General features: G+C 44.1%; 3 protein-coding genes across 9 annotated transcripts; 2 read left to right on the forward strand and 1 right to left on the reverse strand.

Moving 5' to 3' along the window:
• Window positions 1-11,434: 11,434 nt before the first annotated feature.
• Window positions 11,435-23,947, reverse strand: PDCD10 (programmed cell death 10). Of its 4 annotated transcripts, none has more exons than XM_068200224.1 (8): window positions 23,831-23,947; window positions 17,162-17,376; window positions 16,504-16,557; window positions 15,057-15,174; window positions 14,273-14,399; window positions 13,852-13,930; window positions 13,457-13,539; window positions 11,435-11,919 (listed from the first exon to the last, which is right to left on the reverse strand). In XM_068200224.1, the coding sequence occupies exons 2-8, from the start codon at window positions 17,255-17,257 to the stop codon at window positions 11,838-11,840; spliced, it is 639 nt and encodes a 212-aa protein (XP_068056325.1). In that variant the 5' UTR covers window positions 17,258-17,376; window positions 23,831-23,947; the 3' UTR covers window positions 11,435-11,837. The 4 variants fall into 4 exon arrangements, with proteins under 4 accessions (XP_068056325.1, XP_068056324.1, XP_068056327.1 ...); XM_068200223.1 differs by having other exon boundaries at window positions 23,693-23,903; XM_068200226.1 differs by having other exon boundaries at window positions 17,162-17,368; window positions 23,831-23,848.
• SERPINI1 (serpin family I member 1) lies at window positions 23,948-69,271 on the forward strand. Its single transcript, XM_068200221.1, has 9 exons — window positions 23,948-24,078; window positions 48,211-48,478; window positions 49,761-49,991; window positions 52,431-52,625; window positions 53,394-53,598; window positions 60,975-61,072; window positions 65,983-66,069; window positions 67,254-67,343; window positions 68,504-69,271. Exons 2-9 carry the CDS (start codon window positions 48,229-48,231, stop codon window positions 68,578-68,580), a joined length of 1,233 nt encoding a protein of 410 aa, XP_068056322.1. The 5' UTR covers window positions 23,948-24,078; window positions 48,211-48,228; the 3' UTR covers window positions 68,581-69,271.
• A 15,894-nt stretch (window positions 69,272-85,165) lies between these two features.
• Window positions 85,166-102,577, forward strand: LOC137479724 (protein tilB homolog). 4 transcript variants are annotated; one of them, XM_068200228.1, is made up of 8 exons: window positions 85,166-85,360; window positions 90,045-90,195; window positions 90,647-90,740; window positions 91,740-91,858; window positions 92,412-92,554; window positions 93,180-93,377; window positions 94,755-94,830; window positions 102,515-102,577. In XM_068200228.1, the coding sequence occupies exons 1-8, from the start codon at window positions 85,335-85,337 to the stop codon at window positions 102,560-102,562; spliced, it is 855 nt and encodes a 284-aa protein (XP_068056329.1). In that variant the 5' UTR covers window positions 85,166-85,334; the 3' UTR covers window positions 102,563-102,577. The 4 variants fall into 4 exon arrangements, with proteins under 4 accessions (XP_068056329.1, XP_068056328.1, XP_068056331.1 ...); XM_068200227.1 differs by lacking the exon at window positions 102,515-102,577 and adding an exon at window positions 99,666-99,826; XM_068200230.1 differs by lacking the exon at window positions 102,515-102,577 and adding an exon at window positions 99,666-99,741 and having other exon boundaries at window positions 91,740-91,801.
• Window positions 102,578-112,135: the final 9,558 nt, after the last annotated feature.

Genomic DNA, 112,135 nt, shown 5'->3' on the forward strand with positions numbered 1-112,135 from the left:
GGTGAAAGAGGTCAACCCCACCTGACTACAACCACCCTTCAGGAAGTTGTAGAGAGCGATAAGGTCACCTCCAAGTCTCCTTTTCTCCAGGCTAAACAATGTCAGCTCCCTCAGTGGCTCCTCACAGGGCTTGTGTTCCAAGCCCTTCACCAGCCTCGTTGCCCTCCTCTGGATGTGCTCAAGCACCTCAACATCCTTCTTAAACTGAGGGGCCCAGAACTGGACACAGCACTCAAGGTGCGGCCTCACCAGCGCAAAGCACAGCGGAAGAATGACCTCCCTTCTCCTGCTGGCCACACTGTTCTTGGTACAGGCCAGGATGCCGTTGGCCTTCTTGGCCACCAGGACACACTGCTGGCTCATGTTCAGCCGACTATCTCCCAGTACCCCCAGGTCCCTTTCCGCCTGGGCACTGTCCACTGTTCTATTGGTTTAAGGTAGAGACTCACAGTCTAACATAGATGATCGGTATTGGCAAAGAAATTGTAAACATGGCACACGTAGCTTTGAGTATAAAATGTGGGAGCCGCCTGAGGCTTGCAGCAGAATGCCATGGCCTCCTTGCTAGCCAGAGCTCGGCAGGTCAGAGACAGAATGTTATAGATAAGAAGAAATAAACAACCTTGAAAACGCAATCGGACACATTCCAGACTCCTTCTTTGGCTGCAACGGGCTCAGGGAAACAAAGACTCTTTAGGATCTCGAGGTCACCCCAACCTTCTGAACCCCGAGACATCGACATGTACCCAGCCAGGTGTGGAAAAAAATCAGCCACTTTCCCAGCATGGGACTCTCAAAGTCTCATCTTGAGGTGCACCGTGGTCAGGCTGCTTAGTAGTAAAGAGAAAAATCCAGGAATTGTTAATGATTACATATTAGGGCAATGATTTGCCAAGATAGGCAGCACAGTTTCATTTTTTATGTTCAATAAACATATGTTCATTTTTTATGTTCAGCAAACACAGCGTTTCAGCCTTGCTTTGGCCAACCCAGACAACCTGGCACATTGCAAGCACAGGGTGCCCAGAGAGGCTGTGGATTCCCATCCCTGGCAGTGCCCAGGGCCAGGCTGGACAGGGCTTGGAGCACCTGGGACAGTGGAAGGTGTCCCTGCCATGGCAGGGGTGGCACTGGGTGATCTTCAAGGTCCCTCCCAACCCAAACCATCCTGGGATTTTCTGATTCTCTATTTAACCCCAAATACAGGACAAGCGCAAATTTCTTAAGTCTCAACTTCAGCAGTGCTTAACATTAACAACATTTTATTTAATTCCTTCTGTCACCAGCTCTTCCTCTCACTTCCCCCTTTAGCCATTCCACACTTCTTTGGTCAACTCATCTCAATTACAAAATGTAATTTTCAAATTAATTTGTCCAGCAGAATTGCTGCCACCTCCTTCAAACAGCCTGGGAAGCAAAAGCTGTGTTGTTCCAACAGAGCCAATTTGTCCTGCTCTCAGGCAGGGATTAGGAAGAGCTGGAATATTTGGCCAGACCACAGCTGGAAGTCAGAGGTCAGTGTGTTCTTCCTCACCACCACACACCAAGGGACTAAAAAAAATATTAATTTTATGAAATGTGATTTTTTACATTTTCTATTACTTTTGCATGATTTTTCTGTGACATTCTGTCCCAACAGTCACTGAAATCAAACAAAAGGACTTTTCCCCCTTACAGAGGCAGCTCGCTCTATAAGGACAAAATTCAAGCTTAGACGAAAGAAACCTGGTTTCTACTTACATTATACCAGTGATTTGGAGCAAAACTCCAAAACTCTTTGTTTTGAACTCCAAGCTCTTTCACCCCTAATCTGTCTCATATCTCTGCACAAAATTAAGCATGACATGACCCCACTCTGAAATGAAGACTTTCAGTATTACAGTACAATAAATAATCCTGTGTTTCTGGAAGAAATTGGAAATTATTCCTCCTATGAATTATTTTTCATAAAGGTCACAGCTTTAAAATAAAAAAAAAAAAAAAAAGATAGTAAAGAATGTTGTTGAAATGCCTGATCTTCAGAAGAAACCCACAAAGCTCAGAAATTCTATCTATGAGGCAAAGAAAACTAATTTAATCATATAAAGAGGGTGGGTAAGACCCCTTTTTGGGTTTCCATTCCTCTCTCTGGCAAAAAGGAGCTAAAACACCACAGAGCTTCACCCAGAATAAAGCAGCACCCGAACCAGCATTGCCTGGGAGGAGGATTTGTGTCCAGGGACAATGCCACTGCTCTGGCCCTGGAGAGGAAGCAGCAGTTTAAGGTACCTGAGCATTTTCCTGCTCCGGGAAGAAAACATTCAGCAGACATGAGTGAAGCAGTTAATATTTTCACCTTGCACACAACCATTTTCTGCAAATTATGATTATTTTCCTCCAGTATTTGCTTCTCCCATTTTCTCCTGGCAATATAATCCATGCAGAAAATTATCTGAGCTCTTTAGCTAAAAAGATACTGACTTATTTATTTCATCTCCATTCTGAAATATTTAGAGGATACCATCTAATTTTGGAGTGTTCCCACACTGTAAGTGATTTGCCTTTGCTCACATTAAATGGTGCTCATTCCAAACACTGCAGTACTGTAAAATGTGACATTCCCTGCCTGCAAAGCTTTCCTTTGTGCTTGGGAAATGTCATTATTATTATTATTATTATTATTATTATTATTATTATTATTATTATTATTTACTATTATTATAATTGTTGTCGTTGATATTATTATTGATATTATTATTGATGTTATTGATATTATTATTACTATTATTATTATTAATTATTACAGCAATGGAGCTGAAATCAGGGCCCTGCTGAGTGCAGTCCTCACAGGAGGAACAGGGAGGTTGAGGCACAGAAAATCCAGCAGGTGATTGATGGAGGTCAGGGGAAGTTTGGGCTGGCTGGAACGATTTTCCTGTTTGGGACAAGGCCACCTTTGTCGTCTGCCAGTGCTGTGAAAGGGGCTGGGTATTTATTTCTCAAGTGCCACACAGATGAACAGTGGAGCACAGGAGATGGATTTTTCACAATAAGCTGATCCATGAGAAAAGGAAAATGAATCCTCTCTGAAACGGCATATTACAAAATTATTTGATTTTTTTTTTCTTTTTCAGCATAGGGTTGCCCTTTGAGGGATGTTCTACATGTTGGGAAGGGGTGGAGGCAGTGCTGGCAAAGCAAAGATCCAGCTTTTTCAGCTCCTTGCTAGGAAGGGATTGCTGTGGGCAAGCAAGAGCAGCAGTCCCAGCCCCACCAAACCAGAGCAGATTTCCCCACACACCAACACTCTCCTCCTCTCCTCTAACCCTGAAAACCCCTAAATCTTTTCATACCAACAGCAGCAGCTCTCGGGAATGATGTTCCACTGCCACACTTGGTCTGAGGAAATTTTCAAACCTCATTTTAGTACTTAATTACATAATTTCCAACACTGTCCTCCTAGTTTTCATGCTCCACTGCCCATAGTGTGAGTTCTTGTGCCCAGTTTGAAGTTATTTCACCGAGATAAATCAGCCTAAAAGCAGCTTTTTACCATGGAGACTGAAAGAGAATTGTAGGTGTATTATGTGTGAGAGATGTAGATTGAGGGTTGGCTTTTCCAGCTCTAATAGCTCAGGGATGAAATTCATACAGAATGATCTCTCTGCTTTCTGCTGCTAATTCAGCTACAAAAATCTGAGGGATGCAATAACTTTTACAACTCCTTTGCTCCATGGAAGGGGAGATTTCAGCAAAGCAGTGGCAGTCTGGCAGTGAGAAGGGCAGCAATATCATCCCAGCAACAGGAACCATATGTAATACATATTAAACCAAAATTCTTACCCAGCTCCCACTGTGGTGAGTGACCCCACGTTTATGAATTAATGTGGAAACACCTTGAGACATTATTTAAAGGTTTAATTAATTTGTAATCATAATCCCCTGGCCCCCCACAAAAAAAAAAAAAACCAAAAAAACCTACAAGAATAATGCTCACCACTTGGGCTAGTTTTCAGAGGTCAAGAAAATAAATGTTAAGTCCATGTTTTTAATTAATTTCTACCACATAATTCTCCTCCAAATGGATTTTGGAAAGAGAGAAGTAACAAGTCTTGCCTGCAAGGCAGACAAGCAGCAGGAGGCGCAGGTTTTGAATTGGCTTTTAAGAAGTCAGAAAACCCACAAAGCTGCCAGCTGGTAAAATTTAGTTCTGGGTCCTCAATTCAGAGAGACAGACAATCCAGAGATGAACAGGAGCAACAGCAGTTTGCAGCTGAGCCGTCCCTAGCAAAATCCATTTACTTTAGGCATCTTTGATGATGAACTTTTGCACTTGCTGCCGAAGTTGGGCTGGAAGGACAGTGACTGATGGCTTGGGGAAGAGCTGGAATGGGAGCTGGCAGTGTGAGCACAGAACACAGCCCAGTGGCTGCGGCAGTGGAAATAAATGTGTGTGGAGGTGTCCCTGTGCAAAGCAGCCCCATCCATCCTCAGCAGCCTCAAAGGGTTTGGAAATAAACACAAAGCCTGGGCTGGAAGTTCTGCCCTGAGCTGAGGCTGGGGGCAGAGCAGGGACACAGGGCACTCTCCAGCCCCAAACCCAGCGACCCCACAGCTTTACTTTGCAGCCTGTGGAAATAAAGGGTGATTTTGTACCAAATTCATTAAACAAACTGTCAGCAGGGGGTTTTGCACCTGATCCTTCTCTACCACTTAGAATTGCAGCCCACATAACTGGAGGAGGATGTGGATGCTGCTTGTTTTGGTCCAAGAGCGGGGTAAACAAAGCAACACCAGCTCACACTGGGAGCTTTTGCTTTCCCCCCTCACTGGGACACCAGGAATGTCCCCCTGGGCTCCACGTCCTTGTGGAGCAAGCCCTGGGACAAGGTTACACATCACACCTGACACCTCAGGAAATGAGAATGGGCCAAGGGCAGCTTTGATCCTTAATTCCTGCAGGTGCCAGCCTTGCTGTTTAACTCCTGTCTGCCAGACAGAGTACAACAGGAGCTTTCACACCTCAGCTCTGTTTCCCTCATGCATTACTCTGCTAATGCAACTTGCTGCCTTCTGTTGGCAGGGAATTACAGAACCATTATTGCATGTTCATGAGAAAAAGCTCCAGATAGCAGGAGGTCAACAGGTTGGACTTCACTTACTTTGGCACTGTCAGCAGTTGGCATTGCTCGTGTTTCATGACAAAAAAGTCTCTCCTTATGCTGGAAGGAAAAAAAAAACATACTTTGCTTTTATGTCTTGGTAATGCAGACATTTGGTTTTGAAAAGAACAGCTCAGGTGTCATTCAAATAAAAAATACTGACTTGCACAAGGCCTTATTGTTAAACATTTGCTTTGGGTTTATATTTAAAATCATGTAAAAAAGGCAGGTAAAATTCAGCTGAACTACATTTTCTTTGCCCCTTATGCTTTGTAATACTTACTGAATAGAAATAAGGTGGGATTTTTTTTTTCTCCCATTACCTGCAGCAACCACGGCTCTTTGTGGAGCTTCAGAGTGCATTAAATTTGTGTGTGACAAGACTCTACCAGGCTCCCTAAATACTGGGGCTGGGCTAAAGGATCACAGGAGGATTTCACTGAGATATGGCTATTGCAGAGATTGTCCAGATCCAGAGGATTGAGGGAGTCCCCATCCCTGGAGGTGTCCAAGGAAGGCCTGGAGGTGGCACTCATTGCCCCGGCCTGGGGGGATCAGTCAAAGATTGAGTCCAACCTTGGAGCTCTTTTCCAACCTCATCACCTCTGTGATTCTGAGAGGTTTTCTTCTTAACCTTCACAGGCAATATTTATTATCCTTACTGCATTACAGCCTTGAAAGGAATTTCTGCTCTCCCATTCCAAACCACTGAAGAAAATTCTGTTTGCCACTCATTATGCAGCTGTAGAGAACCACACAAAATTATTAATACCACACGGCTGTGCAAACAGCAGGGAAAAATTGGTTACATTTCCCCAACAAGCAAGGTAAAATCCTTCTAATTAACATTTTAGTTAAGAAATTCACTCACCATGCCTTTTCTTAAAGGTTGTAGCTCAGTCTTTTAATTTTTTTCACAGCATTTTTCACCGTGGCTCTACTGGAGATTAGATACCCAGCAGCAAGAGGGGAGACTACATGAATTATACTTTTAGCTCATACTTTATTCTCTTTACTTTAAAACTTCAGGAACTCAGGCATCTATTTCACCCATCATTTATCCTTGGAGACTAAGGCAGCTTCAGGGAAAAAAGCAATTACCTACTATGGAAAATCTAGGAGTTACAATTATGAAATAATAAAACGTCAAAGACACGTCTAATTTAGACATAGGGTTTTATACTCATCTTAGTGAACTAGTAGAAAATATTCTCTGAGATTTTTCTAACCATCAGGTGGAATCACTCCTTTTACTGTGATACCAAATGCAAGTTCACAAGTGTTTATACAGCAGATCTGAGCATGCATTAGAAATCAGCAATTGAAAATCTATTTTGCTTACCTTGTCACCATTAATAGAATTACAGCACTAAAAACCACTTTTCCTTCTTGGATACACTAAGTAGAACACTTCTGTCTCCAGAGTGAGTAGAACTCAATTTTCCTTTATCTTGGTTCTTGGAGGAATTTAATGTCTCTTCCTCTCAGTGCTTGAAGTGTCACTGACAATCCCCACAAAAACAACTCCATGGCCACCTCTTGTTACTGCTCAAAGGAATCCTCATGATTTATAAACCTTTAACAGCAAGGAACAAATTCCAAAAAACAGCAAGAGCAGAGTGTAACCAAACTTTTCACTGAAGCTGTCTGAGCAGAGCGATCTTTACCCAAAACCACAAGGTTCTCTGGGATGCTCAATCCTGAACTGCAAATTGTGGCTCTGTGCTGCCAGGGAAAGCCTTTGTGATCTTCACATGGTGATAAGCAGCACTGCAAGGTGGCAGAGAGAGGGAAGAGATAAAACCCTTTATCAATTAATCACACACTCTGATAGTCTGTGATTCATCAAATGAACATGAAAGCCATGAACTTGCCCAAATCTGGCAAAAATAATTGTGAGGATGCCATGCTAGACTGGGGCAGAGATGCCAGGTGACCACCAAGGAGTCAGTCCTGGTGCTGTCCCCTGCAGTGCAGGAGCCCTTGGTGTGACAATGTGCTGCCTCAGCCCCTGCTGAGCTGTCACAGCAGCCAGGCCTGGATGGGGCAAGGGGACAAGGTGCTATGTCAGAAGTCAGGGAGGAAATCCTGTTCAGGAAATCCAGCAAGCAAATTGAGTGGGAAGCATCCTGCATTGTTTGAGACATCAAGGTCGGTGTCACAGCCAGGCTGTGGGGCACGAGAGGCACAGAGAAGCCAAGGAACATTCCCTCCACAGGCATCTCCAGGTGAGCCAAGCCTGATCCTCTGCCTTGGAGACAACAGCACCAAGGAGTTTTGTCGCAAAATTCAAGCTGGTGTTACAGCACAAGGAAAAAATTGTTTTGTCTCAGCCTCAAAGGAGCAAATTTAGCATTGCCCAACACCTTGTTCAGTTTAGAAGTCCAAACCCTTGGGATTGTGCATCTGTAAGAAGTGAAGCCCATGGTGGTACAAAATTCACTCCAGGACTAAGTGAAGAAGAGGGAAAAAGAACAGTTGGTTGTGGCCAAGGTTAGTGAATTCTTCATCATAAATTAAATTTATGCAGCATATTAAACTTCAATATTTGAAGGTCTTTTTTATCCTTTCAGACTGTTCTAAAATGACATCTAACAAAAGGAATGAGAACAAAGAAGCTGGCTTTAAAATAGAGCTGGGCAGATTTAGGACCAACATTCTCCAGTACCTTTTAACTTCTGTAAAAGAAGCCAAATGACCCAGGAGCATCTTTTCAGTCCTGTTTTTAGCACCAAGGCTGCTGCTAGGGAACCACGTTCCCTAGTGTTCTCTTTCAAAAGCAACATCAGCCCAGATGTGTATGAGGAAAAGCAAAGGAGTGGAGGGAACAATGGCAATGCCCAGGATGATGAGGCACAGCCCAGGGAGCTCCCACAGCTCCCAGCACACTCTGCCTGGAGTGCTTCCCCAGAAGGGCAGTCCTGGGGGAAGATGAGCCAGGCTGAGCAGGGCAAAGCAAGATTCTCAGGCAGAACTGCCAGGGCCTCCTCCAAGGGCAAGAGATAATCACTGCTGTGCCTGTGGCAGGCACATTCTTCTCTCTCTCAGGATTTTTTCATAGAGGAGCACAGAGGAAAGAAAGAGAAAACAATTTATATTTCTGGTCCTTGTTTTTCCCATGTGGAATGTGCCTGGAGAATTGTTTACCTGGGGTGATTGCTTGGTTGGGTTCTGGTGAGGATTGTCTGAGCTGATGGCCAATCCAACCCACCTGTGGCTGGACTCTCAGAGAGGGTCAGGAGTTGTGAGGAGTTAGATATGGGAGTTAGAACAAGTAGGTTTGTAGTGTCAGTATCTCCTTTAAATAGTATATTCATGTATTATAGCATAGTTATAATAAAGAAAGCATTCATCCTCCTGAGCTGGAGTCACACATCAGCATTTCTCCCCAGCGGGTTCCCCTGCATTTACAGTACTGTGCCCAATCCAGTTATTACCATTGCACACATTACTCCAGTCTGAAGGGGAAATCAAATAAATGTAGCAATCTAAAGCTTAGATTTGTGGCAAGGTTGTCTCAACAACCTGCCTTTCCTTCCCCACCAGAGAGAGAGAGAGGTAAAATGAGGAGATAACACCTGCACAACAAACAAGGCTGCCCTGGACACGCAGAGAGATCTGAACACACTTGAAGAAGGAGCTCTTTGGTGGTGATCTAGGTAAGATCATAGGAAAAGATAATGTTTAATCCAGACTGACATGATCTGCTCGTGCTGGCTGGAGCCAAGGGAGGCCTGACACCAGGACACTGTGAGATTTCATACTCACCACTTCCCCTCAGCTCAAGATAAACCTTGCTCTGAGCTGGGCACCTGGCACATCTCACAGACTTGGACACAAATCTGTGGATCACTATTAAAGCTTCCAGCCACAAACAAGCCAGCCTAAGCTTTTCTTCACTTCTTTATAGGCTGAGGAAAATCAAAACAAGTGATTAAGACGGTTCTTTGCTTCATTAACAAATATACAAAGTTTTATTTTATTAGATTGGTTTTCTGTATGTTAACATTATCATAGCAGTTATAACCCACATTCACAGCAGAAATTTTCTAAGAGCATTTTGCAACACTAACTGCTGTATCAGAAATCCTTAAGAGAAACTTATCTTTTAGCTACTCAGGTAACTTGAATAATAAAGTGCAAAACCACAATAAAATTTGACAGACATATGTCCCAGCTCATATTCAGTGGAAAAGAAAGGTTTTTAAGACCACTAGATATGGATTCACTGCACACAACAGAAGAGTGTGACCTGAAGACACCAGTTTTCAAGTTTTCCCATTACCAGACATCGATTACAATGAATAATTTTCCATTACTTTTAAGGGTAACATATAGAAATCACAATGAGGTTTTAAATAAAACAGAACACATTGGCCAGACAACCTGAAGCTTAGCCCTGTATTTGGTACCTTTTATCCAATAAAGGTTTTGGGAAGAACTGATGAACAGGAACAGTTCATCTCTTGATGAAATAGCCTCTGATTTGACAAGGAACCAACTGGCAGGACATAACACAGCAGCTTGTTTGGGACACCAGTCATAAGTGGGTTTTTCTATGTATTTTTTACCACCCATAGACAAAGACATGGTCTCATTCAATTTATGATTGCCAGTACTAATTCCTGTCCTGCTCAATCCAAGAAAAGAGAAATCTCAGAATATTATGGGAATCAGGTCCAATTCATAAAACACAACCCAATCTTTTGTGTTTCTCTCTCTCTACAGCCACTGCTGCAGCCTCTCCAGTACCAAACACTCTTTCTAAGACAGATAAAGTATCACAAACTCCAGAGGCCTTTCCCTTCCTTCTCCCAGACTCATGGATCTTCATGAAGCCCTCTGGAGCTATGACTTAATTGAGAATCATCCACAAGGAGACTACTCAACCCTTTCACTTACAGAATGCAAAGATGCAAATTAAATATCACTCTAATTTCGTCAGCTCGAACATTGCTGCTCTTCTACCACTTGCCAAAAAATGACAGTTCAGCAGGCCAAGCTTTAAGAAATACCAGAAAGTTTGAACTAGAAAATGATTCTGCGTCCCTTTACTAAGCTCATTTTGCTAAGGACACAAGACACCGCTGTCAGAACAGAGAACAGGCTGACCAGCAAGCTTCAAGGACCACGTCCTGCTTACAGCTCTATGTGTAACCAAAAATTGCACAACATACATTCCCTAAGAACTCATTTTTGCACAATACTCTCCTTCACATTGTTCTATTTGACTACAGTCAGTGCTCTCATTGAGGAAACAATTCCATGCACAAATAGACAGCAGAACATCCAGTGCTATCTGGGAGGCTGCAGTTTGCATTTCCCCCCTTTTTGATCCTTTCAGATCAGCAAATGCAAGGACCCAGCTGTTGTACCTGGGATAAGGCACTTGCCCCAGATGAGCAGTACAGCACCAGGCCAGTGTGCCAGACAATCTGGAGGGACCTTTTCTTCACCATTTGGAGCCAAACAAGGAATAGTTCTGGAGCAATTGTGCTCTTTCAGCCTGGAGTGCTCCTCCTGCAAGAGCTTGTGCAGCTTTCAGAAGCTGCTTCACATTCTTCCCTATACTTCCTAGTACTGGCCACAGATTTTGCAAACTTCCAGAGGTTTATTCTATTTCCAAATCAGCTCGAGGTGCACTTCCAAGGGATTCGTCAGAACTTGTGAAACATCACCAGGAAATCACAAAGAGAACATTTCCACCTGTCCAGCAGCAGCTCTTAACCATCTACCCAGCCAAGGTTTGTCAGTCGAGGTCTCACATGATTTCAATTCCCTGAAAAAACAAAGTTGCCTTATGGCATGCATAGTATAGATATCACTAGTGCTACCTGGAAGAGTTCTAGCTCCAATCCTCCTCCCTCCCAAAGGGGACAAATTCAAACCCACTTATCTGAATAGTTTAAATTCAATCTTTGCTGCATATATTTCAAATAAACCTGTGCTCCAAACCTTGGAATAGCCTAGGAGTAAAAAAAACCTGTTAACTCACCACTAACAGAAGACTAAGAAAGAAGTGAGATCTAGTTTCTATCAAAAACAAAAGCACATCTCACTTCTGGGTTTATTTATTACTTTCTCAAAGACATTTTGATATAATTATTCTGATATTCTGGTCTAGAGAACAGCCAAAATCTCAGTTTTAAGGAACACCCCTCATTTTACACTGATTTGAACTCCCGGTAGCTTTAAGCACCCAAAAAATTTTAATTTCTTTTTCTATTGAATGAATGTTCTGCAGTTCTAGAAAGATGAGTTATGCACTTTTGTTCACATACAAAAAGACAGTCTAACAGATGTAAACTATTTATTGAATATTTGCCACCAATATTGTTAAATACATAATCTTGCAGTTTTCCGCTTTCAAGTTAAAATGTCAGAAACAGAACACCAAATATTTACAATTCTTGTAAGGAATGTTACATAATGACACATTAAGGCGTAAATTCTTTTGGCTTATAATTCTGAAAAGAATGATAATAGCAAAAAGTGATGCAAAATCTTTCTTGTGAGATTATGATTAAGCTACAATGTTTTACAAAAATATGGTGTAAGATGGCAATAATCCCATTCAAAATCCTGCATTAGGCCCCTCGAGAGGGGCTGATAATTTATACAGTCAAAACTTTAAAATTTACATATAAAGGTACCCTATCCACCATTGAAAAGTACAACTCTCAACATATACAGTTTTCAGGCCACAGTTTTGAAGGTCTGGAGTATCAAGTTGGTTTGATGAATTAGTCGGTTGGCACTTATGAAGACATTTATTGCCCTGTGGAAAGAGAAGAATATTGCTTCAGACACTTCTAGAAACACAGCAGTGGAGAAACCCAGCATTATTGGCACCTAGGCTTTGAGAATTGGGAGCACAGGGATGTTCAACCCTGTGCTGACCTACCTGAAGCTCCCTGCTGGCTGCCAGCCAGCCTCATTTGCATAGCTAATCCCAGAAAAGCTGTGTTGATTTGGCAGGAATTTAAAAAGAATTTGGCTCTCTATCATCACTGACATCTCAATCCTTTCCTTCTGGGATTCAGATAACCAAGGGAAAACCATGGAGCAGATGACTGGGTTTGGAACCAGATGATCTTTAAGGTCACAGCCATTTTCTGACTCAGTGATTGTTAAACACCTTTCCAAAGCTGAGCTCTTCACCCCCCAGGAATTCCAGAACCGGCAACTCTTCCCTCAAGGAATACTAAACGTGGACACATGTGACAGCAACACACTATTTTAGTTACCTTTCTGCACAGAAAGGTGTGGGGTCACAGAATTTTTCAGCTCAGGAATGATGTGTGAGCATGGCTTGTGTTTAGTGCTGGGGGGAGCAGGGATCTCAGCCAATGTGCAGCTCAGACACACTGAAATTCCTTCCCAAGGATAGGAAATATGTGATGGAATTTCTTACACGACTGCAAATAATTAACACTCTTTAAGCATAAGCCCAGAACACACAGTACTTCTGTCCAGGAATCAAAGCTACCAAACCCTAAACTTCTCATTTTGGAATCAAATTTAGCCCCAGTTTCAGGAGAAGGAGAGAAAAACAAGAATGCTTTGATGGGAGCAGGATTGTACTCCCAGACTCTCAAGACTTTTCTCTCCTTTAGCAATGCCCCATCTCCTGGGTGCTCTCAGCCTTGGCCAAGCTCAACAAGAGCTGACGTCAAAGTTGGTTCCATCTTTAAAACAGAAGACTTTGGCACTGCCAGAATCTGAGGGGGATCCACTCACCCTCCAAAAGAATCACTACAGTGAATTATACAGGAATAGTGACTGCAAAACCCAAGGTGAAGACCTGGAAAAAGCCTCAGTTTGAAAAAGATTCTCAGCTAGAAAAAGATTCAGCTGAATTATTCCACATACTTCAGAGCACTATGAGGGTCTATAAAGAAAGGCCAAAAAAAATGTAAATCAAAGAGAACCCTGCACAGATGTTTTGTATTTGCAAATGATACTTAAAATAGGTAAATTACTTTTCTCAATTAAAAAAAAATCCCTAATTTCTTTGTCCTTGTATATGCACTGAGAAAACCCACACAGGGTCAGGAAATTTAACTTCTCATATTCAAACTCAAAACTAACACTGCACATGGGTGTTAGATGGTGGTGAATTTAACAATTTTCCCTTTCCTCAAAGGCATTACAAAAGAAACAGCCATGGTAATGAGAGGACATAGGTAAGGAAATAATTAGGCAACTCCTAAAAAAGGCAGCTTACATCCCAAAGCCTGTCCTATTTTCCTGTTAGTCATTATGTAAAACGTTGAAGCAACAGGACAAAACCAACGGGACAAAAGCATACTTACTTTCCATCTTTAAAATAGGTTTTCAGAGTATCACTGAAACTTTTGGAGTATTTTACAAACTCTTTCTTTTGGTGCTCAAGTGCCTGCAAAAACAAAACCAACAGGAGCAGAGTCTTAGTTCACGTATTTCTGGGTACAGTGAGAACCTTGAGGTTAAGCTGATCAGAAAATTAATTAATGTTACATCGGGAATAAAAATTTTTTGTTTTCTTTCTTTAGAAGAAACAAAGAGGAATCATTTTTTTCCTCTAAACCTCCTGAAACCTATCATACAACCATTCTGTTGTTAAAGCATGGTGTCATTGACCAGCTAAGCTCTGCTGTTCATCCTTGGATGCAAAGGATGCCTCCTCTGTTGCTATTAGAAATACTGGCTGAAGAGCTGGTGCACGTACCCGCCGGTTCTGGTACTGGTATTTCTTGAAGACATTATTTACTGTGTCAAGGAGCTCCTTTATTGCACTTGCAATGTCCCTGTTGGGCAAGAAAAGAGAATTTCAATATCCTCGGGAGATCCCATGAAATGCTGGAGTTGAATCCCTTTCTAGCAGTCAGGTATTTCTCAGGGCAGTCTCTACAGAGGAAGTGTCAGACATGATGGAGGAGATCAAATGCAGAGAGCCACAGCAGCATCCCAGGAATTCAGCCTTGGAGCCAGCAAGTTTGGTCAAGTAACATCCTCATCATTTCTAAGTGGGATCAGGCTCTCTGGCAATGGGAACAATGCTACTACATCTACAGAATTTCAACATTCAGGCCTAAATAAAAGAAGTTTGTCCTCTCTACCTGCAGCAAAATCCATCATATTGTACTTACTTGATTGTCTGAAGAAACCTCACTCTGTCATTGATCTCATCTGGAATCTTACTAAGAATCTGTTTAAGTGCTCGTGCCTTTTCATTAAGATCTTGGAATTCAGGTTCAGGTCTTTCAATCATATACTCTGGCAAAAAAAAAAAACATATTCAAAACCACCATTAGTTTGTTCTCAAGTCTGTAGTGACAGCTAAAAACACGACACAAAATGCAGCAGGATCTCCAGGGTGAATTTGAAGGTGAACAGCACAGAAACAGCCACGAGCAGAGAACTGCAGTGAATAACCCCTGTGTGAATCAAGACAGTGCAACAATCACCTTCATTACTGCATGGTGGAAAAAGAGCCCATCTTACTTTATTTGAGGTATTAAAGTCATCAAATTCAGCATTAAAATAACTTAAAGCCTACAGTATATTCTCCTTCTGTGACAGTGTAACTGCTGCTTTTAATTTGAAGTAGGAAAAAAAAAAGAGGATGTTATACTCCGTATTTGCCTTTTCCTGGTTGTTAGCATTGCAAAAGGTGAACTGTGCACCCATAAAAACATAATTCTAAACATTCATTTTCTTTCTTTCCTTCTCTTACTAGTCAAGTGTGGTTTTCAGGGAGATTTACTTTCTCCAATAGCAGCATGCACAAATACAAATTTTCTTCCACCATGCTGAGAAAATTGTACTAAGAAACAAATAATCTCTTCTGAAAAAAAAGAAGAAATACAGAATTGCATATTCCTAGTTAACAGTGCAATTAAAAATACAGTTATCCAACAAAGGCTTTATTACCTTCTACATCATCAGCTGCCATACGCAAAAGAGACTCTGTGAAATTCACATCCACACTTTTCTTCTCCAGAATTTTCATGATGATGTCCTGTGTAAGACCTGGATTTTCTTTTTCAGCCTGTATAGCAGAGAAATTTTATATTCTTAAATATGCAAGACCTGGACATTGCAAGCACCAAGATTTTAATATAAATTGCTTCAAATACAGCAGGAACTTTGCTAGGAACTTTGAATGTCTAATGGCTTTAGACCACTAGATTACATTAAAAACATTTTTCCACTACAAAATTAATTTTGCTTGGATTACATCACTGATTTTGTATAAGCAACTTTTCCAATAAGCCCTTGCATTCATTTTAATTGGAGTAAGAAGGGTTTTAATAAACGTCTCTCTCCTGTTGCATTTTCATAAACACCAAGCTTTGAGACAAAGATATTGTATCCCCTGGAATTTAATTCACTCCAACACAGGTGCTACTCCCCCACCTTCCCCATGACATTTATAAATGTGCCTCTCATGAATCACATCATATGCTCAGACATCATCTGGGAATTGCTCTTTCAAAAAAAACCCAGCTTTTGATTGATGACATATCTAAGTACAGAGCTGGATTAACACTGGAGCTGTTCACATCACCTGTGCTGCTTCCAAAAAACTGCTCTGTGGGGAAGAAAAATGAGCCTCCATGGGTTTTTTTAGCTGGCACTACCATTTTTACCAACATCTCAGTTTAACATTATTTGCATCCAGCTTAGCTCCTTCCCACCAATTGTGAGAACACACAAAACCAACCCACACTCGTAGGAGCTCAGTTTGAGACTCCAGCCCATCAAGGTACATTTAGATTTAAGTGCAGGAACAGGGAAGTATCCCAGAGTTACACAGCTCAGATATGTCATGCCTGCCATTATTTTGTTTCAATATTTGAAAAGATCACCACTTCAATAAAGCAATGTAAAGGAATATCTGTATTTTCACTCCTTAGGAATACAATGGAAAAGTCAGAAGAATCTTTTTTTCCATTTACTGACAGATTTCTACACAAACACTGAAGTTCATCCACAAAAATATCCCATTACCACTCACTTTGTAAACCAATTTCAAAGTCTGCTACGTGCCTATTGCTCATGAGAGCCCATTCTACAAATCTTGTGGGTTTTAGACTAAGTTTATTATTTATTCACTGCCTGCTCCCTCATTTCAGCTTTTGCTCTGTATGGACAGGAGAAGAGTCTGTTTAAAATTGCTCATTCAGATTTCTACTCATGACATCTGCAGACATCTCAAACTTCCAGTTCATGCAATTGTCCACTTTATTTTTAGACTACTGGATCAAGGATGAAGTCTTAGATAAAAAGACAAGGAAACAAGAGAGCTGACCTTTCAGCTTCATCATACACAGCTTACTTTTGAAACAACCATTTTTCAATGCAAGTTACTTCTCACCTTAATAAAAGCTGCTCTCAGTGTCTGAGCTGCAGACAGATTTACTCTTTCTAGCTGCAATAAAAGTTTAGAATTAATTATTAGCATTCTGTTGTTATCAGAACAAAGCAAGTCAAGTAATCACACCTTGCCCATAAAGCAGAATGGAAAGGGAGATTAACAGAAGCTTTCAAATTACTGGTCTCACTTCAGAGATACTATAAAAGTAAAGTTAATCCCAAAGGAAAGAGTTCCCCCCACAAATGAAAACAAAAATCACTGGATGTATTTTGCAGCAAAAGTCTGACAGAAGATTTTGAGAATATCTTGGTAATCTCTGATGCTCAGAAAAAAACCAAATATGTGATTAAATAACAACCATTAGCAGTAAAATGAAAATGCATCAAACTGTTCACAGATTCGACTGCGCGCTGTTTCCTGCCAGAGAATACCAGAGCTGGCGTTTTTGTGAAAATCCTGTTAAAGGTAAGAGGAAAGCTCAGGACCAAGACAACCAGCAAGCTTTGATGAGCATGAAACTATTCATGGCAAGAAGGGTGAATCAATGCAGAGAGAAGAGGTGCTAGACAAAGCTTTCCCAAGATGAACAACATGTTACTGTGGCCTCACTTCCCAAAATAAAGGGGATTATTGCATTCCAAGGTCAACTGGAGCTCACCTCATTAAAGACAGGGTACATAACAGCATAGAGAGGCATGGAAACCATAGAAGTGGTCTCTGCTTCATTCTTCATCTCTTCCATTGTCATCCTCATTCAAAGAGCCACTTCTCAAGGAAAACACTATAGAAGCAAAAAACTCCTCATTCACTGAAATGTCTCTTCTTTTTCCTCGTTGTGCAAGAATACTTGAAGAACTTGGAAAATCTATTGTCCTTAGGGTGTGTGAGAAAAGAGAAAACAAACACACAATTACAAAGGCTCGTGAGGGACAGGTTCCAAAAATCACAAGGCACAGATCAATGTGAGTTCTACTGTGTGGAAACCAGGGATTTCTTATTACATGAGTCAAGTAAACATGGAATCACCACTTGGTGTAACTTCAAAACCCTAACTGAAATCTATTAAATGAATATTTTAAAGAAAAGGTGCTACCCCAAGTGTTTTTCCCTTCAAGTTCTTATGGAATCAATTCTCCTGAAAGCAGGGATTTTATGTGCTATTTACAAAAATCTTGCCACCACTCATAGGCAGCAGCAGAAGGTTCCTGACAACTCCCATCCAGGAAAACTTGGAAAGCACGACATGCTGCAGCCCCAACCTCACCCAGATGCATTGTGACTATTAAAACTACCTATAAATACTCCATATTTTTGCACATGCATCAAGCTGTGATTCTGCTGGAGCTCAGTGCCTACTTTCCACCCATCTGAATGTGAACACTACATCTTTGGTTATATATAAGCTGAAGTCATGTTTCCACTCAGGGTGTGTCACCAGCTATGTTAACTCAATGGAAAATTATTGTTCCAGTAAATGAAACTCTGTTTTGGAAGTTCTCCACCCAGCCCAGCTCATCATATCCAACATGGAAGGATCGCTGCTCAGACCCAGAATTTATGTGGAAAAGAAAAAAGGTCACTTTACAGTTGATAAAAAAAAACCCTTGTTCCACCCTGCTGTATTTTCTATTAATCAGATTCTTTAAAAAAATGTTTTATATGACATAACTGAATTTAAAGACCTGAAGTCCAAGTCAGAAATAAAGATAAAAAGAAAGATACTAAGCTTTTTAATTTTTAGATTTGCTTGGAGGATTTAATGCACTAGAGGAGGGATTTTTCTTCCTAGCAAGCTCCAGACACCTGGCATTTGCATGTCTGTGCAATTTACTGACATTTTAGTAAGAAGTGAAAAGAGTGAAATGATAAGTAACAGCAGAAACTACTCCAGCATTCAATATTACTTCCTGAGAGTATGAACAGGTTAAGAACATGCCAAGACATTTCTTCAAGCCATATTCCTCATTATGCTCTGCACTGGCTAAAGATCTCCAGGCTGTTTAAACAGAAGAACAGGTATTTTTTTTGTCCAGAGCAGATATATAATTGTTCAGCCATAATTATACAAGTGAAATTTGTTACTGATTACAGTCAGCACAGAGAAGAAACTGGATGACTAAAAATATTGTGAATATCTCCTCTGATCTTGTGAACAGTAAAAGTTGAAGAAAAATTAAACATGACTACAGTAAAAACTTTATGCAAGTCTTCTAACATGGACTGCTTACTGCAAAATCTCACTTTGTTTCTCTTGCTGCTCCAACCTCAAAGTGCCACAGATGAGCTGATTCCTCCAGCCCCAGAAAAGGATTCCTGAGACTTTAGAATGGGGTCTGGATGGATGAAATGCATCCACGGGGATAGAACTGCAATAATCAGGGGTCTCACAACTTTATCACCCACCCCTGGTATTTTACAGCTGCCAAGAACATGGAAGAATACAAGTGAATATTCATCATTCCTCGAAAAGTTGAGTGCTTTCCCAAGAACGTGTTTCAGTTACATAAATTCATGCAAGGTCTGCTCACATGGGGGGAGGGAACTTGTCTGAACAAGTTTTCGCTCCCTACTGCAGGTACAAGCTGTCCCATTTATTATCCCTGTGTATTCCCTGCTGGATGGAGATCTGTTTGTTTTGCTCTTTAATTCCTCCTTTCTGGAAGTCCAGTGAGTGTCCACTCACACAGCTGACAAGCACCACCTGCATTCACAGATTAATTTATAGCATGTTTTTATCTGTATTCTCAGAGTAAGTTTTTTAAATGGTTAAATCAGGTCACTGAACATTGTTCTACCCAAAAGATTTTTATCACAGGAAGAAGGGCAAAAAAGGACAAAATTGCCATTAGATATAATTACTTTGTTTTTATGGGTTAGCAGTATCCACATACACACAAAAGGAAATACTAAGTGAAATGATGGATTTTTATGATGATGAAAACCTATTACACTGTGAGCTACCATGAAGAACTCATTTTCTCCTGAAGAACCATAAGCTATTGTTACTAATCCATGGTACAGTTAAAACCCTCACATAAAAACAATTATAAATTATCTATTACCCCTCTTCCAGACACTGACACTCCTAAAAAAAAATACAACACAAAGGATACCAATTTTGCAACTGAAGAGCTGGGTTTATATATATATGCACACAAGAAATATTTAAGAACACCAAATGCTTTTGTTGCCAAGGTATGAAAAGAAATATATTCAATTTATCACACTGCTTGTTCATTATTTCAGAAATCTTCCTGTTGTCCAGAAGATAAACTAGGAAACATCACAGTTGTCACGAAGGACCTGACTGCTAAAATTCTCAAACTATTTACCTTTAGAGTTAGGAATCAACTTCACATCTTTTGGATGTAACTTATTCAATTCAGTCTTTGCTAGTGGTAAATAGAAAGAATAATTGTCTTCACAAAAACTGTGTTCATTGTGCTACTGAAAGTCAGTTTGTCATAGCTGCACTAAACCACATCCAAATATCCTTGAAGGAGGTCTCAATCCTGATTAAGGACTAAATCCTCATGAAAACTGAAGTTTCTGTTCTATTTAGATCAATTATCAGCAAGTCCACTAACCTTCAAAATGGCCTGACTCAAGCCAAAGTTTAATGCACATTATCAGCAGCAAGGAGGAGCTTTCAGCATTTCTTTTAGGATGTGATCAAAAGCAGCTCTGCACAGCTGCCAGACTGCCTGACAGTGTCTTGCAACAGCTTAACTTCAGTTCCTCCAATCTCAAAAGAGCCTTTTCTTTGAGAGGAGTTTACCCTAGTTTCATCTGTCATCTGGTTTATTTTACATTCTCAGAAAAGGTGGAGTAAGATTCCAAGAGGAGGTGATTTATTAGGGCAGCACAGTGGAGTGGTGGAGTTGAGAAAATCCTGGACAAACTGTAGGATGCAGAAAAGGTGTTACTCTGCTGGCAAACTTGTTAATTGGTCTGAGGGGGCAGATGAGGAGAAGACAGCAGGATACTGCCAGATACTGAACTCAGTGTCAGCCTGATCCCCCTTTTTGTTACAGGGACCCCACAGACCCAAACCTCTGGGTGTGCAGTGAGAGTCCTGGGAGAGAACGTACAGAATGATACAGGGAATTGAAACAGAATCTGGATTTGTCAACTGTGCTAAAATACCAGTTAATACAACCCTGACTGCTCAGTCCTGACCCATCAAACACACCAGGCTGGATTCCAAGAGATGCACTAACATGGAATACGTGCTTTCACTGTCAGGATAAATCTTACGTTCTAACCTTTAAGTCTCAGCACTAAAATATGATTCCAGCCAGTCAGCAAACATGGAGAGAGCTGGTATATTTTAGATGAGGAATAGATTTGGAAAGGTTCTCTGACAGACCTATTCCCCCATAGCCACCAAATGACATTTTAAATCATTCAACTGAACTTTAGCAGAAAAAAAACCCCAAAAACCCAATTCCTGCCAAGAAGGGTGAAGAGCACAAACCACCACATTTCCTAGATGTACAACCACCATTGTCAGTGTCTAAGGTGACAATCTGCTTTCTCTAATGTGTATCATTTACTGACAGACTTTTGGTCATGCGCTTAAATCAAGCAGAGCTGCTTAATAAAAACACAACCATCACCATATAACTACAGCAGGCAGGATCTTCCCCAAATGCACACCTGCTCCTAGGCCAGGCTGGAGAGGAGCGAGGTTTCCATCAAAGGAAGGTGTTTGTGTAACACAAGCTTCTGAAGCAGTGCTTAAAGCAAAGAGAGCAGACTCTCATGATTTCAACTTTCCAAGTTTTAAACCAACAGAAACATTTGGTATCAATTGGCAGGGTTTCAGCTCTGTCATCAGCACATCTACCTCTGCACTGATGTTGTGACTATTCCCTTCTCCAGGCTCCATCTACCCTAGATCTGGTAAATGCTTAGACATTAATATTCTTTTTTAGAAAAGTACTACAGAGGAACAAGGCCCAAGGCAGGGATTACAAATATTATTATTTCAGTGGTTGGCTTCTAGCAAAAATCACAGCTCCTTTCCTGCTAGAAAAGACTACTTTACTGCCAAGAGGTTTGCTCCACTTTTTGCAGGGAGGATTCAAGAACAGGTTTCACCTTTAACCTGATCTGAGATCCCTGAGAAAAATTCATTCAAGTCCAGGAAGAAAGAGTGAGGGAAGGGAAATAACAGCATAAATTCCATCTGAATTCAGAGGCAGAGCTTGAATCAAAATGTAAGACCAATGTACACAGGAGGAGGGAGTGTAGGTAATTCACTACTGCTGATGTAAAGTTTATGGAAGTAAAAAAAATTGCAGAATATGCTCTTTTAACTATATACACACCACACACCTGTCTTGGCAACTGTTTCTGTCATTAATTGTCATTTGAATTAAAAAAAAAAAAAGCCCTAACCCACACATTGGGTTTTTTTATTATTTTTGGGCTCAGATGCTAACCTTACCTGCCACTGTATTTTAATTATCAATTGCAATTATTTCCTATTGTATAAGTCAGATTATTTGATACAAAGCTTCAAAGCTTTGTGTTTCAGATACAGAATTACTTTCCTTCTTTTTAAAACTGAGCAGGAGTGGATTCACTGGGATTAGCATACAGATCAAGTATTAGGATAACAATCTGTATTTTAAAATCAGCAACAATAACAAGAGACTTAAAAGGCATCCTACTGAACTGATTCCACATCCCCCTGATTCTTACACCAAATAGTTTCACTGCAGAGTTAATAAAAGGAATGTCACCAGCAAATAGCACTGAAGTTTCAAAGTGTCTTCAAATGCCTCTCACTTAGAACAGAAATGCAGTTTTCAAACATCTCCACATACGTGTAACAGTCACCTGCAGTGAAATTCACTCTGGCAAAGCAGAACTGCTTATGCATTTGATTACTGTAAGAGCAGTCCTATGACTAATTCAGAAATGACACAGACCTGTGATAAATACAAGATGTCTATTTTTAGAACCATATCAACTTAAAAAACAAAAACCAAGCCTAGCCTGAAGTCAGGCTTATAATTAGTCTATGTTCTTTTGCTGGACTTCAAAATGGAAGTGATTTAATCTGTCCTAATACAGCCAGTCTGTGTCTCACATGAGACCCTACAGCCTGTGCTCCAGTTCCAGCAGGCAGCAACACCAGAACTGTTATACAGCATAACTGAAACAGGTCAAGAATGTTGGAATATATAACCACAACAAGATATCCCCGTTTCTCTTTCTTTTTCACCTCTTTGGGAATGTGAAAGTGAAGCCATTACTTTACCAAACACAAATAGGTGTGACACAGCTCCAAAAGGACAAAAATACATTCCAACGTGTGAACAAACACCAGAGGAGAATTAGTTCCTCTGATAACAGGAACAGCGCAAGGTTTCAGCCACCCAGTATGTGTGAGCTACAGGAAAAACACCAACCCAACTCACCAGTTCAGTGAGCAACTTAATGGGACACCCCAGCCCTGCACACCTGCCCTGACTGCTCAGTCCCCAAGGGCGGCACAGCCGGGGGACCCTGCGGAGAAGGAATCACAGAATCAATTAGGCTGGGAAAGACATCCAAGATCATCGAGTCCGACCTTTGAACAAGCACCACCTTGTCAAGCAGACCATAGCACCGAATGCCACGTCCAGCCTCTCCCTAAACACCTCCAGGAACGGTGACTCCACCACCTCCCAGGGCAGCCCATTCCGATGTCTAACCACCCCTTCTGAGAATAATTTCTCCCTAATGTCCAACCTACACCTCCCCTGGCGCAGGAAGGGGGAAGGAGCCGAGGCGCCCTTTCTCCCTGCCCGCCGCAGCCACCTGACAGCGCTCCGCTCCGAGAGGACGAGCTAAAAATAATACACACAAAAATAAAACACATCCGGGCCTGCGCCTGCCGGGCCCGGGCCGAGCGAACCAGCACCAGGCCGGGAACACCGGAGCGGGGCCAGGCCCCAACCCCGCGGCCGCGGGAAGGGCGGGGAGAAGGACAAGCCCTCGGCGCTGCCTCAGGGCCGGAGGAAGGAGGTCACCGCCCGGCCGGGAGGGGAAGGGACACCCCGCGCACCTTCCCCGCACGGCGAGGCCGCCCTCCGCCGCTTCCTCAGCCCGGCCGCCCGTCTCGCAGCCCCGCAGGGCGCGGCGGGCCCCGCGTCCAGCCCGCGAGAGCCGGGCAGGGCAGGGCTCGGCACCTCACCTGCCCCGGCCCGCCGAGCCCCCGCTGCTCCCGAGGGGCTTCGCCGCCGCGCCGGAAGCGCCCGCGAGGAGCAGCAGGAGGAGGAGGAGGAGGAGGAGGAGGAGGAGGAGGAGGAAGATCCGCGGTGTTACCACACACCAGGCGTTGTCCGGAACCGCGCGCGGGGCCCTGGGGCTCGTAGTCCGCACTCCGCGACCACAAGCCCCACAATGCCGAGCGGAGCGGGGGCGGGAGCGCTCGGCGGGGCGGGCCGGGCCGGGGCGGGGACAGTGCCCGGGCGGAGCGGGGCTCGGAGGAGCCGAGCGCAGCCCTGCACGGCAGAGCCGCGGCGGAGCGCGGAGAGGCGGCAGCACCGCCGGGCAGCGGGCGGGGCGGCGGTGGCGGGAGTGCCGGTGAGTGCGCCCGTCCCTTCGCGGGGCTGTGTGACCGAATAAACCGGGCGGCTGTGCCTTGTTTCTTACACCGAGCGAAGCTCCGTGCCGGAGTAGCGGCGGTGCGGAGGAGCCGCTGCCCGTGCGGGGGTCGCCGGCGTTCCTTCGGCGCCTGAGGGAGGGAGGGACGGACGGGCTGCGCCCGCTGCGGCGGGAGAGGAGGCGTTCGGGATCAGAGCCGCTCCTCCGGCGTGGGATAACCGGCGGGGAGCGGCAGGCAAGCCCAGGAGCCCCTCCGGTGCTCGCTCGGCTCCTGCGGGCGGCCAGGGGAGGGACGCGCTCTCTCCCCGGCCCCGCGCAGCCCAGGCGCCCTCAGCCCGCGCCCCGGCGGGAGCGCTTCGGCGGAGTTGTGCTCAGGTGAAGGAGGTGTGGCGGTGCCGTGCCCCAGAGCCCGCCCGCGGTGTCCCGCGGGTCCCTGCGGCCGTCCAGCCCCTTCCCAGCCCGCAGCTGGGCTGCCAGAGCCCGCCGGTGAGGGGCTTCTCCCGCCTGTGGCAGCCCCGTCCTGGCGGCTCGCTCAGCGCGCCGCAGCCCGTCTGTGCGCCCCGAGTGTTGGCCATTAAAAGAACTAAACTTGTGCGTTATTTGTCGGGGTGATTCTGCTCCTAGTAAGCTTTGAAGTTTCGAATTACATTGTAGGGGGAGCTCAGCGATTAAAATTTAATATTAATATTAAAGCATCAGCTCAGTTCTAGGTTCGAATTCGCATTTCTGATGTGTGGCTGTTAACGCTCACTTTTTAAAAACGCTGATCGCTTCTACCTAACGCTAAGGCACACGAATACCCAGGTGTGAACATGGGAATGAGCAGCCCAAGCATTAAACTCGTCAGGCGTTGGCTGTAACTTCGTGCAGAGCTGGTGGGAAGAGTTGGGTGCCTGTGGCAGCTCAGGGACGATGTGCAGGTGTCCGTGTGTGTCAGCCATCCCCATCTCCTCCTTCGGGGTGAGCAAGGGCACCGGGTGGGGAAAAGTAGGAAAACAGGATTGGACTGAACCTGGATTGTTACACATACGTGGATTTTCTCCTTCCCGCACCACCGTTTTTTGTTTTAATCGGATCGAGGGGTGATCTCTCATATATCAAATACTCTACGCATGCTGGTATTAAAGGGCTGCTTAAACCTGCATAATGTGTATGAGTTCTGTACTGTTAATCACCTTTGAGCTCAGATTCTTCAATTTTCTTCTCATTTTTTATGTGATCTGGTGATTTAGTCTAACGGAAAATTACGCCCTTCTGTGTAGGGGAGAGGTGTTTAGTAAAATGTTGTAGCATAGATTGAGCCAAATGTCTGTTTAACGGTATTTTATCCTTTCAATGAAATTAGTATGTTTTAAATAAAGCTACAAAGCTGCGGTAGTCGAGCTGCTAAAACTTAAATAGTTACCTCTTCCATCAGTTTTGTGATACTTTTCCAGATTCTGTCAGGTCTTGGTTGGAGTTCTTGGGGTTGGACCATGAGGCTTGGACCAGCTTCACACTTGGTTATTTTACATCCATTGTAGTTTTTGGAATTACTCTGGCTTGGTTGAGTACGATGAGGAATAATTGCCAAGGGAAGGGAGGGAGAAGTGGTTGATGGTTTGTTGTTTTGGTTTTTTGGGGTTTTTTTAGGTGTGGGTTGTCTTAGGGCAGCCTAAGATGTAATACAGTGTGAATGAAGGCTTGTGGCAGTGTAAAGTTTCCTGTTAAAGGCAGTCATGAGTTCCAAAATTTGACCTCATGAGACTGTCTGTCCTGTATTTTCACATCCTCTTGTCCAGTTTGAGTTGGGATTTTTAAATTTGCTTTGTCTCCTCATCTGCCATTGTCAGCGATTTGCTCACATGTAGATGAAAGTTATTCATGAATGTGTCAGTCCTCTCCTCTCACATTCAGGGGTGAACAGTTCTAAGAACGCTATTGTTGTAATAACTCTCTTGAAATTTATTCTGTTGATGTAAATGTTGTATTTATGTGTCGCTTGGTTCAGTTTATAACCTTGTGTATCACAGCATGTAGTGATGGAAATGGGTTAGTGGTGGTAGAATTCTTCACAGCAAGGTCTGACTACTCCTCGCTCTTTAAAGGCTTTTGCAGCTAATGTTTTACTTCTCAAAATTTCAAATTTGTTTTTTGGGCTGCTCATCATCACTGAAGACACGTTGTTGGCATGCCTGAATACCTTTTAAAATTATTTCTAGCAATTTGTTTTCTGTGTGGGCAATACATTTTTCTGTCGGTGTAAAACACAGGCTGAATTAATATAGGGTACATCTGTCCTATACTGAGTCTTCAGGCTGTCCTTATCTGAGTTGAGCTGTGTGTTCAAAATAACGCTAAAAACTGGTGTGTAAGCATGGTTTTCAAAGTTAATGTTTGGTTTTCTCTGTTTTATATGGCTTGCATGTCTCTGATACAATATAATGGGCAGATGGTAGGGAAAGATGTCTGTATAGTCAGCTGTAATTAGTGATAAATGTGTCTTTATGAATATATACATACTTTGTATGTATGAAAAAACAGAGTAGTTTAATTTAGGAATCCCTTTAAAAAAATTGGGTTTAATTTGTGTCTTCCCAGCACGGTCTTGTGAACTGGATGACTAAACATTAGCAGAACTTAGAGGTGGGGGAAATAACATGCTGTGTATTCCTGCAGGAGGGAGGGAAGGAAATACTTTCTGCGTCTTGAATTACTGACTTGACAGGAGGACACATTTTCTGTAAACTTTTTTGTGAAATAGTCCAGGACATAAAGCTGTAGCCACTTCAAGACACAAAAATTAATCCCATAGTTCAGTAATAGCAGTGAAGTTTTGGTGCTTATTTTCCCTCTGTACTTGGCTTTTGAAGCAGTACAAAACGACAGGGTTGTACAGATGTATTGATCCCATTAAGAATGTGTTTATTTCAGGTGTAAATACCTCAGTGCAGTGACCAGAAAGGTTGTGTTGGAGAAGGTCTATATAACCATAAAGTAATGTGAGAATAGTTCCTTGCCTGCTTGTGGCTTGGGTAGTTTTCAATAGCATCTTGTTTGGTGGCCTTAATGAAGTATCTGTGATAAAGAATTGTTCTTCTGTGGTGTGATTAAAACATCAGCTCTAAGGTCGTGTTCTGGTTTGTTTAATACACTTCAAAGCTAGTGATTATGAGAACTGCAGACCGTGGCTAATGGGATAAAAGCTGTGTGAGTTATCCATGTCCTTTTTAGGCTTTTGGAGTCATTGCAGAGCAGCTGTAGCTGTGAGATGGGGGGAAAAAGGAAATTTCTTATTCATACAAGCTAATGAGTTAAATGTGTGTATGGCTTTTGGGTTAATGAGATTTGACCTCATGTGTTGTAAAGGATTTTTGCTTTAGTTCAGTGCTTAAATATTATGATAATTCTTGAGAAATATTTTTGCAGACCTTGAGACTCTTCTTTCAGGAAGAATCAATAATGACAAGTAATTTACTGTCTAGAAGAAGAAAGTTAAAGCAATGTGGTTGTATTTAGTTTTAACCAACTAGCTTCCAATTTATAGGCTGGCTGTCTTTGCACTAATTTATGAACTTTGTATACTCCAGCCCTGAAGTCTTTAGTCATTACAGCTAAAGAAATAATTGCTTAATAATGCTCTCTGTTCCTGCTCTGCGTGTGAGTCTGACAGTTCCAACCCCATGGTGGCTTGATGGGCCTAATGGGCAATCTGCTGCTTCTAGAAAGATCTATTCTATCCAGATCAAAACTGAAGCTGTGCCTTATGTGCCGGGGGGTGTCAGATGTACAAACCAAGCACTTGCTAGCCAGCAGTGATCTCCCCAGACTGGGGAAGAGCTGCAGTTCCTGTGCTTTTCCTTTCCTCGATTTTTGTTATGCATGTTTCTGTGTGTGTGCAGTAGGTTTGGGGGGATTTCCCCATCTCAGAAAAGAGAACTCTCATTTCCTTTTTAGCCTTTCTGCACAACACACTAAAGGCTTTGTTTTGCTTTTGCAGTTCTGAGAATTCTGCTCAGATACCACAGAAAGCAAAGGCTTTAATTCCCTTTGCAGTAAGACAAAATGCCCAAACGCTGCTCACCAGTTGCATTTTGCATCTGGTACTGTTTGAGCAGCAATTCCATTCCAGCCTTGATTCTCCTGTGGAAGTTTGGAGTGAGCTGGAGGACTTGGACATCTACTTTTCACTGTGATTTTTTTAAGTACCCTTGGCATGTCAAGGTAGTGTTAAGAGCGTGGGTACTTTGCCAAAGACAGCCTGTCGGAACTCCTCAGCATCACTCAGCCACTGGAGATTGCCTCCTTCCCTGGCACAGCAGCAAAGTGCCAGGGTTTGGGGGCTGTCTCCGTGTCTGAGGTGATGTTTGCTGCCCTAGTTTTCCCCATACATCTCAGTTATGTAAGCTGGAAAGAAAGGTCTGAAGATTTAAGGCATCATTTTTTAATTGGTACACCAAAACTGCCGTTTTCCAATGCTTTTTTTCCCACGTTTAAATTAAAGCAGCTCCTGGAGCATTTAATGATTGTGTACTTCACACAGCAATTGGAGTTCACTGAAGCAACTCATGTTTTCTCTCTCAGATATCTTTTTCTCAAAAGAAGCATTTGCTCCAGTTTCTAAACTATTTAAAGCAATTAATCAAAACCTAAGAGACAGGAACAGCTTCTGTAATATCAGGTCCTCAACTTGAGATGAGGTTGATGCAAAGGGAAAGTGCCCAAGTCCCCACCAGTGTGTGTAAAGCCTGTAGGTGAATGATGACCTTTTCATCTGCTAAGAGATATGAGAAGTGGGAGGAAGAAGACAGGAGAGCCGAGTTATTTTTACTGTAAATATGTCAGTTTATTGACTTGTTAATTTCAGATTTATTCAAAAAAGCAGGAGGAGGAAACACTAATGTCTGCCAAAAACAAAGTAATTAGTGGGAGTTGAAAGATGTCTAATGACTCTAACAAGTACTAAAGAGGAATAAGCTAGTCTCTTATTAAACTGGATATGGACTTTTAAAACACTGTAGTAATTCTATTTTATCTTTAAAACATGTGCAATTGCATATGGTAAATAAAAACCTAAAGTAACATTGTTTATTCACAGTAGCATTACAGGCAGGGGGTGGGATTTTGATTTAAAAAAAAAAATTAAAAACCAAAGCTGACTCCACACTTCTAAAATAAATGTTCAGATAACACTTGACAAAGCTTGAGTTTGAGTTGAAGATGACAGAAGAGTTTTAGATTAATGCTTAATGTGCCTGCTACACCTCCTTGGTCTAGAGTGACAAACAAGGTCTTGTTTCATGACTGCATGTGCTATGGAGAAGCTTCTTTTTTCTGTGCCAAGGGACTCTGGTTGTGATTAGTCCAGTCACAGGATTCATCAGCACATCTGCTCTCCTGTTGTGTCTGTCCAAGGGAGCTGTTGGTGGGATCTGCAGGGTGGGGAGCTGGGAAGAAGGGGACAGCAGGGTCTGAGAATCTGGAGAGAAGCAAGCCAAGGGTGATGAAGGGCAGCCATCCAGCAGTTGGGAATGAAACCTGGGACACTGAGAGCTGAACCCTTTAATTCAGCACTGCTCTGGTCTATGGTTGCTGTGATCTCATTTCCATCCTGCAGTAATGCTGATTTAAGTGTGACGGATTGGGATTATGTGTTGTCCCCAGCTGGTGATAGTGAAAGCCTGGGAGGGCTCCTCTGCCTTTGCCTCAGGTCATTCTCTGCTCTGAGCTGGGCCTTCCCTCTTGATCTGCTGGCCTGCTTTCTCCTCCTCCCTCCATGCCCAGGCCTGTCCTCAGGGATCTGCCCTCCCATGCTCTGCTGTGCCCACAGTGCTCTGTGCTCCTGCAGGGTGTGCTCACAAATCCCTGCTGCTTTTATCCCCCAAGGCTCCTGACTTCTGCCACCCCACAAGGACTCAGAACTGTGTTTGAGGTGCGTTGTAGCTGTAATTGTTCATGGTTGTTCTTCCTGGAGTCCTGTGCTGTGCATGCCTGGCTGCAGCTCCCCAGTTCACTGTCACCTGTGTGGTCACTGCAGGCACCAGCTCTGCTTGCTCTGAGTTGGCTGCAGGACAGTGCATGGCATTTGTCCTCCCCACATCTCTGAGGCACAGGGAATGTCCTGGTGTCACCAAACCCCCCAGGGATTTTGGAGCTGTTGGAGTCTCCACTTGCTCAGAAGCTACTTGGCATCATCTGTAGCTGACAGCTCCCATCTGTTTTTCCTACCATGCCTCCATTAAAATACTGAAGAAAGCAGGAAATTAGATATAGGGGAAGATACCAAGGAAAACAAATATCAGGAAAAAAGCAAGTAGAAATATTTAATTACAGGGGATATGGAGCAGCAGGGCATATAAGATACCCATGACAGTGAGTAAGAATCAAATTGACTGTAAGTAGATCTATCTTGAGGGGATGATATGCATGAAGCAAAAAATGCCATTAGTAGTTTATCATATAGAAAAAATGTGAGGGAGGAAAATGTGCATGCAATATTAAAACACAGTGCATTTGTGGATTTGACATAACAGATAGCAGGTCCCCATATATGAAATGACAGCAAAATAGCATTTAGCTGCAAGGGGACGAGCTTTCACTCAGCCACAATGCAAACAAGTTCTTGAAGTGATGGGAGCGTGTTTCCCAAGAAGAGCACGAGGATGTCTCATATTTGGAAGGGGAGAAAAGCAGCAGAAATTCAAATCTGCATCTAAGAATTGTTACGAGGTCTCATAAGGATCTTTGTTACCTTTAGTAAAAGCCCTATGGAGACAGAGGTACAGAAATGTGTTCCCACTATTTGTCATCTCAGCATTGGCAGAGACCAATTAAATTGATTTGCACCGTGCTTTCCTAATCCTTATCCATGTAACTATCCTGTCCTGGGGTTATTACTTAATTCCTTAGGAAGTGTAGGGCTTTGGAAGATTCCCTGGAAATGTTGCTGAAGCACTGAGAGAGCAAGGACAAATTTCATTTTTTGCTTTCAAAGGCTCTAGGATTATCCCAGGAGCTCAGAGAAGGTAACACCAATGGAGAGGATAGCTTTAAGGGAAGAAGGTAAAACAATTCCTTGTTTTTAAATCTTTTGGTAGTCGACAAGTCACTTAGTCTTTACTTAACCCATGTTTCTACAGTATAAAATGAAAACAGCCTCTTCCTACTCATAATGGCTGTGAAGCATCTGGGGTTAATTTGTTAGAGGTGTATTTGACTGTGATTAATACTTTTAACAACCTCAGTCTATAGAAGCCATGTAAGCAACTAGCTGGGCATCTCATTCATCAGGCTTGGTGATCTTTGCTGGCTCAGAGCAGCCTGCTATAGATTTTTAGAGACACTGGATCGTTCCTATTACTTACTTGAAGGATAAATTGCAACATTTATCATGGCATTCCCATTTTTATTTTGTAAATCTTTCAATACCATGATTGAAGAACACTTTGAAAGCCAATAAGTGCAAATCCCAGATATTGTTGGAGCTGTAAGGGTATTTTGCACCATCCTGATCAAAGTAACAAATAGCATCAATGGACTTGCACAACACATAAATGTTATGTATTTTCAAGGAGGCCATTAGAACACAGCATTCATTTGGAAAATATTTGGAATAATAACCTATCGTTCACTCATAGAAAATTTCAGTGTTGAGTTGCGCTTCAGTCAAGAAAATACTTGATATCCTTTAGAAACAAGAAATTGTGCCATCACTGAAGCCTTGCAAGGTTGTGCTGAGGCAGGAAGCAGCATATTAATGTGAAATTTCCATCTTTTTCACGCTTAAATGGAGCAGATCTAAAGTCAGTTCATTCAACAAAATGGCAATTTGGATCTATTTTACAGAGCTCACTTGAGGCAATGTGCTCTTGCTAGTTCACTTTAAATGTGGATTCTGAGACTGTGAAAGATTTTTGCATATTTTGATTACCATTGGTTCTGTTTGCTCACATTTTACCTGCTTGACTAGAGAAATAAAGTTTTCCTGGGTATCTTTTGGCATATACAAAATCTAGTTAATTAAGACATGCTATACTTTCTCCCCAGAGTCAAAGTATAATGTTCAGCTGGCCGACTTGCATGAATAATCCATCACTGTGAATCATTAATTTAGAAGACAAGCCATGGTAATTGATGTCTTTATGCAAGCTATGGAAATGCTTAGGGAAATTGCTTATTTTTTCTTGTTAGTTCCTTTTTTTTTTTTTTTTTCATTTGCTCTGGAATATTTCTAGGCCTGAGTAGTGTGGATTTGGAAATGGAGTCACCTGAAATTAAGGTTCCTGTGGGAATGGGATCTCTTCCTTGAGTTTAATAAAAATCTGAATATTTTTTATCTGAAAAACTATTAAAATTATAAAACTTAACCGTGAGCTAATCTTGTGTGCATACATTGGATGAGCCACTTACTTTTTTGGAAGTTTCTAGGAAAAGGAGTTTGCATGTTAGTCTTAGCAGTGGCTTTAATGTGGTAAAAATGCTTTAAAAATTCCTGTCATAATTTGTAATGCAAGCACTACCTACTGGGTAAGTTGGTATTTAGACCTTTCTGTATTACCCAGCATGTTTTTGTATCAAACTAAGCATGTAAAAGGCTGAAGATGTGTATTTTTTTTGGAATATATATATATATTTGGAATATGTACATTTGAAGATAATTTATGACATAATTCATAAAGCTCACCTATATGCTACATTATACTGTAACCATTGTCTCTGTGGCATGAAAAGTTACTCATTTTGTTTCCTTTCTTCACTTTCTTCATTATTGAAATATGAGGGCTTGCTACCAATTTACAATTACTTTGTCTGCCTTCAGAACAAAGGAGAGTATTGAATGGGAGCCACCAGCTTGGTGACATTTCAAAAGTGGGATATCAATAACCCATATACGACTTAAAGCATATATATATATATATTATGCAATAATGTCATGTATGCAAAATATTTTAAAGTCTTTCCAGTGATGCTAATGGGATTTGGACTATAACTACATAGTACTAGGATGATTTTTATTCCATTGAGGAAACTTCCTAAATATTTCTTGTGTGTTCTGTAGCTGAAACTCAACGTGGATCATTTCTACAGATAGATTTAAAATGTAACAATTCTGAAAATGAGCAGGCAGGCTTATTTTGTGTTCTTTTTTTTTCTTATCCTTGAATATTTATTTCCCATTTAGGCATCAAACTAGAGGCTTATTTATCTCATGTGCTTGGCTGCTCCTGTTTGTTCCCAGCTGAGTCCTGATGTGCTGCACTTTAAGAAATCCAGCCCTGAATTTTGACATTTTACACAGGAGCAAAAAGAGAACATGTTCCCAGTAAATTCGCGTTTGAGCTGAATTCAAATAGATTTTGCTGTTTGGGTTCAGTTTCATAAGGTAGGAGAGGTGAAATGCTGCTGATAGCTGCAGTTATTGAAAAATGGTAATCACAACTTTCATAAAGTGAGATAAGCCATGTTTATTAATGCTTTCTGTGGCCACAGAGTGACTTGGCCCTGGGACATTAAATGCCTAAATGGGTTGTTTAATTAGCTTTTTTCCGCTTACGGATCAAGCAGCTAAACACACAACATTTTCTGAGCAGCTCAAATTATTTTTGTCATGTTATTTTAAGCCAAAGAAAAATAATTCTCATTTTTCAGGTTTTTTGAATAACATCAGAGCTGCACAGTGAACAGAACTGGGGTCCCGAGGAGGTCTCTATGCCAGCCACAAAACTCCTAAACCTGGCCTGATTTCTGTGTTCCCACCCCTGACACAAAACAGAGGTTTGAACCATACTGGCCTGCTTTGGCCAAGAATTCCAAAATCATTGACCCAAAAGCATGGCATGTAGTGGCTATGGGTAGAGACCTCCCCAGGCAACCTTTTCCAGAGCTTTCTTGTGTTTGCCAGCAAAATTCTATTGTTAGCTGATAGATTGTTACTACAGTTTGAAACTCAGTTTGTCCCATCCACTCTGCATACACAATCAGAATAACATTTTAGTGCCTTTTTTTCTTTTCCCTCTATGATTGATATCATAGAGAGGGACTGAAATAAAACATCCCCAAACTGGCCAAGTTTGAGCTTTTAAATCCATATTAATTTCATACTTGGCTACCTCTGCTGGCATCATTGTTAGTCCAATTAAAAAATAAACACCTGCCCTAAAGAATTTGCAGCCAGGCTGTGTCACACTCAGTCCTGGGGGAAAATTCCTTAGGCATAGGGAATACTCCTGGTTTTTGAAAGGCACTGCTTGAATGCCTGCCAAATGTAAGCTTTTTTCCCCACAGTAAGCACCTTGACCTCTTTGACAGTATCATAAACGAAATAAATACACTGCAAAATCCCCAGTTTGATCAGGACATTACAGAGGAAAATTTCTAGTCTGGATTTCTGGATAAAGTAATCTCAACAGTTCCTGGAGGGAGTGAGTGGGGAGTTGCCAGTGTCAAATAGGAGGCAAATATTTCTCTCCCTGAAACAATTCGGCAAAAAGACCTCTGAAAACCTGAACAACCTGAGGACTTTGAGGTAGTTAAGCTCTAATTTTGTAATGTCATGGTTTGACTCTTTCTGTATAAGACAGGTTAAATGAGTAGGACCTTTAAAATGAGAACAAGGAAATATTTGTTTAATAAGGCCCCAGTAAAGATTTTTTTCCCTCGCTCGCTGAATGGGAGTGCAAAAGTGTTTGAGGTTAGGGATCAGCTGTGGCCATTCAGGCTTGTAATTACAGCTGTGATAAGTGTGTTTTCAAGTCTTGCTGTACTAAGAGTTTTCTTAATCCATTCTCTTACTTGGCCTTTCATTGCTCCTCCTAGTACATTGTAACAATTCCTGAAAACTTCTGAATCATGGGAAAACAAGTGTTAGGCTATTAATTTCTGGCTCTGTAGAGACATAAACTTGGTCTTGCCTGGGCAAGTGCATGGCCGTGTCTGACATCACCAATGTTGTATTTGGGAGCCACAGTAAGCACACAAATATTACAGCTCTGTGTGGTGAAGACTGGACTGTTTAAAGTCAAGCTTTTTAATGAAGCACTGGGGAGAAAAGTGTAGTGAACTTCTGGTCCATTATTAGCAGCCTTGGTTACTGTGGGCTTTGGGAGCTGGGAAAGAGGTGGTTCCTGGTGAAGGCTGGATGTGTTCTGCTGTTGGCTTCCCTATATTTTTATGGAAACAAGCACTGATGTCTCAGCTGGTTGCTCTTTAAGTGCAGAAATTCATGGCACAATGTCCCACAGCTTTGGACACTTGATCCAGTGGAACTGCTGTCACCTCTACACAGGCAATTCATCGCTTCAAACAACAAAACTCAGTGTTGTTCTTCACTTCAAGGTAGTAAAATTATGTATGTTCTGCCATGGATGAATTTGAACAAAGAAGAAATCAACCTATAAGTAACTTTAGGTGGATGATTTCTTGCTCTGAAGGGGGCCAGCTGTAATTTTAGTGACTCGTGTCCCAGTGATAGACTTTGAGACAGAGGTGGCTGTGCTGCACAGTCCACAAGGTGCCCAGCTGATCTCTGTGTGCTGCCTCAAGGATTAGCAGAGTTCGTGCAGTGAGAGAGGAGCTGTTGCCCATTTATACCTGGGGGTGTTTTTGGGTCCAGTGGAATAACTGTCCTGTGGTGACTAACTAAAGAAATGTGTGTAATTTGGGCACTGCTTCTCATCCAGCTGCACTAGCTCTAGGAGGTCTGTGTGAGGCAAGGCATTCTGCCTGCTTGTTGCCTAATGAGTTTGGTGCTGAGGCAGATTGCCTGAAAATTAAAATATTTTTTCTTCTGTGGCCATATTGATGGAACTGCTTGGCACAAACTGGGTCTGAATTCCTTGCTTTGAGGTGCAGCTGTCCACCTTGCCTATTTGACAACTTAATTTAGACATAAAAATCAGATAATCCACGTAAAGCTTGAAAATTGGGATCTTATATGTAGGCACAAGAATTCAGGTTAACCTACTTACTTTTGAAAGCCACGCTAATTAAAAAGATTAACCTCATTTTAAATAAGTGTGTATGTTACCCACCAATGGAAAATACTGGACGCACATGAATCATAGCTCGTCATACAAAAGCTGGGAGTAGTGTCAGAGTCTTTCTAGCACAAGGTAGAATTAATATGAACAAGAAAACATCTGAGACTTGCTGGACAACAGGCAGTTTGGTTTGGGGAGGGAAGACGATGAGGTTTCAACCTTCACTTTTCATTCTGAGTGTTGGAAATGATACAATTCCTTTTGTTAAGGTATTGGAGTTTTCAAATTATAAAAATCTGAATAGAAAACAAAACTAAAACAAAACCAGCCAACCGAAAAAACCCCAGACATCCTCAGAACATCGCAGCATGAGCGTGTTCCTGGAGCCTCAGGGAGGGTGTGTTGCTGTGAGCCAGCAGAGCACAGCACAAGTGGTCTGTCCCTCCAGTGCTTTGCGATTGCTCTTGTTCATGGGAATTGCTGCAGCATTTACAGTCAGGTCTAACGTGATGCAAACTCCTCTGTGTGGGAGAATAAGCAGGATTAAGACAAATTCAGCTCCCTGCATGTGGTGTTTCAATGGCTCATCATGGAGTGGGTACTTGGAACAGCGTCAGTTCCCATAAACACAAACCAATGAGGCTTGAACAGTGAGCACAGAAGTGAGCTCCAAGGCCAGATTCCACCTTCCAGGCACAGCTTGAGTGCTGGACTCTGAACTGAGCTGTTTTGTCCATGGTGGGCCAAGAGTGATGTTTCAATAGCCACAAGCCTTCAAGGCCAGGATAAATGAAACTATCAGAACAAAAATGTGAATATTTTATTCCCCCCCAGTAAAATGAGGCTTGTTTTTTCCCTCTGACTGAAAAAAACTATTTGGTGGTTGTGTATCTTCTGTTGTGGATAACAACTGCCTGAACAGCAGGAAGTAGTTTTTCCTCCCTGCCTTTGTTTCTAACTTTCCAGTTTATCCCTTAAAGCTGCTGTTGTTCCAGATATTCTCTCTGAACAATTCAGAAACACATGCAGGGCACCAAGCTTACTCCTTGTTTTCATGCCCTGCCAGCTCTCCCACTTGGAGCAGCATGAGGCTGCTACTGTCCCATTTGTTGGCTTTTGGGGTTTTTTCCTTGAGTTGGTAAGTTCATGGATGCTTGTGAAGAAACAAGAGGGAGGAAGGACGTGAATGATGATGTGGAGGTAAAAGCATGAGGATTTTAGTGGCAGTTCTGGCCACTGTGCCATACTGGGTGGTTCATTCCTCCTGCCTAGATCTGACTTGTCTGTATTGGTGTCTGGAGTCTTGTCTGTAATGGGGCAGGTGTCCTGGTTGCTTGCTTTTTTTAGATATCTGCAGAGCTGCTCTCAAGTGCAAGCAATATAAAACCAGAGTTGTGGAGTTGTAGAAACCATGGAGATAAGAGAGACAACTGAGAATATTTGAGAATATATGAAAAATACCAGCAAAGCAAATAGCAGTGATGCTGAGGCCTGAAAGGCAAGAATTGGAGTTGGCCTTAGGGTGGGAGGAAAGAAGAGTTTAATTTTCTTCTCCATGTGGAATTCCCATGCTTCTCACTCCTTTGGGAAGACCAGTGATCAACATCCTTCAGATCAAAAAGAAATTCTTATGGAATGCCTTGTTGAGGTTTTCCACTGTGAAAAATACAGAGTGAATGAATCCTGCTACTGGCTGAATTTGGCATCGAGATTATTCTGTAGTTTTTAGAAAAAAAAAGTCTGTACTTTGTAACAGATGTTATTCTGCTATGTTAGAGAAATATTTGGAGAGGCTTAATGCTGAATTTTCTCCTCAGTTACTGATTTTGCTGAAATGTCCTTATTCAGTGACTCCATTTTGCTGGTTCAGAACTGAACCCCCCCCGAGTGTCTCTTCTTTCTCAACCTTTTGTCTCTGAAGACTTTGTGCTAGACAAGCTTTAGAGCCTTTTTTCATTCTCATTTTGTGCCTCAGCCATGTCTCTGCTGGTCAGGCTGGACGCACTTGGCACGACAGCTCTATCAGCTGGTTTTAAACCTGGGTTTTCCAGGGCCCTGCCTGGACCCCAGCCATGCCAGGACAGCTCTATCAGCTGGTTTTAAACCTGGGTTTTCCTAGGCCCTGCCTGGCCCCCAGCCATGCCACGACAGCTCTTTCAGCTGGTTTTAAACCTGGGCTTTCCTAGGCCCTGCCTGGCCCCCAGCCATGCCAGGACAGCTCTAGCAGCTGGTTTTAAACCTGGGCTTTCCTAGGCCCTGCCTGGCCCCCAGCCATGCCACAACAGCTCTAGCAGCTGGTTTTAAACCTGGGTTTTCCTAGGCCCTGCCTGGCCCCCAGCCATGCCAGGACAGCTCTTTTAGCTGGTTTTAAACCTGGGCTTTCCTAGGCCCTGCCTGGCCCCCAGCCATGCCAGGACAGCTCTAGCAGCTGGTTTTAAAACTGGGCTTTCCAGGGCCCTGGCTGGCCCCCAGCCATGCCAGGACAGCTCTTTCAGCTGGTTTTAAACCTGGGCTTTCCAGGGCCCTGCCTGGCCCCCAGCCATGCCAGGACAGTTCTTTCAGCTGGTTTTAAACCTGGGCTTTCCAGGGCCCTGCCTGGCCCCCAGCCATGCCACGACAGCTCTAGCAGCTGGTGGCCATGTGCTGGGCACTGGTTCCAGGGCTCCTGGGGGGGCTGAGCTCTGAGCTGGTGCTGCTCTCAGCACTGGGGCTGTCAGGACTGGCTCTCTGAGGTGTGCAGCTGCTCCCAGGAGTGCTTGGGGCTGGCTGGAAGCTCAGCAGTGCCTGCTGCAATCCCGAGTTTGCCATGGAGAAGGGGAGCATGCAGCAGAGAGGCACTGGAGGAACAGTGTCTGTGCATTGTAAACAGCAGTAATGATGAATTGCTGCTGGTAATTAATCAGGGTATAACATCTACTTTGAATGCTGGGGTTAATTGTTTTGGTTTTTTTTTTTTTTTTTTTTTTTCTAAAGCAATCTCTGCCTTATTACTGTACTGTAAGAAAGTAATTCTGATCTCAGAAGCGTTAACAGAAGTGAATAATAACTCTCCTGGTGAGAGGGACGTTACCTAAATGTAAATGGAGCCCAGTGTTGATTGCAAGGCTGAAGCCAATATTATTTTGTAGGAAAACAAGCTGGTTTGTATGTCACACTTGCTTTCAGTTCGTGCACTGACAGACTCCTCTTCTGAAATCCTGATGCATTTTAATTAACTTTCTTCATCATCTTGACATAGCTATACCATAGCCTGATCTTTTTCTTCTGAAGTCCTTGTGAAGGGAGCTGGACAAGGTAAGGAAGAATTAACTTCTACTTTGTTCCTTTGAAATGGTGTTTCACACCATGTACTTTTTCTATTTAGTTATTCTGGGATGACTTAAAGATTGTCATTGTTCATTGTGTTTTGTTAAGGATATTTGAAAACTTTCCTGAGTTGGTTGATGGGCTTTTAAAAGACATTCAGCAAAATCTCCTCCAGAGATGCACAATTTCTAGGTACTTCTCCTGCAACATTCTCTATTCCTACAATCCTAAGTAGTGAAGGCTTCCTGCTCTGTTTTTGTTTCTCCTTAATTAGTTGTGTCTTTTAGTCCTCCTACTTTGGAAGGTTTAAAATTGGCTGTGAGAGCTTGTATAATGCTAGGCAAAGTACACAGACTAATGTAATGTATCTGAAGTGACTTTATGTATAAATAGGGAGTTGCAAGAAAAATGCTTGAAACAGTGCATTCCAAACTCACTTGCTGTAAATGCTTCCACAGGATGTATTATTAATATATTTTGGTGCTGCTGAAGCTGTAATATCATCATGCATTACAGCAATATCTGTGACATAAGTGACAGCTTTCATCACTTATAAAACTACGCTCCAGTACATGCAGGGATCTCGCCTTTAGACTCCAACTGCAGTGATTGCATCTGGCAGTTGCATATGGTGAAACTTAGCTACTGCCCTTTTAATTAAATTATGGTGGGAGCTTGATGATCAGCTGAGTTTCACAGGAAAATAACAGAAATGGGACTTAACTGTAAGTAAGGAAATTTGTGGTACGTGCAAGAGCAGGCAAGTTGTTCTTGTGTCTAAAATAACTGATTGCAGTGTTCTATCTCTGCTGCTTCTGATGGAAAGAGACTATTACAGAATTAGAGCTCACCCTTTCTTTCCCAGATAGCCCTAAGGAAATCTGAGGAAGGAAAAGGAATGCTGCTGTCTCATTTGGGGTATCTTCCCTGGATCGTTGCACCCTGAGTGGAGTACTGCATTGGCCTTTTCACTGAAAAGTCATTGCAGAGGTAGAATGTGTCAGAATTGGTTCTGGAGAGCCTCTGAGAGCCACCTTCCCCTCCTGTGTGTGGGCATTGTCTCTCCTTCCAGCAGTCAGGAAGGAGACCATCTTCACCACCAGACCAATGCACCTGAGAGAGACCTCATTCAGAGAGCTGTGCAGGGCTGACAGCCCTCACTGGGACAGAAATGGATGGTAAAATCACCAAAACCAATCAGGCTGTGCCTAACTAAGATGCTTCTGTGGAACTTGCCAGGTAAACCCCCTTTTGGTCTGCTGGAAGCAGATCCTGTGTAGTATTTCAATCTCAAGCTTGAGGCTCTCCCCAGTCAGACTGTGTTGACTTTATCAGATGAGCCACAGGCACACCCCCAGTTCTGAACCTTTTAGAATCCCCAAGTTCCATAATGCTTCAAATTTTCTCCTTCACAGAGCTTGTGGGTTTTGTGTTTTCTTATTTATAGCTCTTACTTTGTGGGGCACACTGGAGCTGTCAAAAATAAGGCACTCTGCCAAAGTATTTCTAAAAATTTGTTTCTCCTAGACAGAAGAAACAAACAGAGAAATTGCATATGAGTCTTCCCAATTGCAGGCCTTACAGCAGTAGATTTGGAAACAAGACCACCTTTTTTAATTGTCTAGACATGTATTTAGATGTTCGCTTTAGGCTATTCAAATTTAAGTATTTTGGACATGGCTTCTCAGCATCTCTTTTTATTTTTTAATTAGAGCTGAGGGAATATGCTTGAGGAAGCGCAATTAAGACAACTTTGGCTTGCATAATTGCCTCAGCAGGTTAGTGAGTCAGTGCCAAGCTCCATGAAAGTTTAAAAACACTTGGGATTCAATTGAAAAAAAAATTGTCAATATGAAATTTTTCAGTGTAGCATTTGCCTTTCAGGTTTTCTCAATGCTCCTGGTGCCATGGGGTCATTTAAAAAAACAGAAATAAAGAATTCTGAAGGGCATGACTTGGCTGTGTGTTGGAGAGCAAGGTTTTAGTGTGGTCCAAACACTTCTATGGAATGTATTCACTGCTCTTTGTCTTAGTCACTCTATACTGGAGGTTTAAATGCCCCACTATTTCCTATATCATTATTGTGCTGCTCTCTAAGGAAATTAACCTCAAGGTTTCCTGCTCCAGAAGGCAATGACACCATAATTGACAGATGGTGACAAAATCCCTTAACTTATTAATAAATGTTTGTGCAGATTGAGATAGAGATGTCATTGCACTGAGACAAACTGATTCCAACAACCTCCATGGTTCCACATGTGTCTGTAGAATCCCTGCTTGACAAGGTCAGATGTTCACATAGGCTAAGGGTAAACATTTTTTAGGGATAAACATTTTTTGCAGCACAGAAAATGTAAGTAAATCCCCTAACATAAAGGAGCTGCCTTGCTGGCTAAATGGAACACATGTCACAGCGAGCAGTGATGTGCCTGCCTGCTGTCCAAGGAACGTAGAATTTCCCAGGCTTGTCACCACTTCCAGGGACTGCACTGCTGCTAGTCAGAGCACTTTGTAGATCCCTTCATGTGCTGCCTGCACTGTCCTCAATAACCAGTTGGTTATCTATTCTGCTGTAGCTTGAAGCATTTAATGGTAATTAGTTATTTTCCAATTTCCTTGGCTGTATTGTACTGGTTCTAAGCAGTAACACCTCCTGAATCCTGATCTGTTGCTGTGAGGATTGGTATTTGGTTTGCTGCTCTCAGCTCCAGGCAGGCTCTGTGTGGCACATCCCAGTGAGTTGGGTGAGCACTGCTGGCTGTGGGCTCCCCAGCAGGATGTTTGATCCCTTGCACTGCTGTCCCCTGGACACCTGCCTGTTGTCCTGGCTGTGGAAAAGAAATTATTGCTCAGGTGGAGCCTGCTCAGGGTCGAGCTTTATTTCACAGTTCCTGTGCTGGAGGGAGAGAGGGGCTGAATGCTGGGGAGGAAAAGGGAGATGAACACGCGAGCATCTGATGGGAGCAAGTGCCACATTACTTCTGTGGGGGTTGCCTGTGGTAAAAGCACAACGTTCTGGAGGTGAGAATGCTTTTGCTCCAGTAGTACAGGCTGGAGGTGCAATTTTTGCCCAATCTTCAAATAAAAATCTGAGAGGTTGTACTGCTGGACAAAGCAGGAAGGACTGGAAAGGCCATTCTTGTGTAGTTCTGCAGTGGATCAGGTGGGTTTGTGAGCATCTTGAGGTTTGTGGCATTGTTGTAGGGCCTGAGGCAAGCCTGAACTAGCTGGGAGCAGATCGTGGACATCTCTGGGAGCCTGCTCTGCACATCCTTCAGGGTAGCCATGACAACCATTCCTGGTCTGGAGAGCAGCTGAGGATCTCACCGGCTGCTCCTGCAGCCCCTGGGCTGGGGCTCTTTGTGGAGGGGAAGTTGGGTTCATTGTCTAAGCTCTGTTCATTCTCTAAGCTGTTATTATTAGTTAGGTGGTGCCTCTCTCTGGTATTTATTGGTAGATATGATTGCCAACAAGAAATCATTCAGAGCAAAGGTGCCTGCAGCAACTGGCATATGGCAAAGCAGTAGTGGCTGAATTTCACCAAACTCGCATCCTTCCATGATTCACCTGCCACAAGCATGACACTGTTCTGGTTGGGTGTGGGGGAAGGAGACTCCCCCAGTTCCTGCCTGGATCCACAGTGGGTTTTTCCCCTGACCCTGCAGGTCTTGTTCTCTAAGCAAATCCATCTGTTGCTTTATCAAATTGTTCTGCCAGACTTCTGTCTGCTCCTGCAGCTGCTCTTTACAGGAGACAATGTAATCAGTGCTGTTACCACACTTGTTTTCCTCCCAGGGTTTTTTTTAACACACTGATCAGGAATCAGCAGTTTTTCTCATTTGTACTTCCCACACCTTTGGTGTTTAGCTTGCAGGTAGCCAAGAGTAATCTTGAAGGCAACTAATCTTAGTTTAGTCTCTGTGTGCTGAGGAACCAAGGCAATGTATCACAGCTTTATTTTGTAGGTTTTTAAAGCCATAAATTAGTTTCTTTATAAAACCCTCTGTAAAGGTGTAAAAGAAAAGGAAATTATAACCCATTTTTTCAACCTGTCTGACAAGTACAAGGTACTAGAATTCAACCCTTAATTGAATTTTTGGCACCTTCCTACGCCGAGTCCAGGTCTCGCTGTTTCAAAATCCGTGGTACCTCATGTCTGTGAACTCAGCTGGAGTTTGTTGATAGGATATCTCAAAATATCTCTGCTTACAGAGAGCGCCTGCCCCTTTTGCATTTTACTGGAACCAAATAGTTCAGAGTTTGTGGGTGTGAGGGGGCGAATTTGTTCTGCTTCCTCTTAGTCATCCCAGCCTTATGCTGGGGAAAGGCAAGAGCTGGAGGAGCAGTCCTGTATTTATCAGATGAATGTTTTTCTTCAGACATCACAAGGATGGGTGTCCCTTGTGCCCATGCACAGGAACACATCTGGGCTGGCCCCAGGGCAGGTGAGCAGCAGCCCTGAGATGGTTGTGACCACTTGGGGAAATGTTCTGGGCTGAGTTTTGGGGCTGGTGATATCTTTCCAGGTGTTTTCTGAAATGCTGACTGAAAAAGTTTCCTGGGAATTGAACCAGGTGTGACCTCAGTGCCAGTACCTGCTGAAGGATGGATACCTGGAATCTTGTTGGTTTTAGTGTTCCATCGCTGCTTTATTCCCCTGAGAACAGTTGCAAGCCAGAACGAAACTGATACTCTGACAAACCTCTGTAGCAAGTGAGGATTTGTGATACACTACTGTTTTTCAAGAACAGGCTGTGGCAAGGAGAATTTGTTTGCGCTGATTCCTTGATTGCCTGGTAGGAGAGAGGTGTTCATGCATCAATTGACGAAATCAAACAAAAAAATCTGTCTGACACACCCTCAAATGAGAAGTTCATACCTGTGGCATTAACTGTATGGCTAAGGAGTGAAAGCATTTTTAACAGCTTTTTTTAAAATTCTTGTATTTAGCCAGTGAAAGCAAAATGTACACAGTAGCATTTGAAACTGATGATTGTTGATTTTTAAACATTGTTCAGTGGGCACATTGACTCCTTTCCCAGTGCTGCAGGATTATTTAACCAGATTGCATTGATGCAGATCAGCAGTGACAGACTGTACTGGGAATGTCTGAAGAAGACAGAAAAGACTGAGTAAAATTTTGATGATACTCACAGGGACTGTTTAAGTTCCTGGATGTGCATTACATAATGTTCAGCTTCATTTCCTTCACTTGAAGTGTGTTTGTGAGTAGGGTCCAGGCAATTTAAAGATGCTCTCAGTGCTGCTGCAGTGACAATCCAGGGTGCCCTGGGCTCTGACTGGAGGGAGATGCTGAGAAGATGCTGCACCAGAATCAGCCCCAACTCTTGGTGGGACCCAGCCCTCCTGCCTGAGGAAGCACAGACCCCAAAGTAATCCAGCCTGCAGTGAGGCAAGATTAGAGGAGCAGCAACTGCTCTGGCTGGAATGATAATTAAGAGCTGGATTCCCAGTTGTCAGCAGAGTAGTGTGAGCATGAGCCAGAAGTGTGAGAGGAATTGAACAGAGGAATTTACCACGGACATTTCCCATTAGAGGGATGAATGAGACCATTTTCACACTGGCCGGCAAGGATTGATCTGTGGTGTTTTACAGCCTCCTCCCCACTGACCAGCACCCCCAGATCTTTAGTTTGCCTTACAGAACCTCCCCTTGCATTGGACTCATTCATTTATGTTTGTATATTCACTTTGGAGAGCATTGCCAGCAAAGGAACCGATAAATTCTCTGCCTGTATCCATGTGTTCATTCCTGCTTCCCTATCTTCCTTTCCCCTTGGTGTCTGTATGGGGAACTTCACCGTGAACTTCATTAAGAAACCTCTCTAGACTAAAATGATGTGGAAGGGCAGGGGAGGAAATCGAAATTGTTTGGTTTTAATTCATTCCTACTGGGAACTTCTATTCTGCACAGCTCAACCTCTTGTGTTGCAGTCAGTGGGATTTGGCTTGTAGTTAAAAACATACGTTTGGTACTTTGTCTTGTTAAGAGCATTTCAGTATAAATTTTATTTGTCTCCATCTATGTACTTACTCTATTTTGTGTCCAACTAAATAATGAAAAGTAATATAGCATAATTATTTTACATGAGGAGCTTTTGGTGAGCGGTCACAAAGAAATACGATTTTGATTTGTATATAATGTTGGGGTTCCAGCATTGTCTAGTAACAAATATTTTATTAGCTTTCAGACAGTCTGACCTGCATGTTAAACTCTTAATTAAGATGTATAAATTTCTCCCCTCCTTCCCCTGTGCAATTATTTAAGCCTGTCTGGCAGTAGTACATAGGACAGAGATCAGTGATGGAGTGCTGAGCAGCTGCCTCTGCAACTGCAAGGATGGGGAACTTCCCTTTCTGAAAATTGCAGATTATTTCACATCTGTTCTGACCACGTCAGGTCTCCAAGTGAGCTCAAGCTGCTCTTGATCCAGGAGAGGAAAGCTTCACTCTCTGTGTAATTGCATCCACACTGAGCTGCACAACTTGTTTGTATAGATTAATGTGGGACAGCTCCCAAATTTGGGCTCATCCTCAACAAAGGCAAGATGAGCTCCTGCTTATCTATTTCCTGAGTACCGTTTTTGTGCCACTATAGACCTGTGTGATGGAGCTTTGTTGAGCTTTTCTTGCCTTGTGCAGCTTTTAGGATAAGAGAATAATACCTGGGCGCAGTCTGTCATGGTGATGTGCTGGCTCAAGTGTTATGTAACTCTGGCAGAGGCATGCTCCAGGACTTTTAAATAAAGAAATCTACAATGCCCATGATCACAGAGAAATCCAGTTATTTTCTATAGCAGAAACCTTAATATCCTTAAGTCAATAATTTATAAATGGGTAGGTTAAAAAAATGTACTGCTATTAAGCAGTTGTTGGGGAAGTTTGTGGTGTGTTGATAATGTTTGGGATTATAAGTAGTGTCTCAGTGTTTCTGGAATAAATAATGATGGTCAGACTGGTGTTTTGCACTGGGCAGCAGTGGAGTGCTGGGTAGTTCTGTCAGTGCACTGGAACTTGCAGGCAGAAGGATTAGAGCTGGTGCTTTAGGGTTCTATGACTTTCTGTGCTGTTCCTAAATAGAGTAAGAGCCTTCAGTGGACATTTTTGCTTACTGAGAATCAGAGGAAGATTGATCAAGCAATCCACAGAAGTGAAGTGATGCCACCATAGATAATTTATTGGAAATTTAGGAAGGGGAATATTTCTTACATGTGTGGAAAGAACCATGGGAAAGATGAGAGGCAGGGGAGAGGCGAGGCTCTCCTTTTCCCCTGAACCATGTGGGATTGCTGCACTGGTTCATCTCTTCAATTTTCTCACTTCAGGACTGAACAAAAGGCTGATGGAGGCTGGGGGACAGGAGGAATCTTAACTAGTGCTGGCACCAGTGGCTGCCAAGGCACGTGTGTGTACCCTGTTGTTCTTTGTATTTTCTCAGCTATAAAATGCGAGTAATAACACTTAAATTATGGATCATTCAGCACTGTGTGAGTGAATTAGATAATGCTACATAGGCCTTTGAAGATGAAATGCAGAATATAAATGCTGTATAAAGCTCACTTTGTGCCATGTCTATAAAACCTGGTAATGCAGCCCTAGGATTGCTGGGAAGCATAAGGCTGCCTGCATGCAAATTGATTCTGTGGAGCCAGCAGCATTCACACAAATCTGGGCTGTGCTGACGAGCCCTGCAGCCTGGCACAACAACTTGTAAACACTTGTGGATAAAGCTCTGAGCCTTGTCCTGTCCAACCCCCTGCTTCAGGAGGATTTGCTCTGCTGTGCCTTGGAGACAGAGTGGCAGAGGGAAGGAGCTGAAACAGGAGCTCTGGTGGTTGCTGTTTCTCACCCAAGGCTTGCAGCAGTAGTGGGTCGCATGCCAAGGTAGCGCGGAGTTTAAAGGAAAATAAAAATGGAAGGATGAAGTTACACATTCCCTGCTCCAAGAGCTGGAATTCTACTATCAGTAGTTGTGTGGTGAGCTAAACTGGAGTAGAGTGGGAACTGTTGCTTACCCCAGAGCATTTCAGCAAAGCTTGGGGGATGGATTAGTCAGAAGCATCAGAGCTAACCCTTTTTTAAATTTAGTTTCCTTCCTAGTTCCCACTGTTGGATCTTTCTCACTGTACAGTACCTTTCTCCCCTGAGCGGGGGTTGACTCCAGCTAGCAGAGCTACCCAACTTCTCGCTGTTATTTACTAACAAAAGGGGTTTCTTTGGTAACTAAGGCATGATTGATTATTTTTTTTTTCTTTCAAAGACTTTTTGGCTTCTTGCCATGTGTTTTGCAATCGAGCAACATCACGGAACAGTAACCTTGTCAGGTGTCAGGGAGCTCTTTCACAGTGTTTGAAACAGTTTTACCTGTTGGGGGCTTCAAGGGACTTAGATAAATAAGGTCCATCTTACTAGAAGGTCAAATGAAAGAAATAGCATCTTTCTGGGTCTTCTTGGTGGAAAAGTGCAGAAACACAAACCAGTTCCAGGTCAGCACTGCTAAACAGCCACAATTCCAAAGGGAAGTAGGGAAGGTGTTGCTGTCTTTGGGGTCTTTTTCTTTAGAAGCTGTGAGTGTTTTGTTGGTCAGGGGCTGGAAGACTTCACAAACATATCATTACATAAGGGAGGAGGTTATTTTTGTGTGAAAATACAACATTACTTCTGTTTTAATAGTGTCTCCTCCAAGTAACTGCATTGTGCATTGAACTCTAGGGATTTTCTTTCCCACAGATTTAAGATTAAAAAGTTAACTACTCTTCTTTCTCTCGAGTTGAATTTTATATTATCCAACAATCTTATTTTGTCTCAAATTTATCTTGCAGACCTTAAAATCTCAAGTCATGTATTTCCTTGGACTGCTGTCTCTGCTTGCTTTGCAAAGCGAAGCCTTCAAGACCAATTTTCCTGATGAAACCATCGCCGAGCTCTCAGTGAACGTTTACAACCAACTGCGAGCCACCAGGGAGGATGAGAACATCCTGTTCTCCCCTCTGAGCATTGCCATAGCCATGGGGATGGTGGAGCTGGGAGCCCATGGAACCACCCTGAAGGAAATCCGGCATTCCATGGGGTTTGACAGCTTGAAAAATGGTGAGGCCTTTTCATCACATCTTACTTTTTGTCTTAGAGAAACGGGAGCAAGGGTGGGAGTGGCCTACTCATGTCCATGGGTTGTTCATCACTGGATTTCTTGGTGGCCTTGATGGCCTGGGCAGGCTCAAACATGTGAGTTCTGCATGAGCTGAGACGTAAAACCCTGGCTGGGGTACCTGAACCTTCAACAGCTGCAGCTCATCTTGGTTTCTGCTGCAAAATAAACTTGCCTTGGTCTCTAGAAAGAGAAGATTTTTTTTAGGAACATGTTTTTGAGGGATTATGGTGAAAGCTGGTAAGGAAAGCAGGAGTTTCAGCAAAATTGCTTCTATTGATAACCAAGTAACTGCTTTGAAACCTGAATGAAATTTCTTACTCGTGCCATGTGCTGGACTTCGGAGTCTTCAGTGAAAGGAGCTTGGGGAGGAATTTCTGAACAGAGGCTTCAAACTGTGTTTGTCAGAGCCACTGCAGAGCTGATGCCTCTCTGTGGAGGCTGCAGCACCAGTTGAGTTCCACATTTTGTCTCTAAAACAATAATCAATTATCCCTGAGCTGTAATGGAGGAGGTTGTGCAGTTGATTTTTTCTGAGCTGCTCACTATTCTGGGATATGAGGGTGGTATTCAGTGAAAGTGTTCCCATGATTTCTGCTTGAAATACATCATTGCCATCAGTTTTAAGGTTTATTTTGTTGGGTTTTAAATTAAAAATTTCACCTTCATGCAGCAGTACAAGCTTCCTATTTTAAAGCAGACTGCTTTAATCCTGTTCAGGATCCCTCATTACCCATCAAGGACTCTGTACATCCCCACTAAGGATCCTGGGAAATTCTAGACCTGCTTTTGGCACAGAAGAGGCTGTGCAGGTCCTTAGTTTCAAGATTTGAAGTTCATTTTTCCTTAAACAACTGGCATTTAAGATGGAACAAAAGTTCTGTTAAGAATTTGTGGTGGCAAGACTTAGAAATGGGACCTGTAAGAAGAATTGTTTAAATTGCTCTTTTGGTGTAGAAAGGATTTCCATTGATAGCTTTGCTTCTGGTGGGACTCAAATGTCTCAATAATTAGACTAATTAGGGCTAGTAGAAAAAACAGGCTCTAAGTAATACGATCTTGGAGGTTTTTCCCTCAGATCTCCAGGTGTGTGTAGGTTTACAAACAAGTTTGTTTAGAAAAGATGACTTTCCTTCACATAAAACATCTTGGTGAGTTTTCAGCAGAAAAGCCATGGAAAAATTTTCCTTTCTGAACCACTGAAGGTGTTTTTTCCTTCCCCAGGTGAAGAGTTTGCCTTCCTGAAGGAGCTGTCTGACATGGCAACTGCTGAAGAAAGTCACTACGTGCTGGACATCGCCAACTCCCTCTACGTGCAGAACGGGTTCCATGTCAGTGACAAATTCCTGCAGCTGGTGAAAAAATACTTTAAAGCTGAAGTAGAGAATGTAGATTTCAGCCAAAGTGCAGCTGTTGCTACTCAGATCAATAAATGGGTGGAGAATCACACAAATAGTAAGTGCGTGTGATCCTTTTGTGCGCTTCCTGCGGGAAGTGTTTCTGCTTCCCAACTTGTGCCGTGATGCTGGGTTGGTGCTTTGGCTTTTATCTGTTCTGTCTGAGACTGAAGTGTCTCCTCCCAGGAGACAAATTCTAGTATTACTATTTTTTCCTGTGTAGGAATGATCTGTCAGAAGTAATATTAGTCATTGTTAATCATGTGGCATCCATTTGAATATTTGTTCTCTGGTCTTAACCATCTGTAACATTTATTGAATAAGACTGTTTTAATGGTAGGCATTTTAATAGTATTTTAAATTATTTTTTTAAAAAAAAGTATTATTTCTAATGGCAGAAAAGTTGTCTGCAGAGAGGTTATTGGCTCGTGCTTTGGATGTGTGGAGTATCACTCCTCCTCTGAGGAGCTCATACTCACAAGGTACTGAGAAATAGAATAGTAGGGAATGAAAAGATAATTTTGAACCACAAAATCAGAGTGTGTAATGTAATATTTTGCAGTGTGAGGAAACGAGATAGCGTGTTGAGAGGGTAGTTGATTTTAGGAACGCTGTCAACAGTTTCACAACACAAATTTGCAGCAGGGGAGTTAAGCACAAAATTGCTGTTGTAAATATGCACATTGAGAGCTGCAGGATGCTGCTTGGCTTGGCAGCTCCCAGAGAGGTGGCATTTCCTGGATCCATGCAGAGTCCCCATATCTGGGAGTCTCCTGGTGCAGGGATCAAAGCATGACCTCATTCTGGTTCCCCTGGCCCACTCTGAAGATTGAGATTTTGGGAGTAATTCAGAGAGGTCTGGCTCTGACACAGTTGTGCCACTGGGAATTTGGAGGCATTGGAATCACCTGGAAGGAATTAACACATCCCCATGTAGTCTGAGCACTTAAGAATCCATAATGCTTTATGGAAAAGCATGGCTCCAAAGTGGAAAAGCACCTTCTGTAATGCTTTTATTCCCTTTTGAAAACGGTCTGGTTTGTTCCAGGGGAGCACAGCAGCCATTCTGTTCCTAACAAACTGCCCTTTCTCTCAGGCTGCAGAAATAGCTGGGTGGAAGTGATGCAGCAGATTGCAGAGGGTTTCCACGGATGTGGTGTCTGTCTGAGGGAAAAGGAAAAGCAGGGCCCATCAGGGCAGTTGGAGGGCTCTTGGTGTCAGGTTGGGATGGTTCCAGTCCCTCAGCTGGTCCCTTTCTCTCTGATTTCCCCCTTAGGAAAGGGGCACAGCACAGGCAGGTTTCAGTTCCAGCCTGCTCAGCGTGATGGGCGGCTCAGAGCAGAAAACAGAACCATCAAAGGTTTCTCTGGGCAGAAAATTTCTTAACATTAATGTATTAACAAGATGTGGCTGAAAAAACAAAGAAATACGAGTACCAAATAGAAATCTGGAATTTTATTTTCTTTTAACAACTCCAAGGGAGTATTGGTCACACCTCCCTCCTTAGAACATTCGAGATAAAATGAAGTACAAACAGCAACCCGGAAGAAATCCAGCCCTGTGATACACAAATTTCACACCAGTTAGTCAGGATCATGTGCTCCAGAAAGCAGAATTAATTTGTTTTTTAAACCATGGATTAAGGAGTAATAATCAGATGGAGGAATGTGTTTATTTTAACACTTTGCATTGCAATGTCAGCTAAAAATAGAAGTGAGCAAGAAAGCAATCTGAAGGAGGCTGTAATTCCTGGAGAACAGTGGCAGACCTGGTCAGTGCACCCAGTTTACCAAACTGGGAGTGATTTTGGTGAAATGCAAGGCGTTTGAGATGAGCTGCAGCAGGTACCAGACTGCATTCTGATGTAAATGACTTATTCAGGAGCAGGAGCAAAGCAGCTGCATGCTCAGCTGCTGTACTTCCCATGAATAGAGCAGATGCTAGATGGTTTTCCTCTTTTGCTTTTCAAGAGCTATTGCCACTAGAACAAATGCTGGGAATTTATGTGGATTTTTGGTGCTTAGTCCTGGCTTTGAATTCAGCAGAAGATCACTGAAGCTCCTTCAGATCTGGCCCAGGTGAAGCTGCAACGGGGGCACTTAGCCCCTTTAAATCAAGAACCCATTTAAGTGCTTCTTTGGTTTGGAACCAAAGTTTGTACAAGTTCTGCTGTTAAGATGGAAGTGCTGAATTGTTTCCTAGCAGCAGGGTAAACATTCCAAATGTGACCCTTTCTTCACGTGGCTTCCTTGTAGGGTATATTTAGTAGTGATCAAGAAACAGTTGCCTAACACATACTTGATGGAAGGGTTTACACACCTCCACTGTGATTTAGGTTTACAAAACACTGGCACTTTAATTGGAGATTTAATGAAACATCTGAATTGGAAATTACATGTTAACACTGCTTTTTATTTTCTTGCATTTTTCAAGCTGCCTTAAGTTTGGATTTAATGCTCACTTTGACGTGCAGACTGACAGCTGGGTTTCTTTTTAGGCATGATCAAAGATTTTGTGTCTTCAAGAGACTTTGGTGCTCTAACTCATTTGGCTCTCATCAATGCAATCTACTTTAAAGGCAACTGGAAGTCACAGTTCAGGCCTGAAAATACCAGAACTTTTTCTTTCACTAAAGATGATGAAAGTGAAGTGCAAATTCCAATGATGTACCAACAGGGAGAGTTCTACTACGGTGAGTTAGACCTTTAGCAATTTAGAGCTACTAAATCTTCACTTAATGGGTTTGTTGCAGTAATATCCATTTGTATTGTTGTCTCTTCTTCCACCTAGAATTTTTAATGTGCTGTTTGCCCAAAGGAGGGACTCAGAGTGTGTTTTTTTCCCTAATGTTTATAATATAACTGGTAGCAACATTTGTAATGACTTGCTTGGTGCCACAGGATGGATTTCAGAATGTTTATCCATTGGATTTAAGTTCTTTGCAATTCTTGAGCTAGTCCTGCTTATCACAAAATTACTTTTCTTGTGCTGTGCTAAACATTCAAATGAATGTTTGCTTTTTACTGTTGGACTCGTTTAATAGAGGTTCTTTGAACAGCAGAACTAATGATCATTTTTAGTTGGAGCTTGAGCTCCAAGTGGATTCTAAAATGTCTGGCAGCATTTTGCTCAATCTCATCACTGAAAAATCCTCTCTCCTGAATAAAAAACTCTGCTCATTTCCCTGAAAGTCTCAGCAGCCTTAAATTTTAGGCTCTTCTCTGCCTAACCACTGAAAATTGTGTCCCAGAACTGTGATTATCTACAAACAGTGTGATAGCTTGAGCTTGTATTCTTTAAGAAATCAAATGTAAGCCTCAAATTCTGTGATGAAGAAACCAGTTTTATATAAATTTTTATGTAGAATAAAGAGCGTCATTTTTAGTTCCAGTAACTAGTAAATACACTAAAGACATGTGAACATTGTTCTAACAGGGTTTTTGTTGTTTGCCTCCTCTAGGAGAGTTCAGTGATGGCTCCAACGAAGCAGGAGGGATCTACCAGGTCCTGGAAATCCCCTATGAGGGGGATGAGATTAGCATGATGATTGTCCTTTCCAGGCAGGAGGTTCCCCTGGCCACACTGGAGCCACTGGTCAAGGCCTCCTTGATTAATGAATGGGCTAACTCTGTGAAGAAGCAAAAGGTGGAAGTGTATTTGCCAAGGTGAGAGCGTGCTCCTAGTCACTGGAAGGGGGAATTGCATCCCCATTGATGGAGGAGCAGAGTAGGGAGCACTTGGACTGACCTGCTCAAGCCTGGAGTGGTGCAGCAGCCACAGGAGGGTGGCTTTGACAGCAAGGCCTGGGGGATGCAGTGCAGAGTGAGTGTTATGTCAGCAGTTGCATCTCTTTCAGAAGTACATCCACCCAGAATGATGCTCAGAGTAGTGCAGAACTCATTATGGACAAATTCCATTTAGACAGGAGCCACAGAAATATTGGAAGTCTCAACTACCAAATGTTTCATTTAGGTGCTAATTAGGTTTCTGTGTGCTGCTGTTTTCAGGAGTTCTGGTGGTGTGTGTGTGTGTCTGTGCAGATACAAATGGTTGAGTGTTGAGGGGTAATTCCAGTCAATTTTGGGTTGTTTTTTTTCCCAGCTGTAAGAAGTGCTGCTTTTTCTCCTTAGAGCAGCAGAGAATAACAAGACATCAGTACCAGAAGTGCTGAAATTTCTGTCAGTCCATTTGCAGACACAGGCTGTGTGCTCAGGGCAGATCTGCCCACATACACCATCAGGCTCTTTCCTGGAATCCTGCTTCATCCATTTTCAGATATTTCTCATGCCTGTGCCCTGCCTGGCTTGGTAGCAGAGTTGTTTACTACTAAATGTCACTAATAATGTACAGCTGGACCACACTGTCCTTCAAGTGATTCATGATGGTTTCATGGCAGTGTCTATGTGAGAACAGAGCACATCTCTGAAAGGAATCACTTCCACTCCTTCTATTGTTGTGGCACTGTGCAGTGGGTACGTGGCTGCAGAAAAAATAAACTCAACTGAATCCTTAAATCATTAAAACAGTTCTTTGATTTCAGGTGACCTGGAGATCTGAGCTTGTTCCATTCCACAGGCTCAGGCTCCCTGCAGTCCATCAGCTCCCTTTCCAGAGCAGAGCCCACTGTCCAGGAGCTGAGCACAATAAGCAGGGCCAGCCAGGATAAATTAGGTTGAGATGGACTGGTGCTGTCAGCATGCTCTGATCCCAAATTGAGATGGAGTCCACTTCTCTGTAGAGCTAAAGCAGAGTACTGAGGGTCCAGCAGCATTCTGGGGCTGTTTTTCCCTCCCCATAGCAGGAGTTCCTCTCTTATTTTAAGTCCCAGTTCCTTTGAAGAGAAGGAAGAGAAGCAAAGAGCTGCATTGCAGGTGTTGTACACACTGAACCTGCTGCACTCTGGTCCTGGGATTTGTTTCTTGTTCGTTTTCTCTTGGAGCTTCAGGTCCCAGAGGCCTCAAAGTCCACTAAAACACATGGGAGGGGATTTTTCTCTTAGGCTGCTTTTCCTGCGGGCCTGGGCAAACCTAGGTGTGAATGAGAAGAGAAATCTGAGGATTCTTCCATCCATGGGCTTTCCTTCTATACCTGGGACAGCAGCCTGTGCACCAGTTGCTGAAGCTGGGCATCTTCTCTCCAAGAATTCCTAGAGTGGGAGATCCACAGCAGATTATGGAGATCCTCCACTGATTAGGGAAAAAATCTGTAAAAACCAGTTTCCATATTGAAGTACCTTGGGTGTCTAAGCACATGAATGGCATTGAAAACATATTAATTAAGTTTTATTTATTATTTAATTATGGCTTGGATTAAGTTTTTATTGGGGACTTGGGGTTTTGTTTGCAGAGACTCCAGGGTTCTCTGGAGCCAGGTTCTCACGTGGGAATTTGAGGCCTGGGGTTTGTGTGATCATAAAATGTCCTTACTTATTCTGCCCTCAGGCTGCTTGGATCTTATCCAAGCACCTCAAAGAATGGGATAAACACTTGCAAATTCAGGCAAACCAGGTAGAAACAGATGCTAATCACCTTCAGTGTTTTCAGATTACAAAAGATAACTGTCCTGAGCTTGGAATTGTGTGGGAATTATGCAGTCTCCTTACAAAAAATCCAGGAATTAATTGCATGCTCCCAAGGTGTTGGGTTTCCATTAGGGATTCAGAGGTGATCTACAGGATTTTGTCAATGCTCTAAATAAACACTTCATAAATATTTGATGCTGTGACTCAGAAAGGCATGTTATGAAATGTGGCCTCCAGGCTCTGTCCACTGAGAAATTGAAAACAGCACTGGAATAAAATTAAATTTTTATATCTTGAGAGATGCTATCCAATTATAAAGTGAACATTTTTTAAACTTATACATTTGTAATGGGACTGAATGACTTGCCAAAGCAGAGTTAATCACAACTTTGCAATTTCTGTCTGCATTATCTGTGTGCAAATGAAATTGTGTATTATTCCTCTTAATGGCAAAGGAGAGATTTGTACAGAATGGTTAAATTATACTTCCTCATTTTCATTTCCAAATCATTGTTTCCAGCTTAACCCAGGCTAAAATGATCAACATTTTAATCCACTTTTTGCATGGGAGTGAAACAGACCATGAATCTAATTCACAAAGCTTTCTCTCCAACATAAATTACTTGAAGAGCATGGGAGGAATTGGTACCTAATAGTGGTGCTACAGTTTGCAGATCCCCTCTTCAGGATTGCTCCAGTGTGCCCAAATCTCTGTAACAACCTTCTCGCTTTTTTTCTGTATTTAAAATATCTTTAAAATCTTTAGATGGTGCCAAAATGATATGTGGTGTTAGCTGAAGGTTGTTTTCTTTAAAACAAAAAACAGCAAGCATGAAAACCACCCAACAAAACCTAACAGAAATCCAAACCAAAATGAAAAAAAAAATCCTTGAGACTTCTGGTTTTACTTTTTAACCTGCTGTCTCAAGTCCCCTTTTGATGAGGAATGGGCCAGTGCTGGTTGTCCTTGAGGCACAACCACAGAAGAGGCACAAAACTCCACTGGAACACATTCCCACCCAACTCCTGCACATTCAGCCCTGGAAGGAAGGATCTTCCCAGAGAAAAACCCACAACCTGCTTTGCTTCCCCTGCCCAGAGCAGCTGAATGGGGTTTTTTTGCCTGTTTTTGATGTTAGTGGCATTTTTCTGCTCTCTTCCTTGTTTGTTTTCAGAGTATTAAATCCTGGAGGCTGCTCCTGGCACCTGGGGACAAGCTGGCTGAAATTCCAGCCAGGATGCTGGAACTGATAGGAGCTGGCAGCTGGCACGGGAGCCTGGGTGCCAACAGTGCCTCAGTCCCCAGGGCCTGTTCTCCAAGTGATGCCTCAGGTTTTAGCTTTTCTATTTCTCACATTCTGTGCTGCTTTAGTGTGCAGTTCTGAGCTTCATATCAGGGGATGGTGAGCTCTCCTCTCAGAGCAGGGAGACAAAACAATTCCTTCTCCAGCTGGGCACCAAGGACAAATGATCCAAACCTCAGGCCCAGGAGCACAAACAACGTGGGCTGGAGAGAGAAAAACAAGCAGGATGGGACTGCATGGGCTAAAGCTGGAATGGGACAATGAACTCCAGTGTGCCAATGGAGCAGAGCTGATCACAGCGAGAGCCCCCGGGAGCGCTCGTGCATTTTGGGACCATTTGGGTTCATCTTGGGTGCAGCCCTGGCTGGGCTCTGGTGCTGCCCAAGGTGGATCCATGGAGGAGATCCTTTTAATGAATCCCTGCTTTATTCTGTGACTCTGCCCAGCCTCTGTTCTAGGGCAGCCTGCACAAGGCATCACAAGCAGGAACGTTGATGTCAGGCACTGCAGCCCTTCCTCTCTTTGCCTGTCCTTCTGCAGGATTTCATCCCTCAGAACCAATCTGAAAACCTGGAATTGTCTTGCTTTGGCTCACTCAGAACCCTCAGGAATTTTTGAAATGATGGCATTTGGGATGAATCACTGCAGGCTGCAGTTCCCTGCTCCTGGATGAGTAAACCCTGTACCTTCATCCTCCTTGGCTCTTGAGCACCTAAAACTCACAGAAAATTCTGTGTTTTAAGGGTTGCCCGACACCATGGGTTATGAAAACAACTTTTTTTCTTTCTTCAAAGTCTGTAAAATAGAAGAAGGATGGCCTGACGTGGAATGTTAGTGCTTAACTACAGAATATCAGTGATATAAATGCATCATTTTATTCTAATGCTTGTGCGAGTTTTAAATTTCATTAAAATGTCCGGATTCTCTGCTAAAATCTCCAGAGACTTGCTGGTTTCTCTACCTAATCTTCTCTTCAGTGTTTGTTTCTCAGATATCCCTCTGTGGTTTTTAAAGCTCTCACTTGTTACTATTCCATGATTTTTGATACTGAAGTACTTAAATCAGTTGTTCAGAGTATTTTTAGCATCAGAAGCACCTAAAAGGTGGTGGGAGAAATCAAAAATGACCATCTGGTTCATGATATGCAGCAAAGAGTGCAAATAACCAAGTGTCAGGGGTAGTATGGTAGAGCTTAACATTCCCAGAGTCTGGGAAATGAGCTGGAATGTCAGTTCTGTGCTCTGGGTTGTCAGCTTTTATTTTGAATATCATCCTCACTGTCTGTAAGAAGTGCAAAGAAATTCGAATCTGACTGAGGGGTAACTCCTGCTGAATGTTTATGTCAAACTGCAGAGCCTGAAATTAAATTTCAAACCGTGGAAGCTGCCCTGTTACTTTTGAGAAGAGGCTGGTCCTGTTGTCAGCTAAAATATTGGAAATCTCATTAATAATTGATCTGTAACTTTCCCTGCTTTTCAGAGCATGTGAGGAAAGAGGGGAGATCTTTGGGGTGGGGTTTTGCCATGAGACAAAACTCCAAGAAGGGAAGTAATTAGGTTTATTTTCGTAAAGGGATCATTTGATATTTGTACAGCTGATGTGGTGGTTTTGGTCTGTTTTGTTGGTCACATAAAGCAGGAACTCACCTCTGTAGATGCTGGGCAGCCCCGTAGTCATCCAGCTGCTCAGGAATTGCCTTTCCAGAGCTTCCAGGCAGGGATGGAGCCTCCATCTCCAGTGGCTCTGCTGTCCTTCCCCCAGGCATTCCTTGGCTTTGTAAGCCATCTGTTCTCTTTCCCTTTCCTCAGATGCATGCTCAGTGAGCTTTCCCAGGTTTATCTTTGCCTGAACCTCTCCCAGGCCTCCCCCTTGCTCAGTGTGCAGGAGCATCCTGTGCCACAGCTGCTTGCAGGGTCAGTTGCATCTCTGAGCAGATGTGTGTTTGCTGTCTAATGGGCCAGAGACTTAAACCCATCTGATTTCCATTTCTGTCTTACTCTGTTTCTCTGCACTTGTAAAAAGAGGCTTTTTCTGCAGTTATTTTTCTTATTTTTTACCTCAAAGTTTGCCTTCCATGCAGACTTTACTTGCTGCTTTCTTATTAATTTGACACTGCTGGCTTCTACCTAAATCGTGTTGAAAGCTTGATGCATTTAATATTGGGGTGAAATCAAAAAACACAAAAGGAAACAGACAGCTCTGAAACTTTTATGAAATGCATTTTAACATTCATTTGCAGGTATAGTTGGAAGTGGTTTTCAAAACGTTTTAATGTAAATAGAATGTAGAAGGAAATATTTCTGAGTTTATTTTCTGTGGAATTCTTTAATGTGCACGGGCAGGACCTCTGGACTGGACTGTACTTACTCTAGCATTGGGAATAAAGTCTCAGTTCATCTTTTTTAGGGTTTTTACCAGTCTCTAAAGTAGATGTGAACATGTTTTACAGGTGTGTTGTGAGAGTAAAAGTGGTTTTAGTTTTGGAGCCTAAAGGTCAGGGGAATTTGATTGAATGTAGACTTGTTACCACAGTAACTGGTGCAGAATCTGCCAGAACACCACGAGAAGCTTCTTCAGTACTTGAAGTTTTGTTGGTCTCTTCTGATTCTTTTGAGAACTTGCAAGGCAATAAAACCACAAGAATCAGTTCCTGTGTTTTTATTCCATGCATGCCCTGAAATTGGTCTGGACAGAGTGCATGAACACTGCTGATGCCACCAGTGATTTATCAGTGCTGAGCTATCTCCAGATCCCATTTTAAGTCCTAAAATTATTCTCTGGATAATGATAATTCTGGATGATATCCATTCCACCCCAGATTTTTGGCTTCTAGTGGCATTTCTAAGTTCATTATGAAAGTAGATTATGTACTGGATTTTTTTCAGGTTTGTGTAAGTGAGGAAGATCCACTTGACTCTTATCCAGTTCTGTTTGATGTCCAGATGATTCTTTTTCAAGCTGCCAAGGCTGGTGCATGCCAAGGTGTTGGACATCTCAGCTCTTCATCAGCTGTGCCCTGCCCACCGCTCTGGGCCAGACTTTCACTAGAAAAGAACATGTTGTTCTTCCATGGAGCTGGGGACTTCAATCCCAGAAAAGGAGATTGCCCAGAAGCCCATTTGTTTGGATCTAGCACTTCTGTGCCCCATCACCAAGGACTGAGCTGTGGCTGTGTCTGACTCAGTGGCTGCAGAAACCAGAACAAACCAGAGCAGCCTCCTACAGACCATGCTTTGTGTTGGACAGCTCCAGCCAGCACATTGTAAATCACTAATAATTCATTGCTCATTCTCCAGAGCACCCAGAACTCACCCCTAACAAGGATTATAGTCACTCTCCTGTGGCAGCCTGTAGACATCTGATATTTTCTGCTTGGGGCTGCCATTACTCATATTTTTCTGCCATATTCCTGTGTTTCTCCAGCTGTCCAGTCTCAGTCTGGCCATGCATAAAGGTCTTTTTTTTCCCTTGTTCTACTGACACCAGGCATAGCTTTGACAATGTTTGAAAATCAGTCTGTAAATGGAACAAGCTTTTGCTTGTTTTCCACTGTCCCAGGTTGCCCAAAATGTTGCCCTCAGGCCAGATCTCAGTTTGTCCTTGCAACACACTAAGCCAGCCTAGAACAGGGCTTTTGCCAGGTTACACTCAGTGCATTTACACTAACAGCTATTTGTTTTCCCTGCTCTTTACTCACAATCAAAGCCCAATTACAATTGTGCCACCACACTAATTAGAAGCTGAATCAGCAATGCTTCATATTCATATTCATAGCTGGTCTTTCTTCTATTATCAAAGTGAAAATGGAGTGTCTTTCTTACTCCTCCTTTGCCAGCAGCTCTCAGGGAAGTTCTGCTGTCCTTTGCCTCATTTGATATTCTGTTCTGGTATCTGCACAATTAAATTCAGGTTTTAGAGCAAACCTCTTGTGTAAAAAGTAAGCATTTCCATTAGCTGCTGCATAATTTTGCTCTGCAGTTTTATGGGCAGGGGGCTGCACATGCCATTAGCATATTTTTGATTGCTTCTGTATTAGGAAAAATCCAGCTGTGAGTAAACTCATTTGTTTATAAGCATTTTTGGAAGGTGTCACTAGCACCAGATCTCCTGCTTTCTATTATTTGTCTTGGTGTTTTCACCTAGAAAATTTAATCTTCTAATAACAGTAAGTAGTGCTTACATCTGGCTTTTTGTAATGTTCTCTTCCTTTCTCCAGGTTCACAGTAGAACAGGAAATTGATCTGAAGGATGTCTGGAGAGGTCTGGGAATTACAGAGCTGTTCAGCAGCAGTGCTGACCTCACTGCCATGTCTGGTAAGAGCTTCTTGTCTTGTCTCTCAAGGTAGATGAGGAAATACATTTTTCACCTGGGAAAGTTCACTCTGAGTGCTTCAGAACTGGGTCTCATTAGAAATGGAGACAAAAGTGTGATCCTTTGCAAGAGGCAGATGCACATTGGAGCAGTGCATGGCTGCAGTGCCTGGGGGTGGCAGGTGGGATTCACACCCCAGGGGAGTCACTTTGTGTCTCCAGTGCTGTTTGTTCCCAGCATGAGGAGCATTGAGCTGCTGCACAATTAATTTCTCTCCCCAGATACCTGGAAGCAGCATGGGAAGGAAGAGTTTGGAGATAAAAGCAATTTAGTCACAAATGCCACCTGCATTCAACAGAAGTTGAAATATCCAATACCTTTAAAAACCCATGTGGAAGTGAGATATTTATGCTTTTAATACCTCCTACAGCTGTTCATGGAGTCACAGCACGGTTTGGGTTGGAAGAGACCTTAAAGAACATCTCATTCCACCTCCTGTAGGGCAGGGACACCTTCCACTGTCCCAGGCTGCTCCAAGCCCTGTCCAGCCTGGCCTTGGACACTTCCAGGGATGGGGCAGCCCCAGCTGCTCTGTTTTGAAGTGGCACCTGTATGATTTTGGGGTTTTTTAGCTGTGTTTTTTAGATGTGTTACTCCCCAGGCATCCAGGCAGGTGCTTGGCTGGTGGGAAGTCCCCGTTCTCCACTTTCTGACCCTGGGACAGTCACACCTGGGTGCCCTAGTCAAAGCACTGGCAATAAAGCCAAGCTTCCTCACAAACATTCACAGAGGAATGTTTGTGATCTTCATAGCCTTTCATTTTTGCTACGTTTGAAATATTCTTTATAGTCTATCATGTAGCTTATTCCACTGGTTTGCCACCTTCACTTTTCCTGTGAAACTGAGGAAAAACTGGCTTTAGTGAATATGAAAAGAGTTGAAATAAATGAAAAGCCCCTTTTCCAAAGAAATAGCATTTTTCTGAAGAAAAACACCTTCAATTTCTGCCAGCTCAAAGAAAAGTCAGCTTCCCTCTAAATTCTGGTCTATTTATAGGGAATTATTTACTTGAGAAAAAGCTCCAAGGAGAATGAAAAGTGCACAGGGAACCACAAAGGCAGCACCTGGCTTTTATTCAGTTCCATGTAAAATTCATTTATATATCAAGGACATCTACTTATCAAGAGGTTGGCAGAAAGAATCACATGCTTGTGTCTTAATCCACGTGACTAATGATGTCTTTAAAGTTTTGTATTTCTGACAATTGTACCGTACAAAATCAAAACACCACGTTCTGCATGACTGAATTAACTCCTCTGCCATTTAAAGATTTACTTGTTATTTAAGTATAGAGCAGTGTATAGAGAAAATTCATGAGGTTTACTGTAGCTTTCCTGCTTTTCACTGAAAATAGGTTGTTCCACCTGGGCATGAAAAGGTTATTTGTAAATTAAGAATGAAAAAAATGGTTTTGAAGTAATGTCTTTAATGAAAACCCCACAGTTGATGATATCTAAATGAAGTTTTAAGTAGTTAAAATACAGAATACTTTCCTTCTTTCTAATTTTCATCATTTAAAATATGGATGGAGGAAGGGAAGATAAGTCATGAAGACAAATTGTTGAAAGCTGACATTTACAGACACCTGAATAGAATGTCAGAAAATGGAAGTTGGAAGTTTGTGTGCATCTCAGGGACACCCCTCTGGAAAATCTGGCACTTCATGAGCTCTTAAATGCAGATATTTCAACAAAATCTTTAACTGGACACTTAATATAGGAAGATATAAATCAAATTAAATCTAAAGAGATTGTTAAGAATTTTGGTTCCATTTAAAAATCCTCTCCTCCTCTGTCCTGTTGCTCTGGCATTGCTGCCAGGGAAAGTCTCCTGCAATTTCAGCAGCAGCCCAAATCCTGTCATCAGCTGCAGGCAGATTGGTGAGCTCAGCAAAATTCTCTGTGGCTTTAGTGGATATAAGCTAAATTGCAGGATTATTTTTCAATATTCAGATTTTTTTGCTGCTTCCCCTCAATCTGTAAAATGGACCCAGAAGGACCAGCTTTACCTTCTGGAATGTCTGGGTTCTGAGCAACCAAAGGGAAAGTGTTAATGCACTCTGCAAATGTTACTCCCTGGCAGAAATTAGCTTCTCTGACAATTGCCACAGGTGAGTAGGAGGACAGTGCTGTTGGGCTGTCAGCTCTGCTGCATTCTGACTCTCACTTTCAGAAAAGACTTTGACATTATTTACTTGCATCTGATTCCATCGGGTGTCCAAAATAATCTAGAAACAACCTCTGCTATTTGAGATGTTATCGTTGTGACTTTATCACATCACATAAATTTGCTGCTTGAGTGTTTTAACACCACTGAAGACTTAGCATTGAACTAATTTCAATACTAAAACTCCCCTTCTCCTTCAAATGGTTATAATATTTCTGGCTGTTTTATAGAGCCTTAAAAGCAGCTGCTTTTAATGCAAGGTGACCTGGGTGACAGTGAGCAATGAAGGGATCTCAGTGACTTCCTTCCACAATATGAAGTAGTTAGAAGAGCATCAGTCCAGTAAATAACTCTTGGAAGTCTTGACTGACATCCATATAATTTTTCTGGGACAACCTAAGCAAGAAGAGCCAATAAACCCACATGGTATTTTTTAAAAAATGAGATTTGCAGAGCAGCCAGTTGGCAGCTGAGTGGGAGTCTGCAGACATATGGAGATAGTGACAAATGAAGTGTGGTGCCAGCAGAGTCGTGTTCATTAGGGGGCAGCTCCAGCTCCCTCCCACTCCCCATGGGTCAGCCTTCCTGCACAAAGCTGAAACTTTGGCACCAAATCCCCAGGGGACTTCCCTGAGATGTTCACAACCAAGTCAGGTTGGTTCTTACAGAAATCCACATTCAAGAGAAGCTCCTGGAGAGAAGTGAAGAGATGGGAGATGCTCAGGAGAGCCCCACCTTGTCCCCTGTGAAAGCCATAAGGGAAGGGGGATAATCCTGAGGAGATAGATGGGTGTGAGGTGGGAGCATTGCAGCCAGGGATGGGGCAGTCACATCCTGGAGCAAAGGAAAGGCTGCCTGAACTCTCAGGGCCAATGTTATGCTTTCATAGGAAAATAGATTCATTCACTGCAGGGAGAGATGAATGAGAAGGATGTGATAGTAGCAATATCAAGAGAGGAATCTAGAGAAGGTAATTTGGGATGTGGAATTGCTCTTTTCATCATCCAAGGACAAAGATATCCAATGAAGTGAAAGGCAACAAATGGAAAACAAATAGAAAGTGCTTCTCATGGAAAACTTAACCACAGGGATCTTTGCTGGATGTTCCTTGAGATTGGCAGGACTGAAATGAAATTGCTCCAGAGCAATCAGAACTCTCTATACTGCACTGAATAAAGGCACTCTGTGTATAGAAACTTGGGTTAGGGTGTAAGGCACATGCTGGCTGAGAGGATATTTTTCTCTTACAAATGTGCTGCAGTTTTCATTTACAGGGCTTTTTGTACCTTCTTGTGAAGCAGCAATTCCATAGCTGGTGCTGGGCTAACTGGGTGTACTGGTCTCATCTGCAGTGGCACTTCTTGTGTTCCTGTCAACTGAAAATGTTGGTTTTAATACTCAGATCCTGAAAGCATTCACAAGTAGGCAACCTTTTATACCTGATGGCAAATGTCAGCAGTGTTTGTGCTCTCAGAATTAGGGGCTCTGAGCCCACCAGGTGGAGACCAATCTTCTGAGTTGCTATTTCTCATCAGGAATGCACCTTGGGAGTTTCATAAGTACCACCAAACTATGCAAAGTAAAGCACTGGGAGCAAAAAACGCGGAAATTTCTGTGAATGTTACGGGGCACAGGATCAGGCTTCAGTGCTGCAGTAATAAAGAAGTGATTGAAATACATGGTTAGGCTAAGTGGGTGTTTCCCCACTTATTACGTTTTATTGAACATAAAAATGTATTTGGATTTAAGATTTTTGCTTAAAGACAAGTGGGTGCTGCAGTTCCCATGTTTTAAAGGAGCAGGGTGGAAGCTCAATCCCAGCTCTCAGGGCAGCATTGCTGAAGGCTTGGGACTCAAGTCTAGACCTGGTACCAGTTTTAGCAGCCTCTCTCTGTTTTATTGCACACAGTCCCTGAGGGGATGATTTGGGGCTTTTGCTGGTGTGATTGAAGTGCAGCAGCTCAACTGGGAGCTTTAATTCAGTGCTGAGTGTACAGAGCAGCAAATGAGCTCTGCTGGAGAAAGACTTTTCCAGCTGCTGCTCCTCCTGCCTTTGGCTTGCTTTGGTATTACAGCTACTGAGTATTCCAATAAGCTGATCCTTCAGCATCCCACAAAAACTAGTGAGACATTCACTGACTTCAGCAGGAGCAGGCTGGGACTGAAATTAAAATAGTGACAGAGAAGGATGGAAAAGAAACAAGATTGAAAAAAAACTAGCTCTGTGGTGGTTCTTGCAATAAATATTTCTCTTCAGCTTCTTGTAAATATAATAGAAGAAGAAAGAAAATACCTCATTTTCCTGGAGGAAGCCTGTGTTGTACCTAGTGCAGAAATGGATTTTTTTACGTCTAGTATTTCCCTATAATCTTTTATCCCACTAACTGTATTTAAAATCTTGTGTCCAAAGGCTGTTTTTACCCTCTCTGCTCTACTGGGCTCTGGGCAGTTCTGAGCTATTTTAATATCCACGGTGTAGGAGAGCACTGAAATCTGAGTGAGGTAAATGGTGCTGTTAAAAGGTCTTGGCAGAAGGTGTTTTAATGCAAGAAAGCTCTTCTCCTTCCCTGCCCAGTGTAGAAGGTGGATAATGGTGTTGGGTTTTTGGCAGTGTTTGGGGTGGGTTCTTTAAATGCTTCAATCTTATTGTTGAGCCACTTGCAATATGTTCCCCTTTCCTCTGCAGATAACAAGGAACTTTACCTTGCAAAGGCATTTCACAAGGCATTTCTAGAAGTTAATGAGGAAGGATCAGAAGCTGCTGCTGCCTCAGGTACCTGACTGAAAAGCAGAATTAAATCAAATGTCTGGGTATTCTGTGCTAATTAATTTTTTACAACTGATTTGCTGTACAGCCAGGAAAGCTAAATAGCAGCATGGAGACACAGCATAGCAAGTGTACAGCTTGCAGAAGAAAATTCTGCAAATCAGAAGTGTTGACATCTTTGTAACATGTTCTACCAAGAGTTTTGAGCATCCTGTGAAAAACCTCTTCTTTATTTTCTGATTGTCAGGAGAGTACAGACTGCAATTTATGTTTTCTTCATGGAGCTTGAGCATTCATCATTTTTCACCTGCTAATTGAGATAGTCAGAGGCATTTGATCCAGGAGAGTTAGAAGGAGATGAGGATGGTTTTGGCAGCTGCATTTTAATAAGCTCATGTCCAGAAACACAAGATGGGAAGTGCTGAATGCACAACCAGAGCTGTCCCCTCTTAATGCTGGGGGCTGGTGCTTGGTTTCCAGATTGTCTCATGAAAATAAGTTACATTTGTTGCCCATCATTAGGTGATTTCTGATTGCCTCCATTTACCAGTCTTTGAGGAAAGGAAGAATTGCTTGCCAGGTCTGGGTTGAATTGTGCCCAACTGTCTCTATGGACATGCTCCAGTCTTTATGAACAGTGGAGTGAAAATGTAGAAGTAAATGAAACACTAGGAATTAGTAATAATATCCTGGAGAAATCCATGCACCTCCAAATAAAAATAACAAAGGGCCAAATTCTGCCTGATTCACAGTTAATTTTACCTTCAGCTCTGCAATATTTAAAAACACCAGCCAAAAGCTGCAGGATCAGCCCATTTAATTTTTGCATATTCCCTGGTTTTTAAGGGTTCCCTTTCCCTCTCCACTGTGTAAAACAGGTCAGCAGTGCTGGTTGATGCAGTGCACTTCCCTCTGTGGCTGAGCAGGACTCACAACTCCTCGGAAGGTTCTGGATCTTAAAATTTATATGCTGCTCCCTCAGCCTGGGAAATTGCAGCACTCTGCATTGTTAATCATTCTTAAAGCCAGAATAGGCAATTACTCTGCAGTCTCTTTCCTTTTCAGTGAGTATTTTCCTGCTATTTTTGGTGTTGAGTGTGGGACTTCAGGGGCTGCACAAAGGTCTCTGCTGAAGAGCAGGAGAAGGGACAGAGCTGTTTGACAAGTTGCCTGTGTTCTGTTTCCTCTAGGAATGATTGCCATCAGCAGAATGGCAGTGCTCTATCCCCAGGTCATAGTGGACCATCCCTTCTTCTTTTTGGTCAGAAATAGAAGAACAGGTGAGAATATTGCAGACTTCTCTTGAGTTTTTCACAGCATATCCTCAAGCAGTCAAAGGAAAGTGGCACGTTTTGACCAATGGACTGGGCTTGTATTATGCATTTCCTTAGTTTGTTTTAAAATACCCAATACTGAAAGACTCGCCTTTTCCATGGCCCTGAATCCTTCTCCAGATAAAACACCAGCATCTGATACAACCCTGAAAAACACTCACAGAAAAGAAAAATCCACCATTTCTGTTGTGAGAACAGAGTGTTACTGCCCTGAGTATCCAAAATCTTTGCACTCCCTGAGAGCTTGGCTGCAGTCAGCCCAGTGAAATATGTTCCCAGTACCAAATGATTTGCATAATGGAGGGACATTACAGCTGGGAATAATTCTGTTGTGCTCTCCAAGTGCTCTGTGGCAGGTGAGGGATGAGAGCAGCACTCACCAGCAAAAGGGGCCAGGATTTAAGTAATTCCTGGGTCTGGTATTTGTAATTTGCTGTAATGATGTGGATGTGACTGGGTGATAAAACATTGCTGTGCACCCACAGGGTTTTTATGGGTCTGGTTAGGGAGAGTCGCCTGTGGGACTTCATTCCCACAAACTCCATCCCAGCTGAAAGCAGGCCAGCAAGGCAGGATACCAACTCCTAGGGGGTTTTTTAACCATAATAAAATTAAATATTATTACTGTTGTAGACACATTAGATAGAAAATCTATCTGGAGAAGGGTATCTGGCCTTTACTGCTACTCCACATCCAAAAATATCCCCAAAAAGAGAAGTTCAAATCAGGACAGAGTGGAACTTGGTCACTTTGGGACAGTTCTTAAAATTGCAGAACCTGTGTTGCATGTAGAAAGAAGAGCTGTCAGCAACTGTAGCTAAAGCCTCAAAGCTTGTTAATAATCCAGAAATCTGGCTGGAAACCTTTTGAAAAAATCCTGTTGGTTGCCCTCCCTCTCCAGACAAGCCCAAGTGCTCAGGTTTGGTCGCTGTCTTCAAACAGAGCTCCTGAGCCCTTTCCTTTTCCATGTTCTGAGACATTTGTTCCTGTAACAGTCACACAGCACTGCTCTAGAGGTTATTGTTGGTATTCATCATCTTAAATCCTCAGCTTCTCCTGCTTCTGACACCTTTCCCTCCCTCCCTCCTTTCCCACTTTCTCCACAGGTACCGTGTTATTCATGGGAAGGGTAATGCACCCCGAGGCAATGAATTCCAGTGGCCATGACTTTGAAAAGCTTTAACTGCCACCAGCTACCAAAAGGAGGAGATAAGCACATAAAGTTTGAAGTTAATATATTTAAGGTTTGCTGTGTTTTCCCCCAAGATACTGTTTCAAAACGCTTTCGGATCTAACTGTGTGCAAGTCAGTTCCCAGAGGAAAGCTTACAGTATTAAAGTAATGGTTCTGTTTCTGTCATTGTGATTGCTGTGTCCTTAAAATAAAGTTGTGTACATGTCAACAATTGTTTCTTGTTCTAGTGGGTTGTAAAGCAGAAAACTGCAAATCCATTATTTGTAATTTTTTTACAGTCCAAAGACTGACTTGATCAATGAGACAGGAGCAGAATGTGTGCAGCTCTGAGTAATGCAGATGGCAAAGCTTGGTGGGCATTTCTAGAGCTGAAGAAGCACATGTGGACACTGTGATCTCATCCTGTCCCTGGCAGAGCAGGGACATCACAGCCTGTGATGCCCTGCTTGAGCAGAGAAAATGGAACAAACTGAGCCCAGTGGATTTGATTCTTGCCTGTGGTAGACTTTGTGTGAACTCTCCCACGTGATTCTCAAGTGCTGCTTTTCTGGATGCTCCTGCATGTGACTGCCACTGACCCCCTAAGTGTTGATGCCAATAAAACCCGATCGCATGAATATTTGAGACCTGTCAGTGTAGAAAGCTCTGTGTGTGACTGAAGTAAAGGAGTTCACTAGTAATGCCATTTGTGTGGACATATTTTTTCTCCCCCACAGCAGTTCTACTCTTCAATATCTCATTTCAGGGCTCTAGAATGTTGTTTCTCAAAAAAACAAAAAAAAAAACAAAAAAAAAAACCAAAAAAAAACAAAAAAACAACCCTGACTTAAAATTGTCTAAAAATGTTCAGTTCATAAATAAATATCTAAAGGAACAACATCATCCTTTTCATTTCCTAACGTTTTCTTGAGAACAGACTGACAGAGAGGAGAATGACACCTGGCACAAGGAAATATTAAATATTAGCAGGGCAATTAGTTGCTGTTTCCATTTGGAAGAGGGGGAGCAGTACCCACTGTCAGCAGAGAGACATAAAATTATTTCCTTCCTCATTGTGCAAAACACAGAACAGAGGTTATTAAAAAGGTGAGAGAGAATAGGAGAAAAGGAGGGAGGAGCTCTTTTGAAACAGATCATAAATACAAACCTTTGGATAATAAATGGGTTTTTCTCAGTTGATAGGAGTTTTCTCTTTGGAATTCTATGGGAACAAATGCATTTTGGCTGAAGTGCAGTTATAGGCTTCCCTGGCAATCACTCACTTCAGAGCAGCAGAGATACTGCTCCCAAAGTTATTCCTGCAAGGAGAACTTCCAAAATCTGACCCATTGTTCACTCTTCCTCTACTGCTGGTGCAGCTCCTGCAGGTCAGACCAGGACGTGAGGGATGTTCTCTGTGCAGGCTGGGAATGCTCCCTTGGAAAAAAGCTTTTGAACACATTTCCAGCCCTGCCTCCTTGAATGGTTTCACAAATGGGGTTCCTAAGCGTGTTGCTGGTGCTTGTTACCTTGCTGTATTATAGTCTGGACTTGGTAAGACAGCTTTTGTATTCAAATTTAGATGAAAATGGTAATTTTTGCTTTGTGTAGCTGAAAGTGTTATGCTGGGGAGGGAAGGGGAGTGCTGCTCAGAGGGAACAGGGGCTAATTTTACCAAGACAAGAACTGCCTCACTGCAGGTAAAATGAGCTTTGGTGTGGGTTACACAAGGGCTGCTTCTTCACATTTAAATAACTCTGTGGACATCCCCTCATGTCTGCAAACATCACCATGTGCTGAGGATCTCCTGTGGGTTATCTTAGGGGAAACTGTTCTTTAAGCTTTTGAACATTTTTAACATTTTTTTCAGGCTATTTTTGTGGCGTTCACTCAGACTGAGATGGACATGAGAAACCTTCAGTCGTGTTTATTTTCAGTCATTCAAAAGTTCTTCCTGATCAATTTTGCCTTTTCTTTGTATCAGTTCCTTGCAACATGTATTCCTTACTAAGGGAAGGGTTGAAAACAGATTTGAGCTGAAGCTTTGAATTTTGGAAGGACAGCTGCCAGGCAGAAGTGTTTATAGAGGATATCAGGCAAATGCACTGAATGCCCCTGCAGCTGGATTGAGCAAAAGTACAATGGAGTGATGCAGAATGACAAATCCCAAATCAAATTCCCTGGATTGCCTGAATGGGCACAAAGGAGAACCAGCAGGAATAGAAATGCAAACACTTGTGATTTCACTTGCTGCTCTCCCAGGAACTACAGATGCAAAATAACCTTTTTTTCTGTTTCTTGAAAATTGAGAATTTCCTTGTTTGCAACAACATGAACTGATTTATTTCCATAGTTCTTAGTAGTAATTATATCTTAAATATTGTTGCCAGTTCATAGGTATATGGATGCTGTTCCATGATGGTTTTTACTCCAGATTTTGTATAATGTTACCTTCAAAGATGCCACTGCTTTTTCACTACAAAATTAGCAAAATCATTTTGGTTTTTTTTTAACGTCTTTTTTTTGGTAGGGGGAATTTGTCAGCTGTAGCTCATCCATGAGTTTAGGTGTGTGGCCTTCAATTGAAAACTGTTTTGTGCTGGAGGTTTTATCAGCAAACAAATCACTGGCACTCCTGTAGTTGTGCTGAGGGAGTGACCCACGGTGTGGCAGTGCTGCGGTCCTGCTGGCTGCAGCTGGCTTGAAGCCTGAGGTGCAGTTGCCTGATGGGATCCTCTTCTCTTCCCTGCACAGTACTGGAGCCCAGGTGGGAACGCTTTCCAGAGCTGCTCTTGGAAAGGTTTTCCCCAAGAATCCCTTCAGCAGCAGTGCTACTACTGAAAATGGATTTATTTGGCTGCCGGGATCCCATTTGTGTGTGACCTTGAGCACCTGAGGGGTTTTGTAGAGTGTATTCAACCAAAATTTTCCAATTTGTGTCAATTAGAATGGGTTTGTTGCTGTTTGAGCACGCATTTTCATTCTCCTTCCACAAGCCCTGATAGTGGCAGAGTGAACTTTTGTGTGGGAATCAAGGACATGAGATTCCTCAAAGAAACAAGACCTTGGTGTTACACCAGAGACAAACCCAAACTTAGTCAAGGCTTTTTTGGCTAATTTTTATTTGTCACTGGTGGACAAAGGAAGAAACCACAAGATGTCACTCTATCCTAAGGAGCTGAGAAGGACTTTCCTTTTGACAGGAATCCTGTGGGAGTGTTGCAAAGCTGGATATCCTGAAGAGAGCTCAAGCACAGGTAGATCTCAGCACAGTTAATGAGAGACGCTGAGTTTGGAGCATCATCAGCCCCAGGTTCCTGGGATTGATAATCGCAGAGGGGGGGAACAAACCCGCAGACACCTGCTGTGTGCTGCAATCCTCACTCTGCTCCATGATGAGGGATTGCTGGAGGGAGTTCATTGCTCCCAGGGGGATTTTTGTCCTGCATGATGCCTGGTGTGCTAGGTGTGGGGTGGAATGGCAGGCATGTTGCTATTGGACACGAGTACACTGAAGCTTGGTGAGTTCGAGAGAGAAGAAGAGCCACTTTTATTTCTGACCTCGCAATGTATAGAATTCCAAGAGTGACAGTGGGTTGGAGGGTGAAATTGCCACCTTTCCAAGCACACTGGTCAAACCAACAGTCCATCAGTTCTCTCCTCCCACAAAGAAGAATGCAAAGCAATCATTATTTACATGAACAGTGCGTGAGAACTCCTGTAGAAATATGTAAACATTATCAGAACGCTAAGTAAGTTTTATGAGAACTTTAAGACTTTTTAAATAACTATAAAAGAAAACTTAACACTTTTAAAAATCAGGGCAATACCGGAATGGGTTGTTCTTTAACCTGTCCCCTTGAACAGCCCCAGAGCTGTGCTGGGGTTATTTCCGAGAGCCACTGCTGCAACAGGACCCAGAATTTCTTTTCTACAAGAGGGAAATAACTGGGATTGACTCACTGACTTGATTGTCTCTTAAATTTCCCCCTCCCCTCTCTGCCTTACACAGTCCCTGGGATTCCTGCACCAGCAGATTCCCTGGCACAGTGAGGTCCCACCACTGTCAGAGCTTCTCCCTGCCTGGGAAGGAGGCAATACTGTTCCTCGAATAACAAATGGTTTTTACCAGCTCATTCTTGAGTTGTTCCCGTCCCTTTTATTGGGCAAAATGCTAGCTTTTGTCCGTGCAGTGGAAAAGAGGAGTGCATGGACTAGAAAGAGATGGACGAGCCATCCCGAGCCCTGTGGCAGGCAGCAGGAAAGCAGTGCCTTGGTAACTCAGGTGGCAGCAGCAAGGAGCTGCCTTCCCTCGTGAGCTGCTCTGCATCCCCTGGCACAGCTGCGGAGGAGCTGTGGGTTAATTTAGCTCGGGAAACTGGATTTCTCGAGGGTCTGGATCAGGCTGCTGCAGGTCCGGGGCTCCAGACAGACAGACAGACAGACGAAGGCTCCAGCTGCTTGCTGGGACCTCTGGTAGCTGCCTCAGCAGCTTCTGGGGGCTTCCAGCTGGGCCAGCTGAGGGCTGTGGAACGAAGTTCCACATGAGAAACCATGTTCCACATGAGAAACCATCCTCAATGCACATGGGTGATACTCTGAAACTCATTAACACTCTGTGTCTGTGGCCCCCTCCACAAGGCCTTCTCAAATGGCATTCCTTCTATACAGCACTGCCTTCAGCAGCATCCACGGGAAGATTTTTCTCCTTTTACAGCACTAATGAGAAGCTCAAGTCATGGGCCAGCTGCTGTGGGCATGAGGCAAGCTGAATGAAAAGCTGTGGAAAATTGTGGCAGGCACATTCTTCTCTCTCTCAGGATTTTTTCATAGAGGAGGACAGAGAGAAGAAAGAGAAAACAATTTCTATTTCTGCTCCTTGTTTCCCCATGTGGAATGAGAATTGTTTACCTGGGGTGATTGCTTCGTTGGGTTCTGGTGAGGATTGTTGGAGCTGATGGCCAATCCAACCCACCTGTGGCTGCACTCAGAGAGGGTCAGGAGTTGTGAGTTAGATATGGGAGTTAGAACAAGTAGGTTTGTAGTGTCAGTATCTCCTTTAAATAGAATATTAATGTGTTATAGCATTGTTCTGATAAAGAAAGCATTCATCCTCCTGAGCTGAAGTCACACATCAGCAGTTCTCCCCAGCGGGTTCCCCTGCATTCACAGCGGGCAGAAGTGAGGGAGTGCAATGCAGCTGGAATTGCAGCTTGCAGACAGCAGCACGGTGCAGCACCCGGGGCTGGGGCTGTGAAGGATCCAGGCTCAGCCGGACACTCTGCCAGGCAGCTCATGGAGAAAGGTGGAACAGATGAATGTGTGAGCCCAGATACAGATATTGATTGTAAAATTCTGGGTGTGCTAGGAGCTGGCTGAGGAAAGAATTGGAATTGTTCCTGCAGCTCTGGAACTGAGCCCATTGCCTGGGTTTTTATCTTTTCAGCCACACTGCATCACAACAGCAATGATGTCTCAGATATGACCCAGGTTTGCTGATAACAAGGTGTTTTATTGGCTCTCATAAACACACATCCTCCCTGGGGAAGAGTGATCTTTTTGGACATGCTGAGGGAAAATTCCTACAGAAAAATGATTCTGTGTTTGTGCAGACATGCTTTTAAGTAAGGAAGGGAAAAGATACAGAGGAAAACTGGGTTGTGTCTAAATCATGGTGTTAATGTTCTCATTAAGGGATTGGAATTGCCCGTGGAAAAAGATGAGCTTCAACCTTTCCTTCAAGTATTCTAATGCTACCAAAAGAGTTTGGAGCCAGTCACAGTTTTTCACTCTATTTACTCTTTGTTAAAAGTCATGTTTTGAACCAAAGCTGGAATCCTTGCAGGTGGTAACTGGGTGATAATTTTGCCTGAACAGAGTGAATGAAATATGTTAAAACTTGATAAGAAATTAAAGATATCAGGAAGATCGCCCTGGGACCTGTAAGGATCGTGCTCTGGGCAATGCCAAATCGCACTGGTCACCAGCAGTGTGGCACAAAAAGTCTGTTTATCTGGGGCTTTTGTCACTGTCAGTGTATTTTGAAAATGCATGTTTCTAAAGGCAACAGCCAAAAAGTCAGCAAAGCTTAACACAGGAATAATAACATTTCTGGAGTTTGTTACAAGACAAATACTGGTCTCAAAACTCTTTGTCTCCGCTGGGAAATGTTCTCCTTGGGTCGGGCTGCAGCTTGGACTCAGCAGTGTGCAGTGGCAGCCTGTCCTTTTGCAGGAGCAGGACTGTGTAAAGCTCTCCTGCCAGCTCCAAACCAAGGATGTGTTCATCAGCTGAGCTGCTTTTGGCAGGACACCTGGAATGAGCTCAGCTTCCAGGTCTGTTCCAACCCAAACCATTCTGAGATTCTGTGATTCTATTAAAGCCCTCAGCAAAATCCAGAGAGGTAAAAGAGGCCAGTTCTGCTGCTGCTGCTGCCTGGTTTTCATCTGTCTGCATCGATTTTTCCTTCACAGGATTTTCTCCTTGGGCTATACAAAAGGAAATTCGGAGACAGTGTGCTCCAGTTTATAAGCTCACTTTGGATTTTTTGATCAGAAATCATTTGTGAATCGCCCCAGTATTTCAGAGCCAGTCCTACTGCTGCAGTCCCATGAGGAGCAAGGTGACCAGGCTGACTGGAGTGATTGAATTCTTTTATTTTCCAGTGTCATTCCACATTTAATGTGCATATACTTACAGATAAAAGTGTTCTGAGGAGGTGAGATCTTAATTACTGAGCTTTTGAGTTTGGAACCATGAGAACAGCCTTGTGTCAGCCTTACAGAAAGGCAGGGACATCACCAGCTCTGGTGAGCACATCCAGGCACATCATCCTGAGGGAGAGCTGCAGTGAGCTCTGGACAGGAATTAGGGAATGTCTGCTTCCATAACCTTAAATGCTTCAATCAAGCAGACAATCTTGTAGTGTCAGAGCAAAGAGCATCACCAGAAAAAGCTACATTGTCATCTGCAGCCTGCTCCAAATCCCTTTGTGGTCCATCATAAAAGGATTGCCACTACTTCAGGCAGCTCTGGGCCCTGTGCAGGTTTCTCTCAGGCCATGCCCTGAAGCCAGAGTTCGAAGAACTGGCTGGGAACTGACTCACCTGGAGGTTTTTGTGACTGGAAAAATGTTGTCAAATTTGTCCAATTTTGCCCAATTTGCAAAAATTAGTTTAGGACACTTACATGAAAATATGAAATGGGCTTCTAATCACAGTGTTTCTACAGAAAAAAAAAAGGTGAAGACTGTACACATGAAAGACGTAGAATTTAGAAAATTGCATTTTGTCTGCGTACACATGCACTCATTAAATGTGGATGTATTGTGGGAACCACAAATCCTGTTACTATTTTGCTATTAAAAGTAAGCAAAACCTAAGCTATTACTGCATGAAACCGTGAGCTAATTCAAAGTAATGAAGCCACTCTGTCCCTCTTGCTTTAGAGGCTGGAGGGCTTTTCCTTGGTGCAGGATGCCTGTAAGGGAATAAAAAGGTTCTTTCCCCCCTCCCTTTCTCAGTCACTGCCTTGGCTGGGCTCCTCTCTTTCAGTGCCCCAAGTTAAGTGAGGAATTCTGGCCTCTTGAAACTGATGGCAGCAAATTCCTCTGCCTGCAGCCACTGCACAGGGAATGCAGCAAGTTAATGGGAGCGGACAGATGGAGGCAGAGGGCCCTGGGGAACAAAGGGGTCTCAGGGTTTAACACTGGGGCAGTGGCAAAGCTCCCCAGCCACTGGCAACACCCAGGGCCCTGAAGAGGAGCCACAACCCCTGTGGGAGGAGCTGGCACAGCTCTCCTGGTCCAATTCCTCCTGGTAGAACTGCTTTGGTATTACTTTGTAGACAGAACAACTTTCTGGTAGATTTATTGGCAGTGCACTAAGTGTCTTGAGCACAAGTTAATTCAGGCTCTCTTAGCCTTGATAACACTTGCTTAAAATATGCTTCCTCCTATGGATGACAAGAGTACAGAGATTGTATTTTGATAGTTCCAAGAGAAGCGGCTTCCAAAAAGCAACATAGAAAGGCTATTTTTCAGAAGGGCCATTAACCAGCTGGCAGCCTGTTTTGCACCCTTCATGGCAAGCATGATAATCTGAACAGCATTCAGGAGCAAGGCTGATCAAAGTCTTTGCTGTTTTCCCAGGAAATGCACCCTGATGGCTCCACAGAGAAAGGTTTTCAAGTGGAAAAGTTGTTTTACATTTCTATCTCCCTCAGTGCTGCAAAGCCTGCCTTATTTTTTAGGGTTTCTGTACAAAGCCCTTTTTTTTTTTTTTCACTAGAGCTCGGGGGGTATTAATTTTGCAAGTGTGTTCACATTCAGCACAGACATCTGAAGACACCATCTGATAAAGCAGGGGGTATCTGTGACAGCCCTGAGCTTTTGTGTGTCACTTCAGCTGCTGTAACACTATCTAAACCTGCACAGACACAGCAGCCAAGGCTCACTCCTACCCCACACAGCTGGCAGAGCAGATAAAATCAGTATTTATTCCTGCTCACAATCTCAGCACCTTGCTGTTGAAATTTTGCTTCAGTGCGGAAAGGGAAATGCTCTTTTCCCAGCTGGGCACATCTGGGAGCCCAAGGGAGGTGCTGGAGGTGCTGAGAACACATGCTCATGTTGTGAGGGTGGTTCTCTTGTGTCCTCCCCCAGCCCCTGCAATGCCTGGCTGGAATCTGGCACGATCCAGGTTTTGCCTGCCTTTCCTTCCCGTGGCAGGGCACTGCAGAGGGGAGGGGGTGTGGGTGTGGGGTGCAGCTGGGGCACTGCCAGGGCTCAGAACTGGGCCCTGCTCTGCCCCTGTGGCTGCTTCCCAAGGGACCCATTCCTCAGAGAACAGCATGGAACAGGGAGGGGACTGATGCCCTGGTGGCAGGAATGGGAGAACCCAGGAGTGGGAAAATCCAGGAGCGTCAGAACCCAGGAGTGGGAAAATCCAGGAGTGTCAGAACCCAGGAGTGGGAGAACCCAGGAGTGTGAGAACCCAGGAGTGGGAAAATCCAGGAGTGTCAGAACCCAGGAGTGGGAGAACCCAGGAGTGTGAGAACCCAGGAGTGGGAAAATCCAGGAATGGGAGAACCCAGGAGTGGGAGAACCCAGGAGTGTCAGAACCCAGGAGTGTGAGAACCCAGGAGTGAGAGAACCCAGGAGTGTCAGAACCCAGGAGTGGGAAAATCCAGGAGTGTCAGAACCCAGGAGTGGGACAATCCAGGAGTGGGAGAATCCAGGAATGGAAGAACCCAGGAGTGTGAGAACCCAGGAGTGGGAGAATCCAGGAATGGGAGAACCCAGGAGTGGGAAAATCCAGGAGTGTCAGAACCCAGGAGTGTGAGAACCCAGGAGTGAGAGAACCCAGGAGTGTCAGAACCCAGGAGTGGGAAAATCCAGGAGTGTCAGAACCCAGGAGTGGGACAATCCAGGAGTGGGAGAATCCAGGAGTGGGAGAATCCAGGAATGGGAGAGCCCAGGAATGGGAGAGCCCAGGAGTGGGAGAATCCCCTCTGCTCTGGCTCTGGGCTGAGGTCCCTGCTCTCATACGCTCCCATGATGTCTCTCTAATGCTGAAAATGGGAACAATATGATGCTGTAAATTGCTGACTGTAAAACAAGATTAAGGCTGATGTGCAGAACATCAACCTGCTGGCCAAATCACCCACTGGCCAAATCACCCCCTGGCCTGCTCGGGCCAAAGTGGCAGCAGATTTATGTGACAGGAAAGTCCAGTGAACAACCAGAGCATTTCTAAACAAGCTGACAAATCTGCAGCACTTGGGAGCAGCAGCTGATGCTCCCTCAGAGATGTAACACGACTGCTATAATCACAGAAATAGATTTAATTCTGTTTATTTAAACCAGCCCCGTGTTTTGCTGTGAGCATTCATCATCTGGTGTCACTGAGCGGAGTAGGAAATGTCACCCTTTGAGTCCCATCCCCAGCCACTCTGTTGGCAGTGCTCTGGCTGTACTCCACAGCTGGAGAAAAAAGGGCTTCATGCCTTGCTGGCTGTGGAGCAAACACGCTCTTGCAGCTTCATTTTGTATTCAGCAGCTCTGCGAAGCAGCGAAGGCAGCATGAAAAATGAGGAGGAGCACGACTGAAGCTCAGCTGCTGATGTTTCACAACTCAACTGCACAAAATATGAGGGCTGAAAGGAGACTTTGAAGTACGGGTATCAGCAGAAATATTAAACTGTCCTAATCAAGAAAAGAACACCTGGCCACTCAGTCATTTAATAAATGAAGACAGGGCTCTCTCCTTCTCCCAGTGCAAGGCAAAAAGAAAATTCGCATTTCCCAAGTGGGAATGCAGCATGGAGCTGGCAGCCAAGTGAAGCAGCTGAAAGATGGTGTGGTTAATGGTTGAGACTGGTTCAGTGACCGGGCAGGCCTGGGACTGGAGAATACTGTGGCACCAGGTAGTTTAACAGCACCTTCACAGCCCCTCTAGGCCAGCAGTGGGCTCGGAGCCTCTTTGAAGCCCAAAGGTCAGGATGGATGTGAAGTGTGTGGGGTTTAATCCTTTTTATTTTCCCTTAAAAAAAAGCTGCTTCTCCTGTCACCTCGTCTGTGTTAAAGCAAAAACGTGAGGTGGGGAATGAGCTCTGGAAAACAGAGCTCTGTCTGCAGAGGGGATTTTGGGCTGAAAAGGGCTGAAGCAGAGCGAGGCACTGGGTGAAGTCATTGCACTTCCAGCCCGTGGGTTGCCTTCCCTGGGCCCTGACTGAATCCCAGGAAAACCTGGTGCACGTGGATGGAGCCCTGCCCTTCTCAGGGGTTCCAGACTGGGCTCTGGGAAGCCCCAGCAGCAGCTCTGGTGCCCTGCAGTGCCAGCACCAGTGTGCCAAGCCAGCAGAGTGGAGAGCAAGGGCGAGGTAAATCATTCAGAGGAAGCTGCTTCAAGGTCTCCTTGGCTTTTGAACGTATCCGAGTCCAGAGTCCCTTCTCCACTGAAGCCAGCAGACCTGATTTAAAATAGAGATTTCTAGCTGTGCCTTGTGGGTGGAAAACACCTGTAGCTGAGAAATCCCCTGCTTTGCAGGTGCAGCCCCTCAGCTGCGGGACAAAGCGGTGGAAAATTGTGGCAGGCACATTCTTCTCTCTCTCTCAGGATTTTTTCAAAGAGGAGCACAGAGGAAAGAAAGAGAAAACAATTTCTATTTCTGCTCCTTGCTTTTCCCATGTGGAATGTGCCTGGAGAATTGTTCACCTGGGGTGATTGCTTGGTTGGGTTCTGGTGAGGATTGTTGGAGCTGGTGGCCAATCCAACCCACCTGTGGCTGCACTCAGAGAGGGTCAGGAGTTGTGAGTTAGATATGGTAGAACAAGTAGGTTTGTAGTTTTAGTATCTCCTGTAAATAGTATATTAATGTGTTATAGCATAGTTATAATAAAGAAAGCATTCATCCTCCTGAGCTGGAGTCACACATCAGCATTTCTTCCCACCGGGTTCACCTGCACTTACAATAGAGAATCATCCAGGAATGGCTCAGCTCCCCCAGCAGTGCTGGGAGGAGAACGTGGTGTAGCCCTCAGGACACAAGGATGTGATACAGCAAATGCAGTCCCTGACGTTGAGCAGGAACACATTTTCATTATGTTTAATTTCTTTTGGCAGGCCGTGCCAGCTCCTAACTTTAAATGCAGGGATTGTGGACAGCTACAGCGGGTCTGTCTCCTGCCCAGGAAAGAAGCACTGGAGAGGAGCAAGGCTCATTCTTTTTTTATGTAGCACAAGGCTGCCATTTGCTCAAAATGAAAGCAGGTGGGAGTAAATTATTTGGATTTCCTGATAAAAGCTGCATGAACACAACACCTTTAATAAAAACACTTGATTCTTCTCATCATGCTCCTCTCCTCTTTTCCCCATGATCACAGGAGGCCCTGCTTGCTGCTTTCAGCTAGAGAACATCTTTGTTATTCTTGTAGGCAGTGAATAACCAGGCATTCATTTGAACTTAATTTTTTTTGGCAATAAGACTCGGGGAAATAATAGGGATAAAAAAATGGGAGATGTCAGGAACAAGCTCTGCCTGTAAATACACGTTCAGGGTTCTCAGTTCCTTCTTTGACTGGAATGGGGACAGGGAGCTTTGAACTCTAGACAACTGAGTTATGTTTGTCATTCAACTGCATTGTTTTTCCATGTCTTCCTGTCCTTTCCCTCCTTTCTAAGCTCCTGTAGAGCTGGGTACTCTTTACCACCTTGGCCCAGCAATACAATTATTTTCCCATCCCATACTTAAAGAGATTATGTCTATTTGTCTCAAACATCTCATCTATGACAGCCTGGCAAAGCCACTTTAATAAAGAAGTGCTCTGGTGACTCCCAAGTATTCCCACATTTGCAAGATCTGATTTTCTGGAAGGCAGGGGTTTGATGGATGAAATAAACCATTTTTTTCCAATACATTTCAGGTAATCAATTAAAAAAAAAAAGGCAACATAACTCTTTAGCAGCTGGCAGCAGTTTCAGATAAACACAAGAAAATGATGGAAGTGTAATGGCATCTGCAATGGTGAAATTTAAAGGAGAATAACCAGAGATGCTGCTTCCCATGACACAGGGGAAAAGGAGGTTTACTAGGCTGCAACAGGAAATTGTCTATCAAAATGAATTTAGAATGATTTTCATGTGATTAAAATTACCTGATGAGACTTATGTTTGATAAGTTAGGAAGTACTTAATGAATCTTGTACTCCATGGGGAATTATTAAAAATTAACTCATGAAAAGATGAAACATGAGATCCATGACAAAGACGTGGATGGAGGAAATGAGACTGGCCCTGGGTGGTTCCATCAAATGCCTGATTTGTTTGTTCTGGCAGCTTCGGGTAAGATGTTTTAAATGTTGAGGATTGCACAGGAATGGCAGCTGGGGGAGTGGAGAGTGACAGGAAGCTCATGAAAATGGGTGGCAGTTTGTCCCTGAGCTCCAGTGAGCCCCAAAGCATGGCCTGTGTGAGCTGCATTCTCTTTGGGGAGATCTGGCAGGTCCCTCTGGGGTTTTCCACATTCACGCACGGGTTTGGTTCTGCTCCGGCTGAATTCCCTTGCTCCTGAGGGCTACGAGGTTAATCAGGATCTTATGTGCATCTGTGGGTTAGGGATGCGGTGACTTCATTCAATACAAAAGCCATGCTTTAAGGTAAAAGGGAAAATATACCTCATTTCAGTGAGGTAAATAATGGGAGAAATCTTCAACCAGGAGTGTTGTGTGCCACCAACTCCACTTAGGATACAATTATGTTTTCTCTTTCATACAGGCAAATGAAGAGGCAGTGAGTTGTGTCCATTATTTCTTTTGAAAAGAAAGTTTTGAGAAACAAAAATCTTGAAATGTTACTTATTTGCAGTCTTTCCTCAGTGTCAGATTCATCCAGAAATTGTCGACTTTCTTTATTTTTAAAAAAAGGCAGATTTGATACTGGAATAGACCTCTCCTAAACCAAACAGAAATGCTTTCTTCATTTAATAATCATCTTTTCTTATAGCTTCATCCAAAGACCACTAAATCAAGGAAGGGCTCACTCTTCAGTGCCAGGCATTGTCATTATGACTTGCAAGCCCATTGTTTTTCCAGAAGAGAGAACCAAATTTCAGTCCTTGTTGCTTGGTTACAGCCCCTCCAACCCTCTTGGAATCCATGGGTTTGTAGCACCTCAGAAAAGCAGACATATATAGTTCTCACTTCAATTATTTATGCAGCTAGCTGTTGATTCCTTTTTGTCTGGTGACCCCGACAAAATGTTTCACTAACTCTGCTCTCCTCCTGTCCCAGGCTTTATTCTGTTGTCCTTGGCTTTTCCCTGGGAATGCTCTCCAAGTGGGAATCAAATACTTTCCTGGAATCCTGAATGGGCAGGACAGAAAGGAAGGTGTTGCCTGGGTAACTCAGCAAAATAACCAGTTAATTTGAGTGAGTGTGCCTGCTTGTCTGCCGGGGCACAGCTGAGCATTTGGGCATCAAAAGTGTGCTCCTTTTCTAGGGCCACACACAGCACACCACTGAAATACCCCAAGAAATTCTCTCTTTCTAGCTGACTCATCCAACATGAATGCCCTGGATTCCTGGATATGTCCAAACCAGGTAAGATCAACAAAAGTTAACTTTCTGCTGGTGCTGAAGTGTTCTTATGTGTTTAGGTCTGATTTTACTAGTGGCATCGACCTAATGGTTTGATATCACCAATTTGTATGAAGTTAGCACCAAAAAAAAAAAGGATTTTACATAAAGAACATGAAATTTTGTCAACAATCTGATTTATCCCTGAATCAGAAAAGTGCTATAAAAGAGAAATTTCTTTAAAGTATTCTTTAATGACGATGAACAAAATGTCAGCTCAGAAAGTCAGCCAGTACATGCAGACTTTAAAGCCAGACTGTTCATCCAGTCTGGCCTTAACGAAGTCAGTGGCTGGGAATCCTGTGTGAATGCTGACCCTGGGCACGGGAACAGAATTTCTGCTCCCACAGTGCCAGGATTTCATGGTCTGAGCATCTCAGTTATTTCTGTACAAAAGGAGGAGGGATAAAATTATTTCCTTTCTTCCTACTCTTTGTCTGTCTGCTCTGTTCAATTAAAGCACAAACCCTCTGGAGCAAACTCTGTTTTCCTGACTTTCTGTGGTGCCCAGAACAACAGGGCCTCTGGTGGCCTACAGCAGTGAGAATAATTGGGATTGTTTCTGTCGTTAATCAGACCTCAGGATGTGCTGGATTCTGCCCAGTTCCTACAGATTTCATGGACATGCAGAGAAGAATCCAATGGGATAAAAAAGGATGTGAGAGTCACAGGGTTGAGACCGATGCCCACCCTGTATTTACCCAATTCAAAGACAAAATTACTGGTCAAAATTAGATAAAGTGGGAAAAAAAAAGATTTCTTTCTTGCAGAGCAGGGTCACACTGCTGAATTTCTTGTCAGAAGCACATTTTTATGGGCAGGTTGTAAAGACCTGAAAAATAGTGTTTATAATGGAAAGGCCGACACCATGTAAAATATGTCGTTCCTCTGAAATAGCACAGAGATAATTTTTCATGGGCTTTATGAGGAATGCCTTTGCCATAAAAGATCTGAAGCCCATTAGCCTGTGCTGGGGACCAATACCTTTCATTTTATAGACAGAGGAAAAACGGGAAGTAGAAAGGCCCCAAATTACAATCTTGTTTGATTTAGACATTAATTTCTTTATCCTTAGCAGACAGAGGAATGATTCGCTCAAGTGACCTGATGAATCTCTTAATACCCTGCCCTCACTCACCCCGTAATAAACTCAGTTCTTAGCACATGAAGTTTTAATGAAAGCTGTGTGGAATGACTACTTTGTTAAATTTCACATAATGATCTGTCAATTCAACATTTGGAACCACGGAATGCCTGTGCATGGAGCTCAAATTCTCTAATTGCCATTATTCCCTTCTGCTTTGCTGGCATGGTGAAATTTGCCAGCAGAATTTCTAAGAGAAGGTTTTGGAGCTTTCAGTAACCATTAGGGAAAGCACAGACCTTTCTGTACAGAAAGACCTTATAATGATCAGCCTTTGCAATGACCTAAAAGAGAAAAGAGAAATGTGAAGGAAAAGGAGGATAAGGAGTAATTTTTCTGTCAAGAAGCTGAAAGGTAGAAGTCTAAACCACAGAGGTTTTGACTATATGGCATTTCCAATTGAATATCCCAGGGCAGAGGGGATTGTGTACTTTTTCCACATTGATTTTAATCTATTTATCCCCCTTTTTTTCAGGACAGAGCCCAGGAGCTCAAGTGAGGAAGGGGCTGTGCCTGTGGTGTCAGAGTCACAGATCAATAGGGCACAATTTACAGCTCCATTGTAACCTTCCCCTAAAACCTGGGTCCCATCACCACTGTTGGAGTTTAAAAACCATCTGTGAACTTCAGCAGGGACTAACCAGCACCCACAACCATACTGGGCTGCTGCAATTCCACCCTGGAACCCTGCCAGCACCTGCACTTTGTCTGGGTGAGCAAACAAAAGTCAAACGCATGTTGAAGGGAATAATTCACTGGGCTGATTCTCAGTACCTACAGCTTTAATGTTTTAAGAAAAAATGTAATATCAAAACAGACACAAACCTGGCCTGTTGGTTCCCACCAAGAGAAGAATCTCTGTTGTTTTCATTCTCTTCAAACCTGAAGAAGGAAGCCTGGAAGATTTTCCTAAAATGGCTGAGCATGTTCAAATGAGGCAAGAACACCCAACAGAGCAAAGAGGTGCTCATGAAGAACTTTCCTGAGCATTACATAAAACCTGAGCCTCTTTAAGTATTTTCTTTTCATCCAACAGATACATCAATAAGGCATTTAACGAGCCATTAATAAAGCAGGAGATCTTTTAGGCAACAAAAATACGAACTTCAAGTGGGCAAAACTGTGAAAGGAATTGGTGAAAGTGAAGCGGCCGGAACGAGCAGACCAGAGATTCAGCTGGATGATCACGTATCTTGCTACAGGTATCACCAACCTATCTTTAGGCACCTTCTGGAAAAACAGTTCACTGATACCAGCTCGATCAGCCCAGGAATTTGTTTGATGTGCTTAAGAGGTTGGTAACAATAGCTCCTAACGTGACAGCGTTTCCTTGGAGACAGCGAATCCATCCAGCTCCGCCAGCATCAGGATCCCGGCGGGTTCCCCCTCTCCAGAGGCCCTGGAACTCTCTCCCTGTGCAGGGCCAGAGATGGGAAGATAAGCTCTGCCTGTAGACAAATAGCCCAGTGCAAGATGTGAGGATTTTATGCAGCAGCCAGACATGTCTGAAAGGTAGGAGGGTGCAAGGAGACACGAACCTGTAGTCATTGCTTGACATGCTTTGACAACAAAGATAGAGTTACAGGATTGAGTGTCTTTTTAAAATGTACCAGCCTGTGTTGCTGAAGGAGATTGCTGTGCAGGGAAAACAGGAAATCAAGCAGAGCTGTTTTTTCTTGGTGTCATTGTCTGATTGCTGGAAGGGAAAAGCTGTCCCAACAAAAATGTTGAGTTTGTTGTGAAAATGTGTGGAAGGAACGTGGATTGAGATGTGGGGTTTGTATAGGTGCAAGCTGGATCCACGAGGGAAAATGTTAGTTAATATGCTAAGAGTGTATCATTATGGTGATAGGACCTAATTAAGTTAATTATGTCTTGGGGGGAGGCAATTTTATGAAGCATAAAGCAAGATAATTGATGCCACAGCTATCAGCAAGGATGCTTTGTAGCCATAACTTACAGGTGTGTTTGTCGCTGAATTACGCTCAGAACTGCTTCAAAATGTTGCATAATGTCTCCTAAAACTCCTATAAAAATAATTGAAAGGTAATAGAGCATGCAAACACTATGTCCATATCTTCTACTCTCCTAAGTTCAGAGAGTTCTCATAATAAATGTTTGCATACAAGCAGAGCTGCTCTGGAGCAGTAAATTGTGTGCATTTGAAATGAAGCACAGCCTGAATTCTGAGTTTGCCATCTCTTAAGTACTTTCACAAACTGTGCTGGTAAGTTACCCCTGCAGTTCATTGATGGCTTTGGCATTTGCCATTGACTGGGACAACATAAATAATTGGGTGTTTGGAGAATAATAGTAAGTAATTGGGTGTTTAAATAATTGGGTGGGAGCCGGCACTTATGTGTGCCGGTGGTTTGGGCAGATCCAGAACCAGATCTCTTGGAGCCTGCAAAATCAGCAGCTCTCACCCAGTGATACAAACTCTTTGCTTTGGGAGGATTTATTGCTCTTTTCTTAGTTTCTCTAGTTTGGATTTTTTTTTCTATTCCTTCAAAATGATCTTGAAACACATTTGATTTGTTTCCTTCCTTTAGAATGGTCCACATTTTTCACTTCCACAGCATCAGGACTGAGTGATCTGAGAGCACTTTGCTGCTAAATAAGAACCTGACCAGACCTCACTGAGATCAAGCACAGGAGCAGGGCCCTTTCCATCAGATATGGGCTGTGATTTGGTGGGATGTAGCAAGCACCACGGGAATTCTGACTCTGGATGTGTGAAGGGTTATAAATAGCCCTACTACTGGTTCCCAAACCTTTTATCCAGGGCATTTCAGATTTAAGGGGAAAGCAGCTCACCGTGGCTCAGTGAAAGCTAAGCCTGCTGGAGGGTGCTGATTCCTGTGAGAGCAAGACCAGACCCCAAAACTGCTCAAAAGGCTGGGACAAAAAGCCTTTCAAATCCCAAATGCAAGAGTTTGCTCACAACCCCCTTTGTCCTTACCCCTCTTTAGCTGAGCTCCCCATTCTCTGTGCAGCAGAGCTGAACCTGTGCTGTAATCTCAGATGTTTGTTTGTCGAGGCTGTTGCTTCACCAGGAGAAAGGATTTGACTGGCAGTCCTTTTTTTTAACAGCCAAATATCTAAAACATGCACGGGAGGGACTTTTCACTCTGTTTCTCACTCAGTATCTTTCACTGGGGTAGTTTCAGAAGCAGCTCAGCTTTAGCTCTTCAAAGTATTTTTGTGGGCTTTTAATGTGTCCTGCACTGAAAGGCAGCTGGACTCAGATGTACTTGCAAGGCAGACAGGAAACCTGGAGCATCCTGGGCTCTCTGGAAACCTGGCCAAGGTGTCAGTGAGAGCAGAACATCTCCCAGCCCCACAGCTCTCACTGACATCCTGATGAGGTGGGACTTTGATCAGGGAGCTCAGCAGTGCAGGATTTTCCAAGGTACAGCCTGATATCTCCTCAGTCGTGTTCTGAAAAAGGCAGGAGCTGTTCTGTTCTCATTCCTGACAGTTTGCAAAACACTTCAGGCACTGAATTCTTCACTGGTACTTCCACTGAGGAGAATAATGTAAAATACAAGGGGTTAGCCAGGAGTGCTTCCAGTTACCCCCCAGTCTGTGCTCCCTCTTGTCAGCTCACACGGAGCACTCCAGACTTCAAGGTGCCTGCAAAGAATTGTTTGGTACAGTTTTGTGGGGTTTTGTTTGTTACTGATATGGAAAAAAAAAAAAATTGTATTTGGATTTGGTGTGAGCTGCAAAGCTGTAGCCATGATAGGAACTGGACTGAGGGCCAGCCTCAGAAATTAGGAGCTGGTCGCACACAAGATTTTTTTTCCCCCATTGCCTTTTGAAGTTTCCTTTCCAAACCTCTATTATAGAATTCTTAAAATATAGTCAAGTACCTCTGCTTGAAAAAGTCATAAATACTCCCCCACACCCCCCAAAAAGAGGGAGAATGGAGGAATGCAATCGCCACAGAGGGTTTCCATTAGTGAAATTAATTCTTCTCTCATAAGAATTTAGGTCCATGATTTATGATAACCACCAATTTCTCACTGCAGGCAAAGTGAGAGGAAATGACTCAGCCTGGACAGACATCATGAATCTAATTTTTTTCCCTTAATGCTTGACATAATCTAGTGTGCTGCTCCCAGAGGTGTCATTGGAGATTCATATCCAGCCGAAGGGCCTCACAATGAAGGCAGGAAATTTTGTTCTCCTTTCATGTATTGTGAGATCTGTAATTGCTTGGAATTGCATCCTGCCTCCTCCATTGCCACTCCTTTTGCATCAATTCTGCAGCAAAATAGGAAGGTAAACAAAGCAGGGGAGGGAAAAGCTGTGTGGCACTTGGTCCTCCAGAAAAATCTTCTGTGACATAACGTGAGGGTCCAGCTGGTGCTTATTAAACCCAGGCAGTTCTGAGATGAAAGATGTTTCTTTCTGTCACTCCTTCCCATGGAAATCTCACTACCCACCTGACTGGGGAAGCTGTACCCATCACATATTTATATTTTCTGGAACTTTATGTTTTACTTGCCATCACCGATGCAGAATTTTGTGAGTGGGTTTCCTGCCAGGAGATCAGAATAGATATCATGTTAAATGGTTCAGCTAAAATGTTTTATCCCACATTTCCAGGGACTGGGAGTGCATATTCCTGTCTCAGCAGAGGAGGTAGTATCTAGCTGAGAGGAAGGTAGGTTTTGAAAAGTCTTGCAGTTATAAATAGTCATGTGAACACATCCTAAAAGATCACTTCCAAACTCGGCAAAATAACAGCTCTTTTTCTTAAACACAAAAGAATTTCTACATTTTTTCTTGGGCCTGATCTCATTTAATGTACAAGGAGGTAAAAGCAGAACAAGCAGCAAGATAGAGCTAAACAAGAATTCCCAGCACTTTTTTTATTTTTTGGGGTTTTTTTTTACCATTTACCCCAGGTAAATCCTCTTTTCACAGGGCAGCTGTGTGTGAGCTCCTGCTGCTCTCTAACACACACACCCTACAAGGGGCTGCCTGCCTTGAGGTGACCTCAAAAAGCCCCTCAGTAAATAGCTGTTATTTCCCAAAATGCTGAGCTCACACAGCTTCCTGGGAGTCACCCGCACTGTTCCCTGGTGTGACCCCATTAAAACCCCTCCACAAAGCAGAAGGGAGGAGAGCTGCCTGCCAGAGCTGCTCCTGCACCGTTGCACTGAGGTCAGCAGGACACCTCTCTTCAGGAGGGTTTGCCAATAATCTGTCACTGTCCATTTTACCCAATGTTCAGCCTGTCTGTAGCTCCCAGTATGAGATCCTCCTTGCCTCCTTCCCCAAACCCTTTGAAAGCTGCATTTTTATTCTGTTTTATTTATTTGTTTCTGCTCCTGACTCCAGTGGTTTTATGATGCTGAGGCTCCCTGGCAAGAGCTCCCCGAGCCTGTAGAGTAAACATCAAATTACAGTGCTGGATGCACACCCTGACTGAATCAAATCATTGTTTTCAAGTGTTCTGTGGTAAATTCCTAAATTGCAGCTGCCAGTCTGCAAATTCTTCAATCCATCTGAAGCACAATTTGGAGAAATTTCCCCGTTTGGGGTGTTTAAAATGTGGCTTTTGGAAGTGTTCTTGGGCAAGGGACTAAGAGGGCACACCAACACACAGATTCAGGCTGAAGGTTGGACTTTGCAACCTTGGAAGGCTTTCCCAGCACTAATTATTCTGTGATTTGAAGATTCTGTTGAACAAAATTCAGCTTTTCTCCAGATCTCTGAGAATCCCCTAGAACATATCCAAGAGACTGAAATAAATATACTAATATTAGTAAAATAATGAGTTAAACCACATGTACAATGGAATAAAATAAATAACTGAGGTAACTTTTCATCCACCCCAGATCCAGAAAAGCAGGGCTCTCCTGGGTAGAAGGAGAAGCAAGGTAGAAGCAAACACATCATGCTGTTGAACAAGATCAGCTCTCCAATTTCTCCAAGACTCGGTTTTTTTAACAAATTGCCAGTCAATTCCTCTTTGTGGTGTTTGGTCACACCTGTGAAAGGCTCCTGTGTGTGAGGAAATGCAGCTCAGGTGAGGGGTGAGGGGGCTGCCCATGGTTTGGCCGTTGCCTGCTGGCAAGTCTTACCCCGAGCTATTCTGTATTTTCTGTAATTATTAAACAAACCAAATAAAATCTGCATTTCTCTGGACAGAATCTACATTGGCTTAACATCTCCTCTCTAGTTCCTCAGGTCTGACTACAAGCAATCAGAAGTTCTTCAAATCCTGTTCCTCCTGCTGCTCCATCCGGAGGGATGCGCACAATTCTCCACTGGTTTTACCCCAAAACAGAGGAACCCTCGGGCAGAGCTGGGACCCCAGGCTACCTTTCCCAGTAAGTGTTGGGTTTCCCAGTCTGATTGCAGGTCTGTAAAAAAGACACGGTGACACAGAGGAGCTAAGGCAGAAATCTCTTCCTCAGCTTTGAAGTGGATTTTGTTTACCTCCTTTTATCCTCCAAAACTGGGGTGGAATATAAATAAGGTTCTGCTCTTTGGGGTCAGCTGTGGCAGGGGATTTGCACCAAACTGCTGCCATGGGCAGGGGGATAATGAGCCCCGAGGAGGCTCTCTCCAATATTTGAGCCAATTTATTGGAGTTAACCAGGATGAGCTGTGGCGACCTCCACTGAGCTGTGAATTCCCACAGCATTTACCAGCTCCTGCATATGGCTCTGACTGGGGGATTTCTGCTGTAATAAGGCCAGAAATAAGAGAAAATGCAGTGCCAAAACCTCAAGAGCTTTTACTGATTCTTTTATATCTTTATTTTGCCTTTTTTTTAAGCTTCCTTCTGACTCCTTCAAGTACTTTGGCTGGTGTGACATAGAGGAACACGGCGTTCGAGGAAATCAGCTCCTCTGTCCCCGAGTGAGGGAAGGTAAAGATCAAAAAGACACTTTGACATTTCAGCCCTAACTCTACTGAGGCAAAGAGTGCATCCTTAAAAGTGATGAGCTGAAATCGTGGAGTTTGCCATTCTTTTGAAAAGGGGCAGGATTTCAGCTCACAGTGCCCACGCTTGCTTTATTTTTAATCATTAGGAGATTATCCTTTGTAATTTCCAACATGAAAAACAACGGCATGAACTGCAAATTGAAAATTTTTAGTATTACTGTGCTGCTGATTACTGCTCTCAGAAGTTCTTTAACATTTGGCTGTTCAGAATGCAGTAGCCATGTGCCAAACAAGAAAGCAAGAGGGAAACCCAGTCCTGCAAACAGTGGCACATTTATTGTATTTTAAGACTAAATTGGCTCAATTACAATCTACAGACACACTCAGGAACAGATGGGTTTTAAAATCCAGTATTTGCATGTTTGGGAGTAAACAGTGGAAAATTTCCAGCCAGTCCTTGCTTTAATCAGGATTTTGAAGGTGTCCATAGCTCTAAACCTTTCTTTAAGACTTAAAGTCTCCAATGTCTCCATACAAATGAGGTTTGCCGTGGGGCTGTTGGTCCTTGGCACTGCTCTGGAAGCTGCAAACAGTTTCCTTTTTGAGGACAATCAAAGGCTAGCTCACAGCATGGCAAGGAATAAGAAGCATTTTAGAACTCAGATCCTTATGAACAACCCTTTAGAAACAGTTTTCATTCTGATCTGTAGCAGATCTGTCATTTACCAACCATGCACAAAATCATCATGACTGTAGATTGCTGACTGAATTATGGGCCTGGAAATGGTAGAAAAATCTTCCCATTAATTTAAATCTCAGGAGCCTTTAAAGTAACACACCTATAATATTATATCTATTTCTTCATTACAGAATCTTCCCAGCAATATATATATATATATATATATATATATATTCTTCCAGCAAGTGGCTAAGTGCCAGTTCTGTATCACATCCTCAGCTGTAAATCTTTTTCTCTGACCAGGGCCCTCAGAAGAAGAGCTGTTTTTCAGAAAAGAAGAACATACCCTGAAAAGAAGAAAACAAGTAACTGACCCAGAGAAATGGGAAAAGAGGCTGCAAGAGAACTGGGAAAACTGTGCTGTAAAACTTTCTCATTAACACTTTGGACTGTAGCTATAAAGAAGCCAAAAATCATGTGCTGGCTGCTCAGTGCATTTAATAGATTTAAACCTGTTGTGAGGAAGGTGTCCCTGGCTATGGCAGGGGGTGGAATTGGATGGATTTTGAATTCCCTGCCAACCCAGACCATTCTGGGAGGACTCTGTGAATATTTATATCTGGCTGCTGCACAGAACTTTGGTGTCAGCTGAGTTTAGAGGCCAAACCAACGAGCCACAATCACTCAGTCCTGCTCGCTCCCCACACACTGTTAACCCCACTCATAGAGGAAGGAGGAGATGGACACTAAAATTCCTGCTTGAGAGATGGTTTCTTTCTTCCTTTCAAAGAATTAAGGAGTCCATCACTATGATTCTGAGTGGACTTGGCACTCGGTACCACCAATTGCTATAAGAGCAGCAGCATCAAATGTATTCTCACTTTAACTACCTCTGACTAATTCTATATTGAATTATATAGCTATTACAAAGCAAGGGGGAAAAAAAGTGATTTCTCTTATTTTTTCCCTTCCCAGGAGTTGAACCTTTCCTTCCAGGACCTGGGGGACCTTTACCAGGTGGAAAACTTCAAAAGAATCCTCCGAAGATTAATTCGGGTGGAAAAGCTTTGGTTGGTGGACAATTCCTTGACAGACCTAAGTGCCATAAGGTTGCCAAGGTAGACAAAGTGTCCTGCTTCTATTTTTATGTAATCCGTTTCTATTTTTATGTAATATCCCAGAAACCAAATTTTTACTGAGGTGGCAGCTGGAGCAGGCTCTTGAGAGCTGCCAGATCTGCTCCTGGGGGGTATTGGATTGAGAATCCATCAGTTCACTGCTGCTCTGAGTTCGTGTCATCCCCAGGCTGAAAATACGCAGTGAGGAGATCAGATCATGTCCCCTTTATTCCGGGGGAATAACTGATGAGTGCAGCCAGCTTCAGGGAGATCTGTGCCAAAAGGGGAAGTTGTTGCACACAGAAGGAATCTCTGTGAACACAACCCAAGCAGAGAGGCCAAGCGTGACCATGACAACTATAAATTTATTTTACCGTCCATCTGTTGCTACTCTGCTCTTGTGTATTTAGGTGTATGGAGAGTTGTAGTACTGAGAACAGAAATAATGATGCAGCTGTTGTACAATATAAAGAAATAAGGGAATATAAAGTGTGAGGGTCTGGTCTGGCAGTCCATGACCAGGCAAAACCAGCACAAAATGTAAAACCAGTGTATAAAACCCATCCCTGTTGTAGGGATTCTGTCCCAGATGTGATAGTGATGCCATACACTTTGTACTTTACAGATGCAGAGAGCTAAATGTAAATAAAAACCACTTTACATCCTTCAAACAGCTGCCAAAGGTCCCTCAGATTCAGCACTTATCTCTCTCTGAAAATAACATCACGACCCTAAGTGGGATTTCAGACTTCAGACACACTCCACTTGAATCCCTGATCCTCAAGAGGAATCCCTGTGAGTTCCAGGAAAGATACAGACAGCTGTAAGTCCGACCCTCTCGTGGCTAACAAAAGTGATAAACACAAAAAAATGTTTGTCAGATTTTCAAGGGAATGGGATCTGAAGTCCAAGAAGCTTTCTAAAGAAGCTTTTCATTTCCCTGTAGCTTTAATGCTCTGAAATGCTCCAGGAACGTGAGTTAGTGAGCTTTTATGTGATAAAAGCCCCCAAATATTCAGAAAGTGCCTATGATGCTTTTTAATGGCATGACTGGCAGTTCTGGAACTGAACTAAGCCCATGGATGAAGCTTAGAGACAGTGAGCAGGGCAGATAAATTAGATTCCCTTTTATTAATAGAAACTACCTATTACTCAAACTCTCTTCAGTCTCATTGCATCCTTGGTGGGTTCTGCAAGGAGCCTAAATTGCATTACATGTCAGAGATGGAATCAGGAGGATGTCTTGAAAGATGGCAGCAAAAGCAGGAGCAAATTAAGTTCCCTTCATTTGATTTTTCTGGATTCCCCCTGTCCCTGTGGAAGCTGCTCTGCCTTGAGCAGCCCCTCAGTGAAAGTTGTGCTGCAGCCTTTGGGATGGGCTGGAGAATTAACAGAGCAGCCTCAGACACTGGAAATGGGAACTCTAATCCAAGGCATTACAGTCCAAGAAAATTCAGGAGGATATAATCTGTTCTAAGGCTCACTCATAGAAAATCTGCATGTTGCAGGTTTTGCCCCACTGCAAACACAACCAGGCGTTGATATTGTGAAGATAAACCTTGCAGGGTGTGTCTGAAATGGGACACATCTCCTCCCATCGTTCCTGGGTGGGGGAAAAAAGAAAAGAGAAGTTTAAAAGAAGAGTTTAATGGAAACCTTTCTGAGTTTCCAGTATGTTTCCCTTTAGTCTTGTGGGCATCCCTTTGGCAGTGTGGTGCTGATAAAGGCAGGGAGGCAGGTATCAGCATGGAAGGGGAAAAGCACATGTTAAATGATGGATTTCACCTTTTATTTGCATATCTACAAGTCCAGGAGAACAAAAGCAGAAAACCACCTTTTATCAATTCCTAATTGTGTTTCTGCTCTCAGTCTGCCAGTTCCTGGGGCAATTAAATATTGGTACTATTTAGTATAACTCTGGTATTATGTTCATTGTCAGTGTTGGAAGACAGATTCTTGGAGTGTTTTATTGAGTCTGAGGATATAAAAGTGGTGCAATAGAGCAAAATCTGAGAGTTTTAATTAGCTCTTTATCAGATAAATTCTGCAACAAATGACAAATCAAGATTTCCAACAACCCAAATCTATTTTAGATTACGTTTGAATCCACTGTTTCTTTCTTATCAGTGTCTGTTTTGTCCCCAACATTTCCCAAGATTATTTTTCTCAGTTTCTTTTTTTTCTTTTGTCTCTCTTTAAGTGTGTTCTCCAGTTTGCCAAACCTGAAAATACTGGATGGCATCCCAAAACTGCCAGAGGACTGCTCACCCCCTGATGTCAGTTTTTTTTTCAGAATGTGCACCATACTCTAGCACAGAATTTTTGTAGGATCACAATTGTGCTACAACCACCTTGCTTAAAAGAGACTATAAATCCTGCTTATGGAAGTTCTATTTGTTTTCTTTTTTTTTTTTACTGGTCAAAGAGATATTGAAACAGAAATAAAACATTTTTGAGTGCATTTGTGGTACCAAGCATGGGTATGGATATGTAAATAAGACATAATGTTATACTGGATATCATGAGTTTGGTGTATTAAAAATATTGTGTGATTTTCTCATCTAGCAACTCTGTGTCAACAACAACTCTCAATTATTAACTCCCACTGCCTTTCATTAGAACATAGCCAAGCTCAGACCCCAGGCTCATTGTGGGAAATGACACAGGGGATGGACACCCAAAGGAAAGGAAAACAAATCCCACAAGTGAATAAAAAGCCCCACCAATGTCCAAGTGCTCCTTAATGAGCTTTGTACATGGGAAAAACTGAGCCACCCCAATCACTTTGACCCTAATAATTAAAAAAGATCTTGCTTTGGAGTTTGGTGTGGCCAGAGAGCACTGGGGAGGTAAATCGTTAAAAGAAAAGGAGTTTTTTGTCTCGCTGCTGGCATTGTTTGGGGATGTCCTGTTGCTTAATAGAGGCTCCTCAAAGCAAAGCCACAGGAGGGGAAGACCTGTGGGAGCTGACAAGGGATTTGGATCTCTGGGTGCAATCCTCCCTGAGAGTTCTCTGTCCTTGCCTTTGATTGCTTTGCTGCCCAACCTTTGGGGTTTGTTTTGTTTTTTTCCCAACCAGCACACAAATAGCTGTGCCACCAACAGTGCAGGGGAAGGATGACAGAGCCCTGGAAATGAAGCCAATTAAGAGACTTGCCTAATTCCAGAGGCAGCCAATAAATTCTCTGCTGTGTGCTGGCTGCAGGGGCAGGTGGGTTCAGCTGCAGGGAGGAGGAATGAGAGCTCAGCCCTGCAGGGCTCTGCAGTGCCATGACTTAGCAGCAGAAAGGTCACAGCAGCTCTGTTCAACATCTGCACTGCACCCAGGCAAGAGAAATCACCAGCTTGGAGAGTTTCCAGGCTCTCCCTTAGGGCTGTCCTTGCCTCTCCCACAGCTCAGCAGCCAACACAGGTGATCAAAATACTGCAGGAAGGAAATAGTGAGATTTTAAATGTGTTACAGGATCTGGCTCAGAGGATTTTCTACAGCTGTGACAGGAAAAGGCAGGGGAGCACTGCAAAGAGGTGTCAGCTTGATGGTCACCCTCAGGAAATCTGGAAATTTGGAGAAGCAGAGCAGGGTTTACATGCTCACAGGGCTGGAACAGCAGATCCAGTCAGTGGGACCCAGCACTGGGAGCAGAGCAGACTGTGACAAACCCCTCCATAAACACACCCCAGGATCAAGAGAGAAAATTCAACAGCACACAGCAAAGAGCCTTTACAGGTTCAGAGAGAGATGGTGTGGTTTACACAGAACCAGCAACACAGGGAAACAGAACATTGTGTGTGTACATGGCAAACTGCTCCAGAGAGCAGGAATGTTTGCTACGGAGGGGATAAGAACAGAAAACATGAAAGCTTTCTATGGACTGAGGACAGAGGTCCTAGGTCTGAAATGAATCCAGATACCCTACAACACATTGTCCTTATAAAGAACCCCTCTTGTGTCCGGGAGTGGGAGGTTGAACACAAAGGATTGAATATAGTCTTTTCTGAATATCTGAGGATATGAGTGAGAAAACACTGTGTCCTTGGAAATGAGGCAGGGAGCTGGAGCAGAGGGAAAGCAGAGCCTGAAGGACCTGCCCTACTGACCACCTGAGCCTTTACTGACCACCTTGCCCTTACTGACCACCTGAGCCTTCCTGACCACCTGAGCCTTGCTGACCACCTGAGCCTTGCTGACCACCTGAGCCCTACTGACCACCTGAGCCCTACTGACCACCTGAGCCTTTACTGACCACCTGAGCCCTACTGACCACCTGAGCCTTGCTGACCACCTGAGCCTTGCTGACCACCTGAGCCTTTACTGACCACCTGAGCCCTACTGACCACCTGAGCCCTACTGACCACCTGAGCCCTACTGACCACCTGAGCCTTGCTGGCCACCTGAGCCTTTACTGACCACCTGAGCCCTACTGACCACCTGAGCCCTACTGACCACCTGAGCCTTGCTGACCACCTGAGCCTTTACTGACCACCTGAGCCCTACTGACCACCTGAGCCCTACTGACCACCTGAGCCTTGCTGGCCACCTGAGCCTTTACTGACCACCTGAGCCTTGCTGACCACCTGAGCCTTTACTGACCACCTGAGCCCTACTGACCACCTGAGCCTTGCTGACCACCTGAGCCTTTACTGACCACCTGAGCCCTACTGACCACCTGAGCCTTGCTGACCACCTGAGCCTTGCTGACCACCTGAGCTCTACTGGCCACCTGAGCCTTGATGACCACCTGAGCCCTACTGGCCACCTGAGCCCTACTGGCCACCTGAGCCCTACTGACCACCTGAGCCTTTACTGACCACCTGAGCCCTACTGGCCACCTGAGCCTTGCTGACCACCTGAGCCTTGCTGACCACCTGAGCCCTACTGACCACCTGAGCCTTTACTGACCACCTGAGCCCTTGATGACCACCTGAGCCTTGATGACCACCTGAGCCCTTGATGACCACCTGAGCCTTTACTGACCACCTGAGCCTTGCTGACCACCTGAGCCTTGATGACCACCTGAGCCCTTGATGACCACCTGAGCCCTTGATGACCACCTGAGCCTTTACTGACCACCTGAGCCTTTACTGACCACCTGAGCCTTGCTGACCACCTGAGCCCTACTGACCACCTGAGCCCTACTGACCACCTGAGCCCTACTGACCACCTGAGCCTTTACTGACCACCTGAGCCTTGCTGACCACCTGAGCCTTGCTGACCACCTGAGCCTTGCTGACCACCTGAGCCTTTACTGACCACCTGAGCCTTGCTGACCACCTGAGCCTTGCTGACCACCTGAGCCTTGATGACCACCTGAGCCTTGATGACCACCTGTGCCTTTACTGACCACCTGAGCCTTTACTGACCACCTGAGCCTTGCTGACCACCTGAGCCTTGCTGACCACCTGAGCCTTTACTGACCACCTGAGCCTTGCTGACCACCTGAGCCTTGCTGACCACCTGAGCCTTTACTGACCACCTGAGCCCTACTGACCACCTGAGCCCTACTGACCACCTGAGCCTTTCTGACCACCTGAGCCTTTACTGACCACCTGAGCCCTACTGACCACCTGAGCCCTACTGACCACCTGAGCCTTGCTGGCCACCTGAGCCTTTACTGACCACCTGAGCCTTGCTGACCACCTGAGCCTTTACTGACCACCTGAGCCCTACTGACCACCTGAGCCTTGCTGACCACCTGAGCCTTTACTGACCACCTGAGCCCTACTGACCACCTGAGCCTTGCTGACCACCTGAGCCTTGCTGACCACCTGAGCTCTACTGGCCACCTGAGCCTTGATGACCACCTGAGCCCTACTGGCCACCTGAGCCCTACTGGCCACCTGAGCCCTACTGACCACCTGAGCCTTTACTGACCACCTGAGCCCTACTGGCCACCTGAGCCTTGCTGACCACCTGAGCCTTGCTGACCACCTGAGCCCTACTGACCACCTGAGCCTTTACTGACCACCTGAGCCCTTGATGACCACCTGAGCCTTGATGACCACCTGAGCCCTTGATGACCACCTGAGCCTTTACTGACCACCTGAGCCTTGCTGACCACCTGAGCCTTGATGACCACCTGAGCCCTTGATGACCACCTGAGCCCTTGATGACCACCTGAGCCTTTACTGACCACCTGAGCCTTTACTGACCACCTGAGCCTTGCTGACCACCTGAGCCCTACTGACCACCTGAGCCCTACTGACCACCTGAGCCCTACTGACCACCTGAGCCTTTACTGACCACCTGAGCCTTGCTGACCACCTGAGCCTTGCTGACCACCTGAGCCTTGCTGACCACCTGAGCCTTTACTGACCACCTGAGCCTTGCTGACCACCTGAGCCTTGCTGACCACCTGAGCCTTGATGACCACCTGAGCCTTGATGACCACCTGTGCCTTTACTGACCACCTGAGCCTTTACTGACCACCTGAGCCTTGCTGACCACCTGAGCCTTGCTGACCACCTGAGCCTTTACTGACCACCTGAGCCTTGCTGACCACCTGAGCCTTGCTGACCACCTGAGCCTTTACTGACCACCTGAGCCCTACTGACCACCTGAGCCTTGCTGACCACCTGAGCCTTTACTGACCACCTGAGCTCTACTGGCCACCTGAGCCCTTACTGACCACCTGAGCCCTTACTGACCACCTGAGCCTTTACTGACCACCTGAGCCTTGCTGACCACCTTGCCCTTACTGACCACCTTCCTGAGCCTTCCCCTGGCTGAGCCAGGAGCAGAGAGCAGCTGGACACTGCCGTGGGTCTGTGGCTGGGAACAGGACAGGCAAACAGGCTTTTCCCAAAGTCTCAGCCCCTAAGGAGCACTCAGGGCAGCAATGCTGGAATCACAGCACGAAGCACTCAAGGACCAGGCTCTCTTCCCAGAATTCAGCATCAGAAAGTGAGGCTGGGATGGGAAATTGCTGCAGTCCCGTGGGCAGAGGTTTCAGTTACCAGCTCCTGGTGAAGTTCCCACCCACCTCTTGCAGATGGAATTAGGAGCTGCTCCAGTCCCTCCTGGGAGCAGGCTCAGAGGCTCTGCTGTTTGCACCTGAGTGCTGGCTCAGTCACGAGAGAAAGGCACAGACACTGATTTATTCTTTCCAAACAGGAAGTTGGTTCTGCTCTCATAATTTTTCATTTCATTATTTTAATGCTCTGGCTCTGGGATCCCAGGGAAATATGAGGTAATTCTGGGGAGCCTGGCTGATTTTATTTAAAATGCATCCAGGAGCAAGAATGTGCTAGTGATGTTTGAGTCGTTTTGCTGTGAAGAGATTTAAAAGAAGATCCCAGAACCACAGAATGGTTTAGGTTGGAAGGGACAGAAAAGCCCATCTAAATCAACCCCCTGCCATGGGCTGCTCCAAGCCCTGTCCAGCCTGGCCTTGGACACTTCCAGGGATCCAGGGGCAGCCACAGCTGCTGTGGGAAACCTGTGCCAGGACCTGCCCACCCTCCAAGGGAAGAATTTCTTCCATCCATTCTGAAATGTAAAATAACAGCTGCCACCGTTGAGCTCAGTATCAAAGTGTCATGAAATCAATTTCCAATTACTTACACAACTTCCTTTGAACCTGACATTTCATGAAAATTTAGCAAAGTGTTCCCAAAGTCTTGTTCTAACATCCTAGGACAGGTCCAGGGCTGATGAGCCCAAAACTGTCTCATTTAGCTGTCTCCTCACTTTTCATTATGTCTAAATCTCTCAATGCAGAGAAATTAGAAAAGTTTGAATAGAAAAAATTGAGCAATATCAAATAAAAAAAAAAACAGATTAACTAAATGAACAGAAAGAAAAGCACATTTTTCATTAATAATTTATCATGATCCTAGGTGTTTCAGAGCAGGGTCTAAAAGATCTCTAGTTATTACAGTTCATGGGTCATGGAAGCAAAGTTGTACCAGAGAAGAAACCATCAAGCATTGATGAGCTTTTCAAAAACCATCTGCTCATATACACCTCACCTTGCAGAACATGAAGGACAAACACCCCGTGTTCCCACTGGTCCAAATTATCTCAACCACTCAGGAAATAAAGGCTGGGAGCCAAAATCCTTCCCCAGGACTGTTCATTGCAGCCCTGGCTGGGTGTGAGTGCAGCAAAGAGTGGGCTCCCATGAGAAATGAGTTCTTTTTGTGCCTTCCCCTGGGCTTCAGGGGCTGGGAGAGTGCACCAGAGGCAAAGCAGAGCTGACCAGCTCAGCCTGTAATTCACCATCAGGAGCTTTAATGCCAATCATCCCCCCCAAACTTCCACCCTGCCGTGGGTTAAATAACCCAGTGAATGCCTTGAGCCCAGCCTGGAGCACAGAGCAGCTAAAAGGACATCACAAGAGACTTCTTGAGGTCCTTGTCAGCTCTCAGGCTGTTGTATCCAGGAGCAGTTTGCCTGGCACACCTTTGGGATGTGCTGTGGGTGTGGGGTCAGCCCTGGTGGGAGCTGCCCCATGGCCCTGCTCTGGCAGCCACAGCCCAGCTGTCCCTCCAGGGCCACCTGGCACTTCCCATGGCCAGCAAGGGCATCCCTCCTGTCCCTTCCCTGCCCTGGCTCCTGTCTGTGCCATTTCATGGCTGTGTCTTGACACAAGGAGTACTAATTTGTCAGACAATACCCTTTTTTGACCCAGAGATGGGGCAGCTGAGAGGTGTTTTAAAAACCTTTATTCCATTCTCAGTCTCATATGAAGGGTGAGACAATACAGGTGTTATAATTCACACCATCACAATCCCAATCAGAAGCTAATTATTTCCTAATTAGGAAATATTATAAGTGTTTCTTGGCCTGTCAGCTTTTGCCACACCATGCTGTAAATTCCTTAAAGCCAATCATCTAAAATTACCCCTCGTGGGTCCTAGTGCATCCCTCATAGCTCTGTTTCTCCAAAGTACCCAGTCTTATTTGCAAGGCCATCCTTTGAAACTTGTTTCTGGCTCCATTTGTCTCTCAGCAATGTCTGTCCTATTCCATGGCATTCCTAAGCCAGCATTTCTTGTCTCAGAGTTTGGATACAGATACAGATGATGTGAGCCTTCTGTCCAACCCAGGGCAGGGGGGTTTGGTGTTGTTTTTTTCCCTGACCCAGCACAAGTGAGGACTCAATTCCTGCCCACACTGGATTCACTCCAGCACAACTTCCAGGGATTTCAGAGCTGCAGAAGCACATCTCCATTCTGCTGCAGGGATGGAAGGGAGGACCTCATCACTCTCTGCAGCTCCTGAAAGGTGGCTGTGCTCAGCTGGGGCTGGGCTCTTTCTCCAGGAACTGACAGCACCAGAGGACACAGCCTGGAGCTGCACCAAGGGAAATACAGGTTGGATATGAGGAGAAAGTTTTTTACTGAAGGAGTGATAAAGTTCTGGAATAGCTGCCCAGGGAGGTGGTGCAGTCACCATCCCTGGAGGTGTTTAACAAAGCCTGGATGTGGCACTGGGTGCCAGGGTTTAGCTGAGGTGTTGGGGCTGGTTGGACTCTGTGATCTTGGAGGTCTCTTCCAACCCAGGGGTTCTGTGATTCTGTGAATTCTGGGAAAGCACTCACAAGGCAGGGATCAGGTCACCCAGCAGGGCACGGTGAGGCTGTTAACCCTGGAGAAGCAGAACATGCTCCCCTTCCCCAGAGAACCTATACTCTGAATACATCAGACTGTATTCACTTGTTTCACCATTTCCTTCCTGGCTGATAAAAATCAAATACCTCCTGGTCCGTGTAAAGCAGCTTTCAATCATCACCACTTAATTTTTGCTGTTCAATAAAGCATTTTCAGCTTTATTTCTGATGATTTCCTTGCTATCAACACCAAAAGGAAAAATGAATTCATTGAATATGCTGACTGACACTTTGATCCATTTGGAAACATGTATGGGACATGCAGAGGCACATGGCAGGAAGCATGGTGGAAATAAGCTATTAGGAGATCCCAGATCAGTCATTTTTCATTTGTAATCTATCATTCCAGACAGATTTGTTTTGGAATTGCCAGGTACACACTACATTATGCAATTGAAAGCCCTGAAGGTAAGGAAAGAAGGCCATCAACAAGAAATGCTTTGGACAAAAACAGCCTTAAAAACAAATGTGCTAACCTAAACAGGGATGAGAGAAGCTTGGACAGTAATAAACTGGGAATGCCCAAAGGTTCATGATTAGTCAAGCTGCAGGAAATGAGCCAGTCAGCCTTGGAGAGTGAAATCCTAGCCAGGGTTTTTGTGGGGTTTTTTGGTTTTTTTTTTTTTTTTTTTTTTTTTGGTTTTTTTTATTGGTTTGGTTTGGTTTTTTTTTTTTTTTGGTTTTTTTAATTCTGTTTCATACTGGTTGTTTTATTTTTACTATGTGATAACATATTTCTCATTCCTATTCTCCACAAAGTCTATTTTTTTTCCTAGTAGGTTTCTATAATTACTCTTTACAACCTGAGCACTGAACCAGTTTTAAGGGCTGGAAAAACACAATTTTCTCATCCTTTCCTTGCAGAAGAGATGCAGAACAAGGTAAGCTGATTATTACTGACTTTTTGTAGGCCATAAACATTGGGTTATTAATTACTGAATGTGACTTGGCTGTTGAAAAGCAGCTGCTCACCAAGTTCTTTGAGAGACTCTGCATTGCTGAAGGCTGACACTCTCTTTGCCTTTCTCCACTTTCCAGGAGCACTTCCAGCATGGACGTTGTGCTGGGATTTCCCCCCGTGCTGGGCTGGGGGTCAGGGGTGCCTTTCCTGCCCGGTGAGTGGCACATCTTGTTCCCTCTGCTGCCACCGAAATGTCCCTGGAGCTGCTGCTGTGCTCCCAGCCAATCCTTGTCCCTTTTTCGTTGTAATGAAAACTCTGGAGTGAGTGAATCCTGTGAGCTGTGCCCCCTGGGAATGGCTGATGGAAATTCCTGTGCTCCTGATGTGTGGTACCCAAATGTCTCCTTTCTGCAAGGACTGTGGAGCTCCCTCAGGTCTGAGTTGAGTTCTGCCCTCCTCCTCCAGCCTCCTTGTGTTGTTTTCATTGAGTTGTAGTTCATCTCTTTCTTTCAAACAAATTGTTTTCCTCATTTACTTGGAGGTGCATCCTTTAATTTGCACTGGGGCTGCTTGCAGGAGAGCCAGGGTGCAATTCCAGAGAGGAGGAATCACTGCCCAGATATCCTCAATTTGCACTGGGGCTGCTTGCAGGAGAGCCAGGGTGCAATTCCAGAGAGGAGGAATCACTGCCCAGATATCCTCAATTTGCACTGGGGCTGCTTGCAGGAGAGCCAGGGTGCAATTCCAGAGAGGAGGAATCACTGCCCAGATATCCTCAATTTGCACTGGGGCTGCTTGCAGGAGAGCCAGGGTGCAATTCCAGAGAGGAGGAATCACTGCCCAGATATCCTCAGCTCATCCTTCCCTAGAGATGAAGGGAACTCCGCTGTCACCAGCTGGGACAAGGCTCATTCTGAACCACGGGGCTTTGCAGCTCCCTCAGAACCAATTTCAGCTATTCCCTAGAGTCTCCTTTTCTTCATTGCACTGTTTGAGCAAACCCTATTGACTGGAAGAGAAGATATTCACAGAATTAGGGGCTTACCTGTTTGACAGATGTCTGTCTGAGCACTGGGAATGTCACTGCCATTAATATTGTCTCAGGGGAAATAATATGACCTGAACTATCCAACAATGAGAACTGGAGAGAGCAGAGCAGCCACAAAACCCTGGCCAATGAACTGAAGTGCAGCTGCCAGAAGTTCAAATGAATTAGAAAAAAAACCCGTGTTTTATTCAGTGGAATGAACTACAGCCAAAAGAAGCACAGATTTCACAGAGAAATGCTGAACTTTTGGACAATAATAACCAGCTGCAATTTGCCACTCTTTCTTCCTTAAGCCATTCTGGGTCTCTTGGTTGTTGAGTTTTTGCTGAAAGTTGTACCCAGCATGCCTGAAAGAGCCCACCTGAGGGAGCTGGCACTAGGTCTTGGCTTTGAAGTGCCTTTTTTCCTCTTTGTGCTAATTTTTTGGGTTGTGCAAATTATTCTCCAGTGCTTCCTGCAGGCCTCAAAGAATTCCAATTCATAGAATTTCTAAAAGGATAACATCCCCTTATTATGGATCTCCTTAAAATTGCCTAGATGTTCGTGTTAAAGGTCTCTTTTGGAGTCACAATGTGCTGGTTCTGTGCAGAGAGACTCCCAAAACCCTCTGTGGGGCTGAGCACATTCAGAGCACCCCACATATCCCTCCCAGGCTGTTTCTGCTGGGCACTGTTTCACCATTTCTTGCTAAGAAAGATGAAATTCAAGTTCCCCACCTATAATTTCACCTTCTGATGGGGCCAAATGGATATTGTCACTGCCTGGTGTGGGAGGGTGTTACCAGGGAGCCCCAGGAGCTGCCTGGGCTCTCATCAGGCATCACTCCTTGTTGCCAAAGGCAGCTGGGGCTGGGCTCCTCTCCCAGCTGTGTATCATTGCTGGAAATTATTGTGGTGGTCAGGTGCAGGTAACTCAGTGCTGCTTCATGGCAGGAAAGGATGGACATCACCTTGGACAGGTTGGGTTGGAATGGATCCTTCTGGAGGCCCCTGGACCAGCCTCACCCAGGCAAGGGGGGATCCTGCACCCAAAGGTGCCCAAATTGCCCCACAAACTGCTGCAGCTCAGCAATGCTCGAGGGTTGGTGCCTCAGGTTTTAGCTTTTCTATTTTTCACTGCTTTAGTGTGCAGTTCTGAGCTTCACATTGTGGGATGGTGAGCTCTCCTCTCAGAGCAGGGAGACAAAACAATTCCTTCTCCAGCTGAGCACCAAGGATAAATGATCCAAACCTCAGGCCCAGGAGCACAAACAACGTGGGCTGGAGAGAGAAAAACAAGCAGGATGGGACTGCATGGGCTAAAGCTGGAATGGGACAATGAACTCCAGTGTGCCAATGGAGCAGAGCTGATCACAGCGAGAGCCCCCGGGAGCGCTCGTGCATTTTGGGACCATTTGGGTTCATCTTGGGTGCAGCCCTGGCTGGGCTCTGGTGCTGCCCAAGGTGGCTCCATGGAGGAGATCCTTTTAATGAATCCCTGCTTTATTCTGTGACTCTGCCCAGCCTCTGCTCTAGGGCAGCCTGCACAAGGCATCAGGGTCAGTGCCAGTTCCACCAGGATCTGCCTCCACATCCCCTGTGTCCCCATGGGTGTGCTGGATGTGCCTGTGGAGTGCAGGGCTGGGCTTTGGGAGCAGCATTTGGGCTGCAATGTCCTAGGAATGGCAGACTCTGCCTTGCTCAGGTGCCAGTTCATGAACAGAAAGGGGCTTTACTCAGCAGGTATTTATTTACCCAGCATTTTTCCCATTTTACAGGAATAATGTCCTGTACAGCTTTTTCACCCCCTCAGCTGCCCGCGGGGATCAGGCTGTTATATACAGAGGAAAATTGCTCTCATAATCAGTTCTTGAGGGCTTTTGTTGCTAAGTTTTTATTGTATGATGGAGAGCCTATGCTGCTTTAACATCACACACAATGTCTCAACTCCTAATCCTTTCACAATTAAGCAAATATATTTTGCTTTCTTGAGAGATAACAGAAATCCTGCTTCAAACACAAAGCAAAGCCAAACAAGAAGAACAAAATTCTTGCACAATGAAATTGCAGGAGCAACACTGAGGAAGCATTTCAAAGGCAATGAAACCTCTCCACAAAGGTAACTCCAGCCAGCAGCCACTGCCTGCAGGAATGGTTTTAAAGTATTTCCACATTTTTCATGCTCTTTTCTTTGACCTTTAGTGCAAGGCCATCTGTGCTGAGCAGCTGATTCTTGTGGTCCCTTGAGTGGCTGCTGTAGATAAGCTTCAGAGTGTATAATAAGGACTAAAACCTGTGGGAAGAATACATTTTCAAACCTTCCCCCTTCCAGATAAAGTTTGCTATAACTAATTTAGCCCCTGAAGGAACAAGTCTATTAGCCCTTTGGTAGCTAATTTAATTCCTGACAATTTATTGTGCTGGATGGGTTGGGAAAACAGATTCCAATGCCTTTTGGAGGATATTAAGAAATCATCAGGGGAACTAAAACACTGTGGAAAAGGAAAATAGTGGAAAGATGAGGCTGAGAGAGCTGGAAGGGCCTCCCTGGCGTGGGTTGTGAGAGGAGATTGGCAGCTTGAAGGAAGGGGGATCTGAAGGCAAGTGCAGTGTCCGGGGAGAGGATCAGGTGAAGAACCTGGCTTGAGGGAAAATAAAGTTTTTTAGGCTCAGTGTTTTGGCAGTTCCTGCTTTTCACTGTTAGATAAAAGGGTGTGTGATGAAGTAGGGGGCAGTGGTTAAAACTGAGAGATTTTTTTCCATAACCTCAGGGATTTATGTCACTTATTTGATTCTTATCTGTTGTTCCCATAGACCTTTATCTCCAGGTAAGGCCACAAGGTGCTGATTTGTGCAGATCCCCTGCTGGCTTCTGTTGTTGACTCTGGAGCTGGAACTGTGCTCCCCCAGTGCCCAGCCAGCATCAAAACAATTTCTGTGGAGAAAGGAGATCATTTCTTGGCACTTGCCGTGTTTCTGGCACTCCAGGCTAGGGGAAGGTCCCGCCAGTGAGCAGCAAAGCTGCTCCTGTCTGCAGGACAACCTGCATTTTAACCTGCAGTGCCCCCAGACTCAGCCATCCCCTTCAGCAGGCACAGCACACCTCTGCCTCCCCAAAACCCCCCCTGAAACCTGGCCCTGCTGAGTTTTCTGAAGCCTGGCTCTGCTCCTCCCCTGATGGCTTTTGCAGCACCACAGCTGCTGCCAGGCTGATTTGGTGACTGCCACAAACCCAGCCAGCAAACCCTGCACCTTCCTGCTCTGGTCAGGCCTGGAGCAGGACAACATTTCAAGGCACGTGGGAACCCTTCTCCTGTTCCCTTCTGCAGCCTTGTCACAGGTTTTTGTGTCATTTTTCAGGCTGGCTTCTTTTCCTCTTTGTCCCTCCCTAAGATGCAGATTCCCTAATACTAGGGATTTTCCCCAAATATTAGGGAATAACTTGTCTGCCTGAAGCAGGAGGTGGAACAGAACACACAGAAACAAACCCAACACTTGAAAGAGAGCGGAACACACAGAAACAAACCCAACAATTGAAAGGAGTGTTTGCTGCAGATCTCAGGGGGATGAGCCCTGGGAGGCTTCAGAGGCTTTCTGCCACCTCCGAGTTCACTGAAACCTTGTGGGGATATGCCTTCCCCTGGATGATTCTCCCTCTTGGACAGGAGTGCTGCCCACAGGAGCAGCTCCAGGGGGTGGAGGCAGCTCCCAAAAATCCAGTTCCTTGCAGAGGCACAGCTGTCAGGGCTGACAGGTTGTTAGAGATTCATGCTCACTTATGAGCCATGAAATAAAGCTCATCTCCCCTGCAATTTACTGCTATGCAGTGTCATTGATTTTTATGGGAGCTGCCTGGTGTTTCATAGCACAGTGTAATTCTGCTCCTTTTTTCCTTGGACATTTCCAATTTGCCCATCGTTCACTTAATGGCTCAGTCAAGAGCCCACTGAGCTTTTTATAGTATTTAAATGGGAGACATTAGCATAGCATGGATGCTTTAATACACCTATATATGAATCTTTAATGCATTCTTATTGATCAAGGCCTTATATGATAACAGAGGACTGTCTTCCCTGTTTATACAGGCAGAAAACTCAGGCACAGAAGGGAAAATTATTGCAAATGTCACGTGCAGGATTTAGCAACAGAGGACTCCAACCCACTTCTTCTAAGCTGTAGAATCCCAGAATGGTTTGGGTTAGAAGAGACCTTAAAAATCATCCAGTTCCAACATCTTCCACCATCCCAGGGTGCTCCAAGCCCTGTCCAACCTGGCCTTGGGCACTTCCAGGGATCCAGGGGCAGCCACAGCTGCTCTGTGCCAGGGCCTCACCCCTCTCACAGGGAGGAATTTCCTCCCGATATCCCCTCTAACCTCACTCTCTGTCAGTTTGAAGCCATTCCCCTGGTTCTGTCGCTCCAGTCCCTGCAGCTCCCCTCGGGTACGGGAAGGTCACAACTGGCTCACCCCAAACTCTTTTCCAGGCTGAACAAGCCCAGTTCTCCCAGCCGTGCTCCATCCCCCTGACCTGACTCCTGGATCCTTTGAGAAGGTTTTTCTTGCTGTTTTTGTGCCCAGGAGCAGCCTCGCGCCTCTGCCTCTCTGTTCCTGGTTTTGCACAGCTCTGTTTGGGCTGGGGAGGTTTAACCCTGCTCTGCCCTGAGCCTTGGTTTACAATTAGATGAGAATTGCTGCAAAGGAGCTAAAGCAGGTCGTTGGGTTTAAAAGGCCCTGAAGGAAATAATTAATTAATGAGGGTAAATTGTTGGTAAGATGATGTGAGCGTGTGGAAACAGCTCTTGGGGTCATTAAAAAACAAGAACAGATTTATTGACTGATCAGATGTCAATAAGCTTCCCTTACAAGCCTGGACATTGTATCCTGTGAGGGAGCTGGGCCGGGCAGGGAAGGGATCTGCCACTGCTAATGCAATATTAACCAGAATTCCTCTCTACTTAATCCTCTTATTAGGTATTGCATTACTGGGCTGTCAGCACTGCTGCCTGCTGGGGAGGGTGAGGAAGGAAGGAGCTGTCACTTCCTGAGCACGTTTCAGTGGTTTGGACACGGAGGGGTGATCCAGCAATCCACTTGCAGGAGGTGATGCCCAGGTGGGCCCAAATCCTCTGAGGAATGGGGGAAATTTGTCAGAGTCCAGGACATCCCTCTGGCTGGCTCCAGACCCTGGCAGGGGGCTCAGGGACCTTGGCACGAAGTCAAAAACACCTGTGGCTTCAATTTCAGCCCGTGGAAAAAAGTGCCAACTCTGTATGAGGAATTACAAGCCACAAGGGTTTGAGTAGTGTGGTAGTTGGATTAACACAGGGTGAAAAAGTGGAATTTTGGGGCTTTTTAGAATGGAGTTCAGGAGTACAAGACGGAGGGATTTGGGCGTGTCCTGGCCTTCCTCTCCTTCTCCTTGTCTTTCATGTCTTGCTGTGATGGTGACACTTTTCTGTTGGTTTAAGGTACAGACACACTGTCCAACAGAAATGACAGATATTGGCACGTTATTGTAAATGTGGCACACGGAGTTTTTGGTATAAAATGTGAACACCGCCCTGAGGGCAGACAGAATGCCATGGCCGACCTGCTGGACAGAGCTCAGCAGGGCAGAGAGAGAATGTTCTGGATAAGGGAAAATAAACATTCCAGACTCCTCCTTTGGCTGCGCGGCTGGGAAACGAGAACTTTTACACTCTCGGGGCCACCTCGACACCCAGACCCCGAGAGAAATTCCCTGGAGGTTTGCAGTGCCCACCCTGACAGGGGATGGGTGCCCTGCCCTGGCGGGATGGACGTGTTGGCTCAGTTATTGAGTGAGAGCCTGATAACACAAAATGAGAAGGGCCTTTCCCTCCCTATCCACGAGGAACCGAACAAGCCAAGCTCTTCCTGCAAGGCCTGGGTTCCTTGTTTTCCCTGTGCTTTCCCTCCCTGAATTCTCTGAGATGAATTTTGTGGGTTTTGGAGGTTGGCAGGGGGTCCCAAACCCCACTGCCCACACCAGAGGGGTGGTGAGGGATCAGTCAGCTGAAACAGGCAGGGGACTTCTGAGCGCTCCTGAATCTGACCTGGGGGCATCTCCTTTGGGGTCTGGGAACAATTATCCCAAGAAAACATGGTCAGAAGGAAAAAAATGCAGCTTTATGTAGGCAAGGGAACAAATCTGGAAGCTGACTGTGCTTTTACCCAAGGTGGATGCTGCTTCCCACAGGAGGCACCTGTAGCAACGTTGGGAAGTTGCTCAGAATGGAGTTTCTCACTGGTGTTTTTGTTCAGAGCTTCAGGGACCCAACCAGGAGATCTCCAAAGCCCAAACCCCTGAGCTCCTGTGGATGATTTGGGGGCTGTGTTGCAAAGCAAGGGCACTCGGTGCAAGGATGAGGAAGGAGCAGGCCATAACTTTCAGCCTGCTTCACTTTCCCAGCTGCTGGGAACAGGGAAAGGTGATGTGGGATAAGCACATCACAGATCAGGTTATTCACCAACAGAATTGGCAGTTGTGGGATTGCCCTGGAAGGGAAAAAATATTGATCTTTATTTAATGATTTTGTCCTCTGCTGTTTAAAATACCATCAACCCAACCTGGAGCTTAATCTGTGATGCTGTAGCTGGAATGAAAAACACCACATCTGTTGCACACCAGAGAGATTTAAGGCACCTTTCTGGAAAGCCAGGGCTCTTTGAAATATTCATGAATCTTCAGCAGTTTTCTAAGACACAGAGGAATGTCAAATAATCTCCTCTTCTTTTTGCACACTGTAAGGTTTAATACTTTGAGCTGGGAAACCTTTGCAAGGCAGAAATGCCCCTTCCCTTCTCTCCTCAGGACACTGATGGTAATTCCTGTGATGCAGATGTCCCTCAGGACAGGGGCAGCTCAGGGGTTAATTTAATGGGGGTGTTACTGCAAAAAGGCCCAATAAAGCAGTTTTTAGTGCCAAGGATAAGGGAGGGGTAAAGCAGTTTTAGTGACACCTGAGGTGTCCATGCCATTCGTGGGGATCCATGTGGAGCAAAGCCAGAACAACTGCTGGGTGCAGGAGAGCTGAGTGGGAGGAATAAAACAGGGGGAGGAAGGCTGGAACTGGGCTTTGTGTTGCACTCAGGCAGTGCCAGACCAGGAGGCAATCTGACAGGAAGCTTTGGATGGGGAATGCAGCAGGCACTGAGGTAAATTGCAAATTTAATGATGTTTGCTGTGAGGACAAGCCCTGAGGGGGATGTCTGACAGTGTGGAACCACCATGCAGAGCAACCTGGAGAGCTGCTCATTACAGAGCAGCCCAAATCCGTGTGGGAAGTGAAGCAGGCTGAAAGTTATGGCCTGCTCCTTCCTCATCCTTGCACCGAGTGCCCTTGCTTTGCAACACAGCCCCCAAATCATCCGCAGGAGCTCAGGGGTTTGGGCTTTGGAGATCTCCTGGTTGGATTCCTGAAGCTCTGAACAAAAACACCAGTGAGCAACTCCATTCTGAGCAACTTCCCAACGTTGAAACTTTTTCCAATATTCTAATTTTAAACTTTCTCCGGAATAAATCTCAGTGTCTCTTCAGGAACAACATGGATTGAGGCTTTGCAGATCTGTCACTGTGAATTTTAACACTTCCATAAAGACTTCCTTCAAATCACAGCATTATTTTCAACAAATTTATTTTAAAACTCATCAAAATATTGATTTTGAGGTTGGAAGCATCTCAACATTTTTCATTACCGCACCACATCCCTTCCTTTTACAACCAAATCGATGCATTAACGTGGCCATCTGGCATGGCATAAAGCAGGGAGGGGAACCATTTCCATTTCCAATTTGCCTTTGTTTCCTAGAGCATTTGGAAAGGAGTGCAGTTGGCTCTTCTATGCCACATAATGCTCCTGTTCCTCAGGGAAGGAGGTCAGTGGAATTCAGATATTCACAGAGGTCTGGCTTGGGCTGCAGGAGAGTGTGGAAGCTCAGAACTGAGCTCACCTGCAAAAGCCTGCAGCCCAAGGCTCAGGTAAATACAATTCTGCACAAATTACTTCCTGCAATAGATACTT

Source organism: Anomalospiza imberbis, chromosome 10 (genome assembly GCF_031753505.1).
Source record: "Anomalospiza imberbis isolate Cuckoo-Finch-1a 21T00152 chromosome 10, ASM3175350v1, whole genome shotgun sequence".
Lineage (NCBI taxonomy): Eukaryota > Metazoa > Chordata > Aves > Passeriformes > Viduidae > Anomalospiza > Anomalospiza imberbis.

Bases quoted from the DNA above. Each gene is read 5' to 3' on its own strand.
- PDCD10 (XM_068200224.1), bottom strand. From the start codon at position 17,257: ATGAGGATGACAATGGAAGAGATGAAGAATGAAGCAGAGACCACTTCT. The intron at 16,558-17,161 runs GTGAGCTCCAGT...CTTTTATTGCAG, and splicing joins TGTACCCTGTCTTTAATGAG to CTAGAAAGAGTAAATCTGTC. The intron at 13,540-13,851 runs GTACGTGCACCA...TTGTTTTTGCAG, and splicing joins ACCAGTACCAGAACCGGCGG to GCACTTGAGCACCAAAAGAA.
- SERPINI1 (XM_068200221.1), top strand. From the start codon at position 48,229: ATGTATTTCCTTGGACTGCTGTCTCTGCTTGCTTTGCAAAGCGAAGCC. The intron at 48,479-49,760 runs GTGAGGCCTTTT...TTCCTTCCCCAG, and splicing joins GTTTGACAGCTTGAAAAATG to GTGAAGAGTTTGCCTTCCTG. The intron at 61,073-65,982 runs GTAAGAGCTTCT...TTTCCTCTGCAG, and splicing joins TGACCTCACTGCCATGTCTG to ATAACAAGGAACTTTACCTT.
- LOC137479724 (XM_068200227.1), top strand. From the start codon at position 85,335: ATGCAGCAGCCAGACATGTCTGAAAG. The intron at 90,741-91,739 runs GTAAAGATCAAA...TTCTCTGACCAG, and splicing joins CTGTCCCCGAGTGAGGGAAG to GGCCCTCAGAAGAAGAGCTG. The intron at 93,378-94,754 runs GTAAGTCCGACC...TCTCTCTTTAAG, and splicing joins CAGGAAAGATACAGACAGCT to TGTGTTCTCCAGTTTGCCAA.